The 129,953-nt window shown below is 42.6% G+C and overlaps 7 protein-coding genes across 10 annotated transcripts; 3 read left to right on the top strand and 4 right to left on the bottom strand.

Moving 5' to 3' along the window:
- The first annotated feature begins 2,448 nt into the window (after positions 1–2,448).
- On the top strand, positions 2,449–28,739 carry LOC311264232 (SITS-binding protein). The gene is made up of 11 exons (XM_084364931.1): positions 2,449–2,743; positions 2,821–3,519; positions 5,241–5,412; positions 16,350–16,557; positions 16,716–16,866; positions 19,945–20,142; positions 20,474–20,742; positions 20,832–20,968; positions 22,907–23,028; positions 25,787–25,966; positions 26,136–28,739. Exons 2-11 carry the CDS (start codon positions 3,049–3,051, stop codon positions 26,307–26,309), a joined length of 2,082 nt encoding a protein of 693 aa, XP_084221057.1. The 5' UTR covers positions 2,449–2,743; positions 2,821–3,048; the 3' UTR covers positions 26,310–28,739.
- Positions 28,740–32,351: 3,612 nt separating this feature from the next.
- cpt1ab (carnitine palmitoyltransferase 1Ab (liver)) lies at positions 32,352–54,662 on the bottom strand. Of its 2 annotated transcripts, none has more exons than XM_084365029.1 (20): positions 54,585–54,662; positions 50,328–50,510; positions 46,424–46,588; positions 45,854–45,996; positions 44,754–44,925; positions 44,032–44,133; positions 43,613–43,750; positions 43,420–43,497; positions 42,045–42,152; positions 40,147–40,231; positions 38,117–38,312; positions 37,300–37,488; positions 37,088–37,193; positions 36,848–36,964; positions 36,138–36,302; positions 35,602–35,733; positions 35,348–35,500; positions 34,822–34,935; positions 34,514–34,606; positions 32,352–34,416 (listed from the first exon to the last, which is right to left on the bottom strand). In XM_084365029.1, the coding sequence occupies exons 3-20, from the start codon at positions 46,562–46,564 to the stop codon at positions 34,333–34,335; spliced, it is 2,316 nt and encodes a 771-aa protein (XP_084221155.1). In that variant the 5' UTR covers positions 46,565–46,588; positions 50,328–50,510; positions 54,585–54,662; the 3' UTR covers positions 32,352–34,332. The 2 variants fall into 2 exon arrangements, with proteins under 2 accessions (XP_084221155.1, XP_084221154.1); XM_084365028.1 differs by lacking the exon at positions 40,147–40,231 and adding an exon at positions 40,721–40,808.
- A 67-nt stretch (positions 54,663–54,729) lies between these two features.
- Positions 54,730–79,040, top strand: LOC311264284 (uncharacterized protein). 3 transcript variants are annotated; one of them, XM_084365025.1, is made up of 14 exons: positions 54,730–55,011; positions 68,071–68,144; positions 68,754–68,839; positions 69,042–69,081; positions 69,168–69,248; positions 69,620–69,727; positions 69,822–69,931; positions 71,317–71,365; positions 73,236–73,356; positions 73,827–73,921; positions 74,142–74,207; positions 74,425–74,524; positions 74,964–75,116; positions 75,234–79,040. In XM_084365025.1, exons 2-14 carry the CDS (start codon positions 68,079–68,081, stop codon positions 76,646–76,648), a joined length of 2,490 nt encoding a protein of 829 aa, XP_084221151.1. In that variant the 5' UTR covers positions 54,730–55,011; positions 68,071–68,078; the 3' UTR covers positions 76,649–79,040. The 3 variants fall into 3 exon arrangements, with proteins under 3 accessions (XP_084221151.1, XP_084221153.1, XP_084221152.1); XM_084365027.1 differs by lacking the exon at positions 54,730–55,011 and adding an exon at positions 55,124–55,358; XM_084365026.1 differs by lacking the exon at positions 54,730–55,011 and adding an exon at positions 55,365–55,455.
- Positions 79,041–79,085: 45 nt separating this feature from the next.
- uevld (UEV and lactate/malate dehyrogenase domains) lies at positions 79,086–84,273 on the bottom strand. Its single transcript, XM_084365033.1, has 12 exons — positions 83,894–84,273; positions 82,980–83,064; positions 82,820–82,885; positions 82,570–82,733; positions 82,327–82,468; positions 81,838–81,932; positions 81,603–81,708; positions 81,148–81,318; positions 80,896–81,060; positions 80,538–80,625; positions 80,222–80,345; positions 79,086–80,014 (listed from the first exon to the last, which is right to left on the bottom strand). Exons 1-12 carry the CDS (start codon positions 83,933–83,935, stop codon positions 79,850–79,852), a joined length of 1,413 nt encoding a protein of 470 aa, XP_084221159.1. The 5' UTR covers positions 83,936–84,273; the 3' UTR covers positions 79,086–79,849.
- A 101-nt stretch (positions 84,274–84,374) lies between these two features.
- spty2d1 (SPT2 chromatin protein domain containing 1) lies at positions 84,375–88,995 on the bottom strand. The gene is made up of 6 exons (XM_084365030.1): positions 88,413–88,995; positions 88,011–88,128; positions 86,284–87,900; positions 85,325–85,484; positions 85,155–85,232; positions 84,375–85,048 (listed from the first exon to the last, which is right to left on the bottom strand). Exons 1-6 carry the CDS (start codon positions 88,473–88,475, stop codon positions 84,958–84,960), a joined length of 2,127 nt encoding a protein of 708 aa, XP_084221156.1. The 5' UTR covers positions 88,476–88,995; the 3' UTR covers positions 84,375–84,957.
- A 1,729-nt stretch (positions 88,996–90,724) lies between these two features.
- Positions 90,725–103,688, top strand: tmem86a (transmembrane protein 86A). Its single transcript, XM_084364106.1, has 3 exons — positions 90,725–90,887; positions 97,434–97,698; positions 98,321–103,688. The coding sequence occupies exons 1-3, from the start codon at positions 90,867–90,869 to the stop codon at positions 98,746–98,748; spliced, it is 714 nt and encodes a 237-aa protein (XP_084220232.1). The 5' UTR covers positions 90,725–90,866; the 3' UTR covers positions 98,749–103,688.
- A 1,851-nt stretch (positions 103,689–105,539) lies between these two features.
- On the bottom strand, positions 105,540–119,586 carry LOC311263603 (immunoglobulin superfamily member 22-like). Its single transcript, XM_084363795.1, has 26 exons — positions 119,468–119,586; positions 117,322–117,510; positions 116,785–116,919; positions 115,482–115,618; positions 114,443–114,542; positions 114,284–114,320; positions 113,864–114,035; positions 113,463–113,576; positions 113,206–113,368; positions 112,404–112,516; positions 112,004–112,166; positions 110,966–111,250; positions 110,441–110,565; positions 109,704–109,845; positions 109,304–109,511; positions 109,121–109,209; positions 108,732–109,034; positions 108,383–108,556; positions 107,816–107,944; positions 107,426–107,722; positions 107,264–107,352; positions 106,996–107,188; positions 106,625–106,927; positions 106,378–106,526; positions 106,113–106,293; positions 105,540–105,905 (listed from the first exon to the last, which is right to left on the bottom strand). The coding sequence occupies exons 2-26, from the start codon at positions 117,482–117,484 to the stop codon at positions 105,838–105,840; spliced, it is 4,032 nt and encodes a 1,343-aa protein (XP_084219921.1). The 5' UTR covers positions 117,485–117,510; positions 119,468–119,586; the 3' UTR covers positions 105,540–105,837.
- Between the last annotated feature and the right edge of the window lie 10,367 nt (positions 119,587–129,953).

Raw genomic sequence — 129,953 nt, forward strand, 5'->3', positions numbered from 1 at the left:
ATCAGTCTTTTGGATGAAGAAGAACAATTACTAAATGACGATGACTGATGGCTACATTTGTGCTGATGCTGATTACTTTTACTGTGTTTAAACTGTATTTATTGGCAGTTTTTGGTATTTTACAGTGTTAAAGGGATATTTGGCCCCTGTTGCCGCCAATTTAATGTTAAGACGTTTCCCATAATTGTAACGTTGACCTTTCTCAGGGCTGAACGAAATAAGTAAGTCTGCTCGACACACAAAACATAAAAACCATTAGCCCCTCTGCCCCGGGCCTAATTAAACCCTTGCCCCTTTGCCTTCAACACTAAATGAGTGGTCAGAGGTAGTGGCCAGTTCAGGTCAGATTCCTCTGTTTTTTCAGGTCCCATGTTCACACTCTTGGAGGGAGCGGGTGCATGCCACGCAGCAGTCCTCTGCCTATTAATAGCAGTGAGGGATGGAGTCGGAGGGCAATCTGGATGGCGAGTAAATTTAGACCCTCCCCCCTGGATGTTCCGTTGATGTCATGAGCCTGACCTCTGACCCGAGAGCCTCGCTGCCGCAAGACAAACGTTGAACTTGAATTTCAGGGGTCCGAACGCAAGCGTGCACACAGGAAACACATGCAAACACTTTATCGATCTACGGTACATGTACATGCACACGAATGCAGCCTCTTCGTCTGTCGTTCTCAGACTAGTGGTGCAGACAGAAGCAGCGTTCGATTCCTGCAAGAAACACAGTAACGACGGAGTCATATGTTTCGCTCTGCCCCTCCACATCACAAACGCGATCACACGCTGATTTCCAGAGATTTTGATATCGACTACAGTTGCAATGGGGTGATTAGGTAGAGTGCTCACACAGGTTCCCACAGCCTTATCCAGTGTCTCTGCCCCTGCCAGAGTTATGTGAAACGGGGGACGGGGGCAACTGATCTTCAAGGTATGTCAGCCGACACTCTCGGGATATCTTGTGCACTGCGCCGTGGAAGACCTTAACCTAGAAACATAACAACATTGTTCAAGTCATGATTCCTCTTGTCGTATTTTTGGGTCTGATAAAGTTGTTGGTGGATACCAGTAGAGCCGTGACCATGTTACAGTAAGAACCCTGTTGAAATAAATGGGCAGAGACGTTGAATTAAAACGGGTCAACGTGATCTGGACACAGGTCAGGTTACGACAAAGACTTCTGGAAGAGCTGAAGGTGAATTGTGTTGTCTTGCGCGTCCACATGTGTCGACACTGACGGAGCACAAACAGTGTGAGTCAAACAGGCGTCCGGCTATACTGTGTTGACGTTATAACTGCAGACACAATAGATGTTGACAGTGCAAATGCCAACAAATGCCACCTTCGACCAATCACGGCACCAGCCTCTACCCTTGAGGCACTCGTAAACAACATTCCTGCCCTCAAATGTCTTCTGCACAGCACACGAGCCACACGGCGCATTAAACCTCACACAACTTATACCTTCATACATCACTTCACTCCCTGAGTCCAACGCAGATTCTTGTATTGGTTTGATGAGATTTCCTTAAAGCACGAGTTATTAAAAGCCCAAAATGTGTCAGTAAAAGCTCCAATATATCTAACTCACATTATACAAACTAGAAAATTCTCTGTCGGCCATTAAAGTTTGGATGCTGTACGTAGGTTAGATGTTTCACTGAACTCGTGCTGCACGTCCGAGCTAGTCTGTCTCCTTTGCAACATCTTTTTCAGGCTGAAAACATAAACCCTGATTGGTCCTGTGTTGTTTCACTGCAATACATATTTATTCTACCTGTTCAGTCTCCTTTCAGTTGTTGCATCTCTTTGGGTTTCACATTTCTTCCAGGGTTGTGAGATAATGAAAAACCAGTGTCACAATATTGGTAAAAAGCAAAATAAAGCAGATGAAGATGCAGGAACGTGTGTGTTTGAGTGCTACAGACTTTTTTTATTCTAGATTTGTTATCCTAAACAAGAACCTGGTCCAGACAGAATGTAGTGTAAATTCCAGGAGGAGTAATGGAGTAATGGAGTAATGCTGCACTGGCCCCGCAGCTTCAGACGGGATGTTTGCTGGATGACAGGTGGTTCAATTCTGAGCAAAACCGTCAGTACAAACTGTTCAAAGCCCACTTTTATCCTGCAGATCTTCAAACCCAAGTCATTTCCTCAATCTTGGCACACGTGGAATAATTATTTATCGCTGAAAATGTTCTATCCAACCTCCAGGTCAATTTGATGAATAACCCCATTAGATGTAGATGTCTAAACGCAACCACTCGCCTTTAAACAGCGCTGGGGATTTCAAAATAAAATGTCAGACGTCACTCTTTGCTCTCCATTAAAATATGAAACACCACAAAAGATCAGATGTGGATAAGGCGAGGCAAACTTCGCCATGCCCAACTGACGCTCCTGGCCCGTCCGCCAAAACGGCCGGATGACAAGTCTCCACAGTCTTTACGCACGGAGAGCGCACGGAGAGTTTTGCGAGCACGCGTGGGGGGGTCCTCGTGGCCTCCTCGCCCTGGCGGGGCAGCTCCGAGACTCAGCCAAACCCTCCTGATCCCCCATTTCCCTCGCTCTACCTTTCCTCTGAAGAAACAACCCGGCGTTACGTCAGAAAGTGCAGGGCAAGCAAGACAGCGTCTTAGGAGCTATTCGTAGGCATTGCTGCCAAACCCGGCTTGGGGCTGCTCACGAGCTCACTGCAGCCAATGCAAGTTACAAATCCAACTCTTTTAAACCGGCAGCAGTATGTGGTAAGTCCATTATTCATTCATACTGTTACATTTGCCCGCTGGGATTGTTCTTTCTCACAGCTTTCTTCACATGACAGGTCTCTGTTGCTGGCACAAATTGCGCAAAAAAAAAAAAACCCAACAGTGTGAAACGGTGTAAAGATAAAGAGTAGGCTGGTTTACCCTGTAGCCTCACTGAAAACACCATGACATGATGAAGCAGCAGAGGTTTTTGACGCACAGAGATTTCTGCAGCATTTTTTGCGTTTGATACTTTGCTGATCTCCAAGAGAAAGAAAAAAAGAAAAGAAAAAAAAAAAGAAAACATGCCCCACGCTCGAAATAGGAACCCCAGCCCCATCCCAGAGGTAACATGGGACACGGGATTGAAGGAGATGAACGAGACCTGGAAGGGAGCTATAGCGTGTCTCGGGGTGGCCGTCTTCTTTGTCATGACCATCGGGATCATATACTGGCAAGTGGTGGACCAGCCCAACAAGAACTGGATCCTCAGGGGGACTTTCAGCGGACTGATCTGGGAGAGAAGAACCCACTCGCTGGTCATACAGACCCTGACGGAGGACAAGACCTATGTGGAGATCGACGTGGGGAACGTGGGGAACCCCGACGTCGAGGTCCCCTTCGTGAGGAACCTGTGCTGGCTCAACAAAACGGAGTTCTGCTATACGTGGGACTCGGTGGCCGAGGTGAAGATCTCGCTGGAGGTGAACGAGGAGACGGAGACGGAGTGCTACAGTATGAACTGGGCGCCGGTGCACTGTCATGTGGAGCTGAAGGTAGGAGATCTGCACTGAACACATCCAGAGTCTTTATTTAAAATGTCATTTTTACTGAGGTGTGATGAGCAAAAGAAAAAAAAACAGTTGTGCGCTCAGAGCTTCATCAATTTGGTCTTAATCAGAGTTAATTGGCACGTGATTACGCACGGCTGGTGTGACATTGGCACAAGAGGGCCCCTGTTCATTTTAAAAAACTTGAATCAGATTTTCTCATAAAAATCTGTCACAAGAAGTGTTTTTTTTTTTTTCATACTGTGATCTACATGAATGTCCGTGATGTGCGCATGAAAAAGAAATTAAATCACAGGAAGCTGCGTTAAAAACAAGTGGAATCATCTTTCTTCAATGCCACAAATCATTATTTGCTCATATGATTGAGATAAAAAAAAAAATGCACCAGTTTAATTATAATGTGATAAGATTGTATTTAAATTTAGCTGGATAATTTGTGAAACGCTTCATGGGCTCATCTGATGATGTTATAAATTCCCTCAGCTCTGGATTAAACTGCACATTAACGTCGCTAAACCTGCTTCGTCACACTTGTTATGCTTCTTTACACGCACGGTACTTACTGTACTTTCCCCCCTCGGCTTAATTATCAAAGGCATTCAACTATTGGGATGTTTGGGGAGGTTAATCTGTCCCCACTGGAACATTCCTCGCCATAACTCCTCTGTCATGTGGCGCGACCGCTCACAGAAAATCTTTCCAAACTATAAGTCGCTTAAACTTTATTTTTCCCCATTTCCTAAAAGAAAGAAAATAATCCCTGCCCGCTGCCTCTCAGGTGACCACTTGGCACCTGTTCTGAAACGCTTTATCCGAGCCCTGGATTTGCTGACGTGAAATAAATGAGCTGCCAGTGTGCGCATTTGTCACCCGCGCGTAAAGACGCGTTGAGCCAAGGGACGAGATTTGTCTCAGAAAACACTCCCGTCATTCAATCCTTCCTTTCTGAGGTAGTGTCGTGCAGCAGCCGTCACATACTGATCTGTGCCCTGTCAGATATTAGATTCATATATACTCTAAGACATCAGGTTTATAATGTGACAGCAGAAGGGATTTAAATTCACCTTGTAGACACTCACAAATGAAATGTGCCTGCTTTTTCAAATAATCCTCACCCTTACCCTAAATGTCAGTGGTAGTTCAGATGTGTTAGTGAGGGGGTCAGATGTGCAATAAAACTAGAATGGCACTCAGTAGAATGCATACCTCCACCGAGGCCCAACAGTTGCCTCTAATTCAATCAAGCCTAATCCGATATCAACCTGGATCAACCCACCCATAACAGTTTAACCACAACTGAAGCTCACCAGACCAGCAACCTGAATAATGCTTGAAGATCAGTGTGTTATTCCCTGAGAAATTCATAAAAATGTTTAAAAATGTCATAAAAATGTCATCAAAACCTTGAAGTTAATTTTGTCTGTTCTATTATGTTGTCGTGGAAATCTGTTGAGTAGTTTTAGTGTAATCCTGCTGACAAACCGACTGTAGGTTACAACGGAAACTTGCACATTAGAGTCTTTTAATCCTCAGTTATTATAAATGTTTCTGTTGCACGTTTCCTTTTTCCAGTCAGCATCAATTTTTAGTTTCAGTTTTCAGCCTGTCCTCCTGAAAGTGAGGCGTTCTCTATATTTTCCTCTTTCTCACCTGTTTTATTTCTTTGTGTGTGTGTGTGTGTGTGTGTGTGTGTGCATCCTTTTCAGGACTGTTTCTCCATGACCAACGTGTCCTGGTACGGCGGTGCCAGTGTCCGGGGTCAGACCTGGCCTATCAACGATCAGAACGCCACCACGCAGCCCTTCACCGTGAGCGACCTGAAGGACAATCCCTCCGGCTTCGGCTCCGCCCTGGAACGCTACTTCCTGGGCTCGTCAGGTAAGAGGCCGTCATCGGAGTGAATCGCGTGTATCAGCTGAGATTTACTCTTAATGGAGGCAAAAGTGGAGTGGTGGCTCCTCTTCACACCGAGGTCAGTGATCTTTAAAAATGACACGGGGTCAGCTGTTCTTTCCACACTTGCCATCAGTGCAGGGTTAGCGCAAGGCCTGGAGAAATCTGACCCCACATCAGCGGGTATACAATGTGTGGCGTGAATCCCAGGGCGTGAGGGAAGCCCTGCGGATGTTGTTGTGTTTTCCTACCGCCGCTGCCACCCCCTCGTGTTTGTTTGTGTTTGAGCTGAGAAAAATGGTCCGACCGCCTCCAGAACCATCATCCCCAAAACACACACCGCCCGCTCACTGGATAGGACGGTCGTCGCCACAATTAGAGCGTAACCCAACACTGTCTGTGGCATCCCGGTTTATTAATTTAGAGATTGGACTACAAAGGGAAGTCGGCCACCTTTAGCATCTTAAATTAACTCTTAGGGATACCGAGCTAATTGCCCTTTGTTTCTATTAAAAGGGCAGGTTGGATGAGGGCCCTGCTGACTCTTATAACTCACCAGGTTATTTTGGGGGTGTTAGATTTTATCCTGGGGGCAAAGGGGGGAGGCAGGGGCCACTGGCGGATGTGAATGGTTAATGTAACTGATGAGGAATGTGTGGTGTGTGTGTGTGTGCGCCTGTGTGTGTACATGTGTGTGGTAGCGGGGTACGGCGTTAGCCTCGGGGACTTTGCCCTCAAGTTGTCTGTGAAGTTGGGGCTAACAAACCTTTATTCCAGAAAAAAATCTGACATAAATGTGACATTGTTCCAACAATCAGCCTGGAGACACGTCAGCTGAAATGCAAAAATCTGATTTGTTTGCATCAGTGCACATTATAACATGTATGTCTGTGTGTCGTCTGGATCAGGGTGCGACACAAGCAATCCTCTATTATGACTTCATTGTTTGTTAGCAGTGATCTCACACACACACACACACACTCATTCACACACCGACAGAAACAAATGCACACATGCAATGCGCACATAACAGCCACACACATTTCGGGGACGTTATGTAACAACATGTAGCTTAACGACACAGTCACATGACTTATAAAATCCCTTTTCCACCTTATGAGAGGACGGTGGGTAATCGTCAGGACCACTCGCCGTAAACCCCTTTGTTTCTCCCACCACACGGACGAGACGAGATCCCGATGAGGACAACTGTTTGAACGTTGCCGAGCAACCGCTCGCAGACACATACTGTACATAGACCCAAACATAGCAAACTGATGCTCAGCAATGGCAACGATGCCCACCGGAGCATTTATACGTATATTTAACTGGAGATCTCGCTTTAAAGTTCAGGGATGTTTTTGTTTGTGCTCATTTGCCTCCAAGAAAAATCAGGATTGAAGATTAATCGAAATTTGTACTTGACGCTTTCCTGTTTGGCATCAGCAGAAATTATTCTTCGTTATTTCTGAGGGAGCTGAAGAGCAACAGAAATATATTTTCCCTTGATCTAATATATAACAACAATCTAGTTTTTAAAAATTCAATTAAACAGTGATGTGACAATTTTCTCCTTTTTATTACATATTACAATGATATGAGTTGACACAGGCATGTGTTTGAAATTAGTGTCATCTTTATATATATTGAAATATATATTTAATAATGAACTTGCAATTTATCAGATGATAAATTCTCTATATATTGAGAAATATACCAATTATTGCTGTTTTTCATACATTGTAAAAAGTATAACATAAACCTACTAAAATATATTTTAAGTATTAGGCTTTTAAATACATGTCACTATATATTACCAATGTATTTATTAAAATGTACGTTCATTCATTCATTCATATTTTGTAATATATTCTTCAAGCAAAATGAAAACACAGCTAAAATGTTGGTCAAAATTGAGTTACGACTAAAATGTAGCTGTTTTAAATGTTTGTTTCATCTTGTGACAAAAGTCTAATGTTGCTCTATCTTAGAGAAAAAGCATTTTAAAAATTGTGCATACAAAGACAGAGTTAATCTTTTTTCAGTATATTTAGCATCATATTTTTGGTTGTGATTTTTAAAGTAATTTAATTGCTTGAAGAAAACATATTTATTAAGAGCAGGACCACTGCTCCACCTGTGATGCATTAGGCTGGATAAAAAACCTTTTACGATGTAAGGCAGAATATAACGTCACGTATTGTCAAACATGTGAAATCCTTCCGTATATTATTCATGTGACATTATATATTTCAGTGTATATCAGTATGAAGTCTGTTTGTTCTGTCAGGGGATGTGCAGTGGGTCTGATTCGTCCTTCATGCATGCAGCTCACGAGTTAAACATTGAAGTGACCTCACATCGTAGGCTGTCGTGCTGCAGCTTTTTTGGCTAATGTGTCGAGAACATGTCGTGTTTTGGAAACGTTGCGTACCCACAGTTGTGAAATGTGCACACGCTAACAATCAGATGGTGCACTGCTGTTTTTTGTTTTTCATGAAGACCGACACCAAGACCGACATGTGCCGACCTCCTCAGATCACTGCACATGGCAAACACACAGTTTATTACATGTAGCCGTCTGCTTGTCTGTTTTATACTCATGATTCATTTTTAACCAGTAAAAACATCTGGGTGTAGAACATGAATAATAGAGTAATAACAATGTCCTTGCTTCCTTGATTGACCTTCATTTCATGTTCTTTGTGTTACGACTACGCACATCAGATCAAGTGTTCATCATCGATGAAATCCTGCAGAAGCAGCACACAAGTATTGTGAGACTGGTTCGGTCGCTCTCTACATCAGGACAACCATTTTATCTTCTCACCTTCATCCAGAACATCAGAATATCCGCCTGCATTTGCCGTCTTCTTCCCTCCGACGGCTCTGACAGAACTCGTACCTGATGCGTCACATTTTAAACTGCAAAATATGAGTGCGGCTGCGACAAACAGCACGATGTGGTCGCGCCGTAGCTGTGTTATTGTTGTGGTTAAAAGTGGTAGGACAGGAAACAATTTAAAGCAGCTTTCCGCAGTTATGTGTGGATAGTAAACAAGATCATTATGGGAAACTGTGAGTTTATGCAACCGTGTGAAGGATTATTGATTTGTTCCTAGTTTTGGCAGCGAGACGTTATTATTTTTGCATGTAAGGCGACCAAATCTAATTGAATGCAGATCTGAAAAATCACTTCCAGCATGTAAAAATAAAACCAAAAAAAAAAAAAAAGAATTATTACGTAATTTATACCCATATTTTGTGGTGCTTCCAAGTATAATTGCACAGGACTTTCAGTAGGTCTACAAAAGTGACATTTAAAATAGTTCAGCCAATAATACTAGTGTCCGCTCAGGTAAAGCAGCCGTGAACCCTCAGCACATGAAGAACAAGAAGAGAGGAGCTGGATCCACCATGTTTTAACTTTATGTCATGGTTTCATCCTATTTCTAGACATAGCTGCTATCATACGATGCACCTTCTTTGCACCTTTCGAGTCCCAAAATGTGCAGGCGGTTCAGCACAGAGTTTGACTCTCGTGGGTTCACACGAGAAAAGCTGGCTGCGCCTCTCCTGCGCTGAGCTTCAGTCGGCCGGAAAAAGCACTGCAGCGTGTTTGTTTTCCTCAAAACAGATCCGCGGAAGGCAGAACTCCAGCGGTAATAAAAAGAGCAAAGGAGTCACCACATGTCTTGACCATTTTGGTGAATTTTATTTCATAATTAATGGACTGACAAATCTGTCTTTCGGTGTCACGCGGTGCTTCATCAGCTGTTTTTCTCCTGAATCTCCTTCCTCTCCGGAAAACAAAAACAATGCTGCAATTTTAGCGTCAGTGTGCAGTTTATTGTAATATCAGGCTTCACAGCTGCGTGAACTCACTGACCGTTAGCAACATTTTCGCTGTACATGTGAGCCGTTGTGTGTGCATGGGACCTGTCTTCACTGCCTCTAGTTAGTCATGGGGCACATTACGAATGTGGTGGGCAACATGGAGCTGTGACTGACATTACCAACTTACAGGGGGGGTGACGGTTAAAGAGCAGGACAGACAGAATGAAACGGAGAGCGACCGAGCGACTGAACGACTGCAGAACCACAGAACTGAACAGAACCGAGAAGTAGTGAAGTAAAGAGGAGGTAGACAAGTGAAGCGGAGGGACGGGAGAGGAGATATACATGCGACTGTGCAGGAGAGTGACATTTGAGAGTGTTGCCAACTGGAGGAACTTGTCATAGCCCCACCTGTCTTTATCCATACCAAAACAACTGGGCTACTAAGAGCAGATTAGATATCAGCGAAGCCACATCCCGCATTAAAAACATAAGAAGGGACTCTGGGAGAAGCTGTCCCAGAGCTTTAGGGGGCTTATTCCTCAACTGGAGGTCTGGATGATATAATGTATACGAGGGGTTTGAGTGAGGAAATGTGGGCAGAGATTGTCTTATAATGATGACATAGTTTCATATGAATTATTATTAAGTTTTATTTCTGGCTACTTTATGAGTATTGTATAGTATATATCTACAATCTGCGTGCTGCAGTCTGCATAAATACAGTTGAATAATACACTTTAGAATTTATATTTAATTAAACTTTTAGTTATTTCACTCTTAACAAATGATAAAATCATTTTTTTCTATTGTAAAGCTGCAACCGATGATTGTAATACTGTGTTAAAGGTTGATATAAATAAACTGTGTAGATCACCTATGAATAAAGTTGCAACTGATGTTTATAAACCTTCACAGCTGCTTAATAAACGATTTCTAATGTAACAATAAAGCATTTAATTGTTTTTTAGGAGTGAAATAACTGTTTAATTAATTAACTATAAATTCAAATACCGACGCCTCGGGATGGCGGCTGTGTTGAGAGTGAGACTTTCTTAACGATTGGACCTTTAATGATGGCAAAAAAAATTATAGCACGGCCGTCAGCAGGTTTATTAATTGGCAGAAGTTTCATGTTTCAAAACACTTCAACAGCTAAATGATGGTCGATGACATTTCAGAGCTTCAGGTATCACAACACACTGGTCTTTATTATGTGGGGACATTAATGAATAAAAAGAAAAAGAGAGATTTGTTTTCACTGCAGGGATCTGTAATAAATAATTATTTAAAATGTTATTTTACCCTCACTTGTAGTTTTATACGTGAAGGTAAAAAACAAGAATGGAAAACGTCTCTGATTACTTTATCACGGGTGTTATTTATCCTCGGAGGGCCTCATTCTTGCAGATACTGTATGTTTACGCGAGACAGATAAAACTCGGCCTTCATCACAGTTTCCCCGACTCATCCTCACAAATAAGAGCTCGCAGAGATCCTGCTTGTTTTCACAGCAGGCTGCTGTAATAAATGACAGTGTGATAATAACTCTCACTTTGACATCAGCTAGCTCTCTCGCAGACTGAATCCAATAAAAGTTAATTTATCTACCGTTGCTTCACAACTGCTTTTTTTTTCCACGCTGGCCTTTATAAAGTCGGCATCTGAGATTAGGATCAGATATAATTCTGCGAGACTTGCAGGACTTGACGTGACTCCAAGGTATTAGACCACACGTATATATGCAGTTTGTGCAAATGTGGACAAACATGAACTCCTTCTCCTGCTCTTTATATCTCTGGTCCCACTATTGTCCATTTAAGCATTCATTTTTCTCCCCTTCAGCTCAACGTCTCCCACCCCTTCTATTTTATTTCTCTCTCTCTGACTCAGTCTTTCCATGTGGGATCCAAAGAAACCTTACTTTGCTGCTCGTTTGTTGTCGGGTCTCTCTGAGGGGAAGCGGCCAAGCTCAACAGACAGATAGGGATAAAAGTTATGTGGCTGTCATGGGTTCTGATTTTTTTTTTCTTTCAGATAATGATACTTCATCAGCTTTATTCGATAAAACAGAACCTTTTAATGACAAGGATGAGAACAAGACGTAAAAAAAAACGTATTTCTGTTATGGAGAGAGGAGCGAAGGGAGCGAGACAAAATGTGTCTGTTACTTGACAATCTGAGTCCAAGAAATCCACAGAAAGAAGCTGTGAAAATGCATTTAAATGTGTTTAAATGCACAAAGTTGAGGGTTGCCATCCCTTTCCCCTAACATCTAATTAAGATACCTTGCGTAAGAAAAGGTAATTAACAAGAATAATGATTAAAGTCATATGCAACAGGTAAAAGCAAGTTTCCCTGTACAATGAAATTCTTCTTTCCTCTCCACTCTGAATGCCGTTGTACAATTAAAAACAAGGTATAAGTTAAGAATATATACAGACAATTAAAATATACTGTATCAGTACGAATATATAGTATATTACTAATGTAGAGTATCACACAGTATAGATGTAATATGCATTATGAGTGTGTTCGGAGCAAGCAAAGATGTCTGCCACGGTTGCCGCCATCTTGAAGAAATGGTGATGTTACAATAGTTAGATAATAATACTCATCATAATCATAATAAAGCAACAATATTGCCATAAAAAATGTGATTATGGACACAACAAACTTAATGGTAGAACATAATATGAATCACTTGACGTCACATGATATGTATCGTCACATCTCACAGCCCCGGTGTAGTAAGAGCTTGTCCTCTACTCGCCTGTGGTTTAAGTATTTCTTTAGCATTCTGCAAACCCAACATAACTGAGTCACACATAAACAGAGATCAATGCTCAAACTATCCAACTCGCATGTAGAAGGAAAAACAAGCTGGCCCAAATCACTCCCGTGTTACTCAATAGGTCGCGGGGAGGTCCCTCGGCAGCTGCCCTGAGACCTCGACTCTCCCGGACGTGTATGAGGTGAAACACTTTCACAATGACTCACTTAGCCAACTGAAGCTTTGTTAAAAGCAAGCTGTCATCTCCTGTATGAGAAGGCTACTGTATGAAAATCAGCCGCAACATTTTCCACAGTCGATCTCCTTAGTAATACTTTCCATCAGGGACAGCAGAGGAGGTGGAGGATTGATGCACCAGCGTCTTGTGCACCGATGTGATTAGAGTACGTATCGGCTCGTTCGATCAGTCTCGCAGGTCGGTTCTGTTTCCTCCCTTAAATACTGAACTACCTTTTTACAGATGTGCTGGAAAAATCCACATTTTCTACAAGCATGTCTTCAAAATCCACCAACAAGTTGTCTGAAAACATTAGAAGTCTTTAACAATAGTCTAACTTCACCAGCTGACACTGAAGTGAGAGAGAAAAAAGCAAATAATTTTACGTTACTTCAAAGTATTCGAACGCTGGATCTTCTTGTCCGATCGGGACACGTTTTTACAACAGAACACAGCGTCTCACACTTGAAACAATAAAACTGATTGATGAGAGAAATAGAGCAGAGCAAGTCTCTCTAGTGTTTCATTATTTTTTCAATAAATGGAATTGGAAATTTACTACCATGGCAAGATCCCAGTTTTGTGGCCATCAATTTCTTGAGGGTTGGGCACAGAAACTAAGTTTCCATTGTTAAGGAAATGCATGCCTGAACACACACACTCTCGCACGCACACACACACACACAGTTAGCATTTGAATAGATCTTTTATAAGCCCAGTCAGGTCTGTCAGTGTGCACAGGTGTCATAAATAACAGTACAAATATGACAGGTAAAAGAGTGCGGCCCATCTGGTCGGCAGCAGCGGGGGAGTCGGGCGGCGGTGTTTTCCTCCAGACCAGCCGCTCTCCGAGGCCCTAGACGCCACATTAAAACCTTCCTGATCCATCAGAAGGTGCCTGGGGTCACCTCCGCTGCCACCTCCAACCGTCGGGCTCAGACGGAGCGAGAGGAAGTGCAGCACCTTTATGGGTCCTATAAGTCCTGCTCTGTTTTTCTTGGAAGTCTACGCTTTCCCATTAAAGAAAGTGTGCGTGAATGCGTGCGAGGAGGCAAATCCGAGGTTGCTTGATTTGTGTGTTTCACCCAGCAGCTGCAGAAACGGAGGCATGTGTGCGTCAAACCACTCAAATAAACTTCATTCACTTTTACCTCTGCCTATCTGCCGCTTTGAAGGTGAGCGGATACGCTCGATCAGGCTCATAATTTAGCTTTTGAGAGCTAGTGGAAAATATTTCAGGGGAAGCTTGGAGTGTTTAAGGAATTGTTCTAAAAATAGGGTCCCCCCCTCGCTTCCCCTTCAACTCCTGGGCACCCCACATTGGCTGTAACTCAAGGCCTCAAACCTGCTTCACTTTCTTTAAATAACACTTATTGATTCCTGCTCCCATCTACAGATACCGTTCAGCGTGTCGTACGGAGCTCTGCGCCGATAAAACGTAGATGTAATGTTCAGTCAGGAGCTCCCCCCATAAGAGAAATGCATATACATGCTGTATAAACACATAAGACAAGATTTATATGTTTAACATTCAAAACTGCATGTTTAGTCAAAGACAGGATAAAAGGTCCAGCTGTTTTCTTCACCAGATTGTCCCAGTTCCTCGAGGCCCTGCGGTGTCATTTCCCATAAAAATTAAATATGACTCAAGAAGTCATGCTTGCAAAACCTAAACTCCACTTTCCACCCTGTGTGCACTTTGGGGAAACAGACTGTTTGCAGCCTGCTGTATCTTGCACATCATTCTGCAGGAGCGCTCGGTGTCTGGTGTGCTCCGGTCGCCGCTATTTCCACTGCCTGCATTCCTTTTCCATCCTTCCATAAAGCTATAACATTTTCTCCTCTGCCCCACTTTCTTACTCCACTATATGGGCGCTTTATTGATACGCACGGTCTCGTGGCACCTTTGCTTTATTAGAGAATTCATTTAAGCCATTTTTATCCCCTGCAGTACGTGTTTCCTTGCAAATGTCTACATTAATCTGCCATTATGAATCTATAACAAGCAGTTAGGAGGTGACCTAATACCTTGTGAGAGGCAGCTGAGGAGTTACCAGTATCTCTTTGACATTATCCGTTGCAAACACGTGAGAATTACCCCGAGGTTGAAGGCTCTTCGCTGGGCTTTATGCAGCACTTGAATACTGATCTCTGAAACTATTAATCTGATTATAAACTGGTACATGAGTATCCTGCCTGCTCCTGGTTCCTGCCTGCATAAGAACAGTAAGCCCATTGAAACTAGAGAGGGTGACCGGAGCGAGCCAAGTTCTCAGCCCCGGGTTCTCAGACCTGTCTGAGGACTTGCACCTTTAATCGCTTCACCGGTCGGCTCCAAATCCCACGTTTTGCTACTTTGAGGAGATTGTGCAAAAAAAAAAAAAAAACTTAAGCGAGTCTGGGTTGAAGGCAGTGGTTGATACCGGCTGGGTTCTGCCTGTCTGACCTGAGATGGGTCAGACCGGCAGCAGAGACAGGACAGGAAGGTAGTTAAAGCTGAGAGGGAGAAGGTGGGAGTCAGGACGGGTGAGAAGTGGTGAGGATAGGGGGTCGGGGTAACCTGAGAACGACGAGGCATTCCTCGCAGGGCAGCTACATCTGCAGACACAATTATCTGCTTCGCATAATCTTATCATTTCACACGGCCGCTGAAAGAGCATAGATACATACAGTAGGAGAGGAAACAAGGCTGCATTATAAAGTTGACTTATTTAATCAGGAGCAGTTTTTTTTGTTTGTCCTCAGAGAGGAAATTTTAATTTTAATGTTCTGGAGCTCAAAAACTCGAAAGAAAATAAATTAATTAAAACAGATACTCAACTTAAAAAACGCACTGTGCAGTTTTTAGTCAGAAGAGAAAGATCTTTTTTATACAAGCTAAATAACAAACTGACCTTAAAGACACAATTATTATTATAATTACATGTTTTATAATGAAAACACAATTTCATACTGTTTTACTTTGTTTATATGTGGCGGACCCTGCCACCTTTCTAGCTTCAAACAGTGCTCTGGGACCTTATTTTCCTCTGAGAACAGCTTGTTTATTCATTTATGGGAACAATAGATATTGTTTATATTGTTATTACCTCATTAATATTGTAAATACTAAAATTCAGAGTTAAAATTTCTTCTCCAAAACTACATAATGCCCCTTTAAATATCAATGATATACAGTATAGATCTAACCCAGGAGTCAGGTATTTCAAATAATGAGAATCGAATCAGTGTGAACCGTTTCCAGAAATCATGTGAAATCTACAAACTTAACGAGGAAAAGCTCTCAGACCTCTGCCAAGCAGGCAGCTCACTGAGGAGTTACGGTTAAATATAGAACGAAATGTTTAATAAGAGTATTTGAAAAGAAAAAAAGAAATGTCTGAGTTTTATCCCCGTTCTGGCACGAAGATACAGGAATTTGTTTCAGCTTCACTTGACCCAGACTCCTGCTTTCAGGGCACCCGGCCTGAATCCTGCAGCGGGTTGTGTGGGCTACTTTCTAATAATAAGCTGACAGACTGATTTACAACGTCTTTAGTATAAAACTGTTTCCATCTCTCATTGTGTTGGGAGTTAGAAGAAGAAAAGTCCTACGTGTCCTAAATACCCCAACGTATTTTTGTTTCCGCCTCATATTTTCTGAATCGGCGGGCTGATCGTGGCCCGCGGGGCCGCCAGGTGACCGTCGCTGACCTAACCCTCCTCAGTGTAACTTACCTACTCAGAAGTTCCCAGCAGTCCCAGGGTAAACTCATCTAACCACATACTGCCATATCTCATTCTCGGGGGTGTTTTTCTCACATCTGAGCGGAGCGATATCAGCTGACACAGCCCACACTCTGCCTCCCACAACACTCCATCCGACACGCTCGTCCCGGTCTCAGTAACACTCGCGCACTATGTCATATAAGAGGAATCTGCAACGGATCGTCTCACTTTAATATCTGCTTGAAGTGAAACGTTATATTATCAGCGTATCTCGATTTCTCTGAAGCGACGGTTATGAATTTCTGACAAGCGTGATGTAACGAACTAATATCCTGTGCCCTCTCCCGTGTGCTTCCCACCATGCAGGTGTTGCAGTGCTCGTATCTCCTGATATTCCCCTGCAGCTGGGGGTGGACAGCAGACAGCAGTTCTGCCTGCAGTCGCTGCCCAGCATGGAGCGCCTCCCTCTGCAGTACACTGTGTGCGTGGCCCGCGACGTGAAAGCTGCTCACCAGGAAGCTGTGCAGCAGCTCTCCCAGCACAGCAGGGAGCTGCCCAACATGAAAGCACTGTGGTTAGTTCGGCTTTAGATTCACATTAGCAGAGATGAGTCAACCGGTGGTGTGTCTGTGGGTCCAGTGAGCACCGAGTGAAACTTTGTGGGTGTTCAGGGAGTCGTGAATTAAAACCCCATCTAGGTTTTCCTCACGATCCCTCCCGTGTGTCCTACAGGCTGCCCTTCTGGAAGCTGCTCGCCAATGTGGATTCAGGGCAGAAGGTGGAGAGGGAGCTGAGGACCTTCTCTAATCGTCTGAAGAGACACCAGCTGGGGGAGGGAGTCATCAGCCTCAATGAACATTCCACCACCCTCCTCTCTGATATGGTACGTGCTCCTCACTGCGTCCTCTACTGTCTTTAAATCACCAGCCACAGCATCTTCAGCAGACAGGAGGGTTTTTTTAAAGACCCGAAAAGAGGGATCATAGTTCGTTGTTAGATTGAAGCAGAGTGAAGGTTCATCCGACTGTGTGAAAAAGGAAGAAATTCAATTTAGCTCAAAGATTACAACTATGAAGCATCCCATCCTTGACTTCCTGTAAAACAGTACATCTGAAATGGTCTCCGAGAGCAAAAATTACAAAGAAATCCACCAAAATAACATCCCATATTTTTGAACAAATCAAGAAAATCTCTCCTCTGGTTATGCCCAACAAAATCAATGTGTTAAAGCCACATGTGTTAAAGCCGACATAACAAATGTGTCTGACGTGTTTTTTGGAAAAAAGAAAGTGTGATTTTCACATTAAAATCTGTAAAATGGCTCCCATACCTTGCCCCCCATTAAAAATGGTAATAAAGCGTAACTCGGAAATGTTTACACATTACAGTGTGTTTGCATGTTTTGGGGAGTCCTGCTGCATTTGTGAAACAAGTAGTATAAAGCCCTTTGTGGCTCCAGAGGAAGCTGCATGTAATCTGATAAATTGCCTCCAGTGATGTCTCTCACTGGCTAAATTGCATTGTGGGTAATGTAGAAACCAGGTATTAAAAAGCAGTCCACTGGACACTGGACAAAATCTGTACAGCAGAACCTGAGATGTCGCCTTTTTATTCCACGCATTCTCCTTCCTTTTCAAAACCTGATGCCTACATTACCCACAATGCAACTTAGCCACTGCAGAGGTATCAGTGTTTAACTTTCCAAACTGTAGTCTAATCCGGCACATTCCCAACAATACATACAGTCCCGTAGCCGACTACCATGTGCTCTTTATCCATCCTCTCTTCATTCAGCCAGTTCTCGCACCGCGTGGCTGTAGACCCTCATAATCCTCCTCTCCAGCCATCTGGGCCGTGAGGCTGGAGAGGGTTCATCGGTCAGAGGCTCAGAACTGGTCAAGGATAGAGATGAAAGAGTTTTCTTAAGTGGATCTCCAGAGTGTTGGAGACGGGCGGGGAAGCGAAGGAGGGAGGACAGGTTCACAGAAATGTCACAACGCAGAAAAAAAAAAAGATGGTTTAGGGCTTTGCCTTCATGTTGAGCGGCTTGTTTCCCAGAGTGCAGACAACACTACCTGCAGGACACTTTCTGAGTCATGTCTTCAAAACTGGGACAGGTGATATTCCTCTATTCTTTGCATGCTGATGTTTATGATTCTTTCACATTTATCCAGTTACTTTCCTTGAATGTTACTGGGAGCAGCCAGGAAAACAGCACCAGGACCACAGTGAAGTGGCTCTAAGTCAATACCTGGTGATATTCCATTACAAAACAAATATAGCTGAGAGAAGACAAACAGGGATCTCAGGTTGCTCCGAGTGTGGTAACTGTGGGATGGCGAAGAATCGAGTGTGTTGAGATTACGAGGGATTTGAGCCAACACTAACTTAAGTGGTTGATCCTGACACCAGCGTGATGCTGTGATCCGACCTGGAGCAGGCAACAAGAAGACGAGGCAGCTCAGGCATCTCATTATAAATATACATAATGCTTACGGTACGCTCCCATCGCAAGTTCAGGCGGTGTGAAAGGATAAAAGAAGGAGGTGAGGGCGGGATGGAAAGAATAACACACGTCAGTTGATGGATGCCATTTGGTGAACAAGAGTTTCCTTTAAGCCACAATCTCAAGTTTTCTGGTACATCAAAGATATTAAACACCAGCTCTGTTGGCCCAGCATTGCCCAGCTCCCCTTCTGTAAGTACCGTAAAGAATCAGCCAGGCGTACAGCGCCGCATGGAAACTTATGGGAGCTTGAAGTTGTCCGTGAACGGCTCGACAGAAGTGCGACTGGCAACAATGAACCTCTGTAAAAACGTCTCTTTCACTCCAGTTTTACAAGAATTTCTTAAATTACTTTCTCTTCCAGTTTCCAGATTAGTTTGGCTGCCGTCGGAAAAATCTGGGTTAAAAATGAGTTTGCTGTAAAAAATATTCCTGTGACGCTAAATAATGCAGCTTTTCACAAACACTGTACGCTTTGGATCTCTTTGTGGGGACACTAGAGAGACACTCAGTAGAGCGTATACCCCTGCCAACGCCCTAAAGTCTCCTGTAATTCAGCCTAATCCGAAATCCTAACTGATGAAAGACTTTCCTTTAGTTAAGCAAGTCAAATACTGAGACTTTGGGTTGGTAGGTCGGTCCAGGGACCAACGCAATCCGTCAGTATTTGACGTGTTTGGAAATGAGACTCAACAATCAACTGTCTCACGGATTGGACCTTTAAATTCACTAGATCCGGACTCTTATCAGCATCTGCATCAAGCTGCACTCACTTGATATTATCCACCTAAATACACCTGTTTTCATCAGCATCCATGCATTTTTCCCTGAAGGAATTAACCAAACTATCTCCTTAAATCCGTTTGTAAAATCCTCGATCTGTCTCTGTATCCGGACTCGCACCAAAAATGAATGTGGTCTATTCTGGGCCGAGACCCATCCTCCATCCAAGTTTAGTGGGAATCTGTTGAGTAGTTTTTCTGTAATCCTGCCGACGAACCAACCAACCTGCTGACACGGGTGAAAACATAACCTCTTTCTCAGAGGTATACGGCAGAAGAAGGGAAAGATCAAGAGAAAAAAACGTTATTCAACATTACATAATGTTTGCTAATCCACCCTTTCTTCCCACAGCAGGTTCACCTCCTGAGGTCCATCTTAAGGTTTTGTTCCTCCGTTATGTAATCTGAAATCTCTGCTTGACGTTACCATGTAAATTCCAGAGGATTATGATGTATGTTAGTGGTTCTGACAGAGGTCACGCACGTCTCACGGCTAGTTTTCGTAGCAATGCGCCCACGTGGAGAGAGTGCATCATGTTATTAGGTAAGGCTGAGATGAGGGGTGTTCAGTTGGTTGCCATCTAGGACACACTGGACCTTTAGTTGATGCACGTGTTGACTTGTGAGGCGTGTGAACTCAGTTATCATGTTTTATCTGTCTCTTTCTCTGCAGGACCATGACTACCTCTACAGCAGGAGAAGGGGGATGTCCAAGAGACTGACCAGGGACCTCCCGCTTGTCAAGCTTCTTAACATTTCCATCACCCTGTCCCCTTTCCTGGGCGTGGACACCACGCAGTTCCACACCTCCCTCGTGGACGGCACTGAGACCTACTGGCTCAGTCTCCCCTCAGCCCCTCAGGGACAGCTGGTGAGACTCTTTGATTTCATTCTGGTTGTCGTTGTGCTTCGCCTCCTCTACATTGTGACGGGTCCAATCACCAGAAACATACCCCATGTCTAATACACTGAACTTTCCTCAACTTACGAAAACACAACAAGAAACCAGACACAGAACTTTTTCCAAAGTGGCACTCTCCATCTGCCTCGCAGCCTGCTCTCCATCCACTTGTTGCGGTTTGATTAAAAGCAGAGCAGTGTGAACGCGTCCTGATCCAGAAAATCTTAAGGCTCCATGATTCATTCACTGAATAACCAAAATAGAAAATGATAGTAGTGTAAAAATAAACCCTGTCCTTCAGATCCCTGTGATGAGTCAGTGGCGAGGCATGTTCTGTGTAAAGCTGAACATCAGCAACCCGGGAGCGGTGAGCTGGTTCCTGGACAGAGTGGGATCCCTGCAGGCCCATTTGGGGATGGAGTACGTCATGCTGGAGGGCGGCGAAGGGAATCTGTTTGAGGAGCAAGGCCTGCGGTCGCCGCATGCTCTCAACGGAGACAAGTACATCAGCATGCTGGCCGACCTGGCCACGAGGATAGGAGACTCCACCATCGTGACGGCGGGGACACGGTAACTCAAACATCTCGTCTTGTTCAACTGTAATTTTACCCAACACCAAGAGTGTGATTACGCTTATTGTGATCCTGTTTGTGTCTCAGGTCGAGCCACAAGCCTCTGTTTGTGAGGATGACCCCCTTGCAGTCCGACTGGAGCCCGATGGGCCTGAAGGGCATCATTCCCTCCCTGCTGCACCACACTCTGCTGGGATACAACTTCCTCATTCCTGATGCAGTAGGTAATACCACAGTCACTTTTCTCACCTCTAATAGTGCTTTACAATACTCAGTGGCGGATTTAAGAAATTTGGGGCCCAAGGCAAAGGCGGGCATGGGGCCCTCTGAAATGAGAAGACAACACACAAAACAACAGGTCAATTATACAGATAGATACATTTTAACAGAATACACATGTATTATTTGTTTTACCTGTTGTCCCTCTCTTCCTGTCCCTTTTTCACGTTGTCTCTCTCCCTCATTCTGAAAACAAACACACACAAAACACAGTATAAGGCTCTGACCCAGTGGTGAAGTGTAAGTTTATTTACTCAAGTGCTGACGTAGACATTTTAGGATTTCATGCAACTTCAATTTTGTCTGCTCCGCTGTATCTCAGAGGCAAATACTGCACTTTCTACTCCACTACTGTACATCCTTTACGTTGCTGGTTACATATTTCAAACCCTTCCTGCCCAGTGAAAACCATGTACCCTCAAAATGATGATTTAATGCTAATATTTGTGATAAACTGAAAGAGTCTTCCTTTGTGCGGCGACTTCTTAAGCCAAAACGCTTTAAAAAATCATCTTGGGCCAGCTGGAAAATACATCATGACAAGACTTCAGTGAAGTTAGTTTTAAGTTGGATATTCGACATTCGCAGCCACTCCAACATTTCAAGTGCACCCGTATTGCAGACTTTACAGTAAACACACGGAGAAGATGGCTACAGCGTGTACCGACTTCCTGTTTTCAAAATAAAAATGTGGGATTTTTAAAGCAGAGATACTGTGTTTAAAGCTATTGAGAAGCTGTTGAGCTAACATGCTAATATTTACATATAGCCTAAAAATTAATAAAAAATTATGAACAGATGTAAAACGTAAAAAAAAGAGAGGCGTATCTCATGCAGCCAGTGTAGTTACATGATCCCAACATGATTTTGAATCAATTGATCACATGACCTGGGAGCTATTGAGCTAACATGCTAATATTTACATACAAAAAATAATAAAAAATAATAAAAAATATGAAAAGATGTAAAACGTAAAAACAAGAGGCGTATCTCATGCAGCCAGTGTAGTTACATGATCCCAACATGATTTTGAGTCAACTGATCACATGACCTGGAAGCTATTGAGCTAACATGCTACCGCCTAGTTTTGCCTAATGGTAAGTCCGCCCCTGACAATACTTCATATGCACACTTGATCTGTATTCCTGTAATATTTCATATTCCTGTGAGCCCGTCGAACAGCTGACATCACTCGCACTCTCATGAAACAAATATTTGCAGGTCTTCATGTACTGTACAGCAGAATAAATACTCGCTGTTCAATCTTTTGGGGATTTTAGTTCAAAGTGATATGACCTAAATACATGCAAATAAAAAAACGTCAAACTTTTGATGATCTCAACACCAGAGTTCATGGAAAATTGGCAGTATCGAATGGTCTTGAGGCCGGGACACACATTAGGGTTTGTTGAGCTGATTATGAATACGATTTGCATGTGGTGACTGATGCCTCCAAGTTGGACCGGGTCTGTTCCACTCTGGGTCAGTCGGTTATTACAGTTGTCGGATAAAATCATGCGTGATATATTCTTCAGAGTCAGTCGCTGCAAGTTGTTTCTTCAAGATTTTTGATATTTGCGTCAGACTTTGGCGACCACTGACATTGGTTATATGTACCGGTTACTATACAGCTTTACCTGAAGTTGACTTGAATCTCCTCCAGTTCCCTCTGTAGGCTCTACAGTTTGTGTAGCAGTGCCTGTCCATCCAGTTTTTTTGGCATCAGTGTGACGAGTGGCACTCTCACAGGATTTGCAGGGTTGTCTACTGCCTGAACACGTTATTAAACGACCAGAAATGAATGTGTCGTCGAGTGTATTAACTCGTTCGTAAAGTTTGAGCATCTCCCCTGACTGCCTTCTTCTTCTTCTCTCTCCCTCCAGGTGGCTCTTTATCCGGAGACCTGGTCACAGATGAGGAGTTGTTCATCCGTTGGCTGGAGATTACAGCCTTCCTCCCCGTTATCAGCTTCCACACACCGCCCTGGGTCTGCGGAGAGGACCGGGTGGGTACACATCCAGAATTTGATTCGAAAAACACGCTAAAACAGTCTTGTAGCCACAGCAACTCCTTCCTCTTTTGGCCAACCCTGTAACCCCAGGCCGAGGTGGCTGTCATTACATCTGTGTGATCCACATTAGATGTAATTACAACGACAACAACATTCTTTCCGGGCTTGATAACAAGATTTTCACTTGTGAATATTTGAAGTGAAGAGATCAGGTGTAGCGATGCGTGAGTGCTGCCAATTAGACGTTGTAAAAGGGAGTGGGAGATTATCCCACCTTCTTGCTTATGAAAAGAGGCAAGAGAGGGAGAGTTTATTGACCTAGCAGCCTCTCCGAAAAGGTTCCCACCAGTTTGTCCGAAGAGAAGTGGTCTATCAAAACTCAGACCTGGCTCTCCACCCAGCAGGAGACGTGGGACAACCTGTTCCTCTCTGCTGGAAATCAGGAATGTACCGTCCACTGTACGCGTCGGGAAAATAAAGCCTACAGTCTCGGAGAGTTTTGTGACAGATATCGATACTCTCCACGAGCAGAAAAGCACTTGCTGCTTCTCCAGAGGGCGAGGCTATTTCCTCCCCGCTGTCCTTCCCCCTCTCCCTCTCGACTGCTCGGCCCTCTCCTCGACATCACCTGTGGTTAGCAGTCCATCTGTTCTGAATTACAATCCTTCCTCTAGATTTACGGCTCACTCTCGAGAGCCACTTCAGCAGGAATGATAATGAATTTGAGGACAAGTCTTGGAAAAATACTTTATTGTGGCAATTAAGATTTCCATGAGTAATTGACAAGTGTGACAGAGTGGGAGTGATCCACTGCTTTCCACTGGGAACAGGACCGGGCCAGCAGAATATATTGGTTGTGACTTGTGTTGCGTGACAAAGATAAAAATAGGCCTTTTGGACAGCTAGACGTTTGACAGCAGCAATGTTTTCCATTTTGGTCTCTTGCGTGGCCTTCAACTTATAAACTGGGTTAAAGTGAGACTGAGGAAATTTGAGAGGAGAATAGGGCCGCTGCATTACACACGATGAATGAGTCTTTTTTTAATTTAATGGGTGTTTTACTGTAGTTTAAATGTGGCACACCTTTTTGCCAGGATGTGTGATACTTCAGTCAGTCACAGACAGGTCACAGGACTGGAATCAAATAGCAATAAAACCGCAAACCCACACACATGCCTGGCTTCTCAATTAGAGAAAAGATCCACTCAAACCCGGGGCTGCGACTTCAAGCTCATTCCTACAAATGTTCCCAATCCCAACTCGTAAAAATACATTTTTTATAGATGCGGTCAAGCTTTTGTTTTTTAGTCATGGGACACTGAAGAGGATGTGACCCTTCCAGGAATGCTGAAGTCGTTTTGGCCGGAGGGAGACAGGAGAAAAGACTTGGACAGTGCTAAACCACCGAGTCAACAATGAGCTGCTCTTAAGTCCTGTCTGCGTGTCTCGGTGCACGATGGCACAAATGTCTTTCGCAGACCTCATTGTCAATATTATTCTTGTCCAGAAATCCTTGTGGCAGATGATTTAGTTAAGGAAATGGCTTTTTTTTTGTTGGTTTCAGTTTCTCAACTGGTCTAGATTTCTTGGCTGGACAATTAAATGCGGTTCCGAATAAGAATAAATAAATAAAGCTCTACAAAAGGACAAACTTTAAATTGACTTCTTAATGAGCTTACTTTTGATATAATGTGGAGATCAGCTGGTCCATGGAATAAAAAAACTGAAAATACAGGATTATGCAGAAAATGCAGAATTTTTTTACGCTCTTAGGAAAAGGGCAGACAAAACTTCTTGGCAGGTGATTGGACGGACCATCACAGGCTAACTTCAGCCAATCGGTTCAACAGTAGGAGAGCTCAACCACCAGCAGAGCCACATGGCAAATCAAATTCCTCCAAAAGTCAGTCGGGATAAAGCCGAAAACATCTTTTCCACTGAGAAAAGCCTTCGGTTCCATTCTTTGCGCTACTTTTAATGAAATAAACTCCAGTTCTGATATAACTGATGCTACAGTAGCCTCAACAGTCGCTTCCCTCGCTGGTCGACACCAAGGATGTTACATTTAATCTGGACACAGTATTTGAGGCAGAGCCCCATTCATTCCTATGAAAGCTGCTTATTGGCACGTTGAAACCAACAAAGCTCGACTCCTCGGTATGAAAATACCTAGCTCTTCAGTATTGTGCGGCCCGTAGAGCGTGCACACTAGAGGCTTTTGCTAACCGAGCCAGCTAACTTCTGGTTAAGCGCCCGGCTATCTTAGAAAGGGATAAAATAAGAGTAGACTTTCCAAATTTAATTGGACCGAATGGCTCAAATTATGACAGTGAAACGAGTCATTTTCGAGGGTTGTGACGCTCAAAAGTATATCCACCGTTTTACAGACAGTTCTTGGTTGAACCACTTGGTAAGATGGATTTGCGAGATAACACGATATTGCGAATCCGGCAGAGAGAAAGAAAGACGTTCCTCAGCGTGATATTATTTCTCGACAAGAGTGGGAGTTGTAATATCTTCAAATGATACTGTCACGTACTGTAAAGGTGGAAACACAAATAATATGATGAAACATGGGCTTAAATTTAAACGAGTGCCACTGCTTCCAAACTGAGCAGCATGACCGAGGGTATTACAATAACATGAGCAGGCTCAGCATTTCATCCCACACAGAAAATTGATCAGGAATTAAGAATTAGATCTCTAATATTCTCTAATCTTTTTTTATCTTCTCTCTGTTGGTGCCCTGTAGGTGCTTAACCTGACTCGGACCTACATAGCAAAGCACCAGAGGGATGTGGTCCCATTGATAGAGAAGTATGCAGAGGAGTGGCAGATGACGGGAAACCCCATCTACCGGCCGATGTGGTGGCTCAGTCCCAGCGACCCCATGACCTTCACCATCGATGACCAGTTCCTCATCGGAGACGAGGTGACTTAATGATGTTCTGATGGGAAAGAGATTGAATATCCCTCTGTCCGCATCCGATATACTTGGCATCCGATACGGCATGAATCAACCCCGCGGGCTGTAACCTGATGTCTCGCTTATTAAGAGTGACATCTGAATTTCTTTGACCAATCTAACGTGTGTTTTCCAGGTCCTGGTGGCACCAGTGGTGGAGAAGGGGGCAGTGCAGAGGGATGTTTATTTACCTGATGGGGGCTTCCAGTGGCAGGACAGCCAGAACGCTCAGGTGTTCGATGGGGGCACGTTCCTGCAGGACTACCCCGTGCCCTTGGATGCGGTGGCCGTTTTCTTACGGAGAAGCTGAGTCACGTGACGGCTCCACCGAGTCACCTGACTGATCCTGTTACTGTTTTGAATCAAATTCTCTTTTTTTTTGTTTTTTAAATACTCGTGCTGTTCTTAACTTGCACTTTTCCACTAAAGACCATTGACCCTGTCTCGAGGATACCGAGATGACATGTAGAAAGATTTTTTTTATACTTGCACTTTACAGTTCAAAATCATTTGTGTTTCTTTTTTTGTTTTTTTTCTTTGTGACATTTTTTTTTTTCTTCCTTTTTTAAAAATGTTAATTGGTTTTACCTCTCGGCTGATTTGTTTCCGGACTTTTTGATCTGTTCTTCTTCTTCTTTTTTTTTTTTTTTTTCCGTACGCAAGGTCCGGAGAAATCTGTGTGTTTACATACTGCATTTCGACAGTCTTTAAGTTTTTTTTTGCTGCTGCTGGCTCTCTTGATAAGGAGGAACAAAGCAAGCCCCTCGTTTGCTTAAAAAAAAGAATCTGAAACTCTCAAGAAGACCAAATGAAGATATCGAAGGACAAAGGAAAATGTTTGAAAAGGTTTTTTGCTTATTGGGAGGTAGTTAGCTCACAGAACGCTTTGTACCGAGACCGATGCACCGTGGTACCGTATGTCTTGCTCACTCATCGGAAAGGCTTTTACTTGAACTTATCAGGCCAACGGGCCGATGTTTTATGAATGTACCTCAAGTTATGGTTTTTTCACTACTTTACAGAGTCATCAGACACGACAACCTATCACCCCATAGCACTTATTCTTCATGGTTTAACGTAATTTATCAACTTACCACTCTGTTGGACACGCCTGAATGTCCCTTAGTACTGTAGGCCTGATGAACATGAGGCCAAGCCACTGTAATGTAACTATATATGGCTATATATGAATTTAGATGAGATGTCACCTTCTTACAAACCTGCTGTAGTTAAGGGCTTTTAAATGGGCTGCTCGTTTTTTGTTTTGTTTTGTTTTTTGTCTGATGTTGTGTTAATTATGCTATTTCATCTTCATGGGTGCCAAATTAAGTTTTGAAAGAAAGCCTTGCGGATGAAACAGGTTGACAGAAGATTTTGGATAGATAGTACGACGTGTTTGGAAAAATACCCGGACTGACACAGCTCTCGTTGTCTGTACGGTTATATATCAACCTACTGCGAGCAGCCAGTTAGCTAGCATGACTCAAAGCTAGCCTAATCCAGCTTTGAGTCATGCTAGCTAGCCAAAACAAACAAGATCTACATACCAGCAACTCTGAAGCTCACAAATTCTTAAATCATATCTTGTTTAATCTGTACAAAATGGACGGGACTATTTCTTAGCCAGAGTGAAGCGACTAAGGCTAAGCTAACATCTCCCGGCTGTAGGCTTGGTATTTATTGTACGTATACGAGAGTTGTATTAATCTACTTATCTGATTCTTTGCAAGAAAGAGTAAGAGAAAATGTATTTCTCAAAATGTCAAACTATTCTGCTAATATGATGACGTGGGGGGAAAGAGAACTACAGAACCCAGAATTCATGAATACGATACAGGCTAGCCTTCGTAAATGTCCGTTGCAACCATCTTGGATTTATTAGAAACTGTTGAAAGCATGACCTGACATTTAAAGTCATAGAGGGGCAGTGGCCACGCGTCCTTGTAATCACATCCACTTCCATTGCTTTGCTTTAGCTCGTAGCATTAGGCTACTTATATAGGAGATTTTTTAAATTTTATTATTTGGCTTGAACCCTGATATGCTTTAAGCAAATGATGTGTAAATGAGATAACTGATTTTCTTTTTGTGATTATACTCATAAAACTAGCCCGTGGACACATGTAACCACCTTTAGCACCATGATGCATTGCTCTATGTGCAGTTAGTTAGTCGAAAAAGTGCTCTTGATTTGTTCTTCACGAGACGATCTTAACCCGGCCAGCAGTGATGATACAGACTCTGACAACCTTAGTACTGAACGCTTTACTACTAAATTGATTGTGTAACTTTGATCTATCAAGTTTACTGTATCAACTCAAACACTCAGGTCTACTGAAGCTTATCAAATCACCAAATGTCTTAGTGCAACGCAGTATGTTGTGAACACATTGACGTCTTAATCTCTCCCAGAGCTGAATGTACAATGGACAAACTGTGATTTTCCCAACCGAGCCCTTCGTGCGAGGGGGAGCTTTTCCTAGCTCCCGTTCTTCTAATGCTTTTTAAGGAATGCCGTGGTATGTATGTTGTTATTCCGTCCCTCTTACAGACTGAGCGAACCATGTGCCTTAATATGCCACTCTTAAATCTGGACAACACGATGTTGTCTGGATTATTGCAGTATCAGCAATGTACATATTACGATGACTGTGCCATTACAAGTGTTTTTTTTTCTCTTCTGTAAATCAGAGAACTTAGAACGTCAAAGTTACAATAAAGTTTACATTTTCTTACTTCACTTCTTTGAGTTATTTAGTTTTTTTTTTGGATGCTTCAGGTTTGATAACCGATCAGTTTCCGTTAGATGGCGGCTAACGTTAGCATTAAACCACATTCTGGCGTAACATTAGCGGTTTGATACGATACGATGAGGAAATATGAAACGCACAGGATGTAATGAAACAGTAATGTTAGCTGGGAAGTTGCTGAATGCTAGCATCAGCTAACGAGTTACCAAATGTGTTGTTTTACCTTGAAATCCTACTAAATGTGCCTCCAGATTTTTACTTTTCATCATCTTTTCAGTTGCTGATCAATCGGGAAGCTGTAAAAAAAAAGTTTATATGACTTGTAACCTGGAAAACAGCAGCATGACATTATCCCAGCGTTCAAGTTTGCATGATGGAGGAAACTGGTCGCCGTGTGAATAAGGTCTAAATATTTAGAAAGAATAAATGAAGATTTGATCGTGTAACTTAACTGTTTGAACTTTTGGTATTTGTTTCGTGCGTGTCTGTGTCTGCCTGCACATGTTCATGTTCCTGTGTGAGGTCCTCATCATTAACACTCCTCGCTCTTCCTTCTCCTCATGTCAGTAAAGTCTACATCTATATATCCGCGAGCATGCTGACGACTAACATCTCCACTAATTCCATTTAAACCTAATAAAACTTATTTATAGCTCCGGTGAGCATGCGGTGGGAGAGATTTCCCAGGGGAATCACATTCTGCTCAACCTCAGCTGAGCTTCTCCTCCTTACCTCCTTCTCCCCGCTGCCCCTTGGCTGAGCTCCACCGTGGGGCCCCCCGGACCCTGCTCCTTTAGCGCAAGTTAAGACAGGTGCAGCTGGCCGCAGACATGCACGGACCCTCCAGCGCCAACGAAACGCCGAGCTCGCCCCTCTCCTTTACGTCCACGCCTCAATCACTTAGATTCATAAGTCACATTTGAAAAACTGGCGCAGTTCTCAGCCAGATAAAATTCACAAGACATTCTAGCGAGGCTCCATGGTTTGTGAGGTGATGAAGTTACAGTGACGGAGGCTGGAGAGGACAGCAGAGGTTAGAGAGCTAAACCACAAAACCTTAAGTGACCTTCATCATTTCTGTGGTTGTTTTTTTCAGTGGATGGACGTTGACAATACTGTGTTATTTCCAGAATTCAACATAAACATAATTTCCCCCCAAATCTCTTCTTTGAGATTGATCCTTTATTCTGAAAAGCGAAGCTCCCTCTGTGAGGTCCACTTTGATGGGAAATCACGGCACAATAACTCGACTCCTTCCAGAAAAGCTGCGGTCGAAGACATCCACCCTTAAACTAACATTTAGCAGCAGGACACTGCGGTCCAATTATTTTTTCCCCCATTCACTAAATCAAAAATGTAACATTCAACCCAATTAGTCCGGGGGCATAACTGAGTCTTATGTAAGTCGCCCAGCAGTGCAGGAAAAACAAACTGTCCTGCCAAAACCCCCGAATCAAGAAATGACACGAATGATCTGCATACGGTAGCTGCAATGACGACAATGTTACTCTCCACTGTTAACAGCTACCGGCGATTACCACCGGGACAAAATGGGAACATCCCACCGCTCCCGCGTGAATGATTAGCTTATAAAACAGGATAGGCAACGCTGGCTTCCCCCCCTCTTGTCTTTGAGGGTTTCTGTGGAGCAAGTGGCACATGAATTAAACTGGTGACAAGCAGAGGCCGCAGATCTCTCCCAAAGTCTACTTTTAGAAAGTGCAAGTCAAGGTTTTAGGTTTCAGCGTCTAGCTCTTGAGTGAATGGGTTTTCCAGCTTGCCAATTAGGTGTACAATTTAAAGGCTTGTTGTCCAGAAGCCAGCCGGCTGAAGTCTTTTGGTTAATGCTGTATGAATTTCTCATAGTTTGCGTGCTTGTTTTCTTTTTTAATATTTGAATAGAGAAGATACTGACGTTATCCTTGGCAATCAAAACTGAACTGTCTGAACGCACAAGAGCCAGGAAACGCTTCGTGATTCTTGATAAAAGACATTAAAATAAAGATAAACAAAGGTTCTGGCTTTTGAAAGTGATTCTTTTCCCCGATGGAGCCACATTGCAGGTTCCCAGAGACGATGAGGGAGAAAGCAGACCTCAGGAATGCAGTCTTGAAATGTTAGCCTGCTATCGGAAGCCCGGGGAAGGGTGAAATCGGGGCGGGTGTATCATTGTGGAGGTGTGTGTGTGTGTGTGAGAGAGAGAAGAAGGCTGTGCACAAGTGGTGGGCAACAGCAGCAAGAGGGAAGCTGTCACATGTAATCACTTCCTGCCCATGCCCTCTTTGGGAATCTGTCACCTCACGATGCCTTTAAGCGTCTTCCATTTAATTCAAGTTAATAGGTGAATATACCCAGAGCAGCCCCAGCAGAGGGACTTATTAATACCCTCAAAGATGGAACTGGCTCCCAGGGGTGGCATCCACTTGAGCCCGACCACCTGGCCAGATGGCAGGCAGCAGCTTCCCTTTGATTAAGTAAACACTGAGCTAAGGAAGGAAAGATCTCATTTTCACACCAGACCAGTTTCAGGAGGTTTACAGATTGTCAGAGCTAAGAAAAACCTATGCATGTGAGAGTCGAGCACCCAAAGTAAACACGCATCAAACCGAACCATGGTGTACGTGACATGACCTTTGTGTTCGACAGAGGCCATCGCCACTTTCTCGCTGAACTAATGCAGAACATTGGTCATAATAAATCCTAGCTAACCACCTGCTGAAAGCTTAATAACAACATCAAGTAACATTTACTAACAAAATTAATGTCATGGCTCTGGAGAGACAACAATGTTCAGGCCACCACTGAAATATCTCAGCTGAAAAACCTAAACCAAAAATTCCCAGACTCTCGAAGCATCTATCATCGCATCTAAATTGTTTGATCCTGATTATTTCATGCTCACTACGCATTTGAAGACATGATTGTTTTGTTTCAAATATAGAAAGATTTGTTGGCGAGTGGTTCTGGGAAAGTGGGACCTGCAGGCCAAAGTTGGCCCAACATACGGTTGGATTTGACCGGCCATGGCCAAAAATAGTAAAAATACAATATAAATCTCTACTCATGTGCTCTTGTGTGAGGTAAAATGGTCAACAGGATGGATTGCCATGACATTTGGTACGCACACTCAGCCTCAGGATGAATTGTACTAAGTTTTTGTTACCTTAACATCTCCTCTAGCGCCCTCATCAGGTCAAAATTCCAGTCTGTCAACAAATTTGGTTCATGATAAGGTGCTTGAATTTTGTGCACAGTGCTTGTTGGGATGTTTACAGGCTTAACTAATATGGTGAAGATGACAAACATTACATGAGCTAGACATTGTGACTGAGTGCGAGCATGTTGACATCATCTTTTTATGTTCTCATTATTCTTATTGAGTTATTGTTTTCAAATGCCCATCACGATTCCCGACAGCTGGAAATCTTCGACAGCTTGTCTTTGTCCAATCAACAAACTAAACCCAAATATATTCTGGAAAACAGCAAATCTTCACATTTAAGAAGCTAAAAGCAGAAAAATACTGGCTTTTTTTAAATGAAACTACTGAAATTGATTTAAAAGAGTAGATTGGAGGTAAAAGATGACATACTCATTTGTGATACAGCTGTCTGACATTCACTTTATTGTTAAAACTTGTTTTGGTATATCAGCTGCTTGTCTTTTTTTTACACATCTTTAAATTAAAGGCAAAGATATACAGCTTCATCCTCAAACACCATGCAGCAGTGTAAACATGAGGTCTACTGAGATAAAAAGGTCATACAACTACAACTTACTGGCAAAGTCTGTGACAACAGAGCTGTCATGTCCAAAGAAAATTAAAATAAAATGAAATAAAATAGAAGGAAGCATTTTGTCAGTTTCACTTCTTGAATCAGCAAAGCTTAACTAGTGTGCATCGTTCGTTGCATTCAGCTGGTAAAAATGCATGTTTGTTTTGTGAAGAGGTGAAAACATGGAAAAAATAAATAATATGAACTGACAACATATACATAATAACAGAAATGCCTTCCTACACATGACGGCCCCTCTATATCCGCGCTTCCTAAACATTACTCCAAGCAAAACTGTTTCCTACTGTACCGGAGAGACATTAACAACCTGTTAAGCGATTCTGCATCTCATCTCGACAACTGCAACATGCTGAAACTAACAACGTGACAAGTTTGCTCATAAACGTTTTTACAATATATCTTGATGTGACAAAAAAAGGCTACCAAGGCAGTCAGGAATTGGTTAGCTAGAACTAAACATGGCCAGTAATGGAGTGCACAACAGAGTGAAATTACAGTTTACCCACTCTTAAAAAAAAACAAAAAAAAACTCGTCAGTCAAACACAAGTGAGGTTCACCCCAGACACACACCGTGTCCTGCCGATCGCTTACTTACACAGCAAACTTCATGTTATCCTACCTCACCAGCTCGCAGGGGTCACATGGCATTGTACTGCATCTCAGTTTCTTCTACTGTTGCACATGTACACGCCAACGTAAGCACACTCATCTTCCAACGCTGCAGCCAGCACTCTCCGATACCAAGTTAGTAAAACCTGAGTATGAAAACGATAAAAACACGCACACAAACACGATCTGCCTTCGTCGCTGCATCATGAAATCACGGCAGATAAAATGAAACAAATACACCGGCTGTGCACTTGAGTCCGAAAGGCAATGAAGATCCATTGATTAGACGGTGGCAGCAGCAGCGCCCTGTCTTCTTTGTTGGTATCCAGAAACACACTGACAAGAGGCCCACTTTCCAAAGATGAATATTTATAATTCTTGTAATAACATATCAACTGTTTTACTCATTCAGGCCTCCATGGTGTGATTCAGTGGTAGTTTAAATACTGAGCCATACGAGGCTCCAGTCCTTCAGCTGAAATTAATGGACATCAAGCAGCATGCAATTCGTTAATGATATTTAACATCGAGTTTGCTGCTTTGGCCACTTAAACATGACTCAGGCTCTGCAATTAAGAAGACCAGAAGAAACCTAAAAACAGTGAGAATTCAAAAGGTTTTTTCAACAGTGGAACAAAAACTAGTAAAATATTGCACCATCTCTCAACTTAAAACATGACACAAATATTGGATGATGCTACTGAACAATCCTTCAGCTGAAATGTCTCTCTGGCTGTGGTTAACCGTACTTGATCTCACGACTACAGCGGCTCTAATTTCTCCTCCCTTTCTGCCCTTTTTTTTTTACATTAGTGGGTCACTAAGGCACCGGTGCGTACAGTCCTGTGAATAAAAACTTTGATCTGTGCACTACCTGTAGCCAAAACCACCTGAATCTCACCTTGCCTATATATACAGTACACATAAGCGCCTCGCACACATATTGACAGCAACTGTAAGTGCTGGATTACCATGACCTGGATGACTGAGAACCTTCGTCAACATATTGACAGCAATGTTTTTCCAAATACCTCTCAATCATCCTTATTTCCGGAACATCAATTAACTTAAAAAATAACCCCAAACCCAACATTTGATTCTGTACAAGCTTCAGGAAGAATATATGTTTTGCAAACACACAACTTCTCGTGTTTATTCCACCCATGGAGAGGACGATCACTTGGTTTTCTTGTCAAGCTGGAAGAGATCCAGTATGTCCAGCATGGCCTGTCTGATGTTGGTGCCAAAACGGTGGGAGTCCTGGAATAAAGCAAAATGTGGTCAAAAGTCTCCTCATTAGTGAACGGACCTAAACAATCTAGATTGTCTGTAAAAACGTAAAAACTAGTCCGCTTACGGTTTCTGGGCTTGAGTGTTTGCTGGAGATGTGGAAGTTGATGAGGTTCTCACCAACAATGATGTAGGAGACACCATAACCATCATCAGCCACCTTGAGAAAGAAGAGGAAAGACAAATAGATGTATTGTCAAACTATATTTTCAAAAATTGACAAACAGGTGGACATTATATGAATATTTATGATTGATGGACTCGTCTATAAAGGACACAAATTGCATGACTCTATGTTGCCAATTGCAAGAACACTGCACAACCTGTCTTCTCTTTATCGTTAAATATTATTGTCGAAACTGATGGATAACTTACCGGACCAAATCCACCTCCAGAGGACACGTACTCAGGGTGTTTGACCAGGTCAAACAGCTCAAGCTGCTGCAGAGGAGTCTGACTTGTGGACAGCCTCCACGGCTCAGACAAGACCTAAACATAAAGGTAGCAAACAGCCATTCAGTTCACTGAAATGTCTTTATTAGGTACTCTGTGAAAAGTGACACGCGTCTTGCATTGTGTAATATAACATGTGTTTCCCGTGCCAATAAAGTCCCTTCGAATTCAACCGATAAGTAAAAGCCTACTCTGAAATGATTAATGTGCCTATAAACAGTATGAGATAGTTTTCTGAACAAAAAAATGCAATAAATAAATAAATCAGATTTAGTCTAGAGGCATGAATCTGGTCATACTAGTCCATATTAAATCTGAGAAACTCATCTTTATTTGTTTTTAAAAGGCCAATCTAGCCCAGAAGTGAGGAGAAGCATTAGGACAACAACATCAGGGGGAATAAACTTTCAGAACAGAAATCCCAACAACTTGTAACAACACGTCATACCTCCTTGAGGAAGGCTGAGTCCTCTCCCAGGTATTTGGACACCACATAGAGACAGAAGAGATGCCGATCGATGCCCTGTCCTGTCATTGCCAAGCGGTACATATTTTGATGCTTCTCTGCTGCCAGCTTGAGCAACTTGAGACGCTCTTCTGTCTGAGTGGACAACAGAGAGGAACAACTTAAACATGACAAAGTGTCATTAAGAGTGGTACTGTAATCAGAGGTGTGGTGCGTTGCTGTCGTTAAGCCCTTACTGTCTCATCTCTGATCATGGAGCGAACAAAGGCACAGGTCTCCATGGTGCAGGAGCGCACGGTTTCTGTTCGGCCCTCACGGAACAAACGTGTCATGGAGGCTTCGTATGTCAGGCAGAACTTCCCTTTGTCCTGATGAGAGACGGGATGGATCAGCGTCAAAAAGAGCAACCACAGGATTTCTGTTACAGTTGTTAATGAGTCAACAGCAGGTTTTTGACATGTTGAGAATGAAAATCAGAAATCTAAGCTTTGTATTTTCAGGTAAACTGCAACATGAACATACAATTACAGCCTTTAACTAAAGCTGAACAATGTTTTGATGAAATCATTCATCAACAGTCTTCAATGTATGATGGCTGGCGAGCCGTGACTGCCCTCTGCTGGACTTTAAGAGGGGTGTGACTGGACTGTAACCATTATTATAATTAGAAGTAAAACATGCAAAGGACATTAAAGGGCAAATAAATAAATGCTTCAAATACTTGTTGAGTCATACAATTGTGTTGAGAAACCAGTGAGATGTTGTTACTTACCCTGTAGTGGGCCAGCTGTAGGGCGATCTGGATGAAGGCATCAGGACTAGTGCGGCACTTCTTGATCAGACCCTTGCCAAAGTCATTGAAGGGGAAAATGTGGGAGTCCACATCATCAGCCAGCACCTCAGCGACTTTCAGGGAGCTATGGATGACCTCCTGGCACTAAAAGAAGTGACAGAGTCATATGTTAGACTGAGCATATTTGTAGTATTCTTATTAAGGAGAGCTCTTATTGATAAAATGTTTATTCGTGGCAGTTATCGTACCGTTACATTTAAATATCCAACAGCCCTTTCTCTACATCTTTGATTTTAGGAAATAAAATGATAACACTGGTGCACGTAGTTCAAGCTACCAGCAGAGGGAGGCCAATTCCTGAATATCAAATCTCAGGCACCAGCCCTCAGTGTGTAAGACTTTGCAGTGGTCTAATGCTGCCAGTATGATCCTTGTGAAGTGCTGGCCAGGTGGTTAAACAGCTCTGCAAACCCCCCCACACCACACCTGTCCTGCGTCAGAATTTGGGGGCATGCAGTCGATTTCTACAACTTCTTTTCAAAACTGAAAATGTCACTATTGATCTATACAAATGAGTGCAACACTATGACTGTCTTCCAGTCATCACCATATTTAAACAATTACTGCACCTCCCCTCTTTATGATGGTTGTACAACGTGTTGTTTCTGAAGCACAACCCGGCCCCTTACCTCAGCAGGGATGTCCCACTGCAGCCTCTGAGGTCCTGGCAGGTTGGGGTGGGGCTCCCCATGGCAGTGACCTTCCTCACTATATCCCAGCCTAACAGGGTCCATGGACAGTACATGCTGTAACAGAATCGAGTATTAACATGACATTTCTTCAGTGCTATTGTCTCAGTTAAGACTGCTGGGCTAGTTAAATGTATTCCTTTATAAAAAAAACACCCTTTATCCAAAAACTAGACGTACCTCCCACAGATGGCCAATGATTGGAGCATCTGCCCAGGAATGCTCTGCGTTCAGTCCCATTGTACCATTTTTGAAAACTATGAGGTTAAAGGATTTGTCAAACCACCTGAATGAAAACAAAGAATAAACACCTTCAGTCAACTATAAATTAAATTGCGCCGCCTCTTATCATCAGAAATATAAAATATATATATATACGTTATCTGTCCCACCTGTCGTAGCACTTTCCATGAAGCAGCGACTTTGCATAACTGTCCAGGGACTTGACTGGGTTGTTTTCATCGTACCGCTGCTCGGTGTCGTCAAGCGTCACACAGAAGGCTGCCTTCTCAATAGCGTCCAGAGCTTGCTTGTTCTTACCACGGCTGAAGTAGGTTTCACGTGCTTTGGCCCAGGGGGTCCTGCAGAGAGTCAAAGGCAAATGTGAGACAACGCCTGGAAGGAGTCACTTCTACTAAATACATACAAGTTTCTACTCACTGTGAGAAAAGCATCACATGTAGGAAGGAGACGCATGCATTTTTGTGGTCACTGTCAGAGCCTTTCTACTTTCAAAACACTCTCACAGACAATTATAGCGCCTGACCAAAACATCTTTTTACTGCAAGTGAAACATTTTTGAAAAGGGATTGTGCAGAGAAGCTTTTTTACATTTGATAAAAGCAAAGTTATAAACAGGAGGAGGAAAAAATACATTTGTATATTCAGTGACACAGATAAATAACATTATCTTGGCCTTTGTTATGTTCCAGTTTTGGGTTATCCCAGACATCAGCATGTTTGAAGATGTCGCAGTCTAGATATGCCACAGATGTGTAAGAGGTAATTTAAAAACAGTTTTTTCATCCGCTGATGTCCTGTTAAGTACATACTTTATCTTCATTTTAAAAACTGAACATCAAATGATTCAATATCTGAATTTTTTAAATAAATTCTGAAATTAGGATATCTGCGATTTATTGGTATGTATTCAGTGTAACAGTGGCCTCATCGATACACAGCTGCACCTTGCTCTGTAATGCCACCCACCTTTCCCCCGCAGTGAGTGCGGCTAGTTTCTCCTCTCCTGGCAAGGGCTCCGACTTGTCTGCCAGGATCCTCTCCATCTGCTGCTCTATCTCCCGTGGCAACAGCAGCCGCCCGTCATAAAACATCCACACCTTGAAAAAGCGTCCCTTATGGAACACAGCTATGTGTTTGCTCTCGTTCATGTGCTGGAGGGTGTCTGGGAGGGAAGGACCAACGGTAAAGAGAGAGAGAAAAACAGAAAACAAAGAAGAAAAAGAAAAAGAAATGGAGAAGCGTTTGGGGAGATTAGTTGTATGAGCTTCGGTTTATAAATGTTAATGATTAAAAGCTTTATATAAAAAAGTGAAAAAGAAGGCAGCAGGTCGAATGAAGTGTGGATATGACAGCATTTCAATCCTGGGAAGTGATTAGTAACCAGTTCTTGGTCCCAGTGTTAAAATGATGTGATATCCACAACATCCAGGGCAGTTTCTTTTACTTTTTTGTGAACATCCTTCTTCTTACTGAGTTATATTCATTTGAAGGGCAAAAAAACAACTGAATTCAAAGTGAAACTATTTGATGGGAGGGACTATCCAGTTCAAAAACTAAAGCAGCTTGAAATGGGAGTGCAGGAAGTGAGATGAAAAGGGAAAGTAATTTTGGAACGGGGCAGTGGTTTTGGAGTACAATGAGTTGAGGCGATGTTTGTTTGAACATCACTGTGCAACAACCAAGAAAAAATCCAAATCATAAACATTATCCGCCTCTTTGATACAAAGTTATGACATTGTGTTGGTGATGCTGAGTGTTCAAACAAGCATTGCCCTTGTTACAGGCAAGACAAAGGAGAGGATGCTAGGAACAACCCCGGGAACAACAACAACCTCACATCCAGGTAATACTTAGCCTCCTGTGTTTCCTCTTACACCTCCAGCCACTGATAGCCCATTGTTTAAGTTTCTATTCAACATTATTAACACTACTTACTTTAAACAAACTTTTATTAAAACTGACAGTGACGCTCCAGTTAGCGGCCAAGTGAAAAAACGTAACCGAGAACGTATGCAAATTGTGGAGACAACGCGATCTGGGAACTCATTATTCCTTACTCGTAAAACAGAGACGGTGAATGACTGTTATTGCCATGTTACGCCATTGTTTAGGCCACATTACACACCAACACTGCCGTCTTAAACGTCACACCTCCTTTGCTTGCATAATGCAAACAATTGTGGCATAATGCTGCCATTGTTTTGTACAGTGCTAAATGATTTTATTCGTCTAGGTATTTCGGAGTAAAAAGGGCTGAGTAATAAAATTAAATTATTCATAATTAACTTTTGTCCCGACAGCCAGACAGTTTAAAGCAGTCTATCAGGGCCCCAAATGTCTGATGACTAATGAAAGTACATTTTGTCATACATTTGGATGAGATCACAGCAGGGTCTCTGCCCTGAGGCTTCAAGCTTTGGGCTTTTATACTGAACTGGTCCTCGTCTCGTTATATCGTGCATTAGTCGTCCTTTCCACACTAATCGAGCATGTAAGATATCATGTCAGTTCTTTTATGAATGAACAACAGCACTTAATCCTGAAGTGAAACCTCTCAGAGGTCATTTTCCTATTTTTAGATGCATGCCCAAGAGCACCACTCAGGAGATGAGGTGATAATAGCTTTTAAAACCTTTTAAACTTTATGGAACACATTCAGAACTGTATGTGACAAAATAAACATCAATGAACTTTATAAGTATGTATATATTAAAGTTTGTACATATATATCTCTATGTATCCAGGCACGTCACTGTTTGATATTTTCATGTCTTATCTTAACGCTGTCACTATCACTATCGCTGTTTTGCCTTCTCAAACTCAAACATTAGATTTGAGTCACATGCAATTAGTCCTTGAATGTGCACAGACCAGCACACATGCATTATTAATCCATGGAGGTCAGATAATTTTTAATTCAAACAAATGGACAAAATGCCCCAAGGAAAAGTACAGTAGGAGTAGTGTGGAGGAGGCGGCACTGCTATAGACTCTACCTGTGTCTACACCTGGGACACGACTGGTGTTGAACATACGCTCGTATTGGGCTGAGCACATGGGAATAGTGTGTAGGAGCATGAGCTGAAACGCAAAAGGGGAGAGTCAAACACAGAGAGATGACAAACTAATTCACTAAAATCCCCAGAGAGCAGCGGCAGACGAACACCTACAGGGACAGGAGCATGGATGAAGTACAGAGGGAGTGATGTGGATTGGTATGGTAAGCAGTTTTAAGGAGCAGAAGGGACCTCAGGAGGCTGCCAGGGAGGGAGAAATGAGCAGGATCCAGAAACCAGTGGTCTGCTATCTCAATGCCACCAGCAAAGCCCTGATATTCTCAGTAGGACTTGTTCTCAAATGTAGATACTTAGATTCAAATGTTTATTTTCCAAATAAATGCCTAAATAATAAAGTTAACAAATGCCAATTCGAGGTAGGATGGATTCAGGGCTGTGCTGTTGAGAATGAGTCTAGAAGTCAGGGGTTTCCGATTGCCGTTGCCATGGCAATAGCTAGGGTCATAGGGTACGGGGATCAGAGGGCACGGTGGAGATGTGCCCCCCCTCTTACCTGTCTCCAAACCAGGGGTGCGGGTGGTGTTAAACATCCGCTCCCACTGAGCCGAACACAGAGGAACCTTGTTTGCCAGCAAGTATATCTAACGCAGCGTCCGACACAGCGAAGGGACAAAACAGTAGAACAGAGACAACTGAATGTGAGTGTGTAACAGAGCAGGCACATGCATTGGTGTGTGTAAAAATGTATACAATCAGTCTTTGGGAGAGATAAATGTGTGTTTATGCAACATGTCGTGGAATGTGTGTCAGGATTGTGCAAATGTAAAAAGAATTTGGACCTAAAGGTAGAGTCAGCGATTCTTATCCAGTTTACTGTTTTTCAAAGTCAGCGACTATCTTCACGTGGTCCACTAGCTGTCCTTTCTGTTTGTGCGCTGAAAAAAGAGTCTAGTGTTCGTCAACAGCCCTGGCTCTGTAAATGGGAAACAAATAAAGTGACTTGTCGACCTATGTCTCTTCCTTTGCTTCTCCCGGCTGCTCTTCCTCTTCCACAAGAAATGGGGCTACACCAGGATAGTATGAAATGTAAATAATATCTGAGATATTACCTTAACAACCTAGTTTGAAAATATTTTACTTTCTTCTTTCCCTGGGAATTACACATCTTTGCTTGTGTAACGTTACTTATTGACGCCAACTTACCCTCGAGCAGCAGACACACTGGAATCTGCCATATTTCTCTTTTGGTCAGCTAGCCCAACTTTTAAGGTTGTTTCCTTGACAATGTGCATCCATGAATTTAGGGGGTAGAGCACAGAAGGGAGGGGTGTATTTGTTCGGCGGGAATCGCTAACTCCACCTTTAAGCGTCATGCAGGTTGGTAAAGGAAAAGGACGGACAAGGGAGCAGGAATAGATGACACTTGCATGTGTCAGTAAAATCACCAGCATTCATTAAGCCTTATCCACTAAGCCTTCAGTAAATGCTTGTGATCTCGCTTTGCCAGTAATCAAAGCTGCACTTCCAATATAAAAAGCAAAAAAGCGCAGTGCATAGCTCATTCCAAGGTCAGTGTTAGACATAGTGAGCTGAGGACATTATCAGGTTTCATCACTGTAAGGTTGTGGATAATACAAACAAGAAAGGGTTGTGAAAGATAAGAAGCTTTCATTGTAAACTCTAAACACAAACTCATTAAAATAACAGTTATGAATCAACAAATCATAAAGGAGAAAGTTAAACATTTACAAAGGATTGATGTGATCAAATATGTACTAATTTAGTTTATATGACAGCTTGCACAATGGCTGTGGAGTAACCAAAGTCCAAATCCTTTCAGAAGTGAAAACAAAGAGACAGAGGAGCTTTATACTCACAGGTTTGATCTGTGCTCTGTCCAGTTTTCTCCTGTAGAGCATGATAGCATGGATGGCATTACCTGCCCGAGCAGCCTGGATGGAGGTGGGGAACACATACAGGAAATCCTGGAAAGAAGAAAAATAAATAAATAAAAGTAATGAATCAATCATCAGTAACATTTCATCCAACATGTCACACAGGCCTGGAAAACACAAGGTCATAAGACGTGACGTGCGAATGGAAACAGATGATCACCCTGAACACAATGTCACTGTGTGATCCATCCATAAATTCTTTGTTGCCGTTTTAATCCAGGACTGCATGTACACACACAGTACATGGCAGTACAGTACAGTGCATGTCCAAGTATGCCAAATGTTCTTCCACTGACCCCATACCAGATCTGTCTCCACTGACAGCAGTGTTTTTAGTGATAAGACAGACACAGACATGCCTGTCCTGTAGCAGTGACAGTCCAGTCTACTGTCTCACTCATTTAGACAAAGATTTGGGAACTGTGTGTTTGTGTGGAGCAATTAAACTGCTTATATTACAGCATTATAATATAGCCAAGACACTAAAAGATCTCAAGACTGGAAGACTTTACAGGGTTTTACCAGTCTTATTCTTAAACATCACATTCAAGGACTTTTCAAAAACATTCCAGGCCTAATTCACTTAAATAAGAGGACCCAGCACAGCATAATTTGAAGAACAGAACAATGTTAATTATTGTTACAACACTGAGAATTTTTATGATGAAAACTAGCCGACTCTACAGAAGCTCACAGACCATAATCAAAAAGAGATAGAGGCTTAATGGTGTGAACACTTCGTGCTCAATCGTGCTGCTGCGTTACAGTGATACAGGAGACACACATGCAGATAACAGAACATGAATGATTTACTAATTTTAGGTTAAAAAACGAACTTCCTCATGAAGACAGTTGAGAAGACAATTTTAGGAAGTTCGCCTGGAGGAGGAAATTACAGCTGCCCGTCCGCAATAAAATTCAAACTCTATTTAGACTGAGAGGTTTTTGTTACAGATACAATTTAGTCTTAGACTTTGTACTTGGCTGCTCAAGAACTCATGTTACTGTGTGTCACTTAAAATATTGTATATCAAACACACCGCAGTTTATGTGCCACACAGGTTACTCTGCAGCTCTGGTGACACATTCTTTTAAGATTACATATTAACAGTTAAAAATTAAGAAGGTAATCAGCTTTGTCTATAACTATTCACCTTTCAGTTTGAGGTCACACTTACACAGCATACCTTGAGAAAATCAATCACGACCTAAATGGAGAAGCTTATTGCTTAATCTTTAAATAAAGGCTGAGTCACTGTCTGCAAACAGATCAGGCAGCCTGGTAGAGACATCTTACCATGGCATAATAGTTGCTGTTGACCATGATGGGCCCCCGGCCTCTGAGGTAAATATACTCCTCCCACCAGTCACTGACCTGTGCAGTATGAAGAGAAGGAGAGGTTAAAGGAACAGAGGGTGACACTTTTAGTCCAAAACTTTGACAAAAGAGCAGACAGGAGGGAAAAGGAGAGGAATTCTTTCTAACTCACATAGTTGGAGGCCCACCAGGACTTGAGTTTGAGGTACCACTGCAGTCTGGGTCCCAGGTTCTTCTCAAAGTCTTTAGCCAAGCCCTTCATCCGTTCGTACCGCTCATCATCCATCAGTGGGTGCACTGACTCCAGGTACTGTCAACACAGAGAAATGCATAGTCACAAAGAGTGACGCAAAGGGTCATCGGTTTTACACAAGGGGGGATTAGATAGGCAAGACAAACTAGTTATCTATTCTTTCTCCCCTGAAAGATAATGACAGGCAGACAGGAAGCCTGCTTTTGTGGCTTTGTATTGGGAAACACGGTCAAGGGACAGAAGACGACCTGAGACAAACCAAAACCTGCTTATTCAACTGGCTAGATTTTAACTAGTTTTTTGAGTCTCACTGAAATGAAATGAGAGGTTTAAATTACCCTTCTGCAGGTGTCCTTGACACTGGGGAGAGGCAGCCGAGGCAGAGAGTTCTGGAAACTGTAGAGCATCGGCTTCCTGCCAGAGAACACCTTCACTAATACCTGGAGTTGCAGAGAGGACAAGGGAGAGGAAGGGCGGCAAAAATGATAAAGGTCACATTTTGCATTTCACCTGGAGACCTGCGGTTTATGAGACAAAGTGGATAAAGCTAACCACTGTTGTAAACTCACAGGACAGGCATACATGTCATACAAGAACTGTGTTTGTAAGTAGAACAAATAAATTGCAATATAGTCACTTGACTTTGGTCTTAAAGCCTTGATAATATTAAGCCATAATATTAATACCCCTTTTTTACTTTATTTTTGGTATTTTCTAAGGCCTACAACAATGCACAGTAAGCTTCAATTAATTTACATCAGATTCAATTAGCAAGTGAAACAAGTGCATCAGTACATAATGGATATATCCAAACTTAAGTGCAGCGTAACACTGTACAGTATAAAAAGTTAAACGTGTTTAAATTAGAATATCAAATATATTAAATGTTTGTTTCAACTCTCGTCTCTCATACATCTGGCTCCCATAAGTTCTGACCTTGTCCTCCGTGTGCGATGGAAAAAAACAGTCTTTACTTGTGTGGAAAAGAATCGCACAAGAACATTCCCGTATGACTCGGCTCTAAAGTGAATTAAACAGAAGAGCACGTTCATTGTCTCACCATCCACACACGAGTAGACCAGGACACAGAGCCATGGCGTGCACGCATCCAGCCATGCCACGACAACAGGCCCTTTAGGACATTCCTCATAATCATGATTATGGTGACCCACAGGCCCGTGCCCACCAGAACTCCTCCGACTATCTTCTGGCTGTCTGTAGACATGTATTGACTGTGGAAAGAGACAAAGAGAGAAAGAAAGACACAGACAATTAATTTCATGTAACAGCTGCCAGACTTCCAAAGTCAACAGAGTCACATTTAATTATGACACACACACACACAAATCCTGAGCCTTTATGACCGATTGTAGCCAGTGCATTTTCTTATAAACTTAATAAGTGACATGGCTTTTCTTCAAATTTGTCAAATAGGTGCTCTATCCTTACACAAAACTCCCGCTGTGAGAAAAGGGACATTTGTGGAGGTAATAACTTATAACTAACAACTAACAACACTGTCATAAATCTTGTCCTTGACTAAAGGGAAAGTCCCCAGTACTGTTGATAACAGAGGCATAAAACCTTTACGTGTATGGCGGAAAGCGTTTGTATTATATCAGTGAACATGATCAACATTGTTATCAAAATATTGAGATGAGGTGTGGTGGACAGCAGAACTTAAATCAAACTTTGTAACTACACCTGGAGCTGTCACTTAAGGAGGCAAAGAGAAACAGGTTTTCTTGTAAATACTTCAGGCATGTACATGACTGCATAAAGGTCGTAAAAGCGGGAAGACCCCAAGTCAGATGCATTCCACCTCCACCACTACACATTCGTCAAGATGGGGCATTCTCACATGTTGGATTTTTTTTTAATCTAAGTTAATAACTTCTTCCATGCCTTTTTCCATTTTCCAGCCAAAGTCCTACTACAGAAACGGGCCAATCAGCATCATGTGTGTTCAGTGCCTTCCTCTGTACCACAGTGCCAGAGTGTAAACAAATCAATATGGTGGTCATAACACAACGTGAATACAGCTCTTCTGCGTTCCATATTGTTTCAGAAGGACAATAATGGAGGGTTTTCGAATGTCTTTGTGCGCTTATAGAAAACAAACAAACATGCTTACACTGTGCCATACTCCTGTGGCCTTACCTGATGGGTATGTGTTGGCCCAGTTTGGCAACCAACCCATGAGAGGGATCCAACTGATAATATTTATTGTAGGACATGTAGGAGACCACCACTACCATGAACCCACCAGGGCTGCCAGGGTACACACCGGTCATTACCCCATTCTGTGGAAAGGTAAACCAAATGCAGGGTTAGAAAGTTTATCCGAGTCACAAAGAGCAAAGAATCTGAAAAGATATAGTTTATAAAATCGCAACACAACGATTTGGATCCTGCTGACATCTGCGAGATATTATTAATTATAGACATCCAGAGAAAATTAGGAATGAGTGAAAATGCCAGCAGGTCTCTGGGTTTGAGTGACTCTGTGAACTTTTTGTAAACAGACAACTAGGCCAAAGGCTAGGAACACAAAGAACAGACAGGAAGGTTACTGTAACTGTTGACTCATTGTGTGAGAGAGAGTGACCTTCCAGTGTGATATAGTACACAACACAGTTACAGTAACTCTGTCAGAGCTCAGCAAATTTCCCCTCATACTATGTAGAAGCCCTTTGGACTTTGCCCTCCCATGTGTCCATCGCTTCTCACCTTGAAGCGAATGAACCTTTTCTTCCAGGAGTGGAGGCCAGAGAGGTAGATCTGGCGTAGGGCCTCGTGGCACAGCTGGAGGTCAATGCCATCGGGAGTGACGGTGAACTGGAAGGCCACCGCCTGGTGAGCTTCTGCCATGGTGGCTACTACTGTATAGGGTCACTGACGACAAGAAAAGATGATCAAGTTAGTGCGAGAGAGTTTGTATTAAACATCACATAACATGACTTCAAGAATGATCAGATTACAACAACAATAAATAATCACTACATTCTGATATTTGGATGAGGCTATAACAGATTGTTGTCAGGCATATATCAGAACAACCTTTCTTATTCCTTGAAGACACTGCAGGCTTACCTTAATTACAAGGTTAAATCAGTTTAAGCTCTTTCTAGGGAGACAGCCACTGAGTAAGCACTGAGTTAGATGCATGACTCCATTCTTACTGAGAAGTATGTTCAGATGCAAAACTGTGATAGAGCTAAAACATGGAAACATATGCGCTAGATGAGCTGCTGCTTTGAATTACTCTACAGTACACCCCTCACCGTGCTGCCATAACTGTAGTTTTGTGTGCCCTTTCTTAGTTATTACAGCCCAACTCCATGTTTTAGATGGTCTCTCATCATCTTGCAACTCAACTTGACTTTCATGTTATCTCATATCTAAGGACGGTGGTTATTTTTAGAGAAGACTAGCCAAACACACAACTGTGGCCAAATCACTTGACTCCGTCTCAGAGAGCTACTAGTGTCTGCCGTTTATGCCCTTTCCAACAAAAATGTCATGTGAGCTGGCACCAAAATCTAAGGTTATTTATAAAAACTTAGCTTCAGATATCAGAGTACAAAGTGTGCATCCCAAACTGACATTTTGTTGTTGTCCTGCATAAGAAATGCTTAGCAACAATTATTATTAACTATTGTTATTTAATGATTAATGGTATGTCGTTCAAAAATCACTTAGTTACTAGCTAAACTGGTTGTTGCAAGCTAACACTAAAGCAGATGCACTGGGATGTTGAACCACTGAACTGGTAGGACAAGTGTGGCATCTTCTACTACAAGGGAAGTGCTGCGAGGACAACTATTTCATTCTCCATTTGTTTTACATTTGTAAAAACTAAGTGAGCTACTACATGTCCACATTATGAAATGCAATTTTAGAAATTACATTATTTTTAATCGGAGGTTGTAAGTGGGTAAAGAGGAGAAGAGAGTGTGGAGATAAAGGAAAGCTTGGTGGAAACTGATATCTTCCCCCACGTTGGGTAGTGGAAGAGTTCTTGTTACAATATCTTGTCATAAAGAGAGCTCTGGGAAATCATGTTTGATCAAAGGGGAGTCTGGTCTAAAGCTCATATTTTGGCAAGTGGGTATTACTAATGCTTACCTTACCTGGTATCTTAGAGACTGCAGATTTCTTGTTTACCTCATCCTCTGTAATTGGGCAAATAACAAGTCTACTAATCTTGAGCTTTATCCATGGTCTTAGAGGGTTCATTTTAAATTACATTAGTTAAGCCTCTATTTCACCATCACCAGACCAGCAGTATGTGAACTGCAGACCACCACCTGGATGATGAAACTCTAGCTGTGGCATTATGAGGGAGCTGCTGTCGCCACACAAACATACACATAAGGTACCTATCTGAAATATGATTGCACTGATTGTATAGCTGGTGTTATGTTAAAGAGGTCACATTATGCGAATTTTCAGGTTCCTTCTTTTGTTTGGGGGTCCTAGTAGAATAGGTTTACATACTTTCATTTTCAAAAAACACATTATTTTTCTCATACGGTGCATTGCTTCAGCATCCCTTTTCACACTGTGTCTTGAACGCTCCGTTTTAGCAACGCAGTGAGAAGTCTCACCTCTGTTCAATCTTTGATGAGAGCTGCACATGCGCATTACTTAACCGGCAGGACGTAGCCAATCAAAGACAGAGTAAGGTGGGTCACGCTGAGCAAGGAAGTGTGATCTAAAATAACTGCTACAGCAGTAGCAATTGAGCAGTTGTTCGTCTGCTGACTGACTGGAGTGTATATATTTCATGATATAAATAAATATATATATATATTTATTTAATGCCTGTTACATAGTGACTCACATAAGTTAGGGAAGTAAAGGCTCGACTCCAAACCAGGTGTTTCAGGCAGTGCAGGAGCAGTCTTTTCTATGGGAGAGAGTAACTCCCTTTGGCATGGACTGTGGGCTTTTTCACTTTGCATTCACAAAAATGCTACATAACACAATAAAGGAATGGAAAACCCCAAAAAGGCATAATATAACTATTTGAAGCTCGGCATACCCGTGGTAATACTTTGCTGTATTCGGATTACACTGGCTTTCTTTTCTCTACGACTACAGGAAGGCTGTGCTTAGTTTCTGAAAAGCATCGCCTTTCTCTTTGCAGAGTCCATTTTTCATTTCATTCAACAGGAACACTCTGGAAGCAGGACACGTCGTTTCTACGTTTCCAGAACCTCGGAAGGAGCATCCACAGAGCAGCGTTTCAGCAGCCAGTCCCCTCCCCCCAGCTACTTTCCCACATCACATGATCCACCCTGTGCTGCAGAAACTAGGGGAAAGGTCGCAGCGCTACGCCGCTTAGATACCGGTCAAAACAGGCAACATAGTCCTTACCGACCCTCGTATGTCGGCATGCTTATTCAGTCGTGGGTGCAATGAAGCCCTCCGAAAACATAACGTTTGTTTTGGATGTCGTATAATCGGCCATTGTCCGTTTTTTCTATATTTTAAAGCATATGCAAACCACTGTCTTACCATTCATCAATCATGCCAACCACCCCCAGCTCTCATGAACTTAGCGTTGCGTTTCTGTATATTAGCAAACTGACCGCAAACGCCACATCATCCATCTCATAAAGCCTTTTTTCAGTCATCATTAGCCTATTAAACACCACAACATCAGAGGCAGTCACTCTGCACAAATGTAGGTTACATATTTTTTTTTTTGGTATTATATCAAGTATCCCGCCCACGTGGTCTGTGTGAAATGGGGTCACTAGTGCGCAACCCCCCCACTGGTGTGAATCAACTATGTTATTTATTTATGAGAAATAATCAGCACTTTCAGCCACGTCTCGATGAACAGGTGTACGTTTGTGATGCCTCTACAAGAGAGGACACCATGACAAACCAGCTTTTACTGACCTTCACTGGCAGGTGACATTTACATGCACACATCTACCTTTCTAAAATGTCTCTTTTGCTGCTGTCACACTTCACAGGTACACACGTACTACCTTGAACTATTACTGAATAATATAACTGTGAACGTTTTGTATCAGAGCTGCCAGGTTGGTTGTCCATGGATGACCTTTACCTGGACTTTTGCCTACATTCATGTTATCAACAACCAGTCAGGAGTGCCAACTAGGCTCATTGAACACAAGATCACAACACAGGTTAAATGTTTTAAGCAGGTAGTCAGTGGAGGCCTCTTTAACATGTATTTTTACCACCAAACCAAAAGTACCCTTGTCTGTGAGTCACCAGACCTCCCCTCGAGATTAAGTTTCGACTTTCACGAGTCATAATTTACCTGCAAACTTAATTTCTGACAGCTACAAGGCCACACAATCCTCCCGATAATGTCAACGCAAAGGTAAGAAAACCTACTGTACGCTACGTCATGTAAACACCGCACAGCTCTGCGCTGTACGCCGACAAGGAAATGCAACAAACTGACACTAACTGCGCACAGATCGCGACAGTTTTCATCTGGTTTCTGTCCAGATTGTTGTTGTGGGTTTTTTTTTTCTTTTCTCAAAACCCCTGCAGGTTTATCAGCACAGCTACTTACAAACCCCGCAGACAGAAGAGTCAACACTAAACTGAAACACACTCTGAAAGAAGGAGCTTTATTACTCACCAACCCTTCGGATCAGACTGAGACAGCAGAGCTTTCCGATCTGACGAGGATGTGACACGGCTCGGCTGTCGGCGGGGACTGCTATACACACTGCATGAATGGGAGCGCAGACGTGTAGACAAAGCCTGCCCCTTTTGGTGGCATACTGAACACGTCCTGGAAATAACAGCGCCCTCCAGAGGTCTGTTGAGCCATAGAAAGGGTTGTTTGAGGACAGCAGGTGAAGTGGTCATGCTGAAAATGGCTTCACAAGACAGCCTGTACCCAGAACTCAATGTACCCAGTTGTATCTGTACAATCTAATGTAGTCCAATAGGAGTGGGCAATATGGAGAAAATCCTCCTCCATCATGGTATAAAGTATTTTTTTAATCACAATATGGCATATACCATAAAAGTAGACACAGTCCAGGCACATACTAGGTTACAGGGGTTTAAGGAAACACTGATCTGGATCGTTATATATGGATTCAATGATCAACGATCCAACAGCATCAATGCAAAGCGAAAAACATCGCTGCCATCGTTAAGCTACGCCTTTATTTTGAAATTCCCATGGCATGTGCCGCTCCTTTCCAAACAGTGCTTTCTTTTTATTAAAAATAATAAATGGTTTTCCATTTAAAAGTTTGGAACCATTGATAAAATAATATTTCCACTGAATAGTTCAGTAACAAAATTGTGAGTTGATATAAATGTAACTGATTGTGTTAAATGGGCAGATGATATCATCTCATATTGAATTGATTTGTGACATTTCCTACAATGGTATAATACAATAAGAGCTATTATAGGATGTCTGCTATCGTGATATAAACTACATGGCAAAATCTCTGATGGTTGTCCTATCGACCGACCCTCCAGTCTAATAAGATAATAATAATAAGATGGCTTTGCAGAAAATCAAATCATCCCGTTGGCAGTTGCTTCAATACAGGAAGTGGACATTATGAAAGCCCTGCAACACTTAACTGACATACATTTTGCATCCTCGACAACATATATGATACACTGCAATGCTCAGTAACAACACTATGACACAGTGTAAACAAAAACAACATATATTTAACAAAGGCAGTGTTTTTGCTAATCTGAACATATTGCTTTATATTGTGTACAGGTGTTCATATTTAATATTTCCACCCCCTTTGTCTGATTAATATTGACACCATCTCACCAATAAAGTATGCCACCTCAAAGTCAGGCAATGTTGGGTTAGGGTTATATAAGCACCACTGGAATATTATAGGTAAATCATTTGATTACCTAAAAAACAGTATAAACATGCAGGAGAACAACTTGTTTGCAATCATCATAATGTACTGTAAATGTCAGAACTTACATGTCAGCTACAAGTAAAACAGGTATTTTTACTTGTGGCTGATTAGACCTTTATTATCTCACAGCAGCACAGGTTTTGCTAATGAGCGGCATCCCAGTCAAAAATTCCAGCGAACCAGTATGTTCAGTACCAGGGCTCTTGAACTGACATACCTATGCCGCCATCTTTAATTTTAATAATTACTTCCCCTTCGTGTGCCAAGGGCACACATTAGGGTGTGGTTGGAGAGGGCAAAACAGTCATTTCAAAACCAGGGGAAAAAGCTACACAGGACTAAATGAACTTCAGACACAGGGTGGCACTGTTGCTCACTCTAGCAGCTCATTGGACAATCCTCATGCAAAGGCAATGGATCAAATTACAGATTTTAATTTTGTATTAAACTTCACTGTATTCTGTGGTTTGTTATTTATAGCAATTGGCTGTTGTAGTTGTTCCTCTTTTGTGTTACACCCAAAACAACTGCAAGACATGAATCCTATGGGATTTAGAGTGGAGACTGGTGACCACTACACATTTAGCAGAAGACATCCACTGCTGACCTGACCTGTATTTAAGGTGACACATAACAGCAGTGTGGGGGTGTTGTCAGAAAGAGACATTTCCATGATGAAAAGTGCACTACTGTAAAAACCAAGTGGTAAGGAGGAGTGTGATAATACTTTTCTGCAGTTAAGATACATTTTCAACTGCTAACTGGCAGCAAAAGTTGTTAATACTCCCTGTTTCATTTTAAGGATGTTAAAGTAATTTGTACTTAAATGCACTTTTTCCATGTGTATCTGCCCCTGAAGATGCCCCTTTTTTATTTTTCAACCCCTGAACCTAAAAGTGTGAGACCTTGCCATGATAATCACAACATAATCATCAAAAGATATTGCCTTTTTTTTAAATTCAACACATTCTTCCTCCTTTTTACAACCTGGTGCCTATATTACCCCCAATGCAACTCAGCCACTGAGTGATGTCACTGGAGGCAGTTTAGCAGATTGCATGCAGCTTCCTCTTGAGCCACAAAAGGCTCTATTGGCTGCTATTTTTTGAAATGTTAGAAAAGAAGTAATGAGCATTTTGTGTTACAGATATATATGTTGTACTTGTTTATCCCCCAGGTGTGGGAGCAACTGAGACAAAGAGAGACAAGTTCAATAACAAGACGTTAGACACAATATTAGATAATGTGTTAAATAGTCTAGTTATAATTTATTTATTAATTTATAACCTAACATGTCCTGCAAAATATAATTTAATTTATCAGCCATTATCTTATGTATTATAGCTTATATATTGATTTCTTTTGTCTTCTATAAACGTATACTACTCCCATAATTAATTATATATGTTATAATAATTGAAGCAAGTATGTATTATCCAGCATCCACTTACCCCTCACCATTTATATATCTATCTATATATATATATATATATATATATATATATATATATTTATATATATATACGCACACACACACACATACACATATATATACACACCCATGAATGAATAAATAAATAAATGAACAACCAATACAATAACCATCATAATCCCCTAGTGAATTTTAAAGCCCTTCTCCATCCCTGTACCATAAAAAATCATGTTTTTGTACAATTGTTTTTAAAATATTGCACCTTCAATGTGTAAAATTGGTGGAGTTAATCCAGGGTATATGCAGGAATCCTGAAGTTAAATTTAATACCTTTTCTAAGACCCTTTCCATACATTACAAGACCTCATCGCCACTTCAAGTTCTAACCAGTTACACACTAACTTAAATTTACTATATACTGATAAACAGTCTTAGTTTGTGGTAACTCCTTATCAATACAACATAATTCAAATGGGCAGGGCGGGACCAAAGCGTGACTAACCCAGTACAAGGTTTATTTGAATGAAACCATTAGAAACCAGTATTTGACCAATAAACAAAACAGTTGACAAAACTAAAACTTTAATATATTAAACTTTGGTGAGCTTCAGGAGGGTCATGTCATGTAGGAACTCTCTCACAAATACACAGTGGTGGGTAAAGTATCAAAATATTTTAATCAAGTCAAAGCAGCAATACAACAATGTAAAAGTACTCCACAACAGGTAAAAGTCCTGCATTCAAAATCCTACTTAAGTAAAAGTAAAGTATTATCAGCTGATAGTATTCAAAAGTAAAAAGTGTTCTGCTGAAAGTTGGCCCTGTGACTGATATATTATTAGATTATTTATCATTAGATTATTAATATTGCATCAATACTGTTGTAGCTGTAATTACTTTATAAACTGTTCGGTAGTTTCAGCGAAAAGTTCTGCGACACAAATTTGTATTTATTTTTATTTATTCTATTTAGAGTTTTACCTGTAAGAGCCTCATATATATATTAAAACCATATTAAACCATATGATGAGTTAAGAGGGGAAATGTCTGGTAACAACTCATGGTCCTGCAATGATTCAATTGAGGTAAACTTTAACTATTTGGATGAATATAAATATTGTAAACAAGTTATGAAATGTAATACCTTGGACTATGTCATTTAAGACTTTTAAATACTTGTTTAGACCCCCAGACACCCTGCACCTGAATGTCTTGTGTTTATCCAGCAGAGGGTGCAAGATAACAATTTTTGTGAACGCCTATTCACCTGGTTATTTTGTTTGCAACTATTAATTGTAACCTTAAAACCTGTTTTGGTGTTTACTAAATACCTAAATAACATGAATGTAGCTACAACAAGCTAGCCTCGGCGTTATTACATTAGCCGTTGTTGCTAACCATTCAACGGCTGGTTAGTTAATAGGAGGGATTTGCTATCTGCTAGCAAAACAGCAGTTTAAAACATATACTTAAGGAGGGAAAACTGAACTTCTTCATTGTTTTAATTTAATTATCGTTAAAAAAAAAACACGTTAAATAACACGCTTACCGTCTTTTTAAGCCCGCTCCTGCACTTCAAACAGCCGCTGTTCAAACTTTGGGCTCGGTGAGCGCGTGAGAGGCGCGCCCCACCTCCCCGCCTCTTGCTCGTGCGCGTGCGCGGCACTGTCACTGGTGAGCCGCCTGGCAGAGCAGCTGCAGCAGCAGCCAGCTCGCGGCATGTGGAGCTGGGCTGTCGGTCGAGGGGAGGAAGGGGGGCGGTGAGCGAGTCCGTTTGACCAGCATCGATTTCAGCGAAGCTCGTCGACAGTCGGGGACGAGCCTTCAGTGCGGTGACAGCTCCCCTGGACAGCGAGGGAGAGAATGAGAATAGTGGATTTAGTCTCTACTTGTAGGTACAGAGCAGACGAAGAAGAAGAAGAAGAAGAAGACGAAGAAGAAGAAGAAGAAGAAGGGGGGGAAAGTCGTTTGAAAAGGTGAGCAGCGACGACGACTGAGCGTTTAGCGTGTGTCCTACACTGTTTACTCCTCACTCACTTTACAGTTGTGAGCTCTGGAGACACGACAGTGCGGGTGGCCATCTCTTTATCAGCTCCCTTTGTGCTTTTTGTTTTATTTTTACAACTTGACCTAATCCGCCACGAGCCACCAAAGGAAGCTAAAGGTCCGCTGAATGTAACGGCTACTCGCGCGTGTTGGTCTGTGGGGTAACATCACTGCTGTGCTCGTGATTTATACAAATGAAGATTTGCGCTGGCTCTTCCTCTGGGAACACACTCGACTTCTTGTAAGAGACAGACGAGCCCTTCCTGCGGTGAGGACAGTGAGTGAGCGCTTGTCTTCGGGGGGTTTTTGATTTTTGCATCACTCTTCACGGGCTTTCCAGCAGTTAAAGAGCACGTTAACCTCCGGCTAGGATGGTGAGATGTGTACAGTATGTTTTTTCTGGTGTGTTTCCTGTCTGGGTGAGAGATGATTGAAGACGATTCTCAATCTGTTTCAGTCTTGACATCTAGTTCCGCATTTAAATCAATGTATACATAGCAGTCAAAATCAGGAACTATACTTCTGATCCACATAATGCGATGTTAGTTACTTCTTGATGGACACACAGCATGATTTTTACCCTTCACATCCCCACTACACAGACCACAGATGCTCCAGCATCCAGAAGTAGGCCAGTTGCTGGTCTGTATGTCATGTCATGCCATGCGTGGTCCCCTTTGGAAGGTTAACTGGGCGTCTCACTGGTTCATACATGGAGTGGGGGGAGGTTGCAGACAGTCTGAGTGAAAGATCTCCAGCTGGATTTAGCCCTCATCCTCTGCCAGATGTCTGGTGGTCATTGTTTTACTCTCATTTGTCCCCTCCTCATTGTGTTTTTTTTTGTGTGTATGTAGCAGATGTGCATGCTGCTAGTGGCGAGTGCACATATCCTTACATTTTTGAATATGCATTGTCATTAATTGACCCACATTATGTGTGACGGCATGTGAAGGGAGCTGTAGGAGACATAATGTGTTTGCTCATGCATGTTTGCAGTTCTGTGCTCATGGATGCACATGATCTAATCGTAGTTCGAGCTTACAGTCCACAGAGGCCGTCTTAGAAGCTTCTTATGGCAATGAGTTATTTGTTTTTTCTTACCTGTGCATGCACACGTCCACAAACTTATGTAGCAATCTCTAGACATGGAGCATTTTGTATTTTTTGTTGTTGCTGTGTTCGGCCTTTAGTGTGTGTGACACAGTGCATGTGGTTTTGATGAGGAGTCCCACACCGGAAAGGCGATAGCACTGATGCTATACTTTTGTGTGACAAGTAGCATGTGAGAATCTGATATCAAACCAGGAAACTTGTCACATGGTAAAAAAAAAAAAGAGTTACGAGATCAAAACCCAATGAGTTGACTTATCGTCAGATTTGCCGTGATACACATTACAACTAGGGTAGTTAAAAAATGGTGGTCTGATGTGTAGGATTTTCCTAACATAACATTCCTTTCATAACATGTATATTTTCTTAATGGAAAACACTTAACTTTGAATGGGTGCTTATACAACTTGTATTTGTCGAAGGCTTTCAGGCACTTGAACGTGCTCATGAACAATGATCTGACTGCCCTCTCTGATGCCAGCAGGATGTGAGCCACGTGTGAGGCAGAGCATGTGAGCCCTTATTTTGTTTTTATGCCCGTGAATGGGCCTCAGTCTGCAGCATTAGCCCCCTTTTTTTTTTTTTTTTTTGGTCTTTCAGAGTTGATGATTCATGTCTTTTTCATTTTTTTCCCTACTGTATCACCACTCACTTTGAGGCATCAAGACATTGATTGCTCTACTTAGGAAAGACACTCTCTCAATGCAGAAAAACACGATTTTTAATGCCATTAATAGCTTTATCGTCACTAAATCTCAAGGCCTCACTCTCACCAAATTCATGGTTCTCTCATAACTCATCAATCTGCATTGTATTCTGTTGTGATAATATTATTTCAGTGAAGAGGCATCAATAGCCTTTTTGTAACGCTGAATGGCGGCTTTATGATAGATGTCAAAGGCCAACAAACGCACCACTGTCACAAAACGCACTAGATAGTGAAGCTTTTTGCCCAACACAAAGACGACAGAGAGGCTTTAGCCCTGCAATGTGACTCACGAAATGTCTTTTCAGAGTTTCAGTGTTGTCTTTTCAGATGTCATGGAATTTACCCTTCATGTACATACCTCTTCTTATTTTGGTCAGGGTCACAAGGTCCCTATAGCCTGTGTCAGCACACACTATAGGTATTATGCACAGGCACTCTCTGGACATGTTCTCAGTCTGTTCTAGGACTACGGTCAGACTCATGGTCACACCTACATGCTATTTCAAGTTTCCAGTGCAACAAACCTGCATGTGGTGTGGACTGTGGGAGGAAACTATCGCAGACGCAACATGTAAACATGTGGATCTGAACACATGACTAATACTTAGTTATTGACACTGCCACAATGATGATAGTCACTATTAGTACATTTTCTAGGATATTAATACACCAAATTTCTTCATAACTCTTGACTATTATGAAATATATATGACATAACAGTCATAATTTGGTTTTAGGTTACAACTAGAATAGGTTTACATGTTTTAGTGCTCAAAAAACATCAGTTTTCTCATACTGTCCCACTTGACAGTATGAAAAAACTGATGTTGTGCACTGTTTGTTTCCCCTCCATCTGAAACGCTCTGTTTTGACTCCTGTCTCAGTAAGGCCCCATCTCACCTCCCTAATACCCAGTCCACTCTGATTGGTCAGCTCACACACGCCTGAGCCAACACAGATGAAGCAGCTGTGCTTAATCAATTTTTATGTGCCGCACTAGCAGCTAGGCATAAATTATGCAAATGTGTGACATGGTGACATAGTGTGATGTCACAAAGTCCCGAAATTAAAGGCGAGACTATTGACGAGGCGTTTTAGGAGCATTGTTTTCTGTGGGAGAGAGGAGCTTTTGTTGATGTGGACTTTGACCTTTTTAACGATCTTTTACATCAATCGATCAATATTGGTAATCAATGAATCATAATTTAACAATGGTTAGAGCTTTTCAAAGTAATTGATATCTGCCTTTCCCTTGTTAATATAATTGCATTTGAATATCTTTGAGTTTAAACTGTTGGTCTGACAAAACAAGCTATTGTTGGGGTGCGAAATTGTGATTTTGTTTTTAAATTTCACACCTAAATATCAATTAAACAATCGATACAATGAGAGTAGTTGATAATGAAAATAATCATCGGTTGCCGGCAGCCCTACATGCCACACAGAGTGATAATTATACTGCGCCATCATGTGTTGGTCCATAACATTCAAGCTCTGCCAGAAACCAGTGTGAAACTTGCCTGAGCTGAGTTTGTCTATAAATTAGCCAAACCTAATCCCCACACTCTGTCGTTAGTGAAATTTAGGTCACACTTGTGTTGAGATTGTGGATTGTCACTTAGGCTAAAAATAGCTACACCGCTGAGGAGATGAGTGATGGCTCTCTGGGATAATAGCCCAAATAGTTGTTTGTCTTTTGGCATTTGTATAAAGGCTAAATTGGGCGATCTTGGAATTTCCCCTCTATGATTGTCTCTAGCTTGTGTCTTTTTTAGATGCCATCTTAGATTTGTTTTTGCTCTGAATACTTAACCTCTCTCTGTTGTTGAGCACAATGAAATTACAGTTTCCATCCAGTGTAAAGCTGCTTCCCTCCTATGTACCATAATCCTCTGTTTCTGTGCTTATTGACGTTCGAACATGAAAACTATGATAACTTAATCGCCAGTGCTGTGTGCATCATTGAAGCATAGCATAATTTCTCCTCAGCTTTTGACTTTAGACCAGCGGATTTTGGTCCTAGTTGAGCCTTACCCATTGGGTAACATGTTCTCTAAGTGTTGACCTTTTAAAATTATTTAATCAGTTTGCATGTAAAAACCAATGCTGTGCTGTGGTGCGGTTAGGCATTGGGGAAATAAGTCAACTCTTGCATACATCGCAATTCTGTCTTGATGCAGCAAAGTCAGTAATCAAAAGTGTAAAACCTAATTTTAGACATTATGATCTCCAGTAACAATTTTGCAAGATATTCAGTTTACTGTCATGGAGGAAAAAGAAACCCGAAAACATTTATATTTAAGATGCTGGAATCAGAGAACTTTGACCTCAAATCAAATGATTGTTTATAGTTTAATTGTAATTAATTTAATAGTTGACAACTAACCAGTTAATGGTTGCAGTGGTAGTTGTTGTGAGTTAATGATCACCAGGCCTGATCTTGGCTCAGTGAAGGAGGTCTGTATTGCAGAAAGATCTGTGGAGTTTTTCCAGTGGATATTGAAAATGGTTAGATAACCGATGGACTTTAAAAATAACATGACAGTTAGTGCGTGGTTGCAAAATCCTCCCTAAACGCTGTGTATTTCCCCTGTGCATTTTTAAATCCTGCATTATTGATTGCTCAACTTCATATTCTAATGTGAGTTTACAAAGCTTTTATGATGTAATAGTTCTCGTTCTTTAAAGTGAAACTCTCGCCAAAAAGCAACCGAGGCTTTATTTATGATTGGGTATGAGTCAAACCTTCACGTACAAGCACACTCATGACCAAAGAGGCACTTTTAAGATTTACCGTAGTTTCGTTTTGGGGCAAGCTCATTTTGAACGGGAGTACATAGGGCATACCACGACGGCATCAAAATGTCTATTTTTAGACCACTAAGAAGGCTCCACACATCATGAAACTTTACTGGTAGCATCACCAGGGTCTCTACTCATGACACGAGCAGTAAGAACATTGTTTGTGTACACAAAGTGTGTGAAAAAGACGGTTTTGAACTACTTACGCTTAGCTACTGGGACTCCGGCGCGCCGCCGCCATTCCAGGCAAAAAGTGTCGATCTCCGAGTGCGGCCATCATGACGGAGAGTAACGGTGGGACGCTCTGTAATATGTGGCTCCCTTGTCAACATGGACGTCAGTGTTGCTTTTGACTAACGACAGAACAACGAATTATCCGCGAATTCATCTGGAAATAAGCCCGAGGAGCGTCCCACCGTTACTCTCCGTCATGATGGCCGCACTCGGAGATCGACACTTTTTGCCTGGAATGGCGGCGGCGCGCCGGAGTCCCAGTAGCTAAGCGTAAGTAATTCAAAACCGTCTTTTTCACACACTTTGTGTACACAAACAATGTTCTTACTGCTCGTGTCATGAGTAGAGACCCTGGTGATGCTACCAGTAAAGTTTCATGATGTGTGGAGCCTTCTTAGTGGTCTAAAAATAGACATTTTGATGCCGTCGTGGTATGCCCTATGTACTCCCGTTCAAAATGAGCTTGCCCCAAAACGAAACTACGGTAAATCTTAAAAGTGCCTCTTTGGTCATGAGTGTGCTTGTACGTGAAGGTTTGACTCATACCCAATCATAAATAAAGCCTCGGTTGCTTTTTGGCGAGAGTTTCACTTTAACCTCCAGATGAGAGCTTTCCACTTCAGCTTCACTGCTAGCATTAGGACGCCATCCTTACTAGGAAGAAGATCCATTTATGAGAATGTGGCTTTCTCAGCGGGATCCTGTGGTTTTGTGTTTATGAATACTGTTCCCTTGACATTCCTGTCCTCCTCATACCACCCCTTGAAAAAAGTGCTGCCACTCTGGGAAACAAGGCCTCTCTGGCTGGCCTGCTGCTGCAGCTTCTGAAACTTTCTGTGGTTATTGTTATATTTAGACACCCCCCCTCCCCCCAGGTAACAGGGTGAGACAGCAGCAAAGGACCAGAGCTTGTTCCCAGGCTGGGTCAGACGCAGGGTGAGGTGATAGAGAGCCCCTTTCCTCAGACTCCAGCTTGTTATTTCCTATGTTAAGATGGGGAAAAGGTCAGGTAATTTGAGATGGTCAGTGCTGTTGGTGAATCTGCATTCTGTGTGCTCAGCTTTGGGGGAAAAAAAAAAAAAAAAAAAGGTTAAGTTAGAGTGACAGTGGTGATACAGAGTGGAGCAGGACAGAAAAGCCCCTTGGGGACAACAAGCTATTCTGAGCCATGTGCTTTTCCCCAGTCCCTGTGCTCTGGATGTTTCGCCCGTGGGTCACACAGTCTCTGTGTCGCTGCTATTTTCTATGCATAAACACAAACACTGCAGCCGTACAAAAGAATTGGAGGGAGACGGAGGAAAGAGAGGCTCAGACAGAAAGAAAGACAAGTAATCTGTTGTTGAGGAGACTTTGTGGCTGGCCGTCAAGGCTGCCCAGCAGTATTCTCTCATTGGCCTAATTTGGTATCATTCGCCTCGCTGTTCTAAGTTGATTTCCTAGGTTATGTGGTCTCAGTGGTCGTCTAAGTTAGCCCACTGTTTGTCATGCTTTGCTGTGAGTCAATAGCCACTATGTTCAGGTCCTGAGAGGAACCACTGGGGAAAGGGTAAACAATTGGCCATTGTCCATGCACCATCACACCTGCAAAACACATGTTTGGGAGCATGAGGCTTTTGCATTTTTACATTTGCGTCCTTGTTGTTTCTCTGGAAGGTGACTGTACTGAAGTATCTTAGGGCTGCAACCAACAAACATTTTCACTCAGCAGTCCAAAACCCAAAGACTCTTCATTTACAATCATAAACGACAAAGAAAAGCAGCAAATCCTCACATTTAAGAAGCTGCAGCCTGCAAATGTTTGACCTCTTTGCATGAAATGACAGAAACCAGTAACCGATGATCAAAATTGTTGGCAACTAATTTCTTGCAAATCGATTAATCAGCTAATTGTAGCTCTAGTATATCCTTGTACATGATTGGTCATCAGTACAGTGTGATTTTTATACCATTGTGTACTATGAATTTACACTGAATCACTGTCTGCCTTACACTAGCGCCTTAAACCTACTGTTATCCAGTCTGAGCAGCTTTAATGTATCTCTGAAGTTTCATCTGGACGCCATACCTTCCTTCATAGAAAGAGACGACTGTTGAACATCTCATACCAGCCTGCTTTGATTTCCTCTGGGGCGACTCTGTGATATTCTTGGTCGCTGAGGGGGCTTCTTTTGTAAACCACGACTTTGTTTTCAACTGCCAAACCAGCGTTGTGTTGAGAGGAAATTAACAAAAGATCTATTTAGAGTTGAACTGCAGTCTGTTGTAAGAATATGTGATCTGGGAACAGGGACTACTTTATCATCAACACTGAAGCTTCCTCACCTTCTTTACAGTGACCAAGAAATCTGTTTCTCAAGGAAAAGATTTCAGATGAATTTCTCACAGCTACCTTGCCGCTCTTGAAATGGACAACCTCTGAGAATGATCTAATTTCCTTCTCTCTTTTTTCTGCTTCTTTTGGTCTCATGCATGCTTACATGCAGATGCTATGTGTCTGACACCCATTAAAAACTGGAGCTCTGAAGCCATCTGGGACTTCAGACGTCTTCATGTGGAAATTAGAGCCATGTGGTCGCTTGTTAGCCTCCTTCCTTTTCTGTCCTGGAATGATACGCTCGTTCTCCACAATCACCACGAGCCTACAACGTTTAGCATAATGTCAACACTTAGGGATAATGACATAGAGTACATTACGAGACATCCTTTGAAGTACATTACTGTGAATTGTATTAGTATCGACTGCAGTAATTACTGAAATGATGACCTTTTACTTGTTCACATAACATGGATCTCCTTGTCAAACGATCACAACAAAACCACAACAGTTGCTAAAGTAGTTAATTAAATTTTCGTTATGATATCTTTCAGAGGTGTCACACACCATAACACTGTGCAGTCACATTCAGCAGCACACATGTCATGGGATGTACACTGGAGACAGGCAGGAAGAGATTCAACCACACCAGTGACAGACATGTGATAAGGTTTTCCCCTGGTTGGTTGATCCATTTATGAATCATCAAAATAAAATGGTATTTTGTGTCTTTGGTAAGTGGTGGGTGGTAAATTCAAACCCAAGGGTAAGGTAATCTAAATATGCGCAGGACAGATGATGGTTCGTAATACATGTCAATAATAAATGACACAGATGGATGATAGGAGAGGCACGGTATGGGAGTATGCTCTGTGAGGTTAACCAGGTTAAATGAGCACATGGCCCAGACTTGTCTGATCTCAGAGCCTGAGAGCATCTTTTGGCTGACCACACAGCACTGACTAATCATTCGGCACTAAAGAGAATGAAGCATCTGTCACATTTTCCTCTGTCACGCAATCCACAGAAATTTGGGGAGGGGGTACCAGCTATGAAAATTTTGATCAGAAAATTTTATAGAATCTGTCAATGCAACATCTGTCAGGATGAAGCAGCACCTACACAGTAACTTCAGCTGTTTGTGTCTTAGCTCTGTTGATTTAAGATATCCACACCCTGATGTAGTTTCACTGGAAGGTTTCAGTTCAGGATGTTTGCCTACTGATGCACAGATACTGTACATACACACCCCGTATCAGTCCAGTGTAGCTCACTGCACTCAGTTTCCAGGCCCCTACAGCAAGATGACAACTGCCAAACTCCTTCTAATCTCAAGCTTTCCTTCTGACTTTGCTCTGACTGCATAATCTCCTGCCTTAAATCTGACTGCTACTCAGATTAGGATTGATTGTATGCCAAAAGAGAGATGATTTTGGATCAGGGAAAAGTAGAAGTGTATGAAGGAGGACTTGTGGTTTGTCAACTCGGTTAATATGGTAAGAAAGTTAATATAAATATGTATATTAAATGCCAGCAAAACAATCTCATTTAAATTTAATGTCATCAGTTTACATTTTTTGGGTAGACAGCTTTAATTGAGTTTTAGTTCTTATTTTTTCTATTTTAATTAGAAAAGGGCTAAGCTGGTATATAAAGCTCTGAGACAGAAATCAGTGAATCATGGCTTCAATGGCAGAATCATGTTTACAGTGGAAGTATGACTTGTCATAACAAAGTCTGCCTCATTAATTTCGGATTATTTATGACTTATTCCATGACGCCTCAGGATATGTCTGTCATACCTGAGCTGAACACAGCCGGAGAGACATAACAGTTAAAGGACGTTTTGACTGTCTAACCGTGTCATGAGCATGATGTGATTCAGTGTGCTTTGCAAGCTCTTTGTGGTTACAACATTGCACAGAACTTATATACGCAAGCCAGTTTTAGCTCTATGTCATAACAGGAAATGATGTCACCCAGGCCCCAGGCTCAAAGTCTTGTACCCTGCAAACAACCAGGTTATCACAATTCAGCTTCACAGGAATTTTTTTCCTCACTGCATATTCAGTGTCTTTTGCTGTCTGTAAATCTGCTCCACCTACCGCTACTTTGCATATCCTCACCTACCAGTTTCTCACGACCTCTACCTCACTCTGCCCACTGTAAAATATATGAATACCGGTCATTGTGTTTCCACAGTTCACTCCCAGCTCCTTCAGGTGTTGTGCCACTCTCTAACCTTGTCTGTCGCTTACTCACTTTTTACCACCAGCTTCCATCTGTTTGACACCCTGATCCCCACCACAACTAACCAACCACTTTTTCTAATCACTGGTTGAAGAGAGCTGTTCCAAGTAAATGTCTTTGAACCAACAGCAACATGTCATGTTTTTGACGTAGTCAGAAGGGCGTCTGTGGGTGACTAACAACCAAAATACTGGCAGTGTTAATGTGAGCCGACCACCTTGTGGCATTACTCATGTCTTTCCTGCTGACTACAAACACCAAGTCTGGATAATTTGAGGCTTTGTCAGTAGAAGGGTTTTCCTTGGTCGGAGAGCTGTTGTCAGTTCTCATTGAACCTGTTGTTGAAGGAGTGGCGGTTTCCTTTTCTTCCTGACCCACAACACAATACTATCAGCGGCCTGGAGACTCAACACAGGAAGTAAGCAGCAGGGACCTAAAGATGAAGCATAACAGACCTTTTACACCAATGTACCCAGTAGACAGTGATTTTAAAAAACAGCTCACACTCCCCCACATGCCGCTTGAATGAAAAACATCTAATTCCAGGACAGTCAGACCGACTTCAAGGCCGCTCCTGTGTATGAACATGTTTTACTTAGACTATTTCTTACAGCTCTTGCGCAACATGTGTGGCCAGATCTTGTCTTGGCTTTTTGTTATTCATATATGATACAGGAACTGCAACCAGAAAAAGAAAATGAGAGGTTATTTCATGATTATCTTTAGTATAAGCACAGACCTTTTTATTGGTTTTACTTTACTTTTACATTAGTCTCAGGGTTTACGTTACATCCCACTAATTTGCCTTTATAAGCATTGTATAAACATGTAATAATTGGTTTATCACACTAATGTAGTTATAAGCAGATGTGTATTAATGTGCGGTGTTTGGTTTATGAATACATGTTTAATGTTTTAAGTATATTTCACTACATTGTGATGTGATTATCTGTTGATACATCACCTTCTACTTCTCCTTCCTCAGAAGGAGTTACGGTTTTAGATGATGACATTTAAAAAGTACTTTTATCTGCCCACAGTCACATGTTACTGTGCTATAAAACATACAGATTACTACCAATCTGAGCTTTACGTACATTTCTCTTTAAGCCTTTACGCCGCACCCTTTTAAATGTAGCCTGCTTTTAAAGTGTTATTGCAGGATTTTTTTTCGCTGATCATATGACACATAGGAGGCAAGGTTAGAGCTGTGTTAGTGGTACCACCCCGCAGACAGCTTACTCAGCTGTCCTGAAAAATAAGCTGATGCCTCGAAAAACCTGAAATAGTTTGACCTGAGATGGACGAGAACAGGGAAAATGTGAAAGGGAAAAGGAAGAGATCAGCAGAGTCCATTTGTTCAGTGGTCTGGTTTCACTGACCACCTGTTGGAAGAGAGACTCAGCTGTTGTTTTGATGGAGAAGACTGGATGCTGGTGATTTGGACGTTGGGTATATGTGGTTAATTTTAACATCCTTAGTATTAAGTTTGATTTGTAGGTGAGGAGGAATGGGTTTGACTCCTGTCTGATTTCTTCTTTTTGTCAGAAGGTCTTCTTTCAACTTATAGTTTTTCATCCTAAGTGGATAACTAGGATAACTGGATAAGTTTAACTCAATGTGGAGCTGAATGAAGTAGCCTTCGACTTTCTCTGTCAGTGTGCCCACTGCTCTGGCATCAAGGTGTAAGTAATGTCAGGGAAACGTCACATGGGTTCGGGAGAAACTTGGCCTAGTCAGCACATGGCACGAGGGTCTCTAGGGAAAAGTTAAAGGGCCTTTTGTGCGAGGTAGCAGGTGCTTTCACACCTGTTGCTGCGAGGCATGCCAGACATACATGTCGCCTGAGGGCTCAGCTGGCTCTACATGCTGTCAAGTGTCAGTTAAGATATTCCTCAGTGCACGGCATTTATTGCAATAGGCTCGACTAGAGATCATGTTGTTTTAAATGCTGTAGCTCAGCCCACAAACCTAAACCAGTTAGAGCTCTGTCTATTCAAAGACTTTCATTTTAATTTTCTTTGTGTGGCCATCTGTCCCATTACAGCATTTAAGGGCACGGCACAACAAAGGCCAAGCTGTCAAAACTTGTTTCTGAAAGTAAATACCAGGTAGTGGCAGGTCCTTAACCCTGACGCTTTAACGCCTACAATACTTTCAAAGGGTGTGGCGACAGGCCCGGATTTAGTATCTGTTTCTATTTACCTCCTATCATCCACTGTGCCAGCTAGGCATAACTGGCATATTCTTCATATCCAAACGTCACGCTGAGATGCCGACCTGGCAAACGAGTGGTGAGGCTGTTCTCTCTCGGGCGATTATTCAGCCCTGACAACTGCTTCACAGCTGAGCCCATTGCCAAAACACATCAGCTCAAGAAGGGAGGCTTAGAGGGGCAGACCTGGGTCAGGAGCAGCAGAGTTCTGGCCCAGTTATCTTTCCTCATGGGCTCAGGCCCGTCCGTCACTTTCTTGCTTCGCTTGCACCAATGCGGCAGATTGATACATACATGTACACACACACACACACACACACACACACACACACACACACACACACTCACACACACACAATAGAGAGTCCCATGACCGTCACTCTGTGTCACACTTCATACATGTCATTCATGACCTACTGGCCTACTCTACTCAACGCTGTCTTAAACATAAGTAAACAGGATGTGATTATAAATTTGCTCATGCTTTAAAATTAATTCAGTTGAAAACAATACAAAGACCGTATATTAAATGTTTTACCTCATCAACTTGAATTATTTTTGAGCGGTCCAACTTTTTTGCAGTCTGGGTTGTGCTCTCACTGATCAGAACCTGATCTGTCTAGGTCTAGAGGCTCAACGGAAGATTATCGGGGTGCTTTACACAATATTTATGCCCTCCAAAATCATGGAGGGAAAGCTTCCTTGGAATCGTTTCGCTGCACAGATTATTTGGTATTTTGAGAGGTTAAGAGGTCCAGTCTAACGGTTCTGATCCTCTCACAGTCTGACCTGAGCTGCTCTTATCAGACAACTGAATTGGATGGATTGATAAATATGAATTTGGAAGGTGAGGAGCAGATGGATATTTTTTTAAACAGCCCGTAATATTTATTCATATCTTAAATATATAAATTATATATTTATCATTTTAAAAATCATCTTTTCTCAATTGTTTTGTCATTTGTTGTGACGCAAGGCAGGTATCCTTTTACAGGAGATGGCTGTATACAGTACCCAGTAACACACAGTACACCCTGGAATGTTTTGACTTTTATTTCTTAAAATAACCGAGTAACTTCCACTGTAATATTAATCATAACTTCACATAGAGTACGTGTGAACTCTAATGGAGCTGAGTGTTTTGTACGCTGAAGCTCTGGACACAGTTACAGGAAGTTGCTAACGGCCTTGTGGTTTGCGTCTTCACACTATGGCTCCTTATAGCCTCCAGCATGCTTCATGCAAAGATTGTAGACCCACAGTATGGTACACACAGCATCAGAATACATTTGTTCACATGTGGTTTATGCCAGTTCTGATGATTAGTATTAACATTTTTGTCTGCTTCCTTCCAGATTTGGACATGAAGAAGGACATAGAGGCATTGATAGCAGAGGAACGCGCTGAGATCATCACTAAATATGACAAGGTAACTGTGTGCACCATCACCTACTGAACCTGACAATACTTCGGATCATGATGGGAGCCATGAATACGGCATTAAGATTTTGTAGCTTAAAAATCAAGAGACTGTCATGATTCAGCTGGAGGAACCTAGACATCGGAGCCTTTCCCTGCACTGACCAGCTTTCAGCCCCTGCTTGGTGTGCTACAGATCACTAAATGTTAACCTAAGATGTGAAATTATGAGCCTTTGAAACATAATATGTCTGCCAAGAAAGGCCGTCAAGGTGTATCTAACACATCTGCACCGGGGAGTTGATGGTCTGTCTTGTATAGAGAGGCCCTGAGTGGTGCCTGCAATCAGTGTGTGAACTCTGAATAGATTTGTGCTCAACAGCCAGTGAACGTGGGATTACAAGGAAGGATCAATTAATGACACAGCCGCTGAGTGCTGCACGTGGAGTTCCCAATCTCAGGTTCAAACACTTTCAAGTGAGCCATTAGGAACAGAAGAACGAGAGAACAACATGTGAAAGGGAGGAAAAAAGCATAGGAAATTTCGGTGTGTCATTTTAACACCTTATTTTGCATACAGTATTTTCTTATAGGGTGTTGTGGTGTGTGTGTGTTTCAGGGCAGGCAGGAGGGTGTCAGCATTGACCCGTGGGAGGATGCCGACTACAGCATCTATAAGGTCACCGACCGCTTCGGCTTCCTGCAGTAAGTTACCCGACTTAAAGCTCTGACAGCTTCCTTGTAGTGAATTCTAGGTGACTTTTTAATCTTCCTCTTCTTCCTTTTCCTCTTTCTTCTTTATTGCATTGATTGCTGATGTCTTATATTAGTGCTAGACATATTAGATAATCCTCTCAGTGTGCGTTATTCAATAACATGTTGTGTGTTTCTTCATTTTCTGCTTCAGTGAGGAGGAACTGCCAACACCCAGTGCGCTTGAAGAGAAGGTATGAACTTGTAGTGATTTCAGATTTGACCTTGCATGTCATGTATTTCCCCAGAGGACTTACACGTATGTTCTTCCCCTTCTCAGCAAAAGCAGCAGGAGATAGAGCGGGTGGAGAAATGGCTGAAGATGGTGAAGAACTGGGACAAGTACAAGAACAGTGAAAAGGTGTGTAACTCAGTAGGGAAGTGCTCCGACACAACAGCATGCTGTCTCGATTTAGCCATCGCTTCCCTTTTTCTCTACTCAACTATGTGATATATTATTTCCTCCTTTGTTAATAATGTGTTTTCCATTCCCCTTTTAACCACAGTTTGTTTCCTTATCCCTCCCATCTCTCCCGTCTAGACAGTTATAGCAAGAACTTAAGTGCATGCGATGAGTCCTTGTCTTTCAAGAGAGTCAACAAGGCCACATCCTATAAAGCAGCATTTATACATGACCCTCTGCTTCTTCCCCCTCTGGTTGAAGACTGTCTCTTTATGTTTAGAGGGTCCCTATTCATGTCTGATCATATGTCTCCGTCACACTTGTTTCAGTTGGTGAAGCGTGTCTATAAAGGCATCCCTCTGCAGCTGAGAGGCCAGGCCTGGGCCCTGCTTCTGGACATAGAGAAAGTCAAACAAGATAACAAGGGAAAATATGAGGTAGGAATTCCTCAAACATGTGGAGATTGTGAAAGGGTCGATTCTGACAGTCCCCTAGTGTTTCTAACACATCTGTCTTTTTTCTGTTCTCCAGAAAATGAAGCAGCAGGCTCGTAGCTTCTCCACGGAGATCAAACAGATAGACTTGGACGTCAACAGAACCTTCAGGAACCACATCATGTTCATGGACCGCTTTGGAGTCAAGTGAGTTTTCAGTGGAAAACTTTACCATCTACAAATATTACTCATGCAGTGTGATGACTCCTCCTTCCTTCCTTTAAGCTCTCGCATTAAAAACTTTGAGTAATGTGTACCTGTTCTGCATGTTTATCAAAGTAAACACACTGGTGATGTATCATGAATACTCTTCTGACCCTGAGCCTGTAAAATAAATCACACAGTTTAAGTAGCTTCCATAACAAATGCCTTCAACCACTTTTCTGTCATACGGATGTCTCCAAAGTTCTTGTTTTTGTTTTCTTTGTCACCTCACACACTTAGGTATGCCCTTGCTAAATCCTTTACAGGGTGTGACCTCTCACTTAAACCTTAAGGCAGCCCCACACTCACTCACAAACACAGACACATACACACACACACACACACACACACACACACAACCAAAACGGTGGTTTCCTCCCCCTGTGTTTTATTAGCCTTCCTGTCAGTGCACAAAGCCCCACAGGAAATGGCATTCATACAGAAATGTGCACCGACATCAAGTGTACATCCGAGACGACACATCGGTACAATGCTTATACATAACGAAACACACGACAGAGATGAAACATAGCGCTTCAGAACATGATAGTGGGACAGAGTTTAAAATCTGAAAGCCGCCGGTTCATCCTTGTCTAAAACTCTCCGAGAGAGTGACTGAGTGCTCGCCTCTTGCTCTTTGTATCGCACTTCCCCCCTTCAATTCAAAGCCACTGAGTCCAAACAGACCAAAACACCGTTCCATCCTGCTCGGCTGCCCACTCCTTCCCTGCAAGTCAACAGCTGTCCCAGTCACACCGCAGCACTGACAGCTATTTAGAGTTCCTTTCCTGTCTCTGTCACTGTCTATAAGACGTGTATTTACTATAGAGGCCTGGAGGGGAGACATCCTCTCTAGTCTGCGTTGTATTTGTTAATGCCCCGGCTGCGCTCGCATACACATTTCCACACAGACGCACACAATAGCTGCCTTCACTGTCTGAAACTGTTGAGACTCCAGATGTAATCAGCCATGCAGCGCACAGGCCTGCGGTCATAGAAACTGGATAAAAGCTGCATGCTTTGGAAGAAATGATGTGATAAAAATGTCGGATCTTTTAGGTTTTACCTTATTGACTATCCACACACACACACACTCCCAGGATGACATGATGCAGCCAGGGTTTGTCAGCCTCCCCCAGAAATATGTGCTGCTGTTATGAGTCTGTCTGCTGATTGATGGACTTAATTTAAGGATGAGATGGTGGGGTAATCATTTCTCATGTGGTCTTGGGGGATTTTCATTTAATAAACTCTGTCTCAGGTTGCTTGGTTGTTGCTAAGGAACCACATCCTTGTTTTAACCGGCGGTTTCTCTGTTCCCTCTCTAGGCAGCAGGCACTGTTTCACGTACTAGCGGCGTACTCCGTCTACAACACGGTGAGTTTGTTTGTGTGTGAGTATAGATGTATGAGTTACATAATGTGGAGGAGTCTTGTGCAGAACATCAGTGGCGCAACAGCTGCAAGTCCTTTGAGTGCGTTCGGTTGCACGCAGCAAAGAACAGGCCGAGCACTTTAAACCCGTCCGGCCTCAGCGTTGTTTAGAGCCTTGGGTGAGATCTTTTATTTATGAGTGTGGCTCTGACTGAATGCACAGCAGCACATTGTAACAGTCAGACCACCAGTGAACCCACATTATAGTCAACGCTCACACCATTTGAAGAAGTTCCTCTCTGACGCTTTGGGTTGATTATCGGACAAGGAAACAGTCCACCTCAAGTACGTGTTTCATTTCTCATCACAGCCAAGCCAAGCAGCTCCATCCTTTTATTTTAATCAACAACATTAAATTGTAATTAGTTTTTTCTTGATTATAATGTGTTTGAAATGCAGTTGTGGATGCTGATGTCACACATGATGATGGCTGGGTGCCTTTAAGTTCCTCTGTAGCTTCTCCACCATTAGCCAGAGTTTGTCGGGTGAAACAACCAAGTAGAAATTAATGCAGCTCAATATGCATGTAGATTGGTCAGTATATATTAAAGGATAAGTTCATCCAAATAAAAAAATTTGGCCTTTGCTTCACTCTCTCGCCCATTTCCTGGCATCTGTAAGCTTTTCTATCAAAATAATAATACAAAAATGGTTTGCGCTCATTCTTTTATGTGCGTTCTTCATCGCGGGACAGATCAGTGACTTTTCACAGATTACCACTACGTGACCCAGAAAGACTACAGCTGTGGCTAATCACGCTTCGTCTGGATCTCAGCTCCTCCGTGCAGGCCATGTGTGTGATGAACACTTTTCACAAAAGGATTACCACGATGCATGGCAGAAGAACAGAAAAACAGCAGCGCATATATGTGAATTTGAGCTTGAGCACTTCAAACCAGGGGGCGCTTTTAGCTTAGTGGCTACGTTGTTTGGGGTCTCTGGGCAGACGAGCTATATGGAGCCAGGTTAAGTGGATATTGACTGAATTTTCATTTTTGGATGAACTGTTCCTTTAATTCTTTATCCCTACCGTCTGCTTGGGACAAAAATATCACCATCCAAAGACTCGGTAGTACAGTACATTACATCCTGCCACACGCAAACATGGTCCAAGTCTGTTTTTCTGATTGGGCTCGGAGGTGTTGGAGCCAGAGGAAATGGGCATGTGCTGTTCCCTTTTTCCTTTTTCCCCTCTCCTCACACACTGCTCAGTAGAAACTGGGTCAGTAGGAGAGAGTGAGAGAGAGAGCAAAGAGGGGGGAGTACTGTGTTTGTCCTCTTGCCTATGTGATGGTAGAGAAGAATGTGGAGAATGTGTGTTTTAACCTCCAGTGTAACCCTGATTATATTTACTGTATTTCCTTGAAAGGATACTGTGGAGTGTCCCATTTCTGGCCGTGCCATCAATCGGCCTTAATATGGACAAATACCAAGTGTCTGTCAGGTTTTGTGTATTCGTGCTTGCCAAGGGCGATGTGTTAAGTGTAAATCGTTGAATCATCGTGGAGTCACATTGGAGTTAATTCAAGTAAAAGACATGACATTACTGAGAATCTATGTTGGGCTACAGTAAATATTTGAACAACCTTTGGTTAAAGTGTTTATAATAACGTAGCTGAGTGTACAGACGGTCTGCAGCTCCTCGTGTGCAGTGTAACCGCACATATCCACAGTCTGCCTCCAGACCACATCAGACATTCAGGTGCTCTCTCCCCTCCCTCCTTCTGTGTGTGTTCTCTATTAAATTATGAATAATTCCTCTCATTTGCCCATTCTGTTTAATTGAACCTGTCTCTTCGCATGTGTTCCCCCAGGAGGTGAGCTACTGCCAGGGGATGAGTCAAATCGCTGCCATTTTGCTCATGTACCTGAACGAGGAAGATGCCTTCTGGGCTCTGTCCCAGCTTCTCACCAACAGCAAGCATGCCATGCACGGTGAGAGACGGAGGACAGAAATGAAGACGGACCTGATTAATGTTTAAACATCTCAAATACCACAGATTGAAATGTTATATACAAATATGTGAGAGTCATCAAACTGTAACTCAATCCGCCCTTGATGACTCAGACTTGTGAATCTACATGAATCTGTCAATGTGCATAAGATGTGTACAGTACAACTTTCAGTTGAATTGAATTAAACTCTTTATACACATTCGTTAATATTATTGCTACAATCTTGGCCCCACAGGGACGATCTAAAGAATTTGATAAAACTTAAAACCAAAGCTTAATTTTAGTGAAAACAAAGTCTCTACATTTTTCCAAATGATGGAAGGACATCACAGATTTTGTCATGTTTTCTCAGTGTCCTTTCATCAGGTCCTTTTCATTTGTAAATATTATGTCTCTACCATTACCACAGACCCTTCATGGCCTTCTGATTTATTTTTTCACCGGTCTAGGGTTCTTCATCCCGGGATTTCCCAAGCTGCAGCGTTTCCAGGCCCACCATGAGCTCATCCTCTCCAAAATGCTGCCAAAGCTGAAGAAACACCTGGTAAATTAAAGTACATATTTGCAGCTAAAGCTGTCTGTCCATGAAAAAGATACAGTGCTAATTAATTGCTTGGAAAGGCTGCAGTTGATTTTATTCGGGTCATTTCTCATTATTTGAACAGTCAGAACTGTTTTGGAAAGTGAGATTGATTATTAAGAACAAATTATGAAGAGGAGTGACCTCCCGTAGAGACTATTTCTCATTCATTCTCGCCCCACAGGACAAGGAGCAGATGACAACGGGGATTTACACCACCAAATGGTTTCTGCAGTGCTTCATCGACAGGGTGAGTATTTGGATTTCCTAAAGAACATGACCTGCAACGAAGCTCCTTCTCCAGATGTTCCCTGTTTATACTATATTTACTCCCAGACGTATGCTGCATTCAAATTCAGCCGTTAATCAGTACATCACAGTGTATTCTGTTGTACATCGAACCACATGAAATGCTTTTATTATTATTTAATCAGACTGACTCTGCTGCTCCTTGTCTTACATAACAGACCCCGTTCACCCTCACCCTGCGTTTATGGGACATCTACATACTGGAGGGAGAGAAGACGCTAAACTCCATGGCTTATACAACCTTCAAGATACACAAGAGTGAGTATGAGGCTGACAGCATCTTCCCCATTGCTGAGCTGAATGTGTCAAACCATCTTCACCCAGCCAGGGTTGCTGTTGCTTTACCAGTGAGCGTTGCTGTGTGGATTACACGGCACGCTGCTTCTCGCTCGGCTGCCTCCTAACTGGATGGCTTACATAATGCAAGTGGCCGGTTGCTGTGGAGAAGAATCGAAAGCTGACTTTTCATTGGACGCTTGCGGCAGCATTGCCTCAGCAGATTGGTTGAATTCTTGCTAAACAACTTTTTTGACGAGCTCGTTCTGTACTTTGCGTTTTTAAGCATCAGAGTACTGTCTTTCACAATATAAGTGCTGTTCACGGCTCGCCACATCACAGGGGTTACCTGATGCGTGAGCTCGTACGCTATGAGTTAACTTGCCTCTGTTTTGTGTCTGTTTTGCGTTTGTCCAATCAGAGCGCCTGCAGAAGCTCCAGTTAGAGGACCTCAGGGAGTTCCTCCAGGAGCAGCTGGCTGTTTCTTTTTTCCTGCCTGATGATGTGGTGGTTGAACAGTTACAGGCTGCTATGTCTGAGCTTCGCAGTAAAAAGCTGGACCAACCTCCTCCAGGTGCAGATGTGTTCTTTTATTTTTCTAAGCTGCATTCAGCCATTCCTCTGATACATCCTAAAGTATATTTTGTTTTCCTTCGTTGATGTATCCCCTATCCTCCATTTCCTTTTTTAGCTAAGTCAGAGGAGCTGCCAAAGAAACCTCTGGGTCAAGAGAGACCAGTTCTCCTTCTGCCTCTGCAGCCGGAGTCTCCTCTGGAGGTTAAAATAAACCTGCAGCCACAAAGCCAACCCAGTACAGAGGAGCAGCAAACAGATGGCATCACCCAACATCGGACCCCTTCTCCTGCAGAGCCTCAGGACTCGAGAACACCTCCTTTGCCTTCACCTGACCCAGTTGTCGTCCACACACAAGGAACACCTTCTTCTTTAAGGCCTTGTAGGGCACCTCCATTACCTCCAAAAGCAGGCAAAATCTGTGCCGAGGACATGTTGGACAGAGATGCGAAGGAATCGATTCCAGTTAGCCAGACTGAAGATGGGAGGAACCAACAGGAGAGCCAGCCTGGACACCCAGAAACCCAGGAAAATCCTGTGGATTGGCCTCCACCTTATGAGCCCTCTGTGGATGCTCTTACTCTGCAGACTGAGGAGGAGATCATGGACCTTCCAGAGCTGCCACCTCCACCTTTCTTTTTATCTGAGGAGAACAACCAAAGGCCTTTGGATAGCGGATCACCCTGCCTGGGGACCCACCCGGAGACCCGGCGTCGCTCTCCTTCCCCCCACGCAGCCTCCCAGTCCCAAAACCAAAACCTCCCAAAACCAGTCCCTCCAATGAAGCCATCTCCAAAATCATGCCTAAAGCCCCCCACGTCTCTGGACTTCACACAGAAAAACCCTTCCCCTCCCCGTGCTTTCACCACATCCTCCTCCTCCTCTCCGAAACTTCCTCCCCCGAAGCCAACCAAGTTCCCAGTGTCTCTCTACGTCCCGGTGTCCGCGGGAGACCGTAGGCCCTCCAACACCTCCCAGTATGACAACCTCTCTGAGGCTGACGAAGAAGACCGCTATCTGGAGAGGCTCCTGGCCACCACGCCTGAAGAAATTTTCAGCATTCACGGCGAACCTCAACATACCACGGGCAGAGACTATGACCCTGCTCTCTACCCTGTGCCCCCACCTCCTGTGTTCATCCCTCCTTCACCTTCTCCTGTTCCTCCCTCACTGTGCGCTCTCCCCAGTTTGCCTCAAGAGCCAGACTATGAAGGAGAGGACAGCTGGGTGAAGGACTCCATCATCCCCCCTCCTCCAGCTAGTTTTGCTGACAGACTCAGTCCCTACCCATGCAGTACTGCCAGCTGTTCCGACACACACAGAGCCACCTCACCTGGTTACTCTAAGCCTTTCTCTAGGGGCCCCAGGGACCATTCTGCTTTCCCAGCACCACTATTGTACACCGGGTCTCCCCCAGGCCACTCCAGGCCCTCAGGACAGGTGGCAGTGGGAGTGCCCTTGGTCCGGTCCAGCCCAGACTTTTGCAGGATGCCTCCAAGTGGACAGCAACTTCCTAAATCAGTGACATTTTGAAGTTTCCAAGCACCATTCAAGTGTCACAGATTAATGCCAACATGAATCAGAATCTCTGTTAATGCTTGATTCGTTTTCTTAGCCACGGAAGAGGTGAAAGGCCAGTAGCTATTCAGTGTGTCAGGTTTTATGTGTGTGGGTGTGTGTGTGTGTGTGGGTGAGAAAGGACTTTTTTCATTGATATGTACAGATTCCTGATACTTGCACCTTTTTCGCAAGGGCAGTTAACTTTTCTAAGTGTTAAATTTGTATTTAAAACTGCTGTCTGAGTTACTGTTGGCTGCACAAAAACATGCCTGCTCTCATTGGTGCTTCAGACCAGATTTGGTTTTCAATTTGATGGTAAGGAAAGATTTTACACTGAAATAAGGTGATTTAATACCAGCTGCATGTTTGCGTCATCAATAGTTCGTTCCAACAAAGTGTCTTAACCTGATCGCAGTGCACTGAGGGCAGCGACTCTAACACAAGGGCTTTTGTGGCTGCAGAGTAAGCTCATCTTTTGCTGAGGCACCCAAAGCCTATACATTCATGTACTGTGAGCCGGCTCACACATCTCACCTACAGAGGAATGAAACCGCCAAAATCAAAAATAAATACAAAAATTACTTAATATGCCATTAGATGCACCAAAAATCATATTAAAAATAAATGCAGGGACATTTAACATTTCTGTTTTCATTTGCTCCTGTATTTATGTGCCCTTGTGTTAATTACCCTATTTATTTACTTTCCCATTTCATTTTCCATTTATTCATTAGTGTATTTCATTCATTTTATTTATGTTTTTGGTTATGACAGTTTGAATGACATTAGCATGATGAAGGAATGTAACATTAAAATACATAAATACATTAATAAATGGAGGCAAAATGCAAAGGGAGTCCAAGTCCAATTAACCATAGACCATAAATCAATCCTTTTAAAAATGAACACATTAAAGAAAAAATAAGGGAATTAATAATGAAATACAAAAGGAGAATAAAACTATTATTATTACTATTATTTTTGGTGCATATAATGAGATATTAATGTATCTATTGACGTCTCTATTATTTATTTTTGAATTTGGCAGTCTCAGCCCTTCATACTAACAGTGTCAAACTGTAAAGAGAAACTGTTGCGATAACACCGTTTGTTTACTGTAACTTTACTTGACAACGGACCACTAAACCAGGTCGCACCAAAGCAGCTCGCATGCAAACTTTTTAAAAGAATCGCCAAAGTCGTCACCACCAGCAACACAGATGACACGGTGCAATACGTCAACGGTGTAAATACTGAAGCTGGTTTCATTCCCTTGAAGCTCAGCGAGGTCTTTTTTTCCTCCCATGCAGGCAGCAGTTCGTACTCTGTGGGTATTTCGCTGCTTTTTTTTAATGTTGTAAATTGATGCTGTTGATATCAAAGGAATGGGTTCAGTGTTAAATCTGTTTGTCTGACACTTGATTTCACAGCAATAATGTACTGTTTCATGTATATATACATGCATGCATCAAGGTGGAAGCATGAGACTTAACAGAGGGATTAATGAATGCAACATATTGTCAGCACTGAGTTACAGTTTAAAAAAAACCTTGTCACAATATTTATGAAGAGGTGCTCCATCTGGTGGTCAGACGAGTCACAGCCTGACAGGAAGCAGGCTTTTGGGAAGACTAGTTTAACTAGTAAAACAAATCCATAAATTCTACCTGTTACTCCAATTTTATGAATGTGCACAGACTTGTTTCTACATTCAGGCATGTCTAATGATAAAGTAAGCTAATGGAGACATTGTATTACACTGTTCTGTGCTGTTGACAGACTGGGGACTTAGCTAAAGCTAAATTCATTCACATGCACAGCCATGTTTCAGAGCCATTGACAGTGACTGTAGTTTCAGAGAAAAGTTCTTAAGGAATGGAAGTTGAGCCATAATATACTGTACAAGGACCTAATAGTCAAACATGTTTATATTGTTGTTACATCCAGTTATATTGTATTGTCATATACTACGTCTAAACAACAGTTTTGTTCCATGCACTGACCTTTGTCATTACCAAGAGGTTTCGCAGATCTTTTAAGTATTCAGCCGTTTTCTAAATGGAGTTCAAGGTTACTTCTAAAAACTATTTTTCATTTTAAGGAGTGATGTTAACAGATGTTTTACAGTTTGTTCATGAACTTTGGTCTCGCTGCTGCGGTTCATTTCCAAGAACTCAGATCTTGGCCCGTACGCAAGTCTGTTTGGCTTGCCGGAGTATCTTTGGTCATGTGAACTGACCACTTATTGTACATCACCGGTCCTTTTGTGGATCTGGTTGACATCAGTGATGCTGGGGCTCAGACCAAAGCTTGTGTACATTTATGCAAACTACTTATTTGAGTTTTATAAAGAGACAAACCTTTAGTTGTCTGGTGTCTTCTCTTTCCCACAGAGACGACGCACACGCAGTATGGTTTCAGATATTTATTGCACACCCACAGAATCGTGTAGTCTTACTGTACATGTCTTAGGTTCCAGCTTTCACACAAAGTAAACAGAGGTAAGTACAAAGTCAATTTAAATATGGAAACGGCACTGAGACGGCAATTAAGGCCATTAATACGAGTTGTATTTAACCATTCATGTATTGACTCAATACCAGCACCCTGTGCTATATATAATATACATGCCTCATACTTTATGTGCGTCCTGATTTCTCCAAAGCAATTAAAGAATAGGGTTAGTATAAAAATAATTACAGAATCATTCTTCTTCTTCATCTTTTGTTAAGTAGTGGAGGCCAAATTACACTTGAGCTGTTACAAAAAAAATATATTTAGTTCTTCAAAGCATCATTATTCTTTAGATGATTGTTTGGAGTGTCATGGTTTTTCAAAGATAAAGATATTTTAGTGCATTAATATAACATGTTACAAATTGTAAATTCTGTATGAGACAAAGAGAATAAAGTCTCAGTTCTGGTTAATTTAGATACAAAAATTAAATCTACATTTACACAATATCCAAAGGCAATATTATGATTAAATTCTGCATATTAAGGATAGCAGTCATGTCCATTGCATCAAAATCCTAGTGTAAGTAGTTAACTTCATTCAAACTTCAGCGCAGTCCATTCGCTGAGGGGGTACTGACTGGAAAACTGCTCAAGCCAGTAAGCAGCCGCTGCTCCCAGACTGGTCGGTCCAGCCAAACTGAGAGTGCAATCATATTCTTCATATCCTGAGCTGACTCATGAGGTTAGAAAGGGAGGTGACGCTGTCCCTCAGTTTGGAGTCTTCCTCCTGTCCGAGCGACACTCCGGCCAAGCGCGTCGAACCGTTGGATCCCATGATGCACGGCAGGCTGAGGAACACCTCTGCACCTATGCCACCCCAGCCCTGAAATAGACGACACGGATTAACTTGTAACATTTCTATAATCAGATTTGAATGAAAATGCCCTTTAAAAAGGTACCTGAATACATGCATCTGTAAAAAAGTCACTACAGACACAATTCATTTGATAGAACAGTAAGCTTAACTTTCATTAAGGGGGTTAAAGAGACAGGAGCTAAATATGTCTCCTGTAATAGAAGACACTTCTACCTGAGCCAGTGTGGAGACCGAGTGAGCCTTCTTCTTATCTGTCAGGACAGTGTTTGTGATGTCAGCGATGGACAGACCCACAGACCACGACCGCTGGCCTCGATTCTTCATGATCTCAAATGCTCTGGAAGCACAGAAGGATGTGTTGTATATTTTAATGCAAAAGAACTGGAGAAGTGTGATCAAGGAAACGTGCCTCTGTTATCACATTTTCTAATCCCATCTGATTCTCGTTCAACACCACCTGTGTTCTTATCTATTTGATTCAACTACAACTGAATCCTTCACTCCAGCTCATGCAAATTCATGCCAGTACCGGTCTATCAGTGGTTTGGTCGAGGCAGATCCTGATGCGATCTCTGGCTTCACACTGGAGCTCAGCCCGGTGTTGCTCATCACAGCAACTGCAAGACATTAACACTGACAAGCTCAATCATGTGCGTCATTCACAAACTCCAGAATGGAAGCGGCATACACGACGAGCAGGTAGTGCAGCATTCCTGGTTGTGTCGGCACAATTCAGAACAAAAGAAATAAAACTGAGATGATCGAATGAAAGGACAACAAGTGAGGGAGGGAGGGAATGAGATAATGCATCTGTGTATTGGAAGAGCAGACACTAAATGCAACACGAGGCCTTCGTGTAAATACGTAATCGATCCTTTCTGGCTCACCTTTGTTGTCTGAAAGTTCTCCGATGACCCAGGCAGGTTTGTGGGTGTTGAGGTTAATATCCAGAGCGTGACTGAGTCGTTCTGAGTCCAGGTTACACCCGGCTCCGATCACGTGTGTCGGCGGCAGGCCGCTCTGCCTCCAGGCAACGTGGGTCATGATGTCCACTGGAATTGGACGAGACAGAGGACAGAGCTGAAGATGTGTGAAAGGTTAATGAGCAGAGTGGGAGTTTATTTTCCTCCAGCACCAACCTGGTTGTGAAGCGATGACCAAAACTGCGTTGGGGCTGAGACGTGCCAGATTTGGGATGAATCCTCTGTACAAGTCCACATTAGTCTGAACCACGCTTACATACGACTGCTCGCTGCTCCATGCATTTGCCGTCACCACCACGACCCTGGAGCCTGCAGAGGCTGAAAAATCTAAAAAAGGACAATGAAAAAAATATGCAAAGCTTAAAATATTGTCATTTATCTCGAGTACACCCTGATGGATACATTATTTCTGTTATCCCTCTGATGGGGTCAAAGTTCAGAGTCAGCTACAGCACAGCAGCCGGTTGGGATTCAGTCTCCCTGTGATAGAGGTGCGTCATCAATGACAGGCTCAGTGTCTGTCGGCTGCCTTTGAAACAATCTGATATCCGCGATGACTCAGCCAAGAGGCGCTTCTACATTCATATGTGACAGAGCAGGATCAGACGTACCTCTGGATACCTCTACCTTGGGCAGATTGAAAATCTCTAGATCTGTGCTTCCGCCTTTGGTGGAACTCTCAGCGACGTCAACAAAAACAAGCTTATCCACTTTACACTGGACGGAAAGTAGAAGAAAAAATAAAATAAAATCAGCATTTGAATAAGAGAATTGGACATTTTAGTTCAAACTGGTAACGTTTGTATCAATTCAACTCCTTGACATACAATTCAGAATGGGGATTACCTTCGATAAAATGCTCATCACTGAAGCCATTCCTAAGTCTCCTCCCCCGATAACTGAGACTTTGTTGAGCTGTTGGTCGTGATGTCTGCTTCCACCTGAAATAGACATGAGGCAAGATAACAATAGCTTATCTGATTATTGTTTATCAAGAGCGAGAGGCATATCAAGTAAAACTAATAATCATTTTATTTATATTGTACCTTTATAGCTTGAGCACATAATGCTCTCTAGAATAAAATATTTCTAGAAAAATCTGATATATGCTGATAAATACACTGAGCTCATACATAAACAAAGGGGAGTGCAAGTGCAGAATAAAAGAAATAAGTATATAAGTATATATATATAATATGAGTAAAATGTGGACTGGTGAAATAACCTCATAAAGCAGGTGAAATATAAGAGATAAGATTCAAATATAGGAGATGATCTCATATAAAGCAGATCGACTGCCAATAAGAACACTTGAATTTGATCAAATTGACGCACCATCACTGATCTTCAAGTTAGAGACAAAGGCCAGAAGGTCATGGGGGTCTTCAGTGCCTCCTGTGGTCTTTGTGGACAGTGGAGGCTCCTCCTCAAACTGTGCAATCATCTCATTCAGGAGACCCACCACTGATGACTTGGGCTGTTAAAGTGCAAAAGGAAAAACACAGCAAACTTGATGAAAACACCTCAGAACGTCTTCTGTTCAACTTATATCTTGACCAGGAAAGTATAAGCCCTTACATAATCCCAGTTATGCAGCCCCGGCAGGTAGAGCCGTCCTTGAGCGTCGACGTGCTTGCCCTCTCTGATGACCATGTTAGCGGTCGGTCTCAGGAGGCATATGGGAGGAGTGAAGGGGAATGAGTCCATCAGCCACAGCAGGATGGGGATGTTGTAGGAGCGGCCTTCAGACAGAGACACCGTCATCAGTACTTAATAATGATCTCACACATGAGGACAGTCTCTGCACGTGTCAAGAGGTCAGACTTACCTCCATACTTAACAGGGAGGTTTCCAATTAACTTCAGGAGATCTTTCTGGGTGCTGTCAGTAAATGCTGAAATTGACACAATGATGTAGGTCAGTTCTCAGCTAGAATCAGGTTTGATGTATGGAGATGTTTAGAAGAGATGAATGAAGAAGAAACTCACTGTATGTCCCTGTGGATGGCACCATCCCGGGGAAGATGCGATGGATTTTCTGCAGCTCCTCAATCGCAACATCACGGAATTTGTACTAAAATAAAAACAGGGTAAAAACACGACGCTGATGATGATGAAGGCCTGAATATATATGTGTGAGTGTCTATACACATAATTAAGTTTTATTTAATGTCAGCAGAGACATTACAGATTATAATATTATAGATCATTACACATGATCTTAAAATGACTTTGATGTCAGTATATTAAAGAAGATACATAAATCTACAGCCTCAGCCATTTTTCATCAGTCTTTTCTTGTTGAACATCTTCATAATGTTAATTATTTTCTGCTGTGTAAGCAGCTGTTTTCAGTCTTTATTTGACTTTAACATCAACAATAAGATCCATTAATCAATCAGTCAGTCAAGGCTCAGTATCACACTGCCACATTCTTGGTTTTATTTAATTATCTCTTTGCTCCCCATCAAAGATTTCAAAGAGCTGTCCTGTACACTGGTCAGATACTATGGACTCCTCAGCAGCACTGGTCTTTAAAGGCAATGTAAGTTATAATTGAGAATAACATGACAGAAGGGCTATGAATTAGCTTTCAATGGATATCCTGGAAACTCTTGTTTTCTCTCTCTGTTTTGCCAGTGATTTAATTAAGTCATGAAGTGCTCTGTGGTTTTATATTCCTGTCATTTGATTTGTTTGGAGAAAACAAGTTGTTTTGTATCATATTTCCGTGTTATCCATGTTTTTTTCCATGACATGTTAAGTAACGGAGCTGGTTTGACCAGTTAGTAAGAGCTGACAGCATCTTACAAGAACTAGCCTGCTATGCTAGCCGGTATTGATACGTAAACAATGTTAATTCAGAAGTTTTCAAAGTTGGTGAAATACTGTAAATAACTAACCTTGGAGAGAATCCGTTGTGTTTTCTCTGAACTCAGGTCCATCTATTGAATTATGGCAACAAAAAAACAGACGTACGCTTCTGGTTTCACCCTGTTGACGGCTGACTTCAACTTAAGCTGTGAACAAACTTCCGCAAACTTTCAGGAGTAGCTAAGCGAAAGGACAGACCACGCCCACTTGGTAGGTCGACTACGGCAAGCCACGAGGGAAGAAAAAGGCGCCCACAGCTACAACGCTGCTAATGGCCGTGATGCATTCACAGTCTTCTGGTTACAAACATCAAACTTCATTAGGTTTCTTTTGACAAACTAGTATCTTAAAACAAAAAAAAATACATAAACAAATATCCACGCAATTTATGGCAAGGAAATAACATCGCATTGCTTTGACTGGCAACCAAAACTCATAGCATCTTCTAGTAATTTCTGCATTACTAAGTTTTGTTATACTCTGAGAAAACATTGACATGAAACTAGACAATTAAATAAAACTCTTTATGCAATCATTTCTCTCAAATCCCTCTAAAGACAAACACACAACACATCAAGTGGTAATGTTTCTTTGCATATTCAATTGACTTTACAATCAAACTTTGTAAAAATATGCGACAGCTTCTGCTCAAAAATAGCATATTATAACACTTGAGACTGTATTTTTATTGTTGGTCTTTAAAAAAGAAAAAAAAAAAATTCATCACGCTATCTCACAATTATAGTTCTCTTTGCAACTCCGTTCCTTTGAGGAATTGGGACTGTTGACAGTGTAAACCTTGCACTCTTTGGGGGGAAATAAATAATCTACCGGGGAAAATGTGAGAACCTTTCGTCACATTGTCGCGGCCTAATGCCTGAATGATTTGTGCATATTTTGTCTTTGCCTTTTTTCCCTCTTGAGCCAGTGTCATGTGTCGATCCACTCAGTTCTTGTCCAATCACAGGGAGAGAAGCGGAGAGAAAGCAACGAAGGCCAAGGTGGACACAGTCACTGCCCTTATGTGTAGGCAGACACACTCCTGTCATGACAGTGTTTCTTTTTTTAAATTCAGTTCATCAGCAAAACAGCTTCAGTTCTTTTTTTTCCTCTTGATACTCCTTTTCAGCTCCTCTTCCTCTTTTCTCTGTTCCTCCATATCTTCCTGGACTGCCAATTTCAGGCTGAAGTGACAAAGAATAGGGGTAAGGAAAAGAAAACATGATTTAAAAAAGGAATAAATACTACAGCTCTCGGGACAGAGTTAAGGACGGTCAGGTTTCATCTTACCTCCTGGCCTCCTCCTTCTGCAAATCTCTCCAGCTGCTCTCCATGAATTTAAGTGCATAGTCACTCTCGTCCCTGTATCTGAGGATGGAAAAAACACGTTTTTTGTATAGAATTTGGTTAAACATACAGTGAAAAGCCTTGTAACAGGAATAAAAAGGGACAACACTAACTTGTTTCGATCATAGCCGAAGATTTCCTTAATGTGCTGGGAAATTTCATCTTGCTCGTCGCCTGCATCATCAATAAAGTCATCCATTTCAGAGTCATACTCCTCTTCTTCGTCCTCATATTTTCTCTTGTATGCAGAGGTGATGGGTGGTAGCATTGTACCTGGATAATAAATACAAGAATACATTTTAAGTATGTAGGGTATTGGCTTTTGCTACACACTGAAATACAGTAAACACTGTAAGACAAGGACATTTGGTCTGGCTTGGGCCACTCGTGCTTTGAGGATTTAAAAAAAAAAGTTAATTACATTGAAATGATGTTTTGTTTATCTGTGTGAGAATGATCGCCGCTCTCTGACCCAGGAATAACGACAAAAGCTGCTGAGTGTTGCTGACACACTTCATTCAGTTTGGCAAACAAACCCTTTGCCCTGTAGTACTGACTGCGTTTTTTCAATCTGTTGCAAAATGTCAACAGCAGTTTATCATATTGGATGACATTATATTACAACATAAGTTGAATTGTAGACATTGTTTCACGGTGTTCATTGTCAGTGTTGCTAAAGGAGGTACTGGTAGAAGAAGATTTCAGATCCTTGACTTCAGTAAAAGTACTAATACCACGCTGTGATCCTGCATTCAAAACTTTACTTTAGAGTATGACTAGCAAATTGTGTTTAAGTATTAAAGTACTTATTATGCAGTAAAATGGTCCCTTTCAGTGTTTAACTATTATGTCTAATGTTTTTTTTTTATTAACGTTACTTCTGCATTAATGTTTGTGTTGCATTGTCCTTGTTAGTAGCTTTACTTGCACAAGCTTTGGCACTTTGCAATACTGTATTGAAAAGTGCTGTAAAACTGAAGGTTAGTACTTCTGTAATGTGTACTCATGGTCAACAGTTGACAAATCTGGCTCTTTGGTAATATCATACCATTATGCTCTCCCTGGTTCTTACCTGGTGGCCTGTTCATAATAGGTCTGGGAGGCATTCCTGGTCTGGGTGGCATCCCAGGTCTCTGTGGCATGCCTGGCCGAGGAGGGGCTCCCGGTCTGGATCCACCAACATTCTTTGATGAGATGGTCTCTGACACCACAGTGCACTTTGGTCTTCCAGGCCCTGATCCCATGGTGCCAGTCGATCGTCCCGGTAAAGGTCCTCCACTACCAGGCCGACCAGGTCCAATCCCTGGAGGACGGGATCCACTACCTCCAGGGTGACCCTGCATGCCCCTTCCAGCAGGTCTGGCCTGTGGGACACCACCAGCTCTTGCCTGGGGTGGGCCTCCAGGCCTGGCCTGAGGTTGGCTTCCTGGCCTGGCCTGAGGTTGGCTTCCTGGCCTGGCCTGAGGTTGGCTTCCGGGCCTAGCCTGAGATTGGCTCCCGGGCCTGGCCTGAGGTTGGCTCCCTGCCTTAGGAGGGCCACCTGCTGAAGGTCTCAATGAATTACCACTTGATTTTACAGCAGAATTCATTCCAGGCCTTATTGGTTCTCCCTTCAAAGACTTTTGACCTCCAGCTGTAGGTCCCTGTTTAGACGAGCTACCCTGACTGGGCCTGGTCTGTTGAGATTTTTGGCCTGTTACAGCTGCACCAGGAGGCCTGGTCCCAGGAATACCTGAAGCTCTTCCTTGAAATGATGATGAACTTTCTTTTTTACAACTAAGGTCACTTGAGGTGCTGGCTTTGTGGCTAGATGATTGTTTGGCTGAAACCTGAGATGATGTGGTTTTCGAAGGAACTTTACTGTTCATGGCACTAGATGAACTGGAATAGCTTGTCTTGGATCTGTCTCGATCACTGTGTGACATCTTCGGTCCATCTCTTTCTCTGTTGGCAACAGTTGGCTTTGAAGAAGAGTGGCTTTTATCGCTAATCGGTGTTTGGTGTGACTTCTTTCCCGACCCACTGGGCTGACTTGGCTTCTCTAAAGAGTACTTTTGTGGTTTGGAGTTCTTCTGCTCTCTCTCTACGGTGCCTTTTCTTATTGAACTAGAGCTGGACTGGGACTTGCCTTCTCTTTCTCTCTCTGCCTTTGAGTCTCGGTCTCTGTCTGGTCTCTTAGCCTTGCGCTCCATCTCCAGTTCCCTCATTTCATCAGCCGTGCGGAGCCTTTCTTCCTTTTTCGTCGACTTGGATTTTAGCTCAACTGGCTCAAACTGCTTCTTCTCTGCCAATTTAAGCAAGTCTGCATAGTTAAAGGCAGCTGGAGGGGGCTTGGGCGGCCCACTGGATTTTTTAGAGGAGGGTTTGCTGCTACTGCCACTACTGCCACCAACACCTGTTGTTTTCCCTGGTCGCAGCGGCTCTGGCTCCTGATCTGGCTCAGAATCTGACTGCTCATACTCATAATTATCCTCATCATCATCCTCTGGGTCCATTGAGTTATTCCTAAATCTTTCCTCCTCCATTTCTTGTTTTGTCCTCCTCTTCTTAGGAACCTCTACGATTGGGATGCCATTGTAACCTCTGAAATTGTCCTTAGTTCTGGAAGCCATGGCTCGCGCTTTACGGTCAGACTTCATCTCCACCCGCTTGGCGAGTAGACCCTCCTTCTCTTTCTTTTGTTGAATTTCTGGGGGGAAAGAACAGATGCATATTAGAGTAATCAATGAAGAATGCTTTTAGCGTATTGCGTGTGTGTGTATAGCTATAAAATGTAGCTAAATTTGATTCAATCATTACCTTTCTTCTTGGACTCATGGTGTTGCTTCTTCAGAAGAGCCTGGACAGCAGCAGGATTGACGCCCTTTGACCTCGGGTCCTTTTTAGGTGGTCCAGCTTGTAAACTGTATCTCTTCTGCTGTGAGAGGCACACAGATGTTAATATGGAGCAGTCACACAGCAATGTTTATCATCTACAGCGATCATAGGCCTCAAGTTGGTCATCTAAACACGTGACAGGCACACAGGGTTTGGTAAAAGTGTAGCATGCAGTGTCACAGGGGTGGACCTCAGCGTCAAGCTGCATTACCAGAGCCTCGTCAGACAGATGAGCTGGCATTTGTGCTCACAAGGTTATCCACAAAATCTGATTTTGCTGTTCGGCTGAAGTACACAGAGTGCAAGTGACGGTCTTTAACCTACCTGTACACTGCCCAGGCCCTGGTTTTGCGAAGCGATGTCCAAAATATTATCAAAATCCATCATTTTAGCAGCAGGTGATTTCAACTGGCGATTTGAAGAGAATCAGGCAAAACTCATCCAAGAGCGCTGCCGTTAGCTTTTAGCTTACAAATGGGATAACGTTATGCTAGCTCGGGGAGTAACGGTACCAAGCGGCACGTAGTCAACTTTAGGGAAAACACCTTCATCAAACACAATCCATGGGGAGATACAACTGTATATTAAACAGTTAACGCCACATTACTTCATCCGCTTGACGTGAACATTAGCTGAGATAGCTACGTTAGCTAGCCTAATGTCAACGTTAGCGTTAGCCAACCCAAGAAGACTGAGAGAAGAGCTTGCCCTTTTGTAATGTTATAACACACCAAACTAAGGCCAAGTCCATCAAAATAGTCGTATTACTAAAGCCTACGTAAAGAAAAACACTAAAAATGAAGCCATAAGAACAAACACCGGGTGTTTGTAGAGACGACAGCGAGAAAGACCGACAAATTAAAGAGTCCGGAGATTACGTTAGTCTATGAAAGCGAGAGGATGCACTGCTGCGTACTTCCGTCTTTGTGAGAAGCGTCAGTCAGCGTCAGCAAGGCTGATCAATCTTGATCTTGATTTCATCATGATGTCATGACGCCGGAAGGGTTCGCGATGAAGTTTGACTGTATATCATATATGAACGTTATTTTTTATCAAATGTATTTTAAAAAAATAGCCTGTGAAATTATTATGATTGTGTATTTTACACACGACAAAACAAACAGAAGTGGCTTGTAATAGATTTATTTACCATTAACATATCTAAAAGGATAATAAAGTGTATTTAAATAAAGGAATATTCAAAAAGAAATCAAAAATAGGGTAATACGCCATACTGGTGTTCATCAGTGATTGTATATGTCCGGCAGGTACAGCTATTCACTTAAATGTAACTTTAATCCGTTCTTTTAATAAAATGTATTCACACGTGACAGGCACTTCCGCTTTCCTCTTTCCCTACGCAATGTCCGCCAATGAAGACCCTTTTTTTTTTTTTTTTTTTACAATGATAGTCCACATGATGTCGCTACCATTGTGGATATTGCACTTCTCTAGAATTAAATAGTCTGGAAATGTGGTGTAAAGCTCTTTGCTTGGGTAACTCTTCTTCAATCAATCCCCCCTCATGAAATCAGCAGTTTACCCAAATACCAATTAACAAAGTACGTATGGGTTACTAGATCTGTTAGAATTATAAAGTGGAAGCAGTTACTGTAGATATTTTACAGAGGAAAAAGTGGCAGTACCAAAATGTGACAGTATTCAATTAGAAATTAAAGATCCTGGATCGATATTATACTTGAGCAAAGAAGCTTTAACAGAAGCATTATCAGCTAAATGAAGCTCTTCTTTAGTGAAGTCAAATTTATTTCTATAACACTTGACATTGAAAATAAGGAACAGAACAGACATAATAAGAGATTTTACCAAAAGTAAAACCTCTTATTATGCAGAATGTAACTTTCAGGGAGTTATATTAATAATGGCGATTAACATATTATATATTAGCACCCACACAACAGCATTTTAACAGTATTTTAATGTAGGTGACAATCAAATATTCAAATAGCATAGTTGTTCATCAATTTTAAATATATTAACATGAAAACAGCTGAGAGAGAGACTTAAAGAAGAGGGAAAGAAAACAAATAACTTATTAATGCTTATTCGTAGGCTATACAATTTAATCCAGTCTAAATGTGTTTAATATGTCTACATTTATTTAGTAATAATGAATTAATTAATATTCCATATTTTTTAAATTATACTTATGTGCCTATCATTAGATTTCTGGGGGAAACATTTGTTCTGAGACAACCAGAGGTGGAGAGGTTAAATATCAGAACATATTGGCCCAAAAATTTAAAAAGGGAAATCAGTCACAGGACACAGACACACACACACGCTCCCAATCAATTCATTTTAATAGAGGAACATTTGAGCGCATGCAGATGTTTGTCAGGCTCTTTGTCCGCTCTTTAACTTGTAATCACAGCCATTAACTAAAGGATCATCGGTGCACAGTCGAAATGAGCTCAAAACAAGCGACTCCAACGAGCTCCATCTCTCTAAAATGTAAATAAAGGCCATCTGCTCCGATATGTAAACAACAGACTGGCTCCTCCTATCCGGGTGTCCCTGACGTACGTGGCCCCTCCCCCGTCAGGACCACGCTCTGCTCCTATTGGTCCACAGGCGACGCCCCGCCCACGCCAGCGCCGGCCTCTCTCCTCCTCCCGGACGTTGGACCGCCCACCGGAGCGAGGACAAAAACAATCGGCATCCCTCATCCAGAACATCACAAACAGCAGGATATCACCCGAGTTTCAGCTTTTAAACCGCTTCTCCTCACAGACACGGACACCAGCGAGGGGAGACATGGTTTCTCCGGTGACAGTGGTGAGTGTCCGCTTCAAACCGTCAGATATTTCTCCCTCACATCAAACAGGAATATAACATTTAGCTAGTTTAGCTTACAACACAACACTTCCGAGCATAAAAATCATCCATCCGTGTTCACGTTTCCTGTCATTATCTTCAACCACGACCGCTTCGGCTCTCATATCCGGCTGCTAATGTTTCATTGCACGTTTTTATTCGCATCTTAACGGGTCAAACTTTGTCTCTGAAGGCCAGAGAGTGCTCTGTTAACTAACAGTCAGTAAGTGTGTCTAGTTTGCAAAATGTTGGAGGTGTTTTTTCGGACCGGTTCTGCTCGGGACACCCACGTTGTGTGTTTTTTTTTTGTTTTTTTGCTGTCACCGTGTTATTACCTCGTTATTTCACAGTGCCCATCTGTTTGTGTTGGAGGTTTTCAAAGCAGGAACTTTTGTGTCCGGTGCTCTTGTTTCCCTTCACATGTTTCGACACGTATAGCGGCGACTCTTCCTCCTCCATATTATTCCACGTACAGCAGGGACGTTTCCACAAATTTCCCAAAGGCAGCCCCCCCCCTTTTACAAAAAGAAAAGCCTGTCATGTGACGGCAGTTTTTGTCTTTTTTTTAATTTTCTCTCTCCTGCACCCTCCGGTGACGCATGCGCCGTGCACTGCTCTCTCTGCTTCATCTCCTCTGCTGTAGCTGAGCTTGCATACACGCCACACATTAGCTGTTTAATTGACCCAAGTGTCTCTGCAGGAAGCTGGCAATTTTGACCTAAATAAAACAAAAAAAATACAGTATGCATGAATAATTTAACCCCTCCCAGCATCCTCTTAATTTGACAGAGCTGCTATGAAATGTTACCCCATTTGCAGGGGGTCGTGCAGGATGGTGTGGTGTAACTTGGCCTGAAGTGAACCCTGATGTGCAGCCTGTGTGGAGGAATGCCTGACATGCACACTGGTTGCCTTAGTGATGGCGATGCTGCGCAGGTCCTGTGGCTGTGTGACTTCTTTTAAAGCCTTTCCCAAAGCATCGCAGTGAAAGGGAAGGCCTGTGCCGGAGATGAAACACCGTATAGTCAGGCATATATTTAATTTTATCTTCCAGGAAAATGTCAGCAAAAGTCAATGAGTTGTAGCAGTTTTCCTTCTGATGCGGGTTATTTGTGTATGCAGTGTGTCTCTGAGTATTGGATAGGGATGCACAGTTTCGCTGATACTGGTAATGGCTCTTAAATGACAGGGCTGCACAGTTAATAGCAAAAATAATCGAAATTGCAGTATGACTAACTGCAATATCCAGGTGCAAAATGTGTCACGAAACAGCGTTTTAATGAAATGTTGTAGTGCTACAGAGATTGTCTGGCCTACACAACTTGTTCTCCAGATGTAATAAAACATGTTTGTTTGGCAGAGACCGGGAGAAATGTGCCACATTGTCATGATTTTATTAGTTTTTCAGTGACAATGAAAACTGTGATGTAAAATTTAATCATCCATAATAATGATGAGTTATATGGCAATTGCAATATCTGTCAAAATAATCACTTTTTAATCATATCGTGCAGCCCTGTAGGAAAACTGATAACTTCACATATGGTTTTGTGAACCTCAGGGTAAGAACGGCTGAGATGGAGCAGAGATGGATGAATTGACGTTAGATCTCTTCCCTCCTCTTTGCACTCTTGTCAGACGTGTATTGCAAATGACCGTTGTGTTGTCTTCCTGTGTACAGTAAACAAACGTCTGGTGATGACATGTAAAGCTCTCTGGTCTACACTGCGAGGCTCTCCTTCATCGTCTTCTTCTTCTATATTCGATATTATCAGCTCTATTTATCATCTCAAATTTCACTGATACGGATAAAATAGCTGATAATGTACATTTCCCAATATCAGACTGATAATTTATCGATACCCAGTATTGTATGATGTGTTATGATGATTTACATTTAAAATGCTGCATTGTAATAATTAAAGAATGGGAAATATCAGTGGGTTAAGAGTTAGCAGGTTCACCGTATACCTGCTCACAGATTACACCATTAGATGCTACTATAACGCTATTATTGCATCTATATTAAGGCTTTTTTTATATTAAGACTCTGTTAAATTAGGTTGTGATAAACACTGCTACACTCCATGCCATCTGGCGAACAGACTGTTGTGCTATTAAGGTAATTTATCAACTCAAATCTTACAAACAATGTAGAATCAGCCTCTCAGAGCACAAACCAAACAAGTGTGTGCTGCTCTCAGCTAAATATTGCACTTTGCACTTGCTGGCAGGTGCCGGCTGCAGAGCAGAGATACAGCAGGTGCTTCACTTTGCTTTCTGACTTTATTTATATAAATGCTGTGGTGTCTGACTGCAGCCCCTCTTCCCAAACCTCAGTATTACTCACTTATGTTAGAATTTACAGCATGTAAGCAAAAATTGTCATGTGACGAAGGCGTGGATTGACTGAAATCAACCTTTATACATTCATTTGTGCGCTTTTATTGCAAGTGCTGTACTGCGCTGCTGGTCCTCAGCCGACCTCGACGTATCCTTGGAGTCACAGCAGCTGTAAGGAAGGAAACTGTTGTGTGATGCTACATAGAAATAAAGTCGTCACATGACTCACATGCCAGCTGTTCCTGCCAGGACCACGCTCATGTTACAGTTTCCCCTCCGCCGATTTACGTACACAGGACTTTACAGGTCTTTTATACTGTATGTTTGCAGGTATCATGTTGCTGACACTCAGCGAGCATATGACCCAGAAGGGCTGAATAGATGTTCATCCCGGCGGGGTGTTATTCAATGCTTCACTGCAGTGCTTTTGTTAGTTCATGGTTGGTGCAGACACATTAGTGCCTAACAGCTGCTTTTCCTTCCTGTACTGCAGCATCACAACAAGTTGGGGTCAAATAAGTTACTGATAGTTTTGTCTGGTTGTAAACGTGTGCAGATTAGTAAGCTTTTAAGGATGTTTCTCACTAATCTTTTGGTGTTTTCTCCCTCAAAATAATCAACTAAACTGAACTGATTGGTAGTTAAACACAGATAAGGAAGCGGGTCCATCTGTACAGCTTAAAATTGCAGGAAATTAGATTCTGAGAACTGTTTGTTTGGCACGATTTGGATACCAGGGCGTCATTCCATCCTGTTTTTTTTTTTACTCCAAAACAACCCATTGCTTGAAGGTGACCATGCAAATACTGTCAATCATTAACCATATTATTCTTTAACAGCACGGAGGCAGGTGGCAGCTGTATGTGCCACGGCACATTTGCAAAGCAGCTCTTTATTTCTAATGCGATCATTCAGACAGCGAGATGATAACACAATGATTCATTTCATTTGCCTCCCAAACGCGGCAGTATGTTCTGTTCCTTCATGCTGCCGACAGCAGACTGTCAGCAGACAGAGGCTCACAGCCTTGGCTAATGCTTTCCTTCAGTGTCCCTGTAGACAAACTGACGCCTCAATCAATGAGAGGAGTAGCTCACAGCTGAGACGATACTCGGCTGCAAAACCAAGATAGTCTCGATCAGGTGCAAGACGTTTGGCCGGGAGAAGAAGGCTGTGAGAAATAAAAGCATCACATCCACTGAAGACCAGTTTATGACAATTTGACACAGTAATGTAGACATTTTTTATTGAATGTTAAACTAAAATTGAGGCACGTGGTTCATTTTCTAATTTTATCAGCGTTGTTGATTTCAGGCCAGTTAATGACACAATGAGATTTCTTGGAACATTTGAAAGGGCAGCTTTATGCTTTGTTGACTCGATTTTGTTTCCCATGCACTCTGTGCTCTTCAGTCTCTCTCCCTCTGCCTCGCAGCCCTTTCTCTCATTGTGTACAGTAAGTTTACATGAGCAACAATGGAAAGGGAAACTGCAAAGTATGGCTCGAACGCAGCATGAATGGGACCAAAGGTTATGGGAATCTGTCGCTTCCTCCCACCTTCCTCCCTGGAATCCGTATTCACAGAAATCCCTCACGAGACGCTGGTGATATCCATACATTTGTTTTTTCCCCCGTGTGATAACAATCACACTGCGATCTGAGCCTAAATATAACTTGGCCCTGAAGTATTCTTTCAATGCACTTCATTGAATAATACATAGGCTCTATCTGTGTAATGATCATCCTTGAATCCCGACAGTACAGTACAAATGTTTTTCTTGTGTCCTGTGCTTAAGTATCCACCAGTGGCCTGACAAGCAGTTATGATATTGGCTAGTCTGGGAGTGCTGCCAGGGTTGTCCTCCCTGCCTGGTATCTTCTTCTTCTGTAGTGGGGAAAAAATAGACTCACTACACACACATTTTTTGTCACAGGACTGACTTTATGTCTCCACTTGTTTTATGAAGGCACATAATGGAGATAAGAGGAAAAGCATTGGTTTACATTACACACACAGCTCTAGTTTTGCTTCCTCTGAAACATTCCTGTCATGCTACTTGAGAGGCTGGTTTTATCTTAAATGTGCACAGAAAACAAAAGGTGTCTCTGTCTGTAGACGTCACAGCAAAGTGTTGCTATACCGGCTTATTTTAATCTTTGTCAGATCAGTTTCTTGACTGTTTTTTGTCACCTTAGTTGGCAGCTCAGACTTTAGAGGAAAAGAGTGAAAGTTGTGTTAAATCAATGAGAAAGTGAAGTTGAAACACACAATCAGGAAGATGCCGTGCTTACAGTGAGTAAACAGTGAGGCCATATAATGATTCATTTTCTGTTTCACAGCACTGTTTATTTAAAGAATCTAGTGTAGTGAATCGACATAAGTAGACGGAAAATGAACAAGAATAGCAATAGTGGTAATAAAAATACTCCAGGAACGGACAGATGCTGGACAAACATAGCAAGTTAGTTAAAAACTGTCATCACTAAAATCCAGTTTGGGAGCCGAGTTAAATATAAAATGTCTAATTTCTGCTTCTCAGCATTTACTGAAGCCACAGTGGAAGATGTGAGTGAGCGTGGAGGCACATTAAACTACAGGCTGGCTGCATTCTTGGCCCGTCTTTAGTCATTTCCGAGCTTCGGATACTCTACAATCAGATCTTAACGACGCAGAGCGCCAGTGTTGAATCATCCAGCTAAATACTGGAGTGATATTCTTTCACTTTAGAAGCAGGGTTTGGGATATATTATGGCTTCTTCATGGCCTTTAGTAGATCATCATCTTCTTAGTGTAGTATGCTTGAGAGGAACACATAAATGAACTTCTCAGCATCCTGCAGGATCAAGAACGTGGCAAATTTCCTGCCACTCTGATGTGTGATTTTAAGGCTCAAATCACAGCAGATTACACCTCAGCTTGTGTAATTTTAGTTGGATGCTGTGTGAAAGTGCGTGTTGGATCCCTGTTGTTTTCCTGCTGTGTTAGCCACACCGGAGCGGACTGGAGGTCACTCTGTTTTATCGAGCCGTTGCGCAATCAGGGAGCTCCTCTTTCTTCCATCCACCACGAGCATAAACCATATGAACTTGAATGAACCCTGGTTTTCTCTCACCTCTCCTCTCTCCACACCCTACTCTCTTGTCCACTCTTAAATCCAGCTGTCATCTGAATGCCAGTAACCCCGTCTCCCTCCCCTAAAGTCTCACTTCCCCACACTTCCTTTCTTCTGCTCTACTTATTTGATCTTTCGTGAATATTGCAATTGGAGCGGCGCTTTCGTTTGCATTGTTTTTACTTCATCAGAGTGGTGTGGAGAAGGCTTGGCGCTGGAAAATGCTCGTTGAGACATTAAGTAGCAGCCCGGTCATTTCAACCCTTTCACCGTTGCACTATGTCCCCGTCTTGGTCCTCCCCATCCTGTCTCACCCATATCCTCCTCATCTCTCCTCCAGTGATCTCAGCTCTGGTGAACCTTCACTCAATTCCTCTCCCTCCCATCGAAATCTTCAATCTTCTTCAGCCTCACTCTCAGAAACATAGGTGGGGGTGGTCAATCCAGAGGCGTTGCGAAACCTTTTTTCGTGTGACCCTGTTGGGCCTCATCTGTTTGGACAGGAAGAGATATGAGTGGTAACACAGCTGGAGAGAAGAATTCGAGACCTGAATATATGAGTGAGATACAGAGATGAAGGTGAGGAGAAAGAAAAACAACATGGGGAGAAGAAAAGGTTACAGGGAGTCAAAGAGACAGTGCGGGAGCTTTATGCATTTCCCCTTCTAGCTGCTGTTTCTGCAGAGTTTCGCTTCAGCTGGAAACACGTGCTTGTCTGACTCGGTGATGTAAACTGATGACCGCACAAAGCCGGCCTGAAGACTGCTCCAGCCTCAATAAAGAGAAGTGCTTAAAGTTTGCTGCCTGTGTTCCCTCTTTTAATTAAAGATGTGAGATAGTGTATTCAGACACACAAAGTGCCGACTGTTTTTTTGCTCCCTGTGATATAGTTCATCCCTCTGCCTCCAGATAAAAGCCCTTTTAATAAATCAAGTTTAAGAAGGAGGAACAATAGTGTGGCATTGTTCAGCCCCGCTCAATAGAAACGCCTCACGTGAGCGCGACCAGCTGTGACTCACGTAATGATTTTAATATTTCATCTGCTTTCAGGTCAAGAGTGAAGGCCCCAAGCTGGTGCCATTCTTCAAGGCGACCTGTGTGTACTTCGTCCTGTGGCTGCCCACCTCCAGCCCGTCCTGGTTCAGCGCGCTGATCAAATGTCTGCCCATCTTCTGCCTGTGGGTGTTTTTACTGGCGCACGGCTTCAGCTTCCTAGGTGCTCACTCCAGTGCCCGCAAGATCTTGGCTGGCCTCATCTTTTCTGCCCTGGGCGATGCCTTTCTCATCTGGCAGGAGCAGGGCTACTTTGTCCACGGTGAGGAGAAAACCTCATCTCATCCACAGGGCCTAACTTCATTTTGGACTGTACACATTTAAAATTGATTTCAACTATTGTTAATTGCCTGATTGTGTCTTGGACGGTGGTGACATTGCACAAAAAAAGTATAACAAGGCAAATGTCGGGTAATCATAAACCCAGGTTAGTCTCATTTACTTGGCAGAGAAACGAGAGCAGACAGATCTGCTGTTAACATCCGACCTGGTTAAACATGACTCGCTGCAGTCAACACAAGTTTTCCAGCTGAGTTTTTTGGAAGAACTCACTTTCGTTTTCGCATCCAAATGGAGTGTTCACTAATCTGACAAAACTGTTGGTTCGCTTTATTAGTTGTTTGATCGTCTGACTGAACACATCTAAATGACTTGTTGTGACTTGTTGCAGTGTGACAGGGTTCCCAGTTCCCTGAAAGGCCTTTGTTGAGTACATAGTTGTCATAACCAATAGAAACACTTGCCAAAACTACAAATATAACTGCTAAATATAAGTTGTTCATGTGTCTGAGCTGCTGATCACTGCATCAGGTGTTATGCTTCACGCTTTAAGAGACTTTGTGTGACTGTGTTTACATTTATATCATTCGTATAATGTCTTACAGGCCTTCTGATGTTCGCCATCACCCACATCCTCTACTCGTCAGCCTTTGGGATGAAACCTATTAACGTGTCTGCTGGCCTGATGATCGCTGCTGTGTCCTCCGTGAGTTACCTGCTGCTGTACCCCTACCTGTCGGGCCCCTTCACCTACCTGGTGGCCGTCTACATCGGTCTGATCGGCTTCATGGGCTGGAGGGCCGTGGCCGGCCTGCAACTGGCCAACGACCTGTGGACCTGGACCAAGCTGTCGGCCTGCCTGGGCGCCGTGCTCTTCATGGTCTCAGACCTCACCATCGCCGTCAACAAGTTCTGCTTCCCCGTCCCCCACTCGCGCGCCATCATCATGGCCACCTACTACGCGGCCCAGATGCTAATTGCGCTGTCGGCCGTCGAGTGCCAGGACGCGGAGGTCGCCAGGAAGAGGTCATGAGGTACTCCGGCCCTGAGTGATCATGGACACATCTCACTGCCAGATCCCCCGAAACCCTCAACCCTCATCTCAGTGTGGCGCTCCCACACCGTTGTTACAATGACGACTGGTCCACTACAGTCTCCACTAGTATGGTAGTCTCACGCCAGTCTTCTTACCGCGAAGACACGGTAGTATTATCCTCGGTCCTACCTGCCTCCTCCAATCCTAGAACGGCCGTCTCTCAACCCTAGTTACCGTGGAGACGAGCGTAGTAATATTAACCTGCTATAGATAGAGAGTATTACTTTAACTTTTAACTGTTTTAATTTAAGGGGAGCATGTCACTGGGGACCTTCAAGGAGTGTGTGTGTGGGAGAGCGATTGTGTCTGCGCGCATTTATGTGTGTGTTTGATTTCTACACTCTTACCTCCACACAGTCACCACACTGACTCCCACCACACACATCTACGTGGTCCAATAATAATTACAATTTCACATCTTATTTTTTTTTGTTTTGTTGCCTGAGACCTTGTTAAAAAGGGATTTTTGTTTTTGCGTGTGTTTGGCTTTCCATCCTCCGTTTGCTCCGTGTTCCCCTGAATTAAGGGTGCTATTCTTAAAGTCAGGCTCATATCCACACCTGCTTTATTACCGCCAGTCCCTTCCATTTCATTTAACCGCACTGCCTTTGTTCCCCTCCGCTATTTTACACCCTCAACAAATCCACACCCACTCTCAACGAATGAGTCAATTAGGTTGTCCTTGATGTGCGCAGAAAGAACGACCAAAAAAAAAAAACAATAAGGCAATGAGATGGAGAGGCGAGGAGGGAACGTTGCGTGACTGCGACAACCGCAGTGTATTGTAGTTTTAGTGATTGAGCACTTTAGGAGGAGGGGGAGGTTGTTTTGTGGGAGCTCGATCCTTCCTGCTGAGATTTTATTGACACAGTCCTGCTGTCGCAAAGAGAGCCCAGTAAACATTGTAGTCACGCCAGACTGCTGCACGTACTATGACATGCTGCACGGTGCACCTGCTTCTCCCTTTTAGAGTTAAGTCTTCCAGGCGTTTAACAGTACTGATGAAATGTAGGTTTGCAAAAGTCGACACGCTCACACACCCGACACCTACAACCCCCCTGCTGGGTTAGTTATTAGGAAAAGTCCACGGGGTACTTATTGCTGGACTGGATCAGCTGACTCATGCTGTCCCTGGCCTGGGACCATGTAATGAAGAAAAGAAAGGGCTATGTTACCGGCTGGAACCTTTTTTTTTTTAAAATTTTTTTATTGTTTATCAACTCAGAAGGCATCCAGTCACTCATAACGACACACACACATCGCCCCGGGGCAACCTGACTGAAGAGAGAGGGAAAAAAAAAGGAAACGAGAGAACTGGCTTGTCATGTGAGGGAACAGTAATCCCATTATTCCCAATAATTCCTTCTCACAGCACACTTCATCAGCTCTAATCCCGCAAAATCCACCGCGGCTAATCCCCGACAGGTTGGCTGATATTTTGTCTTTCATCTATCGCACATTTCCCCTCGAGCTCACCTTTCGTTTGTTTCAAATGTTTCGGGATGAAGCGTCTTACTGAAGTCTCTCTTATATGTGCACGTTTTGAGCGTGTGTGTGTGAGAATGTGTGTGTGTGTTGTCTTGTTGGGTGCGTGTATGTGTGACAAGTCAGAACCAACTCAAGGCCAGAAATGCTGTGAATCATCATAGTGGAGTAGATACACTACCGGGTATCTTTAATGTATTCTCACAAGGCTCTTAAACTGTCTTCATACCCTTCAGCTTTTTGAGATCTGTAACCTCTGTTTTTATAGCATCCCCTTGAATGTGTTGTCAGTTAAGGATGACTTTCTGGTAGTATTTGATCGGGTACAGTATCTTCAAACTGGGTCATGTCTGTTCTTTAAGTTTAATCTGACCTTAACAGTGGTGGACATGCCTTCTCTTGACTATACCTCTATGGTTAATACCACTAAATCAATCTTAAAAATGTACCTGAGCAAGTTAAAGTATTAATTAGCACTGCAACAATTACTTAATAATAAATTAGTCAATAGAAAGAAAATTAATCTGCTGTTTCCAGCTTCTGAAATATAAGGATTTGCTGTTTTTTATTTGTGACGTTAAGTGAAGAGTTTTGGGGTTTTGAAATGTCGGTTGGACAAAAGAAGCACTTTGAAGACATCACCTGATGTTTCAAGAAACTCAAACATGTACGATACACCACTTGGGGTCACTTGATGAGCATTTTTCTCAATTGTTTGACATTTTATAGACTTAATGATTAATCGTGGAAGCAGTTTAATCTATAATGACAATTAGGGTTGGTCACAGCCCGAGTATTAATCACTAAAGCAACAGCAAAATGACATGTTTGGTGTGTAATGCTCAAGTCCAAGTGCACCTTGATATGATATAGTCTCTCTCTCTATATATATATATATATTATGCTGTATATCAAACATGGAAGAGAAACTGACCCATGTTTTGGGTTCCTTCTGCCAGGTCAATGACCCCTGGTCCTCAACACACCCACATACGCACAAAAAAACCCACACACTCATCAAATTGTGTTGACGCATTACCACCACGATAGATCTGCGGGCAGACCGTGATGTTGACACTCACTCAAGGTTTTCTGAAACATCAACAGCAGCAACACATGCAGTCTTAAGTTTGACCAGGAAAGGCACTCAGGCCCAGCTCCAGATAGTTCCTCAGTCTCCTTTTGGCCCGTCAGCACGCTTGTCAGCAGCATATTTCTGCTTTGTCAGTCAGAAGTGTTTCATCAGCCCGTCTGTGTGTGTGACCACTGGTCCTCTGTTCCCTGTTTTAATTTGTCCTCCGAGCATTGCTGCATGACTTTGAAAGACTTCCACGGAGGCTCGCTAGCATGCGTTCCTCCGCTCATGCTGTCTTTAACGAGGGTTTAGTAGTTTAGAGTCTGAGGAGAGATGCTGGTTAACGTGATCGACTCTAGTATGCAGTCTGAAGTAAAGTCACGAGGGAATGACGAGATGGAGTCGAGCCGACTTACTCATCCTCGCTGTGTGGGCACTTTATGTAAGCACTACTTTCTTTGTCTTGTGCCACATAAAGCCTGCTGACTTTTGTTCCTACAGTGCTGATGGCTTCCTGCCAGAAGACAGGCTTTACTTTGAAGTATTTCTCAGATTATTCCTGTTGGCCAGCCCACGCTTTGGAAAATCTCCATGATTTTGGTATCAAGAAATGAGCTCAAATACCGTATTTAGTGAGTAAGTTGTCAGGTATTATGCCGATCTGGAGCGTTTAGTTTTTAAACACTCGCTCTGGTTCTCATCCGTCGCTTCAGTTTTTATCTGACTTGGGCACAGATGAGCATAATATAAAACTGGAGTCATTTCATTGAGTGGTTACAATTACAGCACCCTCGCGTATCAAACAACCTTTTGTTCTGGAGGAGACAGAGGTCCCCCCGTCGTTAGTGTTGGAGTGCATCTGGCCTTCCGCTCCGGACGGAGGTTATTGTTGAGCGATACTGTAGCTGGAATTAGGTGAAGAGGTGACATATGACACACGGGGGAAGACTCCCTTTACATCCGGCCCCTAAGCTGCCGCCCTCCCCTTACAGATGGCAGGCCAGCAGGCGCATCACTTTACCTCGGCCTGTCAACAGCCCTGTTGTTCTGAGCTTTGTACAATGCGGACAAAAGGGACCTGAGAGAGCTGTGGGAGGGCAGCATGGTTCGGCCTGAGCTATGAGTACTGAGCTGGAACCAGTAGCTGTTGTAGTGAAGAGGAAAGTTGGCACTTTTTTCTCTTTAAAGTTTCTGTCTTTTTGCTGTTTTTTGCTTTAATTTGAACCTGAAGGAAGGAGGATAATGTGCTGTGCCCGTTATCATGCAGAGACATTCAAAGCATACTGCTGGTAAAGGTGCAGTATGTAAGAATTGGTCGTACTCAAAACAAATAGGGGGGCAGAGTAACTGCTAACTGCCGCCGACTGTAGCTGCCATTAGCTAGGTACTCAGTTAGCTGTGCAGCTAGCGGTGCAGATTGTGAACACGGAGCACAGGGGAGTGTGTGTGTGTTTACACCGGCAGCAGGAGCGCTGTGGCTAGCACGTTAGCATGCTGACTTCAAAACTGTCATTTCTTCACATTCTGTTGATAATTATAATAAAGTTTTCACAATTTTTTTTGCATATTGCACCTTAAAGTTTGTGTATCTTTTTCCCGTGCATGACAAGTAGATGAATCCTCCGTGTCAGGACTCATCTAGTGATGGAAAAATGCACACTACAGGACAATTATGTAAAAAATAATATAAATCTTCTTCCCTTTGTAATATGAATCTGAATCTTCTGTGTGCTGCAGTTTTCTGTACCCAGAGTAAGGCCAGTCAATCTCTCTATCGAACCAGAAGCTATAGCGTTTAAAAACAAAAGGATTGTCGTGTACTGTATTCTTGAAAGTATATGCTCCCTTTTCCTTTACTCGTCGCATTTCTTTCTTTGAGGGAGCAAACAGAAGTTACTGTTCTGAAAGATTGACGTGTGAGAGAATCTGCATTTTTCTTTTAAAAAGCATTTATTGCTCTTGAAGTGTTACAAACCTTTATGTATAAATCCTTTTTTTATTTTTTAAACAAGTGTTTTAAAGCAGCCCCAAATGTAATTATTGCCTGTCAGTGTGGAAAAAGCTGGTTTTGTTTTCCACAAATATTTTTTGGCCCATTACAATGCAGCGTTTGAATTTTATGAACAAATGTTTTTTTTTTTTGCTCTTATTTTTATTCTCTGACATACTTTACCTTGTTGTCCTTGATTTTAACTTAGTGATTCATTTCTTTCATGACTGTAGAGATGAACTAGTTTCTTTTTGCTGTAGTGAAACTGCTATGAATGTGAATATCTATTGGAGAAATAAATGCAAGTACAATGCAACTTCAACATCACACGCTTCTGTGGCTTTTCTTCTTTTGTTTGTTTTGTCGTTTCCTCAAATCAAAAGGTTTCACATTTAAAATGTCAGCTGATATTTATAACAGTCGAGTGTTTTGTGTTTCCACAGAAGCTGTTGGCCCTCAGCAGCTAAAGTGCCATTAAGGCAGAAAGGACTGGAGCACAACAGAGAGCTCTGTTTCTAGTAACTGCTGCACTCTATAGTCTGACAGAGGTGGAAAATGTGCTTTCAACGGGCTTTAACCCCGTGGAAACACATCCACTCTGCTACCAATGCTTCCTCATTCCTTCACTCGTTCTGTCTGCTTTTTATCTCCCACATTTTTTTATTTTTTTTTTAAAACATGCACACACATACACACGCATCACAAGTTTATTCCTGTCTGCACCGTGCCAGTTCTTTTCCTAATGCGTCTCATTCATTCGCAGCCAAGGTCTCACCATCAAAGAGCTCCAGTCTTCTCCGAAAATGAAGCATATCTGTAGTGGCTTTTAGAGAAAGAACAGGTTTGGCGATACGCTTCCGCTGAAATAATCAAACCCGATGAACCGACGCCGAGTCTCCAAACGATTATCTGTTTGCTCCATTCAGGTTGTGTCGGAAATACCGTTAAATAGGTTTTCAACCCGTCATATGAATGTGTTAAAACGTCAGGGAAGCTGATCTGAAATGCAGGAACGCGTCGTTCCCTTCAGGGTTTCTGTCAAATACCTAGACTGAGTATTCAGGCTTTCACTGCTTCCACCTTATTATGCCTTAGCCGAGCAGTAAGGAGGCGGAAGGTACCAGTGACGTCTGTTTTAGTGCTTTAATTGATTTGAACCTGGCAACCCGACACTGCTAGTACCCCGGTGGCTCTATAGAAATGGACTTTGTGTGAGCCAGCACAGTGACGTCAGGATGGAGAGGGGTTGTGACCCCTCTCTGTCTTTTTGGCAGCTCCTTACCAGACCACACTCGCTCTCTCTCAAGCAGCAGCAGACCAGAGGCGATGGGGCTGTCAGGGAAGGCTCCACACACTGGGGTTAGAAAGATTAGGACACTTTTTGTTTTGCATTCACACATTGGATTTAAAATTAACATTCACAGTGAAGGTTAAAGCGTCCTTTCTGGGTCAGAAGTGCACATACGGCTGTAGTGGGTGAACGGTGTCAGCCTTAATGCCCTTTTTTAAAATACATATAGCCCCCGTAATCTTAAAACGATGCAGCAGGACAGCGATCTAAAATAGGAAGACTACGTTTATTTAGGGAAAAGGACTACAGCTGCTCCACAGGTCATCCAATGTGGATGATAATACCTGCAAAGCTGGACGTCAGCATCTTACCCTCATTGTTTCATTTCAAATCCAATAAACCAATAATGTGCTAGACAGAGACAATATATAAAAAAATGTGTCATAGCCCCGATATCTTCCAGTGGCACCGGTGAAATCATTTCTATTTTTGTGTATTTTCCAAACCTCCGTGCAGAATTCCCCAGACAACATTAGGAAAAGTTAGAGGAGGATGGGCTCTGATGAAACCGGTATACTGGATTTATACCCGGGGCATAACAACCACCTTAAAGGCAAGTAGGATTTTGACTAGTTGCATAATTGGCAGTGTGTATGCCACTTTTGCTTCCAACTAGCCTCAGACTCTTGAACTCTGGTTCAGTGGCTTTGTGGATATGCTGCATTCACTGTGTGTTGTTCTATTGAGTTATTTTTACGTGCAGACACACACACAACTCGGTCCCTTCCGCTCGGTCGACATGGCATTCGGCCTGGTACAGCAAACACTGTGAAACAAGCATATTTGGGGAAGAAAAGAAAAAAACTGGAAACCCCCTGAGAATAGACGCAAGTCAAAAATCTTTATAGAGACAGAGAGAGAGAGGGGAAAAAAAACATTTGTGACTTAGAGAGGAAGGTCAATCTCTCAGGCTGAGGGAAGCTGACTAATGACTAAAAATCCCTCCAACACACCAAGCAGTAATCTGCTCCTGGAGCAGTCTACACAAGGATGGGAGCAAGTCTGACCTCTAGTGGACGTTTGATGCATTACCAGAGGTAGGGAAGGTGAGTACAAGGATTTCTAATGTCCTAAAACTCTCACGGCAAAGGTGCAACTGTCATGGCAACAGGTCAAGCAGACTGGTTAGAAAATGAGCTTCTCTTTGTTGGCCTGGTGTGTCAGGCTATCCAACAGACCCTTGTCATCCTTATCTGGAAGACACATCACATACAGACAGATACAGAGTTAGTGGAGAAAATATATAATGCATGTTTTTCATATTAAATGGGAGGGCTTCAAGAATTTATGTAGGAGGGAATATATTGTGTTTATACAACTGTATTTGTTATTGCGTTTTTGTGTGACATCATCATCATCCTCCTCCATCCTTCTTCCTCTCTCTCTCCTTTAAAACCTACCAAATATCACCAGGTTGCAGGAGCACCTGGCCGTCCCCAGCAGGTTCTCCAGCACCAGTGTGTATTTTCCGCCATCTTTGGCCCCACAGGTGGGGATGACGAGGGTGCACACGCCGTTGGCGGTGCTCTGCCAAAACCGAGTGGAGTCGGAGATCTTCGATTCCCCCTTATACCAGGAGGCCTACGCAGGGGAAGTATCATTACTTTAGGGGGCTTGTTTCAGGTAGATGCACAACACTGATATCAGTAGCCGTGTCCTTCAAACCTGCGGTGTTGGCATGCCCTGATAGGCGCAGCTCATGCTGCAGTCGTGGCCTCTGCGTACAGCGTGGTCCTTCAGCGGCAGCAGGAACGTAGGCTTCACCTGACGTGATGGTGGAACGTACTCCTTCGGCTGAAGGCTGCTGATGCACTCTTATGCACAAACACAGACACGCACACACAGAAAATGAGTGCCGATTCAACAGACTGATCAATATCATCATTCTGAAATCGAACGTCCTCTCTCTCACCTTTCTCCTTGGCGATGATGACAGGTTCCTTCGAGTCCAAGGGATCGCTGTCTCCGATAGAGTTCTGCGCGATCACTCGGAAGAAGTACTTCCTCCCGGGAAGCAGTCCGGTGACGGTGTACCTGCAGCTGAAGACACGCTCGGCCACGGTGAACCAGGAGGCAGTGCTGGTGTCACGTTTGAGGATGACGTAATGTGCTCCCTCATCGTCGTCAGCCGAGTCTGAGGTGTGATCCCACTGCAGGGTCACCGTGCCCGGGACTTCCTCTTCCAGGCGGAGGTTCTTCGGGGGTCGAGGGAAGTCTAAAGAGGGATGGAGGTGAGTACAGAGCAGAAGATACTGCATCTACAGTCAAGCCTTCGTCACTTACCCGTAACCCTCACACTGACGTCATAGTGAGCCTCTCCGTAGTCGTTCTTCAGGTGTACACGGTAGACGCCGCAGTCGGATCTCTGAGAGGTGGAAATGAGCAGCTGGGAGTGATTCTTGCTGCTGGTGATGACCTCTCGTCCTGCAGCGATGACGCCATCCTTGAACCAGGTAACCACCGGTGGAGGTGAGGCCTGTCAGCGTGAAGAAGGGAAGGAGTGAGGTGATAGAATACATTCGATCGGACTGATTGATAGTTTGGGTCTTACTGTGAAGCTGAGGTGAAGGCACAGCGCCGTTCCTGCTCGGACCACCATCTGCTTCTTCAGCTTCCCCTGGAGCTCGAACCTGGGTGTCACTGTGGAGGAAACAAAATAATGAACAGAAAAAGAGAGAGGGAGAAAAAAGGAGACTACAAGAGAATGTACTACCAGGTGGAGGCATGGCCAGGACACCCTCCAGCAGCTCAATGGGCTCCCCCACCCCTCCCTCATTCACAGCCCGGACACGAAAGTGGTACTTCATCCGCTCTTGAAGTCCTCCCACGTTGAACGCGGTGCCAGCGATGGGGATCTTGGTGGCCTTCATCCACTCTTTGGCATCTTCAGGGCGAACCTCTAAGATGTAACCCGAGGGCTCGTCTCCCAGCTCCGGGGGAGTCCACCTCAGAGAGACGGAGGAGTTTGTGGAATCAGACACATGCAGGTTTCTCACCAGGCCAGGAGCTCCTACGAGACGTTTTATGTGTCAGATAGTGTCGATAATACAGATACAGAGAGGAGAGGAAGGGAGGAAAACGAATAGGACAACGATGGACTCACTTATTGGGTCTTTGGCCAGGACAGGGTTAGAAATGGTGCTGGGACTGCCTGCTCCGGACCTGTTTACACCGGTGACTCTGAACTCGTACTCCACATCACCCAGCAGCCCTTCCACTGTGAATTTTGTATCTGAAAACAATAGTACATTACAAAAACAGAGGATATGTGTTGTGTTAATACAGCAATAAAAAAACAATGTCAAATATATAGACCCTGTATAATTTATAGTTAAGCTAGTTTTTGTAACTTTTATTTATGTAACTTCTACAGTATTTCATTTTCTGTATGTTTTTTGCAACATTATTCCATATAATTTAATAATTTTTATGGTTTATTGCATTTTTTTTAAATGTAATTAAATGTTATTTGTCATATTTTTTGTCTCACCCATGATTTCTGTCACAGTGAATTCATTTATATGTCAAAATACTAGGTGATACAGCAGGAATGGAGCTCTGTTGCAGCAGGAAAATGGGCGTTTATCCAACTGTATCTGTGATTCAATGCAACAAAACAACAACAACATCATTGCATCCTCACTCAAAAATGTGTATAATAGAGTCTGACCTGTGAGCAGCTCCTTATTGACCTGTATCCACATGTTACTCCCCTTCTTCCTCCTCTCCAGGGTGTAACCCAGAACTGGAGCTCCCCCGTCGTGGGCTGGAGGTGTCCAGCTCACTGTCATGCTGTCCTTGGTTATGTTGGACACCTGGGGCTGGGACGCTGTGCCTGGAGGCTCTGGGCGGGTGGGTTTAAACAGGAGAAGTGTTCTCAAACGCAAGATATGCAGAAAAGGGAATTTACCTGGTGAAGATGATTGTTCAGTTTAAGTCCCCCTAAAAAAATGTCTTTCTTCTCTCTAAGTTTCTTTTACACAGATGTTGTAAGAGGTGATTTTGATGATGACCCTCACCTACTGGCTCTCCAGCGCGCACCTCCTCTGTCTCCAGAGGCTCGCTCATCCCCTCCACGTTCACGGCCCTGATGCGGTACTGGTACGCCTGGCCCTCCTCCACTTTGTCATCGCTGAAGCCGGTGGTGCTACTGTCTACGTCACCAACCCTGGTCCAGGACTTCTTACCTGCCGCACGCCGTTCAATCACAAAGCTGCTCACCTGCTTACCCCCGTTGTCGCGGGGGGCCTTCCACTTCATCTTGATGCAGTTTCCTGAGAGCTCGAGGAACTCCACTTTCCCCTGAGGAGGCTTAGGACGATCTGGTGGAAGGTGGTTAAACATTGTGTTAAGTTTTTCAAATCGGCGTTAAAGAAAACTTTGCTGTGAAATGTGTGTCGTCACCCACCGATCACATTCAGGTGCAGGTTGGCGACAGCGGTGCCACAGTCGCTCTTCAGACGCAGCATAATTACTCCACTGTCTTCTCGCACACATCTGGGCAGATATTTACAAAGTATGTATGTGTGATTTACTTTGTGTGACCTTTGAGAAGATCATATAATATGTGAGTGGATGGATGGATGGTCACCTGCTGAGCACCAGCGAGGTGCTGTCAGCTGTCCGCTCCACCTTGGTCCTCTCATCCTCAATGACCTCCGCTCCGTCCTTGTACCAGGTGACCTTGGGAGGAGGCTTGCCTCTGAAGGGGATCTTAACGGCAGCTGTCTGACCCGCCTTCACAGTCACAGGTCGGCCCCCCAGCAGGTCCAGCACAGACGGATCGACTTCTGGAGGGTCTGGGGAGCAGAGTTAACACAGACTGGGACGTTTTTTTTATTGGTCTTTATTTGGTTTGGAAGTTTTTGTGTGCAGTATTTGAAAATATCTGACTTGGGCGACTCCTGGTGGTAGTATAAAAAAAAAAAAACACTGTCAAGATTTTAAATATGACCTCAGGTTTTGTTTCCGTGTCAAACACACACACACACCTGCGACAGTGAGTACGGCCTCGCTCTCAGCCCCCTTAGCTCTGAAGGTGTACCTGCCCTCGTGGGCGTCAGTCACAGCAGAGAAGATCAGCTTGTGGACGGCTCCCTGTTTGACCACCTGAACCCCACTCAGCTCTGAAATCTGTCAAACGTCAACACAAAGGACAAAACACAACACTGACACATTCAAAAGAGAAGCGAGTGTGGGTGATTGATTGAAATTGATTGTCATGCTTGCGGCTCTGTGAGGCTGTGCTTTAGCTTGTACTGATGTTTGCACGCTTACCATCTTAGTCTAGTTCTCATGCTGACATATCCTTACTAGCACTAAACACAAAGTACAGCCAAGGCTGCTGAGAATGTCACTAGTTTTGCAAGTAATAGGTCATCAGCTGGTCCAGCTTTACCAAATTTCATGGAAAAACTCCAAATTTAACTCAAACAAACAAATAGCAGCCTTGAGTTGATCATCAGAGTCATGAACATTTATCCCCAAAGATCTGTAAACAAAACTGTGTCAATCAATCCAGTAGATGCTGAGGTATTTCATAGGATGAGTAGAAACTTCGACCTGTTGGTGGCGCTAGAGGAAAAGTAAGGGGGTCACCAAAGTTATTAGGAGGGAACCATGAATGTCGGGACAAAATTTCATGGCAATCAAGACTCAAAGACAGGACTTTGAGAGTGAAAGGACAAAAAACTTCCCTCATTCATTGACATAAGCAGGGTGCACTTACCTCCACTCCATCCTTCAGCCACACCCCGTCCACCTTCTCATCATCGAGCACGACACACAGCTCTGCAGGGGAGCCTGTGGGACACTGAGCGTCTGACATGCTGCTCTTCACCGAGGCAAAACGCTCTGCAGACACAAAGAAAAACAGCTTGTATAGACTTTTAAAAAATGATTGACCTAATTATAGATCATTGTTGACATGTAGTAAGATAATAAGATGCCTGTTAACATCAGTAAGACTGTTTAGCAGCTTAATAAACAAAGATAGTTGTTAATTTATAAGCACTTACAAGAAGCTTGTTAACAGTTCATAGACGCTAACAGTAAAAAATATGTTATCGTTTATAATAGATTTATTAATTGATTATGTGATTTTTTATGAATGATTATTAGATTATCATTTGTAAGATTGATTGAACTTAATAGGGAATTGTTCTCCCTTATATCTGGTAGCAGTAATGTTGGTCCTTAAACAAGTTGGCTGACACTGGGAAAAAAAACCCTCCAGACAGACAGAAATCATTACCATCCACGATCAGATTGGCCGAGGTGACATATTGGTGCGTGTCGTTGTCCTGGGTGCAGATGACAGAGTACTCTCCCCCGTCTGTCAGCTCACAGTCCTCGATGATAACCTCTGCCCTCTTCCCCTCGTGCATGAAGATATAGCGGCGGCTCGCTGTGATATCGCGCCCATCTTTCAGCCAGCGAATGTGCACGTCCCTGGAGCTCATCTCGCACTCCAGACGGGCCGTGCCTCTCTCCTGCACACTGGCATTCTTCAAGTGGCTGCTGAACTTGATGGGAATCCCTGGATACAAGTGAAGCAGACAGAAATTCACTCTAGGGTTTTATTTGGCCTTTCCCAGTGTGCTTCATGTGAATGTTTTTGGTCTTTTCTGGACTATCAACACATGCAAACTCACTTTAAACACATCTGAAATGCAAAAAAACAGGATTAAAGAGTGGTGATACCCATTAATCCAACACATACAGCAGACCTTGGTGGCAGAATTATAGTGAAAGAACCAAACAGATAGAGTCTACTCATGAATAACTGTAATTAACACAACCTCAATTACTATGCCTCTGTTCCTGCAACCCCAGAGGACAGCCACATGTCCTTGTGAAGATATTTACATGCCCCAGCCTGCACCTTGGGCAAGTAAGCATCTTGTTAGACTAGAGCTGTAATAAATGAGCTTGTTGTGAGGAGGGATTTGGTTGGATTACTTTCAACTTAGCACTAGGAGGGAGGATTTATTATGCTACCCATACGTCTACATTGGACGATGGAGGGAAGATGATGTTGTTTAGCATAGCTGCGAAGGAACGAGAGCCTCTAATCTCAGGGGACTGAATTTTTTTTTTAAAAAAGGCAGTGACTGCTCGTCTCCACTGAGTCTGAGGGGGGAAGTTTGTTTCCTTAGAAATGCTAGCTCCACTAAAAACAGGACCACACAGCCCTTTTGGGAAAAACAAAACACAACAAAGCCTAACAACAAACAAGCACACATAAAAAAAAGTTTTTTTACGAGGGTGAAGCGCATAAAATACTCCGTACGTTCAATGAACAGTGGCACGGTGGCAGTGAGGTCTCCGATGCTGATGGTGTAGTCTCCAGTGTCGCTGACTTTCACATCTTTAATCTTCAAGGTGTAGGTCAGACCATCCTCAGACAGGGACACGTCGAACTTTTCATCTCTTTTCACTTCCTTTCCTTTTACCTGCCAGAACACAAACACGTCTGGGAAAACTATTTTCATATTCCTGCATTTCCCCGATGTTCATGTTTGCTGAGAAAGTGTGTGTGTGTTTTTTTTTAGTTACTCAGATGCAGAAAACTCCTAGAAAATGGTCTAAGAGAGCAAATTCTTAAAGCTCATCCAAGATGGAAAATTAAGTGCCTGTGTAAAATTGCATTGAAGTCCCTCAGTGTGTCTTTTCTTGAGTCACATGCAAACCTTCCAGACGAGCGGTGCATCTGTCTTCTTGGAGAGACGGATCTCAAACTCGGCGGTCTGGCGCTCTGTCACTTTCTTGGGCTTGAAGTCAGACAGAAATTTCAGAGGTTCGTCTGAAACAGAGATGAGAGAGAAACATTTTTTTAATTAAACAAATCATGTAAACACCTCGCTGAGTCCATGCCAAATAACTACAGGTGCAGGATATTGGATTTTTGCTGCTATGCTAACACTTTTCCTGCCAATTTCGGCTGATACCTATATGAACATATTTTTTGCATCTAATTGCAGAGAACATTAAGTCTCTCCAGTATTGGAAAATTACGTATTATTATACCTCCTTATACCAATACCAATATAGTACCAATATTTCATTTTAAATCCTTTATTGGCTGTTATCAATGACGTGCCGATATTGTTGTGCATTCCTGGAAAAAACAGCATTTATAAGCTACTAACATATCTGGCAACCAGCACTTTGACATGTGGGTGGTAAGAGAAATGAAGAGAAAGGCACTCTAAAGACAGCCAACCACTCGTGACTGGTCAAAAAAACTTAAAAATGATTCATTTGGTCTATTTATGTCCTCTAGACGGAATGAAAGATGAGATGGGACAAGGAACTGACAATAAAAGGAAGTTTTAAGAGTGTAAAAACAAACCCAAAAAAGGCACATTCGCAGGTCACCATGCTCACAAACACGTGTCCCTATCTGTGTGTATGAGACACACAGGGTAATGCAGTCACTCACGGCACTGTGTCTGTGAGTTATGAGCACTTGGAAGGACTTTGTGCACTTGCCTATGACGTAAAGCCTCGCTGACAGTCTCTTGTCTGCTACCTGCAGAGTGTAGGTGCCCATGTCGCTGAGGCTCACGCTAGAAATGCACAGCATGTGTTTGGTCCCCATCTGTTTCGCTTCATATTTCCCATGAGAGTACTGGATCCGCAGCAGCTCCGTGCCCTGAATCGTGAAACAGCACACCTGGATGATGAATTTTGTGTTTTTTGTGTCGTGGAGAAACTTTGTATATATGCACAGGCGCGTCAGTTTTCACCTGGAACCAGTGCATCCTGATGTTCGGATCCTTCAGCTCCAGGATGGTGTCGAAGACGACGTTGGTGTCAGCTTTGGCAGTGACGTCCTCCAGAGGCTTCAGCACGCGCACCATCTGGGAAAACATCAATTGATCAAACACGCATGCCAACACATGAGAAGTGACAACATGACACTGCAAACTATTTCCCCGTATTCACACGAGTTGACTTGAGAGTTGCTATGCGACATACGTACCTTTGTTGCCATGGCTGTGCTGTTTGACATTAAGCTTTTGTTTTTTTTCCCCCCCTTTTCCATTCTGCTCTATTTTAAGCTCTTTTTTTATATCACATCCCAAACCTTTTTCTTCCTCATGTGATCCTGTGCTACGTGAACAATCTCTGCGTGTGACAGGCCCACCTCCACCTCCACTTTCTTCTTCATCTCTTTCAGCTTCTTGAGGATGCCTCTGAAGTCGGTGAAGCCGTGCTCGGCACAGATCCTCTCGTAGTCCTTCTTGTCAGCTCCAGCCAGGATCTTTAGCATCTCCTCCTCTGTCGGTGGCCTCTTCTCCTCTCTTTTCTCCACATTCCTGCACGAGGAGAAAACAATTGGAGCATGTGTGTGTTTGAGTGCACGACATGACAGCAGGAAAGCATCTTCCTCCCTGCAGCTGCGGCAGCATTGGTACACACGCAGTGTGGCTCTTTAGATCTCGTCTTGTAGATATTTCTGGATGCATACTTTAAAAAAGGATCTGAGGGTGGATCAGAGAAAGCTCCATCACATCCTGACAGCTTTTGGGAGTGTCAGGGCTAGTATTAGACAACAGGCCCCTACCGTTTCTTCAGCATCTTTTTGAAGTCCAGCGCTGGATCTAGAAAACAAAGACAGACTCAGACTTTACCTGAGGCACTGTGTGAAAAAAAGACACAAACTAAATAAAATCAGGGTTGAGAAAAGTTCACACAGTGTATGGTATGGTATGGATAGACTCACTTTCTGCAACGGTGAGCGATATAGAGAAGGTGGCTTCTCCGTGCTTGTTGGAGGCGATGCACTTGTAGACATCGGCGTCCTCCATGGTCAGGTTTTTGATCTGAAAGTCATTGAACGTATCACTAAAGGACTATTTAAAACTGTCATTACATCATCTGGTCACTTGAAATGCCACTGCAGTTCGTATTTCGGAGCAGAAGGAGGCAGTGCCACGCTGGAAATACCCAGTAAACATTTAGCGCCATAACTTAACAGTCATCCCTCACCAGAGAAACAGATGGCAAGGGGAGATGCATATGTCAGCACCCACAAGTTAATTGCTTTATAATAGCTATTTAAGCTTCACTTAAGCTCCCCGGCTGGTACAGAGAAAGCGCTAAATCCACTCCAGAGTGGTTATAGATAAAAGGATCAGAGAGAGTTTTTTTCTTTCTAGCTACTTTTCCTCATGATGCATGGTGTGCTGTCTGAGATGACAGCACCAAGATGGCAGCGCCCCCTCCCTCCAGGATTTAATGATAGGCTGGACAGAGCCGCTGCCCTCTACAGCAGTCTGTTACGGTCACGTTCATCTTTTAGAAAAGGATGTGTTTTGACTTTGCACTGTGTCTTGCTAAATGCAATCAGATTTTAATACATGTAAAACACCTGCAGATACGAGTGCTCCAATCACACACTCGTTTCGGAAACATTTATCAGTCATCAAGGAAGCAATAAGAAGAGACGGTGTGTACTGATGCAAAGCGACATACTATTTATAGTGTTACATGACTGACAAACACAGAGCTGTTTCTTCAAACGCTTCTTTGATATTGTTCAGTTTAATCAAACAGCACAATGATAGCGAACAAAATGGTACAATCATCTAATGAACGCAGAACATTAAAGAGACTTAACATGGATCAGAACCAACACATATCAGCACCGTTGTTGTCTTTAATTGCAGCCTCTGGTTGGTTTTCAAAAGCAAAAAGCTGTCAGCGACATCCTTTAATCTCTAATCAGGTACAACATGAGCCGCGACGTTGTCGTGACAAACCTTGAGTATGTGCTGTTTGTTGATGTTGTCAAAGAAGGATTTAGTGGCACCGGACAGTTGGCTCCCACTGGCTCGCTCCCAGTTAACACTGGGCCTGGGACTCCCTGTCACCTTGGCCCTGAACGACGCACTTTCACCTGGGAATGACAGATGAGGTTAATGTTGCTCTTCTCTTTTCTGCATTAATTATTCATAACAATCATAACTTTAAAGGAGACATATTCTGCTTTTCTGTTTTCTTCCTGTGCATGTAAAAGATCTTGATAGTAAAAAGGTCAAAGGTCAAACAGAAGCTCCTCTCTCCCACAGGAAACACTGCTCCGCAAACACCTCGTCAGTAGCCTCGCCTTTAATTCTGTGACTTTGTGACATCACACTGCGTCACCACGTCACACGTTTGCATAATTTATGTCTAGCCTTGGATCGATTTAGCACAGCTGCTCTGTTGTCGTTAGCAGCGCTGGGTCGGGCGTGTGTGAGCTGGCCAATCAGAGCAGACTGGGTATTGGGGAGGAGGGGCCTTAAAGAGACAGGAGCTAAATAGACAGAGGGAATACAGAGCTGCAGGACTGGACAGTATGAGAAAATATAAGTGTGTTTTGAGCACTAAAGCATGTAAAACTCTTCTAGTAGTAACCCAAAATAAAACTATGAAACTCAAAATGAGCATCATTTGTCTCTTTTAAATCATATTGAAGCAGAGAGAATGAATGTGTAATGAACATCAGATCAATTTCCTCCCGCTCTTCCCTTTTCCTGTTTTCCTTTTGAGACCAATACGTTTAAGGTCAACCCATTAATGCTTTTACTACAGCGGCTTCTCTGCAGTGTTGTGACACATAATCTTCCACAAGCCTCTAAATCTATAATTCACAGGTTGAGCCCGGGTGAACAAGGCTCAAACACCTAACGTTTATGCAGAACAGGCACTAGTATTCAGCAGAAGCAGCAAGGTTTTCTTTTTCTTTTTTCCTTTAGGTGGAGGTCGTTAGCCTCACACAAACTTTTATCACAGTGTCTCTGAGCTCTGTGAGGTCTCTGTCAGGACTTTGATCAGATCGGCTTTACAGTACCAGTTACGGTTCACCCAGAGAGGAATGTGGGTCTCTAAAGTTTACACATAGCAGCAAACTTTCACTTCCCTGGTGTCGTCTGGAGTTTCCAGGCAAACTATGGGTGAGGATCTAAAATTAGCTTACACTCTCGAGGGCTCATAGTAGTTTATAATGCAATGTGAAGAGAGATATTAAGGGGACGCAAAGGGCGTTTCCTGAAATTTCAAGGTGCTGTGAGATGACCTCACCCTCTTGGGCAGTGATGGGCCGCAGCTTCTCCTCAAAATCTGGGACGGACTCTCCCTCGGGGATCTGCAAGGATTTCTGTACCTGGCTGAAGAACTCCACCACAGCTGAGGTCTTGCGCTGAAGCCCGGAGTGCTCTGAGGGGAAAACAGAAAGGACGTCCACATCGTAATGTGCAAACTTTGCTAAAGCAGCCTCACATGCAAATGTGATGTTATCTTTATGACTTTGAATGTTTATTTGCTGCACTGAAGTGCTGCATAATGTAGTTAATTAGCGTTATTGTTGGTCTGGATTTGGCCGGGAGCTTAAAATGGCAGCCCAACATCATTTAGTTCCCAGTGTGCCCTGAAGCTGAAGCAGAAAAAGACACTAAAAGTTACAGTTTTCACCATCTTATCTCATTATCAACTTTACTTTTTGCTCATTATTATGATACTCTGTTGGAGGATTCTTCTGCTCATGTCTCATAATGAAAACAGATTACATCAGGGAGCATGGCAGACGGGGAGAAGATGACCTTGCTGGATAACTCCTACCTTCCACGGTCCTTGACAAGCCCTGCGAGACTTTCCGCAGCTTGGTGGAGCTCGTGGAGGAGGAGAAGGTGGAGGAGGACATTTGCATCTCTGACATCTGCATCATCTGCTCTTCCATCTGCTCCACTCTGCCTCCAGTGGCCTGGAGGAGCTCTGCTGCCATGATAACGATGTTAAGGTGGTGCCGATCTACACAAATAGACACAAATAGAGATGTGAATGATAGAGTTTTACAACTGGCCGACTCAATTGACTCCTAATCCGTCTGGGTCTTGTTGCGTATGGCGGCTTTTAGTCCTGATATATTGCCTCCTGTAGATAAGAGGGACCAGAGGGACAGGGGACAATCCTAACCATCCCTTCTTAATTCACACACTGATACAGCTAATATCCTATAGTGTACTCAGACTGCAAAAGAGCATGTTCATACACTGGTGTTTGTCTACGTGCAATGTGTGCTCGCTCCGTTTCGCTGGTAATTGGGTTCGTGTTTCCAGAAGCACGCACATAAGATGATTGAAACTCACCTCCCTTCCTCGGCTCGTCCCCTGCCCTTTCCCTGTTCTATCATGCTTCTTTCAACAGTGACTACAATAGTCCTTTGCCTCTGCCAGGCTCATACAAAGATCCAATTAAAAAGGTAATCCACACACCTGCTGTGTGAGATAAAGCATCGTGTTTCTACCACTGATGAACCGTGCTCTGCCTCTCTCTTACTTTGAATCTGGATTCGTCTCTCATGCCCAGTCTTCGTTTCTTTCTTTCTTTCAGCACGCCAGGAAGCTGTGCAACGGGGGGAACCTTAGCAGCGGGACTAAGATTACGTGTGTTACGACTAGAGATGCAATTATTAGTCAATGGTTCGATTCGTTGAAATAGACTCGCACCAGTATTGTGGACACTGAGATTTCCTGTCCTGTCACCCAGACCTGCTTCTTAAATACTGTGAGAGCATCAAAACTCTTAGTCCACGGAAAAACGCACACAGCCCAGATGCAGAAACTGCCTTTGAACGAGCTGTCAGGACTGCGTACGGTTGTGATGTCACAACTATACGATCACCTCGCCCGGACACGGCTGAGGTTGCAAAAACACCAACAGAGCTGATGCGGAAACATTGTGGGCCGTTCCTGCTCAGGCTTGTGAGAGCGGACCAATTACAGACAGAGGGTGAATAGAGGTGCTGCAGCAGTTGGCAGTATGGGAAGAATAATGTGCTTTTAAAACATAAAGCATGTAAACATTATCTGGTAGACACAAAACAAAGGTGTAAACATGGAAATGAGCATAATATGCTACATTCAGTAGTAAGCCTGTGCATTGGTGGACATGCCTTGACATGCAATGCATACTCGATTAATTGATTGGTTGCCTAATGTTTCGATAATAAATTAATTGCTTATTAACACTGGCTGGTTTTAGATTCTTAAATGTAAGTATTTGCTCCTTTTCTTCATCATTCTTGCCGGTAAAGAAAAGTATTTGGTTTTTGGACCGTCGGTTGGACAAAAGAAGCAATTTGAAGACGTCACTTTGTGCTCTGAGAAAATGTGACGAGCATTCTCCACAACATTTTATAGACTAAACAATCGATGCAGTTCTCGTTGATCGTGTATATATTTGTATGCCGGCCTTAAACTACAGAATTTTTGTTGTATCAACAACAGCCTGGTTTTTTTTAAGGCTGCAGGGTTGTAAACCCAACGGAACAATTAGCCTCAAGATTACTCTCTGAAAGAAAAATGTCGAAATTGCTTCCTGCAGCAAATTCCCCACATGTTGAGGTTAGGGAAGTAATTAGTTCTGTAAGCTTTGATACCAACCAAAAGGAAGTCGTTTTTTTTAAGCTGCCCCAGCAAAACTCTTTGAAGGTTTAACTCTACAGTCTGAAGGAGTAGCAACTTCGCAAGTGACTGGAAGCTACAAAGTGCTGAACAGGTTGCTGTCTCACTGCAAGTGGAGCACAAGAACATCTTTTCCTCCCCTACCTCTCTGCCTCTTTGTTCAGTGTCCTTGATCTCTCTCTCTCTCTTTCTCACAGCATCCAGCATGGCAAATTGCAAAAGGATTTTTTTACCTCCCTCCCCCCGGCTCTATTATTTAAAAAAAAAAAAAAAAAAACAGACACACAGCCAACCAAACTTACTTGTTACCGCAAAAGCCTTTACTTTCTCACAGAGTTAGTGTGCGCCCCAGGTTTCTGGTTCAAATGCTTCCAGACCGAATGTCTTCTCTTGTGATGTTCTTAATCCCCACGCTGCTAACCTCTCGGCCGTCCTCCACTGCTCGCTCGGTTCCTCTTTTTTTTTGTGTGTGGATGAGCCCAGGCTGGAGCACTCAGCTTTAACACCTGCTGTGTCTCGTCTTTGGACAAATAAGGCTCTGATCTGTCCCGGATTCACCGGGCCAAGCTGTCCTGGGCTGGACTGGACCAATGCATCATGGTAATATTTCCCACAGGTCAGTTAGTTGGAGCCTCCACTTTGGGGCTGTCTCAGGCCAGTATTTTTATAATGCTAACGTTCTCCAAAGAGCATGTGGTGACGGAGAGTTTCCAGCAGGTTCTGCCTCTGATGCACATCTTCTGCGTCAGTGTCAGAGGTCTGAGTGTCTCATTGAAAATGCAACAGTTAGAGCATTATACAGAAATAGCACACAGTAATATCATTCTCTGTTCGTCTGTGACCTTGCGTGTGCCTTGCCTCTTCAGTACCTTCAGGATGTTGGAGGCTTATGCCATCTGTTGAGAGCGTGTCAAGCACTAAACCGGTTTGTGTTTATGAAGATAAAGCATCGACAAGACAACCCCTGTAACACATGAAGAAGTGGCAGCGCAAACCTATTAGTAGTCACGTATGCACACTATACAAGGAAGTCAAGTGCCTTTGAAGTATGAAGAGCCGCAGTGTTCAGTATTAAATGAATAAAGAATACAGTGTAAAACAGAGCAGAGCAAATTGCCATCAGATAATATTACTTTTTTGTGGCGATCTCGCGATACACAATATATATCTCCTCAAAAGCATTACTTCAAACATCAATATTAACACACAGAGACACGTAAAACTGTGTGATAAGTTCAGGAAGTTATATCACTTTATTAAATAACGATATCCCAAATCTAAGACGACACATAGTCTCAAATCGAGATATCGCTATAATATCAGAATATGTAGGCCTGATATAATCACAATGTTGTGACATAGATCAACATTTATTTTCTTAATTCATTCATCCGCTCATTGTGTAATGTCATTTTTAATTCTAGGTTTAACAGTTTATGTTTTATTTCACAATTTCCCATTTATCATTTCGATAAGCCACTTTTCATCGCAAAGTCTTCGCGAATTAAAACAAATGAGGCAGAGCCAGTTATGTGATTAATGGCCCACCAAGTCAATCAGAAGTAAAGTAACATAACTAGTCCCCAATCTCATGATTAAATGAAATGTCTTGTCTGCATTTATTCTCATAATTATGGGTAATAATGCATCATTTTTCATTCTGCATCTTCTTATCAAAGACACAAAATATATAATTCAGTCTGCACCACGAGCAACATGACTCTTACGAATTAAAAGGTTAATGAAATGAGAAAGATGATGCCCTCCACAGCATGTGGTGGTGGAAGAAGAGTTTCTTACTTGCTCTCACATATTAAACTGTTACATAAATACATATAATATTCATCAAAGGGATCTTTGATGTATGCGTTCTGTAGGGCAGACTTGTAGCTGTAGAGAGGACTTGCTGGGTGAATGAGGACTATCAGACTTCAGTGTTAACATCTGCCTTGCTAACCTCACTGCACTTATCAAAAACAGCTGATAGTAAAGGTGAAAGACAGGAAAAGCTAATTTACTGTCAGGTAGGCCGTAAGAAATAGATCTGGAGTGATGTCACCCACATTATCACTATTACTATCATTCACACGCCTGATCTAGGTTGTTAGCTCAGCTTCTCAGTGGAGGAGATGCTGAAATCAATGCTAGTGCTAACTCAGCTACAGCTACCCGGTCAGCAGGGGTGTAAATCGCAAGTTTCATCACGATACGATATTATATACGATATCACGGACAGCTGTCAAGTGTTGGGACGGGAACATGGCAGAGTAAGATAAGTAAATCAGCAGTTCAAGGCACAGTGGCATTGAATTCGACATTTAGCAGCAGCGACTTGTAACTTATAGGCTAACGTTAATGAGCTTCAGCTCAACATAGGAGGGTTTTCTGCTTCTCATCAGATAAAAATGAATTCCTCTGGATTTAAAAGACATCAATTCACTGATCAACCTGACGCTGATCCTTCTGAGATGGGAAAATGTCAAAAATGCTGAAAATCTTTTTATTTTTCTCGGTGCTTTTATCTTAATTGATTTACATTTGTAGTCAAGTTTGACATCACATTTAATTAACTAGAGTCATCTTATATTCAAGCCGACACCTACCTGATTCAGGAAAGTACTTTTAATGAGGTTTCACAGATTTTGTTTTTCACCTCCTCCACACTTTGACTGGACGGTTTTAAAAACGCTGCTGAATTAATCTATTCAGACCGAAACTCGAGTGGCAAAATATGCTTTATTAAAACACAGATTACATTTTTCTTTCACATGATTTAAAACCTTCAAATAATACGTTCATAACTTCTATGAATCAGACAACATTGAATGTTGTCCACTTCCACCTCACAGCGAGTCCTTGTTAACAGAAACATGAACATCCTTAGTACAGCGTCACTTGATTGGTATTTGAGTAACTTTATTTAATATTTTTAAGCCAGTAGATGTCATTCGTTCGTGACTTTACACTACAATTATGTACATTGTCCAGTGTTGCATATTGCTGAACTGTTACAAGGAATGCATTGTTATTATCACTACTAATTGTTCATGTATTACCAAAAAATCATATTCCCAAAGTTAAATAGCTCCTGAGTATCGATTCAATGATCAACGATCCAACAGCATCGATGCAAAGTGAAAACATCGATTCATATCGCCACCATCGTTAAGATACGCCTTTATTTTGAAATTCCCACGGCATGTCTGTGTCACCGTTTCCTTCCATGTGCAGCTCTTTTCTAAACAGTGCTTTCTTTTTATTAAAAAGAACAGATTGTTTTCCATTTAAATGTCTGGAGCCATTGATAAAATCATATTTCCACTGAAGAGTTCAGTAATAACGTTGATATAAATGTAACTGGTTGTGTTAAACGGGCAGATGATATCATCTCATATCGATCGCAGGCCCCTGTATCATATCGAATAGAAATCGTATCGTGGCAGACTTTGTGATATCGGTTTATATCGTATCGTTGTCCAAAGAGCTGATAAAATATCGTATCGTGATGAAACACAAATTCTCTGTCAGATCATGCCTTACTTCAAAGTTACTTTCCTCGCTGTAGTTCATTCCTCTTCCACTGAATTCCTCTTTGCGCTCATGAATTTCATCGGGAGCTATTCCAGCGTTTCCACAAAGAGGCGACGACTGCCGCTCGTATTCGCAGATCACACTCATTCAGCACTACAACCATAAAAACCACGTCACGTGGGACTTTACACCGTGTTTTGTACCTGTTGACTAAGTGTGCCGACCTTGACTTTTTACGATCTCACATAATGTCAGAATAGAAATTTAGGAAACATTTCCCGGTGTAATGGGCTCGAAGCAAGCTCATCATCGGAGCCGGGGTTAATACATGAATGTTTTATTACGAGCCTGGACTACTTGTCATGGATATGCTCTGTGAGGTGACAGAAGGGAGCACTTAAGTGTGATTGTTTGGTTTGAGAGTGCAGGAGAAAGAGAGAGAGATATAGAGAAGGAAGGAGAGATAGACACAGAGAGCCCCATTGGCATTACTTCCCTCTAATCCTCTTTGCGCTACACCTGGCTGGCATACTAATGATGGAGAAATGACCTAGATTTCTCTCTTAGCACATTCATACTCGCAGCACAAAACGTAATGAATGAGTCCCTTGAATTTTTACTTTGTGCGACTCCTGTTTTTTTTTTCCTCTGACGATGAATCTGAGAAAGAGGCCAAGCATGGATATTCGGTCCTGATGAAAGACAGACTGGAACGCTACAATAGTCACTTTAGTCTCAGTTAGTTGAGCGTCTGCAGCGGCTCGGTGATGAACACAATCTGGATTTTTGAGAATGAGGCCAGAAGATTGTCAACACAAATCACATTTCTGATGTCTTTTGAACACTTTATCACTAAGAACATGGTTACAGCTAATGTAACACTGGCAGCAGAGATAGTTTTTTTTTTTTACTGTTGCTGCGTTAGACACTTCAGCTTGTTGTGTAGCTTTCTGTGGCAGTGCACAGCTGCGACACTGCCTTTGAGGAATGACCAGTAGCTGCAGGTCTGCGAGGCAAAGCTACAGCAGGACTAGTGAATGCATGAGAGGTTGTTACTCTAACTTATACCCAGACATAAAAAACTCCTCAATACGGCAGCAGCTGTAGCTACGTGATGTTTAACGGGCCGTCTGAACTCCACATCTCCCGAGATGTCTCATTTTCAAATCTGCCTCGGCGTATTTGGAGGAAACAGCTGCAGATGAGTGCATGTGTCTGTCTTTAGTGTGCGTGATTGGGATGCAGGGAGGGGACTGAATGTAGAAATTATAAAAGTCAAGGTCTCAAACTTTTTATTCATGAAAATATAACTTTTCAAACATATTCACAGTGTTTTTTGTGCTGTAAATGTGTGTTTGCATGCACTACACCAAGCTATCACAGAGGAATAGGCCCATTTAACCAAAATATAGAAAACTAAATTTGCCAATATCTTCCGTTTCCCCTCAATGCATCTCTCCTTTCATCTCCACTCCTCTTTTCTCCTCATTCCTCCCCCCCAACCATCTCCCATTTCCCTCTACACTCATCTGTAAACATGGAGGAATGCTATCTCCCCAGAAGGGAAATTCAATAGGGCACGGCAAAGCTGGAAGAAATGCCACTCGGCACCTGTTTGGGGAGGAGGAGGCTCCGGCGCAGAGGGCGGGCGGAGCTGATCCGGCAGGGTGCAGGAGGCAAAACCCCTTAATCCCTGCGACATTTCAGCTCAGACCTCTCGTCAAAGCCTGTGAGCTGCTGGTTAAAGGAAGGTTGGAGGAGGCAGAGATAGACAAAGACAGACAAGCAAGCAGATGTTGGATTATTAAGACGACAGAAATGTTGAAAAACTGTAAGTCTTAGATCAGATGAGTTGCTGATTAAAAGCTGTAGCAGCTTCTTTAAAGAGGCCAGTTTTCTCCTTACTCGCTTGTCTGTTCAAAATGCACACAGCATCAGGGTGTGATGCTCTCTGCATACTGAGTTTTCTGGTTTTTGCCTTCCCTTCGGCTGCGCTCAGTGGTATCATAACTTCACTGCCACACTTTGACACCTGTCACAGCCAGCTGGGCATTCACTACTCCCTGTGGGCTCGGTCTCTGTGACACCCCAGGAGACAGCAGCTCCTCTACCTTTATCACTGCCCACCTTGAACACCCCCCCCCTCTGTCCATATCATCCCACTGCACACCGCCTCTTCCTGGACTCATCCAAGCATGTAGATCCCTGGAGGGGGGTGGGACCTGGGTGTCAGATGCTCCTGCAGGCACAAAAGAAAGGGAAGGCAGAGAGAAGGAAATGAGAAAGACTTGTGTTCCCTGAATGTTAAAGTTTTTCAGATATTAAAAAAAAAAAAAAACTCTCTTCGCCATTTTACACCTCCTCCTTGCAAACCTCGCCAATAAACGGTGCCATATGCAGTGTGTGAAACTTTTCTGTCTACCTTTTTAATGCGAGTTAAAAAGTGTGCAGGTCCCTCGCTGTGACTTGGATGCTTGCCTGCCCTTGGATGAAAAAGAAAATAACAGAGGCGCAGACAGACAGAATATCAGGTACAGCAACTGAGGAGAAAATAGACTTGTTTTCGTCTTCGGTCTCACAAACACAAGTCAGATGATCAAACGTTAAGAGGAACAGAAATCTGGGCCTCAAAGGGGCCCGTGGTAATGTCCTGCAGCCGAGGGAGAGAAGGAGGGGGGAAAGAAACACGGTGCATGTAACTATTTGATTACACTCTTTGGATGACTTTGAATCCCAGTGTGAGTGATGAAATACCTTCAGTTTTCCCTGCAACAGCCCCAGCAAGGTGAATGCCTCGAAGTTTTTTGTTTCAGCGTTAAATGATGTTTGGCTGAGGTCACTCTCTAAGTACTCGTTTCAATGCAGCTCGGATGAATACCTAAGCATTTCATTTACGCTCGGTGTTTGCTCTGAAGATTACATTATTAATCCACGGAGAGAGAGGATTACTGTTTGTGGTCCGACTGATTCAGAAGGCAGCAGCTGGGAGGAGGGGGGGGGAAACTAAATTGAGGTCATATTCTTTCAAGCCATTTGATCCTTTATCTCGATTCATAATGGCATCAATGGCCGATCATAGCTACAGCTGGATGATTGGACATGTAGTAAACCGGGGATAAACCACATGTTTGGTGCATATAAAGAGAATGATACAGGTTCATCTTTTTTTCCCTCTTTCCATGCTTTTTATTTTAAAACCCTTCACACCCACCGTGACTCACCCCCTCAGGTGTTTACACCTAATCTGCCTGATGAGACATGTTCTCGCTCAGGACTGTGTGTGGGTGTCTGCAGACTGACATCTCCCTCTGTCTCTGTTTTTAACTTGATGTCACCTGTCAGGGTGCCGCAATTTAAACCTAGACTATTCTCAGTGGCCCAATTCCTCATGCTAAATGTATACAGTATGTGCTATTAGTGCTGGAGGAAGTACTCAGATCCTTTACTTAAAGGTGCACTATGTAGTATTGGAGAAGAAATTTTAATCGGAAGAGAAAGAGCTTCAATTTTTCTGCCTAAACAAACTAAATAAACAAACTGTCTTTGTTTTCATGACTGAATAAACTGAATGAACAAACTGACCTTGGGACTTATTTTCCTCTGAGAGCAGCCGTTTATTCATTCATTTTTATGGAAAAAATAAATATTTGAGTTTGTATTATTATCTCTTTAATATTGCAAAAAGTTTGAATTTCTTTCCTCTCTCACTAAAAGTGGAAATACCATCATCTGAAACTTCAATAGGAATGAAAGTCCTGAAAGTAGAAGTACAGAAGTATTACTGGCCAAATATAATTAAAGTATCGCAAAATAAAACTATTCATTATGTATAATGAGTACTTTCATAGTGTTACATTATTACAGTATAGCTTTTGCACACCTTAAGGTCGTCAGGTGAGTAGGAGAAGACCGACAAAATCAGGAAAGACTCCTGCACACTGTCCACTTCACTTGCAATTAAGTTTAATGACAACAACTACTAAGTACTGAAACATTGTTGTCATTAAACTTAATTGCAAGTGAAGTGGACAGTGTGCAGCAGTCTTTTTCCATATTATGGGCTGAATGTAGCTAATAACATCAACTCAAATGACTGTAATGAAGTATGTTTTCAAATCTGTCATTTTACTCCTAATTAACTGTACATTACATCATGTATACTACTTAGTTAATTTTCAAACCATAATTGAGTACTGAGTACAATTTGAATTAATATCTAAACCTTTCATCTGCATGTCTGTAGCCAGTAAGGCTCTCCGATCACAAACGGGCCAATGAAAACCCTGAAATACAGACAGAGAAAACAAAACTGTGCAGGAGGCCCAAGTTTGCAGAAGTATGGAGGAGTGTTAGGGCCAAAAAATATGAGAGGAGGACGTTTTCTTTTGTCATTATGTACGTCAAGAAAAGTCAAAATGTTGCGAAAAAAGTTGAAATACAATTTCCTGAATAAAGTCGAAGTGCGGAGAATAAAGTTGCCATTTCGAGATTAAAGTCGACCGTTTGAAAGAATCAAAGAAAATGTCTCTTTCAGCTCATGAACACAGTGTAGTTGTCAGTATCAGGACGTTGAACACTGTTTACTACATATTAATCTTTACAGTATCATGTTTTTTCAAGTAGTAAACTAGAAATCAGTAAAAGAAAATGATGCAGCATTAGACATGAATCTAGTAGCCACTTCAGAGCCTCAACAAGGAGACAGCTGAAGGTTTTTATCTTTCCTAAATGTAATTGTGTCACCACCATCCACAAGTAGTTGTGGATAGCACCTCTGTCAGTTCTTTTGTGTATTTAATGTTTTTATTTTTATGCATACCTGCTGCTTTTTGTATCTTAGTTATAGTATGAATTTGTTAACTTTCATCCTGTTATATCAAGTTTGATGAGATCATTATTCCCAGAATAGCTCCGCCCAACGTCAGCGTGAGGTCTTATGAGCCAGAATAAGTTAAAGAGGTCATATTACACTTTTTGTACTTTTCCTTTATTGTGTTATGTCGCATTTTTTGTGCATGTATACGGTCTGCAAAGTGATAAAGCCCAGAGTCCTGGTTTGGAGTCGAGCCTTTGCTTCTGTAACTTATGTGCATCACTATGTAACAGGCGTTAAGTAATGCGCATGTGCAACTCTCACCAAAGATGAAACAGAGGCGAGATGTTTCACTCTGTAGCTTGAACGGAGCGTCTAAGACACAGTGTGTAAAAGGACGCTGCAGCAATGCACCATATGAGAAAAATAATGTGTTCTCTGAAAATTAAAGTATGTAAACCTATTCTACTAGGACCTCCCCAAAAAATGAATGAACCAGAAAATGAGCTGGTCCAGGTACTGTACCAGCTCACCGGCCTAAACCTAAGCCCTCATCTTACTGGGAAAATGGTACAGAACCATCATTAAAGATATTAATTCCACCTGCGCTTTTCTTTTTCTGCTCTGACAAGTCGAACTGTTTGATGTGAAAGGACATCGTCTGCTGCAGACATGAACATGCACTCTGCAAATAGTCCATAGGGTATGAAAATGTATGTTGAATGTATTTTATCTCATAAAACGCAGCCAGCCTCGCTTCAAAGATCAGCTTAGTGAAACACCAAAGACTCTGCTGCCTTCGTTTAATGAAGTCATTGCTCTTTTATCTTCGACCAGAGGGCGGCAGTCAAGCGCACGTCTCTGCAGGGTGTCACCACACACACGGCAAACTGGAGGCCACATTATGTGTAATTACTTTGTAACGAGCCTTGTAAGGAAGTGCAAAGCCAATTAAGGGGAATGTTATTTCAGTCAAATTAAAAATCATTTAAATGTGCAATAACTCTTCAAATGTAATAATGAAGGTGTGTACATCAGCTTTCGCCTGCTTATAATTCATTTTGAGAGAGATCAGTTTTGTAAAAGGCATCCATTTTATTTTATATAAGAGACATAGGAATATCAAATACATGACCACCTGCTGAATTCAGAGGGGATGCATTGACACAAAACAGTCATTACTGTCCATAGATACAGGGCTGCAGCTACCACTGAGGACACTGGGGTCATTTTCTCTGGCTCTTTGAACTCTTTATACGTGTATATATATATATATTTGGCAAGACTTCATAATATCTATCATATCACTAAAATAAACAATGATATATGATTAATAACTGCCCATTTATGGTTAATTAAGCTTTATTTGGCAGTTATTTACCTGTTAACAAGCAATGAAATGCTTTATAAACTATTTACTAGCAATAGTTTATTGGAAAGTTGCAGTTGATGGTTAATAATACTGCGTAGTTCCTGTATAAACATTATTTTCATGGTCATGAGAGAGTTGCAACTGATATTTTTAACCTTTACAACCTTTAACAGTAAAATTACTTCAAGTGTGAATCTCGAAGATTTCCAGAAGCGGCAATTGCAGGCGTATTTTCGGGGCCTCAGTGATTCCCAGAGATCCAGTGTCGCCTGTGTGATGTCAGTCAGTTGTCAGTCGGCAGCTTTGCCAGATTTGTACTTTGTTTTTAAGTTTCATCGTCCATTATTTGTTCGGCCGTGACCGTTAACAGTAACGTTAACCGTTTACTCCCAACACTAGCAGAGACCAGGACAAAGAAAAACTGTTATGTCACGTGCGAACCACCTACTCTCTCTGGCCGACCGACCACCGCTGGGTGAACGCGTCACTAACTGTGCAACGCTTGTGATATTGTTGGTATTACAGCAAATGCAAAGGCTCAATCATTATTGTGTTACCTCATTTGGTGATTGATAGTGATTTAACAGATGTTTATTTACATTAAAATCTTAACTTTAAATTTACCATTTATTAATGATGATCATTATAAAGTGTTACCCATGTTAATCGGTTCTTTTTAGCATAAAAATATGTTTAATAAATGTGAGTCAACATTGGCCATACTTCAAATCAAATCAGTTTTATTTATACAGCCTAAGATCACAACCACAATCTGTAGAGTGAACGACATCCTCTGTCCTCAGACTCTCGACTCAAGTGAGGACAAACTTGCCATATTAAAAAAAACTAAAATCGTAATTGTTATTTATCTTCTTCTGTCTGAATTTGAGTCCAGTTTTCATCTGTTTGCTGGCACTGATATTAGGCTATTTCCGAATCTATTAATGTTCCTGTCAAAATGCAAAGAAATTGTCTTGATGTATGGGTGCTGGTGGGGGTGGGGTCCGGGGGGGCATGACCTCAGTATCTCTAACATCCTGGCTCCGGCCCTGCAGAGATGATATTCCAATTA

This window comes from Pagrus pagrus (genome assembly GCF_965226575.1).
Source record: "Pagrus pagrus genome assembly, chromosome: 10".
NCBI lineage: Eukaryota > Metazoa > Chordata > Actinopteri > Spariformes > Sparidae > Pagrus > Pagrus pagrus.

Bases quoted from the DNA above. Each gene is read 5' to 3' on its own strand.
- LOC311264232 (XM_084364931.1), top strand. From the start codon at position 3,049: ATGCCCCACGCTCGAAATAGGAACCCCAGCCCCATCCCAGAGGTAACA. The intron at 20,969-22,906 runs GTAATACCACAG...CTCTCCCTCCAG, and splicing joins CCTCATTCCTGATGCAGTAG to GTGGCTCTTTATCCGGAGAC. The intron at 23,029-25,786 runs GTGGGTACACAT...GGTGCCCTGTAG, and splicing joins GGGTCTGCGGAGAGGACCGG to GTGCTTAACCTGACTCGGAC.
- cpt1ab (XM_084365028.1), bottom strand. From the start codon at position 46,564: ATGGCAGAAGCTCACCAGGCGGTGGCCTTCCAGTTCACCGTCACTCCC. The intron at 38,313-40,720 runs GTAAGAGGGGGG...CTTCCCTCCCAG, and splicing joins CACCCCTGGTTTGGAGACAG to ACACCCTCCAGCACATGAAC. The intron at 36,965-37,087 runs GTACGTCTAGTT...ATTCTGTTACAG, and splicing joins TCATTGGCCATCTGTGGGAG to CATGTACTGTCCATGGACCC.
- LOC311264284 (XM_084365025.1), top strand. From the start codon at position 68,079: ATGAAGAAGGACATAGAGGCATTGATAGCAGAGGAACGCGCTGAGATC. The intron at 71,366-73,235 runs GTGAGTTTGTTT...GTGTTCCCCCAG, and splicing joins CGTACTCCGTCTACAACACG to GAGGTGAGCTACTGCCAGGG. The intron at 73,922-74,141 runs GTAAATTAAAGT...CTCGCCCCACAG, and splicing joins CAAAGCTGAAGAAACACCTG to GACAAGGAGCAGATGACAAC.
- uevld (XM_084365033.1), bottom strand. From the start codon at position 83,935: ATGGACCTGAGTTCAGAGAAAACACAACGGATTCTCTCCAAG. The intron at 83,065-83,893 runs GTTAGTTATTTA...TTTTTATTTTAG, and splicing joins CACAACGGATTCTCTCCAAG to TACAAATTCCGTGATGTTGC. The intron at 80,346-80,537 runs GTACTGGCATGA...CTGTGCTTCCAG, and splicing joins ACCAAACCACTGATAGACCG to AGCATTTGAGATCATGAAGA.
- spty2d1 (XM_084365030.1), bottom strand. From the start codon at position 88,475: ATGATGGATTTTGATAATATTTTGGACATCGCTTCGCAAAACCAGGGC. The intron at 87,901-88,010 runs GTAATGATTGAA...CTTTCCCCCCAG, and splicing joins CCATGAGTCCAAGAAGAAAG to AAATTCAACAAAAGAAAGAG. The intron at 85,049-85,154 runs GTAAGATGAAAC...TTGTCACTTCAG, and splicing joins CAGAAGGAGGAGGCCAGGAG to CCTGAAATTGGCAGTCCAGG.
- tmem86a (XM_084364106.1), top strand. From the start codon at position 90,867: ATGGTTTCTCCGGTGACAGTG. The intron at 90,888-97,433 runs GTGAGTGTCCGC...ATCTGCTTTCAG, and splicing joins TGGTTTCTCCGGTGACAGTG to GTCAAGAGTGAAGGCCCCAA. The intron at 97,699-98,320 runs GTGAGGAGAAAA...AATGTCTTACAG, and splicing joins GCAGGGCTACTTTGTCCACG to GCCTTCTGATGTTCGCCATC.
- LOC311263603 (XM_084363795.1), bottom strand. From the start codon at position 117,484: ATGGCAGCAGAGCTCCTCCAGGCCACTGGAGGCAGAGTGGAGCAGATG. The intron at 109,512-109,703 runs GTGTGTGTGTGT...TCTGCTCCCCAG, and splicing joins GGCCGTACTCACTGTCGCAG to ACCCTCCAGAAGTCGATCCG. The intron at 107,945-108,382 runs GTCAGACTCTAT...TATTGTTTTCAG, and splicing joins CAATAAGGAGCTGCTCACAG to ATACAAAATTCACAGTGGAA.